This window comes from Triturus cristatus, chromosome 12, assembly GCF_964204655.1.
Source record: "Triturus cristatus chromosome 12, aTriCri1.1, whole genome shotgun sequence".
NCBI classification, from domain to species: Eukaryota; Metazoa; Chordata; class Amphibia; order Caudata; family Salamandridae; genus Triturus; species Triturus cristatus.
In genome coordinates this window covers 659308124-659452302 of record NC_140595.1, presented here as the reverse complement: position 1 = coordinate 659452302, position 144179 = coordinate 659308124, and positions in this window count along the sequence as shown.

The following is a 144179-nucleotide window of genomic DNA, read 5'->3' as shown; positions in this document are numbered from 1 at the left end:
ATCATGAGGTTAAGTGTAAAATTACCTAATCCATATACTTCATTTCTTAGATCAGTTCCTGTTCTTTTGGGAAGTCCCTCCTTGTTAGGGTAGCAGACTTTAAGCAAAAACTAAATTCAGGTTTCCCCATACCCAGTTGTCTTGATAAACTGCGGAATTCGAATCTAGGGAATTAATCAAACTAAACCATGCTCCACAGGAGCCATTGTGTGTGAACGGATAGAGAAAAAGGGGCAAAAACTCCCTTATAGTTCTGATAGGGGGGGAGTCGGCCACAGACCCAGCAGTCTGTAGCATTGCTAGTCTGATGTGAATGGTGCAGCATCTGAATAAAGGTATTGTTGCGTAAGGCAAGTCGATATGATAGCTCATAGGATGGCAGATCACTAAATGTGTGCTTTATGGTATCATTAGTGGAGGAGTGTAAAAGTGAGGCAATAGGAGGAAAAATAGCATGTAGTATTAAGCTGATACATATTATCGTGATGTACATAAGAGATTGAAAAATTACAGTCACTATACATCTATTTGCTTCTTATCTAGCTCTCTTATTTTTGCTTTATGTTATTGTCCAAGATCTTATGCGAGCCAGAATACATGTTCAACCGCTTCACCACCTAGTGGACTTAATTGATCAAACGGGTTCTGACTTTTTGAATCAAGGTTTAGCTTTGTGGAAACTTCTGGGCATTCTCCTCTAGAAAATGTTGTTCAAAATCCAAAATCCAAGTTCAAAGTTTTTTTTTCCTTTGTAAAAGAGTGGTGAAGGTGCACTTTGACTTTAACGGCCGTCCCCGTGGTCCAGAGCACTGACTTTGGCGCCTTTCATCCAGGAGCGATGGAGTATTCTTTGACCTGGGTGTTGTCAGGCAAGGCGGCAGCAACCTGCGAACAACAAGAGAGTAGTGCAGACATCAAGGAAGCCAGGTAATCTGTCAGCATGTTACTGTCAACATAAGTAATCTTTTAGGCATTGTAGTGCCCACATATTTTGGTGGTCTACCAAAGACCACTTCATAGGGAGATAAGCCTGTTCTAGAATGAGCTACAATTCGCATGTAAAAGAGGGCAACCGGCAGGGCTACCATCCAGTCTATACCTTTGTCTGCGCAAATTTTTAATGTCTGATTATGTCTTTCTACAAGGCCTGCTGCTTCAGGATGTCGCACACAATGGAATTTCCAGGTATACCCTAACAGAAGGGACACCTGCTTCATTAGTACCAGGACATATTTGTAACCTCTACATCTGTTTATTTGGATATAATCCATTTGGAGCACTTCAAAAGGGTGGTCAGGTGGATGGAATCCACCTTGTTCCATCGGAATGCCTTTACCTGCATTGAATTGGCAACAGATCATACATGTTCTGACCTTTTGTTTCGCTGCTGCACGCAGGTGCTTGTTGAACCATATATTCTGTAAGCTATCTATCATTGCTTTCTCTCCTAAGTGTGCAGGACTATGTGCGGTATTTATAATCACTTGTACCATGGTATCAGGAAGAAACCATGTGGATTTGCCCTTTGTCATCCAACCTTGATCAGTCAGTACCCCTCCTTGTTCCGATCATTTCTTTAATTCGTCTACAGTAGCATGTGTCTGAATGTCTTGTACATCCCTGGAAGGATCCCTAACTGTCATGGCTTTGGACAGTGATAGTATCTGTGATTTTGTCATGTCTAGTGGGGTCTGAGCTGTCTGTTTAGCAGTTCGGTCTGCCAGATCATTGCCTTGGGAAATGGTATCTGTGGCTCTAGTATGTGCTTTACATTTTAGGATAGCTATGGCTGTTGGTAAATGTATTGCTTCCAGTAGGGCTTGAATAAGGGGGCCATGCTGTATCTTGGCCCCATGAGAGGTCAAGAAACCTCTTTCTCGCCAGAAAATCGGTGTAAATGTTTACTCTCAGGTGCTTAGCTCTTATGCACGCTTGTGTCAGGGCGATGAGCTCTGCTGCTTGTGCTGACAATATGTCTATTCTTTTAGTCTCTATTATTACAGTATCAGCAGTCACTGCATATGCTGCCACTAATTCTCCCGCCCCTGTCCTCATGCATGAGCCGTCAACATATAGTGTTAGCTCGGGGTCTGGGAGTGCAACATCTGTCAAGTCTTGTCTTGGTTTAGTCACGGTATGTATTACTTCAACACAGTTGTGTGGTGAAACGCTTTCTGTACTGGAGGGCAAAAGGGTAGCGGGATTCAGTATGTTGCATCGTCTGATCTCTATGTGTGGTTGAAATAACGTCAGCTCATAATCCGTCAGTCTAGCTACAGTCAGGTGTTGTGTTTGTGTCCGGTTCAAGAGAACCTCTACTGCGTGTGGTACTTGTACTGTCAGAGGGTGGCCCAGCACTATCGAGTCACTTTGTCTTATGGCTAAGGCCGTTGCTGCAACTGATTTTAGGCACGCAGGCAAAGCCTGTGCTACTGGGTCTAATGTACTAGAAAGATAAGCACAGGGCTCGTGTTTTCCTGCATGATCTTGTGTTAGGACAGATAGTGCTGTTCCATCCCGCTCTGTCACAAAAACATAAACGATTTGTTGTAATCAGGGTTTGCTAAAACTGGTGCTTGGCATAAAGCTCTCTTTAATTCTTCAAATGCCACAGTGTGTTCTTGAGGACTTTAGTCTTTTTGTGTCTTGGGCTGTGAAAAACCAGAAATCAATTGAATACGTTCCGGTGCCCACAACTAATTCCCCTGAAAGATCACAATAAAACATGAGAAAAAGGGGAAAGCACCATACCTATTTCCTCGGCTTAATTTCTAAGGGGGCTAATTTCTAAGGGGCTTAATTTCTTAAGAGGCTAGCGGGAAGCGAACCTCCTCAGGGGCCAGCAGAAAGCCAATATTCTCCTCCTTCCCCCCCTTTTTGACAGGAGGAAATCTGAAACAGATTTCACTGCTGTCAAACACTATCAAACCCTGTGTCTTGTCAACACTATTAATCCCTGTGTGTAGCTACTGGGCGTAAGCAAAATTATAGGAGATACACAGCGTATGTGAAACGGCGAGAAATCCTTCAAATTAATGTACAAACCTCATTGTGTTAGCTCATAAGCTGGCCAAATGACATCTCATATGCAAATGTCCCTATTACATGAACCTACACCAACCTGAAGTCAATATTAATGCTAGGAGGCCCTAATAGGAATGCTAAATTACCTAAATATTCGGAAAACCAAGTTTAAGAACAGTTGTTAATGTTGATAATTAATAATTTATCTGCTAAAGAAATCAATCATTTTGCAATAATTTCCACCTATACAATAAATAGCCTAATTCAAAAACAAGTCAACTTTAGGGGCCACCACTTACAAGAATGAGCTTACTAAAGCAAACTTTAAAAAGGAAATCCTGTCAGATATTTTCTCATTACCCTAAATACCGGGCCTCATTTGTCACTCTGTGGTGGCAGTCCTTATTTAAAACAGGCCTTCAAGAGTTAAGATGCAAGTGCACAGATCATAATTGTTCCTTAATGTCCAATCTGGAAACATATGACCGAGGCTGCCCGTCTATAAGAGAAAGGCAGTCATGTGAAAAATATTTTAGTCTTGCATAGCCTTTTTCTTTTGTTTCATTCATCTCCAACACCAATTAGACATACACTGATAACGTGTTGTCTGCTATTTTGACAGCATGATAATGGTAATATCATGTCTGTGAAATTTAGTAATTGTGCCAAGCCATCAGTATACCGGGCACAGAAAGCATAGATAATTACACTAACATATATAAATGAGCAGCGATGCGTAATTACAGTACCTACAGCTCAGATGCGAACATTCTGGCCTGCTTAATTTGTCAGGCTTATAATCAATAACTTATTTACCTGCCCTATACAACCCCATCTGGCAGTGGGTCATCCCAATGATGACCGCGTCAAGTCTGACACACAGGATCAGCAATAATAATCAAAAAATGACGAACACACGAACCTGTCTCTTTTTTTTTTTTTTTTTTATAAAAAATGAGCTATGCATCTTTGTACACAATGTACCCTCATGTCCTAGTCGAAGATGCATCCCACATCTTTCCTCACAGACCCGTAACCACTGGATCATTTATCCAATGCAACTGGTGGCAGCTTGTGGCCACAATTCAAAAATGTCTGAATTTGAAAATCGTTTTTATATAGGCACATAGCCCTTAAAATTCCAAGCAAGAGCAACATTTTACTTTCTGACCAGAAGCAATATAACAATTGCTAAAAAATAAAACAAATCTTCTCCATAGACATTTCCTCGGGGCACTTGTTTTGCACAGAATAGAACAAGGGAATCTTTCTCGACTTACATTTCTCAGCTGCCCTGTCTTATCAGAGAAGTTAAAAATAGCCCCTCAGCGCGGCCTGAGCCTGGGCTGCCAGCCATCTTTTTTTTGTTTTTCCTACTCCTGGCCCCAAGGCTCTCCAGCTGCAGGCATTACACAGATGCGATGTCAGAGAAGCCTTCTAAGCAGTGCCCTGTTCTGCTCCTCTCATCGGCCCCCACCTACACTGGCTACAAGGTCAGAATCTGTCTCCGATTTCTGTATCACATTCTGCTCTACACGGCCCCCACCTTCTCCTCACTCTGAAGCTGTCAAAGACAAAAAGACTACTCAATTCCATAAAAACTGCAATAATTCGCTCAATTGAAAAATTATTTTTACATACAATTTGCACTCAGGGGGTCATAATCTTACCGACTTGACCCAGCACATTGGCTCACTGGACCATCAAGAACACAAACCTGTATTCATGAAAAATTTGCAAATTCGAAATACCCACAATTCTTTTTCCAAGCTAAACTTGTCACTAATTATTTTTCGTTAACACTTTGTACATTAGGGGTGTCATCAAATCACAGGAGTTGCTCCTTCTCTAGCTGCACCCCTCTCAATTTCCTATTGACAACGTAGTCAAATGTTGGACCATGTAAACACCAGCTATGCGCTGTTCATTTGGTGGGGGGCTCAAGAACCTTTGGGCTACTATGTAATTAATATATGTATTATAACTGGTCTTTTTACTGGGGCCACTCTTGCTAGGTCCTCTGAAAGGACGGGATAAATACCAGCAACGTCAGTATTTCTTTTTCTGTCAGCCTGCGCTCATTTTACCAGCTCAAATTCCTCCTGTAACATCTCATCCTTGGCTTTTCCAGACTCCAGGCCACTTCTCTCTGCTTCGTGAAACACTTACTCTGTCCTTCTATGTCACTCCTTGCGCCAAAAACTCAATGGCATCCTTCCAAGCTGGTCTACATTTCCTCTTTCATAAGAGTGTTTCGTTGTCTGTCTACTTGTTCTGCTTTTACTCAGATACCTTCCTCAACTAACACGTTTTCTCGGGCTTTGTCTGAATCCTCCCTACTTTTCTCTTCTTTTCTGAGCGCTTACTCTGTGCGTCTATGCTATTCTTTACGCCATAATTCAACAGCGTCTTTCTGTGACTGTCTAGCTTTCCTCTTCCACAACTCTTCTTCGACTTTCATGATACATTCGGCATCCCAGGTCCCAGCTACGGGCCATCTCTGACTTTCTGGTAACTCTTTGGTGTAGTCCACCCATAGATCAAGGAATAATATGGCGTCTAAGCCATGCTTGTGATACATAAAGTGCCCTGGAGTGTCCCTAGGAGGAATAGGAACTGCTTCTTCAAGCACCCCTTTTCTAGTAGTAATCTGTCTTAACTTCGAAAAGAGCAGCCTATTGACAACTGATCTGATACTTAATCTTGAACACACTTAATACAAAAAGCACAACAATAAAACCTGTTCGGGCGCCATTCTGTGGTAAATAAAATATCACGCTGTCATAATTTTTCAGATATCAATAAGATCATGCATAAAGCAAGAGGCTGAGTCTGTGGTATCAGATTCATAAAGGGCTTTATTCCAATAACTCGAGTCAAAGGGAGAATATCTCCATCACCAAAAAAGGATCTGGACGGGGCTGAAAAGTATTCTCAATATTCTCAAAACATTATTCACAGAGTACAGTATATATACATTTCTCAATTGTACGTAAGCAAGAGAGCAAGAGAGAATGAGATAAGAGCATGTGGGCGTGTAAGTAGGCGTGAAGGTGGGCGTCCATGTGGGCGTCCACTTGATGATAATGGGTAATTTGTCATGTGTGGGTGGATACCTGGAGATGATTTCGCAATGTCAGCAGAAATACTTGGCAGAGATGCGCGCGCAGCAGCATGACGTGTGATAGACGTGCAACTAGAGGGAGAAAGGGACTTGACATTTAGCTCTACATGTGGAGACAAAAGTCTGGGGTTATGTCAACCTAATCCCAAATCATATCTAATATCCTATGTTTAAAGAACTGTGTTATCCACAAGGGAAGGGCTCTCGGACAAAATCTATTCTATACTGACTGTGAGTGCGTGTACAAGCGTCTAAGTGTCTATATGAGATGCAAGGGGCAGAAACTTTCCATGGTAACAGGGCTATGAATTACTTGCATGAAGACAGCGAGGCCGGGCCTTTTGCTTGGTAACTGGAAGAATGTTTACTTAAACTACTAGGCAGGAATGCATCGGCTGAGGGGGAAGCAGATAATTCGAAGGTGAAATACAGTTCTTGGCAGGCAGGCAAAACTGGCCGAGGCAGGCACCGTTAGCCGCACAGGGAGTAGGACAAAGTTCATGGATACAGATGCGGGCTCAAACTGATGCTGTCAGAGGCAGAGAGCAGGGAAAGGCTTTGAGGACAGAATCGGGCCTACTCTGCCTGAACTGCAAAAATGGAGTAACTTAGCCATAAAAAGTCGGTGGCCTTTCATACTTAGGAATCGAATATCCAGCCCATTCATGGCGGATCTGACAGAGGACATGTTGACGGTGGACGCACATGTATTTGCGTCTTCATAACTGGAACTGGAGGGAACATACATGTACTTGTAACATGCACATAGAACCGTTGGGGTCCAAGATAGGGGACATAACTGACCAGGAAAATCCACATTTCCACACTCTGATGGCTTTCCGACGAAGGTGGGATTCGAACCCACGCGTGCAGAGCACAATGGATTAGCAGTCCATCGCCTTAACCACTCGGCCACCTCATCTGCCCTACAGCCCAATCTGAAACCTTGCTTCACAAAAGGTACTGAAGTGTCAATATACTGTACCTAAAAAAGAAAAAAACAGCTGAGGCAAGATCTCACATTCCACGACTTCCCCCGATTAGGGACCTACATTTTATTTTTGGGAAATTCTTACTATGTGCGAATTACAAATATTCATAAGATTACCCTAGACTTTGTCAGAACAGTCAAGATATAATTCTATGGGGTTTTGAATAGACAGAGCATATGTTATAGGACAATTATAGAATCTATTCCGTTTGGACTGTATTTTTAATAGTCATGATAACATGCTAGCATGTGAGTCGATCTTGCACAGTGAATGATGGAGCAGTGTCTGTCATCTACTTGGTCAGCTGTAGATGGCTCACCTGGGGAGCTGTGAAAAGAGAGAGCTCCAGTGGCGCAATCGGTTAGCGCGCGGTACTTATACAGCAGTACTTGCACTGAGCCATGCCGAGGTTGTGAGTTCGAGCTTCACCTGGAGCAGCCGTGTTGTTTTTCATAAACCATTTCACAAAAAGTAAAGTTTAAACTCAGAGTAAGGACGGCCCTTGCTAGAGAGTCTTTACTTCTTATAGGATCTACGCGTCCTACTCCTCTGGGTGCCAAATATCACATATCCTACGCGATGCTCAGTTTAAACATTCCATGATGTGCCATCTTGCATTTCATGCAAACACCACATCCGTGCATTTAAAAATACATTTGTAGAATAATAAATATGATGAAAACAGTGTTCTCACATGATAACCATAAACTGAAGAGCTGCAAAAAATGCTGTATCAGCTACTTACAATAAAAGGTGACTCGAAAAAACTAGCAAAAGAAGAGCATCATCATATTAAAGGTTCTATTCACCATCTGGAGTTGCACCATAGCAGCTTATGGTGCTTTTCTGCTCAGAGTGTGCCTCCAATCCCACATTCATTTTTAATTTCTTTGCAATTTAAAAACAACAATTACTGCTCGAAGTTCACTTTTCAAAACCATTCAACCTATTAAATGTATTTCTCTAACCTATGTATGTGGTCCATGTTCACTTTTCCTCATCTTCATCTCGATACTCCTTTTCCAGAAACCAGGTTCACTTCTTCATTCAACCCACCCATCCAAGGTCACCAAATCTTTGAAGCAAGTCTGCCTATTCTCCCTTTCTCTCTATGTACAAGATACCTTGTATCATTTGAATGGACAGCAGGAGAGAAAGATATTTATGGTGAGTGGGGGTGGGGTTTTGAGGAGTAACCTCATTTGCCTAAGAGCCGGGGTATCTGGGAAAAAAAGTATTTTGTGGGGGAAGAATTTCACATCTCTTGGTGAAATTTGTAGGGCCTTATAACATCCTTTCTGTGGATGCAGATGCAGTCGGAACAGAGGTCCTAGTCCTCGCTCTGCCTTTCAAAGGAACTGTCAATATGCATGGCTTATTTGGCTTTGCCCGGCAGGGTGAGAATGGCGTTTGTCAGGCGTTCGTCAGGTGATCGGAAGGGGTGAGGCAATAATTTATAATTCAATAGTTTTCATGATGTCTTCTTGATAATATGAAAGCAGGAAAGGGAAGCTTGGCAATAAGCAATCTTAAAGCAAGGTGTGACTCCAGGGAAGAATGACTTGAAAATAACATACAGAAAGGGTCCGATGTGCCCCTGAGTGGAATGAAAACTTCTGAACTGTGGGATTTTGGGTGAGCCATATATCTATTAATCCCATTGCTGCACAGAAATCTGTCAAGTGTGTAGAGGAGGGTGAAGTGGTTTGTGGGGGTGAACGGTCATGCAAATCACACATAGTCATAAACAAATCTCCTCCTACTAGGAGTTTACCTGGTGGAAGCTCAAGAAGGAGTTCACCGAGGTTTAGCAGAGTGGCTTTGTGTAAGGCTGGGGGGTTGTATACTGACAGGATAGGCTGAGAACACTCTTAATAAGTCTGCCTTGCAATGTTGTTTTTTTCCCTAGTCAGAATGTCCTAAATTTCTGTGCAGAGGTAGATCATTTTGTCACATGGTAGGAGAGACATGCCCTAAAGGTTGTCTATCTGTATGCCTAGGAATGTTAGGGGGTGATCTAGGACCCTCAATGTTTTTCAGGTGCCAGTGTCCCTCAGTGCCCTGCACAGGTCTTGGAAAAAATAGAGGCTTACCTGACAGTCTGATGTCTCGGACTTGCCAATTAATAAAAAGTCATTTACACATTACATGGCCTTATCACTTCCCCTTCTCCTTCTCCTTGTGGACCCAATCCAAGAATTAACTGAACTCCTCAAAGAAACAGCATAAAAGTGTTCAATCCATTGGAAGGTACTTTTGACATGAAAGTCGACACCAATGCATGCCAAGCAAATTAAAACTGCTGGAGTGCACTGGTAACAGCCTGGAGGCTGACTCGATATCTGCCCTAACCACGTGTACTTTCTGGTAGGGGTGGGCGGAATTTGCGAAATTCACTTTCGCAAATTATCGCGAAAATGTTAAAAATCTCCGCAAACACGCAGAAATATCGCGAAGATGCAGAAGTTTTTTCCCCGCCTGTTCGCAGTATTTTCTGCGTGGTCGCGGCTCGCCAACTTACCCATGCGGTTGCTCGCGGGCGCGGCCATCTTGTTTTCACTTGTCTCGCGGTGCATGATCGCGAGAAGAAAGACGTGATCGCGCGACGAATGACGTTACTGCGGGCGCGAACTGTCGCGAGACAGCGCATATGGCTACCAACAATCCAACATCTCGTGGAGAACGCGACCGGATCGGGAAAACTTGTCGGCGAACGCGGGGATTCAGGTAAGGCGATCGCGCGCACGCGAGAATGTATTATTTTGCAGCGCGAGCAAGCAAAAAATTTCCGGTAAAATGCGGATTGCGGAAATTTTGACATTATCGCGCTCTCCGCAGAACGCGAAAATTTCAAATTATTGCAATTTCCGCGAGCAGAACGGAATTTTAGCCCAGGCCTAGTAGAAACGAGTGCAAGGTGGAGGGGGGGCACGTATGGGGTAAGGTTATTTTAGAAACGTGGGAGCGCTGCCCTTCGCCCCTCTTGTCTAGGTAGCAATAGGGCGTGTTTGTGTTGGAGAGGGGGAGGGGCAGCCACACCGGGCCCGGTTGGACGGTACGAGCTTGCAAGGAAGGACCTAACCACCCTTAGCTGTTCCGGAATGAGCCCCGGAGGTGTGGCGTCCCTCCTGCGGGGAGGTGCTGTCTCTAAAGGCCATGTCTGGCCACAGGAAGCACCCCCGCTTCAAGGAGCCCCGGCGGACACATCACTCTGGGTGACGTTGATACAGTGCTTGCATTAGGGCCATGAGCCACGGCCTCGTCTTCTGAGCCTGGGACATAATTGTCTCATCTGCCTCTTATCACCGGTCGTTAAGAGCCCTGAGAGGCCCGCATTAGGGCTGCAGGGCAGGGCCCGCTTGGACGGCATTAGTGGCCCCTGACCGGCCATCACCGGGGGCTTTCTGCAAGCACCTTTCCACTTCCACCCCTTGACACTCCCCGTCCACCAATTGTCATGTTTGAGGGTGTGAGAATGACTCCCCGACCCCCAATGTACACAAACACCCTGACCACAGGTGGCATATCAGGAGCGCGCGTATATTTGCCACGAGCTGTGCGTACATGAATTGTATATATGGAAATCGCAGATTTGTATTTAATGGGACGTGCATCTACCCCGCCTATGGTTCTCCCTCTGCGTGTTTATAGCACGCATGCAGATGCCAGAGGACACTGCGCGCTTTACTGCCATTGATGGGTGCCTCAACAATAGTAATAAATGCCATATTACACTCTGTCCATCTGTATGTTATGCCATGGCGTTTCATGTGCATTTATTCAAATAATTGGGGCAGTGTGGGGGGAATTGGGGCCCTACACATATTTTTTCGCATGCCCCTGGGACCTGGCCCACCCGGGGGCTTTAAATAAATGAAGCGCGGGAGTCCGCGCTTCGTTTTATTTTTATTTTTGGCCGAAATTCGCGCTGGGTGCGCTAATCTCGCCTTTTTTTTAATGCTTTTTTGGGCTCTGGGGGTCCTTGTGGGACCCCCTGAGCAGGCCTAGGGGGTCAGGGTGTTTCTACCCTGCCCCCTTTTACTGTTTTGCACATTTCTTTCACTGTTTTCTTGTGCCTCGGTTCTACCAAGGCACAAGATGGCTGCCAACACTTCCTGGTTTGGAGTGTTGACAGCCAATTACCATAAAGCTCGTGATCGGGAGGGTGCGCGGATCCTGCGCGCCCATAGATATATATATGTTTTTACTTTTGATTTTCTCAGCAATTGCTGAACGCATTTACACCATTTAACAAAAAGGTGTTCTTTTTGAACCAAGAACTACCTCTTTGCCAAATTTGGTGTAATTCCGTTCAGCAGTTCGGGCTGTAGCCGTGTCTAAAGTTTCCTATGGGAAACTGAATAGGGAAAACATGTTTTGGGACCACCCTTTTTTCTCGGCCCCCGCTTGACGAATCACCCCGAAACTTTCAAGATAGGAGCGGACCGGAGCGCCCCACGAGTTTTGAAAATTTCGCGAAGATTTGTCAATCGGCGCAAAGTTATTGGGAATAGAATGTTGCAAATTTTCTATGGAAAATAGGTCCTATGGTTCTATGGATATATATATCTCAAGAAAACGTAGTGCTAAAGCCCAGTTCTGAAGACAACCAGCATTTTATTCAGCAGTGGCTGCATGCAAGTATTCTTCACCCTGATGTGTTTCGGCGACATTGCCTCGAGCACAGGTGAGTATACACTTTACAAGGTGTAGGATCCTTATAACTTCATTGTCACGTGACTATATAGTACAATGCTACAAGTCCCATAATTCATTATTGACATCTCAAAGTCATGGACATCTTAATTTAGTCACGTACATTTCAATGTTAATTTCTTTTCATGCTGCTGCAGAAAGTCTAGTCTTTACCAAGACAAGGTGTACGCCTCTCGTCACCCTTTCTCATCTCCATTCCGGCAAGTGTCATGATAATCCATACGGAGGCAAGCGGGTCATGCCCCCCATTAAACAATTCTCACAGCAACCTCCATAGTCTGGGGCCCCCAGCACAGCAGGGCGGCCTTGGCTGGACGGGGATGAAGAATCTCTTTATTCAATCCAGCAAAACAGAGAAGATGGAATAGATTGAATAACGTTACAGGCTCAGATTTCACTTGTACAAAAACATTGAAATTCAGCATTTATAGTAACCTGAGCCAACTATAATTTACACCCCCACAATGCACTGCTTATGACCTCACATATTACATCACCTATGACATGGTCAGTGACATCGATGATGAAATAATTGAGGACATTTCAAATGGTATCACCAATGACATCATCCAATGAGTAAGTGTTTCATAAAAGTTTGAGAGTTAAAGATATATACTAAGCTACTGTACAAGTTAAATTACTACTCTTTTTGTTCTACTGAATGATACTGTTTCTAATATACGTCATCTGAGTGGCACTATGACTGTCTGTATCAGTGTAGGACTGAGTTTCCGATTGGATGAGTGGGTGTCTGAGTGGATGTATAGATATTTGAGTGGGTGTGTGAGTAGCTGTATGGGTAAATAAGTGGGTATGTGAGAGCTGTATGGGTGACTAAGTGGTATTGTGAATGGCTCTATAGGTGAGTGACTGGGTGTGTAAGTAGATGTATTGGTAAGTGAGTGGCTGTTTGACTGGGTGTATGAGCAAGTCAGTGGGTGTGTGAGTGGCTATTTTGCACAGTAAGTATTTGTGCAAGTAGCTGTATAAATGAGTGAGTGGGCGTGTGATTATACCGATGTGTGAATAGGTATGCAAGTGGTTTTGTGGATGAGTGAATGGATGTGTGAGTAGCTGTATGGGTGAGTGAGTAGGTCTGTTAGTAGCTGTATGGGTGAGTGGATGTGTGAGTGGCTGTGTGGATATGTGAATGGGTATGTGAGTGGGTGTATGGTCTGTGAGTGGCTGTATGGGTCTGTGAGTGGGGGTGTGAGTGAGTGAGTGGTTCTGTGAGTAGCTGTATGAGTGAGTGTGTTTGTATCAGTAGTTGTACGAGTCTGTGAATGAGCATGAGATAAGTTTTTTGGGTGTATTAGAGGTTGTATGGGGGTGTGAGTGGTTCTGTGAGTGATGTAATCAGAGAGGTCATCAGTGATGTCACTGACCAGGTCATGAGTGATATTATATATGAGGTCATAAGCAGTGCATTGTGGGGGTGTTAGATATAGTTAGCTCAGGTAACTATTACTGCTGAATTTCAATCTTTTTATATGAGTGAAATTTGAGCCTAACTATAATGTCCCTATAACCTTTGTTTTTTTCAAGGGAATTTTAAAGAATTTTTTAATAGTATTTCCTAATTAGAACGTCTCTGTGTCTTTCTTTTTTTCAGTGAATTTCAACAGCTTTTTTAAATTTCATTTTCTAACAGTAACCTTTAAGAGTGGTTGTGTGAGTGGCAGTATAGGTAGGTGAGCGGCTGTGTGAGTGGCTGTATGGATCTGTGATTGAGTGTGTGAGTAACTGTATGGGGGTGTACATGGCTGTGTAAGTGGGGGTAGGAGTGCCTGTATGGATCTTTGAATGGGTGCATGAGTGTCTGATTGGGTCTGTGAGTGGGTGCATGAGTCGCTGACTGTGTCCGTGAGTGGGTGCATGAGTGTCTTGAAGGTCTGTGAGTGGATGGATGAGTCTCTGAGTATGTAAATGAGTGTGTGGGTAGGTGAGTGCATCTGTGAGTGGTTGTGTGAGTCTGAGAGGGTGAGTGAGTGGGTGCCTGAGTCTCTTGAGTGGGTCTGTGAATAAGAATATGAGTGGGTCTCTGAATGGGTGGATGGGTGAGTGTCTGAGTGGGTGTTAGTTTCTCAGTGGGTCTGTGAATGTGTGAGTCTGTGAGTGGGTGTGTGTTAGAAAAAAGTAGGGGGGCACATGGTAGCAGGTCATCGTACAAGTTCCCCCTATGATAGTACTCCTGTCTAGCTGGCCTGCAGTCCGCTATCCTCTGCTGCCTTCGGTTTTGTGCCTTCCCTGCTTGTTTTCTGCTTGGTTTTTTTACTCTTCTCTGCTCACTCCTGCCCTCTATGTTGCCTCTTTCTGCTCGTTCTTTCCATTATTTTGCCTCTTTTTCTCACTCCTAGTCTTTATTCTGCTTCTTGCTGCTGGTTTTTTACATCTATTTTGCCACTTTTTGCTCATTTCTGACTTTTATTCTGCCTCTTTCTGCTCCCTTCTCACCTCTATTGTGCCTCTTCTGCTAGTTCTTCACCTTTGTTTTGCCTCTTCCTGCTCTTTGCTGACCCTAATTTTGCCTATTTGGCCCATTTCTCACCGTTATTCTGCCTCTTTCTGCTCATTTTTCACCTTTATTCTGCCTCTTTTTCCACCCTTCTGACTTTTATTCTGCCTCTTTCTGCTCGTTGCTGACCTTTATTTTGCCTCTTGCTGCTCGTAGCCGACCTTTATTTTGCCTCTTCCTGCTCATTGCTGACCTTCATTTTGCTCTGCTCTTTTCTCCCTGGGACCACTGAGGGAGCCTCAAGGCCTCAACGGTACCAGCCAGGTCCTCACCTCCTGTAGGAGCCAGCATTGCACAAAGAGAGGTGCTAGAAATGCAACTTCCTGTATGCAAGGCCAGTGGTTTAATCTCATCACCTGCCCGCATGTCTGCAGGCAGGGAAAGAGATGAATATTTATTTGGAAAACAGAAACACCGGGCACAGTGTGATTTACTTTAGAAAGGCATATTAACTCTAGGCAAACACACAAATTATGTAATCATAAAATTGTATTGTAATATAGAAAACATTTTTCATATAAATAACGGATACAAAAGTAAATATGCAATATTAAGAATATAATATGAACCACATGTATGTTTTTCCTACGACAATGGATACATTTATCATTGATATCATGACATTATATTTTTGATAGCACAATTCATGATTCCATATATACAATTGCCTCTTGTTTCAATTCATTTGAATACATCTCAATTTTGACTTTTTCTCATTTTATTCTAAATGTACAGAGACTGGCGTCTTGTTGAAAAACCAACACGTTTCGGCTAGGCTTTCATCAGGACTCCGTCACAGTGGTTACTCTTACGTATCTGAATGCGGCTGCTCTCAAGTTATTTGATGAAAATAGAGAGTTTCTATCTTGAATATGCAATACCTTTTCTTAAAATATTATTTTCAGACCTCTAGATTTACTACGACTCGATATTGCAAGGATCCTGATAGAGTAGATATAGGGATGACTTGTAGCCTCTCCACAATTCTTTTTATCTCATCTGGCGGTGAGGTCTCTCCAAGTTAGTTTATGTCAAATGGCATCAGACGTAGATTGCCTGCTGGCGTTGGGCGAACTTAATGAATGACACACTCTATTTTGTCATTTGTTTATTGTTGAAAAGCATTTCCACATATTGAAATGCGATGGGGATTAGCGGCCGTACTTCATCTTGTTCCAACGCCAAGGCGAAAGAGGGAAAGAGATGAAGCCTCCGTTTCCAGCAGCCTGGAGTACTTTGACAGCTCCCATCCACTGGAACCGGAGTGTTTGCTTTTTCTTCAAGGGTGCTGTTAGCTCCCGCCGAGCAAAAGGAAACAGCTATGTCCCAGGGCTGGCATCCCAGTACATAGCAGGAGCGAGGGGAGGTGCGGGGGTGGTTGTCCCCAGGGTCATATATGGCTTCAGGAGGGGGGCCCTTCTTTGATCTGTATGGGCCAACTACAGGGAGGAGGTGGTCCCATGGCCATATATGACCAGGGAGGGATGCTGAATGGCACCCCCCCTTTAAAATGTAATTTTGTCCCCAGGTAGGTAGTGGTCCCCAGGGCAAAGGGGGGGGGTGCACGTGTTATGTTATGTTATTTTATATTTATAAAGCGCACAGATGCCACAGCCAAGCGGCGTCCCTGCGCTACAAAGGACGAGCAACATAACAACAGATGTATCGTACCAGCCATGACCACTAAGCCAAAGGAAACAAGAATGTTTTCACCGCTTTCCTGAAAGGAAGCAAGTCCGGAATAGATCGAATATTGACAGGCAATGTGTTCCAGAGGCTGGCTGCCAAAACACTAAATGAGCGGCCGCCCATTCTGGCTTTTTTAAAACGGGGAGCTTTAGCCAGGAATTGACCCGTTGAACAAAGTATTCTAGCCGGAGTGTAGTAAGAAATGGTCTGAGCTAGAATAGGAGGGGAAGCAAACTTCAGAATTTTAAAAACCAGGCAGAGTACTTTGAATTTTATCCTCTGCCTGACGGGCAACCAATGAAGATCAGAAATGGAGCGCCTGACTGAGCAAAACTTAGGCAAACCAATCAGCATTCGAGCGGCCGCGTTTTGCACACGCTGAAGGCGTGTGAGCTCTGCTTGATTGGATTATGCCAGTGCACTCTTATTGGGCACCAATCTGGAAAGAATCATGGCCTGCACTATAAGTTGCCTAGTAGAGGCGTCGAAGAATTTAAAAATAGGCCTAAGACTCTGAAGAACGCCAAAACAGGTGCCCGCCACTTTCTTTGTGTGGGGGGTAAATGATAAATTGGCGTCAAGCAAAATCCCAAGATTCTTCACCTGAGTTACTGGTGTAGGAGATTGGCCAAGCTCTGAAGGCCACCAGTCGTCTCCCCAGAGATGAATTTCTTTGCCCAGCACTAAGACTTCGGTTTTAGTGGCATTAAGTTGGAGACGATTGTCGGTCATCCAGCTTGCCACCTCTCTAAGAGCTTTTTGAAAATTAGAGGCATTCAGCGTAGTATTCCCATTAAGTGCGACCGCTAATTGAGTGTCGTCAGCGTATGACACCATGGTAAGACCCCATTTATTGGCAACCTCCGTCAGCGGCCTCACATACAAGTTGAACAGGGTCGGACTAAGTGCCGAACCCTGCGGAACTCCTTGGGAAATAGGGCGGGGAGAAGACTCATAGGGGGGAGTACACACTTTAAAAGTACGCTCGGCCAGAAATGAGCGAAACCAGTCCAAAGCAGTGCCGTCCACTCCGGCTTCTCTCAATCTCTGGAGCAGAATCGGGTGGGAAACGGTGTCGAAAGCGGCACTGAGATCCAAAAGGATCAGTGCCGCCGTCTGTCCAGAGTCTAACAGACTTCGAAGATGCTCAACCATAGCCACCAAGGCTGTCTCAGTACTATGGCCTGCTCTAAAGCCATTCTGGGAAGAATGAAGGATACCTGTATTTAAAAGGTGGCCAGATAGGATATTATTAACATGAGCCTCAGCAATCTTAGAGACCCATGGAAGCAAAGAAATGGGCCGGTAATGCTCTGGCTTTGCTGGATCTAATGTAGCCTTTTTCAATACCGTGCACCCCCACAATATTGTTGAAGTAGCCCCGTGGAGGTGAGGGTCCCTGGGCTTGTAACAGCCCTGGAGGGGGGGTTCAGTGCGGCCCCATCCATTAATTGAATAAAGACCCGGGGCTCATATCAGCCCATAGAGGGGGAGGGCACCCGGCCAACCCCCATTAACTAAAATAAACCCCAGGGAGGTGGTGGTCAGGAGGGAGGCTTCATGCGCCCCTCTCTTTTTTTTATTTTAATTGTTTTACAAAATGCCCCCGTGACCTTGCCCAACTCCATGCGCAACAAGAATAACGGGTGCACAAATTTCCAAAGATTTGTCAAACGGCACCAGAAATACAGGCAAGTCAAAAAAAAATCAGAAGGGCCACACTCAAATAAGGTGTTAGTTTCAATTTGCTGTTTATTGCATGCCCCAAACAATCTGAATTCTATATGCACAATACCATCCATCATTCCCCATTCATCATCAAATTACTTTATTCGGATACTTTACAAGCATACCATAAAAGCACATATTATAATTTATACAATCTAAAAAGGAAAGAAAAATTGCAGGGAACAGTTTGGTGCCGATTCCGATCCGTTAAAAAAAATTACCGTACGACTCGTATCCGTATTTTTTTACGTACGAATTGTACAAGTCCCGTACAAACGGCGAAGTACGATTCGTACGTGAAAAATACATACGAGTCGCTTCGGGAAAAGTCTACGAGACGTCCCCGGACAGTTTTAAATACAAATCGTAAAACTGAAGTCCGAGCGTGCAAGTACGATCCGTACCGCCCGTCCAAAAACACAAGCGCATGGAAAAGGCCCCGTACGGAGCGAACTTTGTACGACCCCTACCCCGAGCACACTTGTGCCTGGGGTATGAGTCGTACGGCCCCCCAGCCTCTCCCCCTCCCGCGTACGTCCGCATCGTACCCCCCACCCCCGTATGTATGGACCGTACCCCCCATGCTCCCGTATGTACGGACCGTACATAAGCGAGGATTGGGGTACGCCTGGGGTACGGTGCGGACATACGCGGGTGGGGGGGTACGGTCCGTACATACGGGGGTGGGGGGTACGGTACGTACATACGGGGGTAGGGGGTACGGTGCGGACATACGCACCGCACATATGCACTGTTGGCCTATGTATGGTGCGTACCCCAACAGCGCGTATGTACGCACCGTACATATGCAATGTTGGGGTACGCACCGTACATGATGACACGTACGATGTGGGTGAAGGCATGTACGTCGCGTACCAGGCCCCCTTTTCGTCTTGCATCGCAGCGTACTTAGCTTTTCCGGCACTTTTTGGCTGCCGTAAAAATTTAGCCGTGCGGAGTGCTGTAGGTACGAATCGTACTTGCTGGTCTGTAAAACGCTGCCTGACTCCATGCGGACGTCGCGTACACGCTGTCCAGGATCAGAATTGTATGGATTTTTTAGTCGTACAGTGTTCTTTACGATTCGTACGGAAATGCTATTTCTGTACGAATCGTACTTGCTGGTTTGTAAGGTGGAATTCCCGTGTACGAGTCGTACGGAGAAAATGCTCCGTACGACCATTCGTACCCGGGTTTTCAGGATCGGAATCGGCACCTTTTTGTCACAATCATATCAAAACATAATTGATTTCCGCAATTTGAAAACATTTTTTAAAAAAGCAGTGATAGCAGCAATTATATATTCACTATCCAAGAACTGTAGTGCTAGTAGTGCAGGACGGCATTGCCTCAAACCTAGTTTTTTAAGCACTGGTACAATCCATATTTTCCTAGGGTTATGATAAAATTTACAGAAAAACAAAATGTGTAAAGAGGATTGTACAGAAAGATCGTCACACGGACATTTACATAATGTTCTAGACCAGTCATTCAATTCTGGAAAACTTAATGACCTAAATATAATATTTAACCTAAACCTAGTTAACAAGAATCTTTCATAATCGCTAGTGACCATTAATATGTATGGCTGCATATGCTCAAAAGCCAGAGTTAAATAATGGGATTGTACTGTTATTTTGTCCATTTCCCTCAGGATTCTCTTTTCACTTAAAAATGTCATGCAACTGGACCTTAGGTCCTTTCTAGACACCTTGCGTAAGGTGTGGGGATCATGATAATATTCCTGATGGCTTATTTGTCCCAAGAATAATTTAACGTATTCTAGCCATCTTATGCTTTTTACTCCATCGAGGCCCATTGCGTCTTTTAGTATGTGACGGTTAAGAGTCAGCTCGTCTGTAGTCCAAACCCTATGCCAAAGGAGGACAGGCTGGATCTTAATCGTATCCTCCAAATAGGGTAGGCCATGTTCGGCATGACAAATGGAGTTAGACGTACTGTCTGGTACAGACAATAGAAATTTAAGAAACATATTTTCCATCGTTTGTAGTGTAGTAACGTTGGAAAAACCCCAAATTCCTGCCCCGTAGATAGCAATCGCAATGCATTTTGCCTTATATATATGCAGTAATTCCCCCGGAGAGTGAATTCCCAACTTTCTACTGAAGTTTGCCAATGCCGCCAATGACTTACTAAACAGGAGTCTTCTGGATTTAACTGCACTGGTCCAACTTCCTTTTTGATCAAATAAAAACCCTAGGTAGGAAAATGTTTTAGTGCGTTCTATGGCCTTGTTATTGATATAAATATTATTGCTCTTTTTATTTGATCCATTGCCACAATTCATAACAAAGGTTTTTGATCAATTTATAGTGAGGCCCAATTTGGACATAAAACTGGTAAAAGAAGTAACTACCCTTTGAAGGCCAATTGGCGTACGTGGCATAAGAACCGCATCATCTGCGTAGAGGAGCGCAGGGATAGGACGAGTAAATGCTAATGGTAAATCCCAGCACTCCTCTACAAGGGTAGTCTCTAGGTTATTTATATACATAGTAAATAAGAAGGGGGCAAGGACACAGCCTTGCCGAACGCCCTTCCTAACTCTAAAACTTTTTGTACATGCCCCGTCCCGCCCAAAGCGCACCCTTGCCCTTGCGCCCATATAGAGTTGCCTTAAAAAGGAAATTAAAATAGGATCTGCCCCCTGCTCCTCTAAAATTGACCACAGCTTTTCATGCACAACACAATCAAATGCAGCCGTTAGGTCAACGAATGTTAAAAACAACTTTTCTCCCTTTGCTTTTGTATACTTATCGATTAAAATATTTAGATTTGATCCCTGATTGATAGTCCCTAGGCCTTGACGAAAACCATATTGTAGATCGCTTATAATTCTATGTTCATCCGTCCAATCCTGCATTCTCTCTAAGATCACCCGACCTAAGATCTTCACTGTGGAGTCCAATAATGAGATTGGGTGATAACAGGTTGGGCTCTGCCTATCTCCCTTTTTAAAAATTGGAACTATAATGGAATTGTACCAGGTCATTAGGAATCCCTCTGAGCAGCATGCATTAAAAACTTGCGTTAAAATTGGTCCCCACAGGGTCAGATTAGATTTAAATAAATCAACTCGAATGCCGTCCGGCCCTGGCGCCTTTCCGCCCTGCTTGCGTTTATGGCGTTGTTAACCTCATTCTGGGTAAAAACTAAAGGTAACTTTAAAAAAGGGGGAGGGGGGACTCAAGTTTGTTTTGTACAGTGAGAGTCAAACCATCCTTCATTGCGTGTATTCTTCCCTCTTGTATTTACCCACAATGTGTCTTTGATATGAAAGGCAATATTTTGGAAGCACATAATAATTTCCTGGTCTGTAGACTTCTCATTTAAACAAGAGTAAAACATGCTTTTGCATTTCGAGACAATATTTGTAACACTAATCTCTTTATTCAGATTCTCCCACTTTAATGCATATCCATTTTGTCTAGATAATATGATGTTCTTCGACAACTGATTAGGTTTGCTTTTTCTGTGGGAATCATGTTTCCAGGCTACAATGTCAATGCTCTGCGGGTAGTGATCACTTAAGGCCATGTCATATGTGGTGAATGCGTTAACACGTGTTGAGTGCCTACATGTTACTAGTATAAAATCGATGGTGGAAAGTGAGCATCGTCCATTGAACGTTGAGGAGAAAGGGACCATCGGTGAGCATAAATTATTTGCAAATCCCATATCATATAAAAAGATGATCTCGTTTAATAGATCTCCTAAAGGTGTATGTGTAAAATGAGGCAGGGTGAAATCTCTTCCGAGTGTTATTCCACATGTCCCCTTACCATCCCATTTGGCAGATCAGGGAGTTGAAGTCACCACCGCATATAATAATAGTTTCATTAGTTGAATGAGAGAGTAGTTTATTCAACTCGCCAATTAATTTACGCAATGTGCTCTCGATCAGTTCTGTTGGGATATTATTGTAAACATGTAATATAATCACTTGTATGTCTAAATCAACTTGTAAAGTAATAAGTTGATAATACTTGTTAGTTATAGTTAATTCAGTTTTTCTCAAATTTAAATGGTTAGAGATATAGGTGCATAACCCCCCTTTAGTTCTGCCATGATGGGATCTTAATGCTGGGGTATGGAATGTTTTAAACCCGTTTATGTGGATCGGTTCCAAAGCCCAGTTTTCTTGGAGGCTTATTATCTCGAATTTACACACAAAGTCCAACCATATGTTGATGGAGATCTTGCTTTTTAGGCCAGCCACGTTCCAAAATAGGACCTGGCATTTATCTTGCCTGTCTATACCGCTGCTCCTGTCCTGACCCTCCCCCCCCTGCAGATTATTAAACCCAGCTTGTGAAGGGGAAGGTGGAATTATCGCAGCCGAGATTTCTGTTACTATTCCCACACTTGCCTGTATATAACCCATAGTATCTTTTCTTTGTGTATTGGTCATTTCAATATTAGGGACAATTATTGGCATACCCAATCTTGTTCTGTTATCAATATTTCTAGATGTTATTGCCTGGGCAGGCTCCTCATGTCTCAGTCAGTCTACCGCTTCGAGGTTGTTAAGTACATCGAAGTGGTTGTATGTTTGAATGTTAAAAAGATCGCTAGAGTTTATCATATGGGGTTTCCCGTCTGGCCTTGCACAACTGCTATATAGCGGTTGGTAGAAATATCCTAATGGAAGCACTTTAATACCATGTGCAAGTGTGGTGCGGTTACCTGTTCTACTCATAATCAAATTTTAAAAAATAGAAGCTTTGATCTCCTCTTTCTTATGGGCAAAAAAATCTCCCAGATTAGCACTGAGCACTTTATATTTATCATCCACACAAGGAGGGCTGTCCCTCCCAAATATCAAGGAATATTATTTCGCATCTTTTGCACATCATAGCCACAGGTTTTTTTTAGATTCGCATGAGACAGATAATTTCTTTATGAAAAGGATGTTGTTAGAATTGAAAATCCATGACCCGGTCAGAACCACGAAAGATCCAAAAAAAGTACAATATAAATCCCGCCAGTGGATTTTCAAGGTGAAAACTCAGTTTTTTAAATTTTATGATTTACCCATTCTAAGTAATAAGACAAATTTAATAAATTTTAGCTTGGGAGACGCTTGTTGTATGGACAAAAAAATATTAACACTTTGGAAGGAGAATGGTTTTGAGAAAATTGAAGACTTCATGCTGGGAAATAGGTGGAAATCCTGGGATGAAATTCATAGCCAGTTAATCCACTCGCACTTAACGCTGAACTGGTCCTTTATTAGGATAAATCCAAAACTCACAGAACTTGATATTGGAAATTTATCCAATAAAGAAAATATTTCCACTATCCTTAATAATAACATACAAAAGAAAATGAGTTTATGGATTAAAATATTAAAATAAAGTAAGGACCAGGACCTCTACAGCAAGATTACTGAAAGATGGGAAAAGAGGGAAGATATTACAATTAATCAACAGGTATGGGACAAAATAAATACATTTAATAAAACCATCTTTCGAGGAGCAAATTTTAAACGTATGCAATTTTACAACAAATGGTTAATATATAGAACCCCATCCTTTTTACATAATATTTTCCCTCAAGTAGCCGACAAATGCTTTCGTTGCGGTGAAAAAGGCACTTGGAAACACATTGGCTGGGAATGTCCAAAAATCCAGGTTTTATGGAAGGAAATAGAAAAATATCTTTCAATCGTTCTCAAAACTAATATTGTATTTGATGATCTAATTCCCCTCCTAGGTTGCTCTCATATCCATACCCAACATGATGAGTCCCTTTTTATAGCCTCTCTAATAGCTAAATCCCTTATATTACAGTCCTGGAAAACAGATCTTGTTCCATCCTTCCAGGCATGGAAGACAAAACTACTCCGAATCCAGGATAGGGAAAGAAAATATGCTCTTAGATCAGGGGCCCTTAAAAAATATGATAAATATTGGAGGGTTTTTGATCTTTAAATTTGTCCTGCTATTACTTAACTAGATTTATACTTCTGCGAGAACATCTATTTGTTTACTAGTCTATAACGACTGTCTCAATTTCGCACACTGCACTTTACAATTCAGCTCTGGATTATCAACTGAGTAGACGCTCATTGTATTTAAATACTATGTACTGTTTTTCTCCTAACAAAATCTCTTGGATATTAATGACAGTTGTTTGATCGTTTGCTTCTATACAACCCTGCACTTTATAATTTAAATGTTAAAATGACAATCTGTATGAATGTTTTCAGCACTCTTTTTCTTGCACTGTATTAATCGGATTCGACTGTATCCTTTTTTCTATATTGTATTGTTAGATTTGAACTCTCAATAAAAAAAAATATATAAAAAATTTTTTACTAAACCAGGGGTCCTAAAAGTCAAGACTACGCAATCCCCTGGAAGTGTTTTCCATCCTCTACCAACCCATCCTATTCTCCTTGCCATTTTAAATTCATGAAGTAACTCCCCCGTGAGGCCTGTCCTAATGCCAAGCCAATGAAGTGACCTATTTTTTAATGTTTCCAACGTTTCTTCTGGCCCATGATTTAATTTAGGGACATTTGCCAACACCACAATATAGGGCGTGGCAGCTGGAGGTAAATCAAGATATGACATGTGCTGTTCCTTCTTCCTTTCGTAGGGAGTATTGGAGTTATTGACAATAGTAGGACATGTGGGCATGATGTTAGCTGGTGGTATAACTGGCAGGGAAGTCCGTATGTTTACAGTAGGGGGCTGAGGCAGTGTGTTATATGTGCCTGGTCCTGTATCATTGGTGGTACCTAGGGCAGGCATAATTGTATCGTTTCTCAATCTATTAACTGCCTTACCCAATGAACTTTCATGGGTGGAACCACACCCCTGACCAGAAGACTCCAATTTGCCCAAGCATTTGGTGGAATCTCAACATCAGATTACTCATGCTATTTTTAATATATGTTTCCAGAGCCTCCAACTTGATTTTTAGTTTACCCACCTCGCTCTGTATGCGCGCATTAGAGCTGAGCAGTGATTTTTCCCAGTTTTCGGGATTCTGGGACTTAGCTTTTATGGAGGCCTTTTTACATAATTTCGGTGGAGGTTTACTTGGCTTTGGGCGTGGTATCTCTGTGATTGAAGGGCACGTGTCAGGATTTCTAGGGCGCTTGGTCGGTGGCTGTATTTCATGATCATGTTCACTAATATGTTCACCATCGATTATTTGATCAGAGATATTTAACACACAACCATTTAAGATCGAATCACTTCCCCGAGCTTCTGTTGGACTAAAGGGAGTAATATCCAGAGTTATGCCCCCTTCCACGACTGGGTTCAAAGTTTCTTCTACAGTTATTATCTGGCGTTCAATAGCCCCCACAGCGCCGGTTAAATAATTTAATAGTGTCTGGCGTGGATGTTCTCCTGACTTTACTGGTATTTTATTCTGGTTAGTCGCCAGTTTTCTTTTCCCCATGATCAATCAAATAGGTGGCAGATCAAAACAGTACAAATCAAATAAGCAAAGTTAAAAAAAGAATAAAATGGATAATAATTTGTGTATACACCCTTAGTATAAATATACTTGGTCCAGTGAACATATAGTGGCGATCAGTCAGTATACAGAGTCTTTCTTCACAGCCAGTTCCTTCCCTCCTTCCTACTCAGGAGAGAGCGGCGCGTAATGGTACAAGTTCAACTGTGTTTTTTTTATTGTTTTTTACCAGTGGTAGCACTGCAGTATAGTTCCAGAATAAGCCTAGAACGTAATTATTCTCATCAAACCCTGGGTACAGTACCTTACATGTGGTAGGTAAAAGAGGTATGGCCCGGGCCGGCCTTGGTCAGTCTTCGCCCGGGCGCGCCCCACGCAGCTTGACCGCCGCCGATACTTTCTAATCCCTCCAGGGACCGTCCTGAAAGTGCTGCGTGCATTTGAGGCAGGGCAGGGACGCTGGAGAAAGTGCAATGTGCTGAATTCCTGTGTTACGATCTCCCGCGTAGCGGGACCGCCGCCGGTACTGTCTAATCCCTCCAGGGACCGTCCTGAAAGTGCTGCGTGCGTTTGAGGCAGGGCAGGGACGCTGGAGAAAGTGCAATGTGCTGGATTCCTGTGTTGCGATCTCCCGCGTAGCGGGACCGCCGCTGGTACTTTCTAATCCCTCCAGGGACCGTCCTGAAAGTGCTGCGTGCGTTTGAGGCAGGGCAGGGACGCTGGAGAAAGTGCAATGTGCTGGATTCCTGTGTTGCGATCTCCATTCAAATATCTTTACTAAAGCTCCCTTAAAAAAACACGAACAGGTGTTTTCTATCTATGTCATAAATGTAAGTGTGCAATCATGGGACCTTTAAATAGTATATTGCTCAAGTGCTGAACCAATTCTACCATAGCTATGAATGCTGGTCATCGTAGTGATCATATTTGTTAGACCTGGCACCTTGGCGTGGGTCTCCCTTCCATTTTTTGCTGTTGCCTCATGTGTTTAGCTGGTTATATATGCTTTGGGCACTGTTCCACTGCTGTCCAGTGCCACAGTGCAAGTGCTCCCTATGGTGAATTGATGTATGGATTAATGATTCCATGATTGGCTAGTTTGGTTTACCTGTCAGACCCTAGTACAGTGCACCAGGAGTCCCCAGGGCTTCTAAACCAAATGCTGCTGGTGGGCTTGCAGCACTGGTTGTGCCATCCACAGAAGCAGCCTGTAAAAGTGCTTCTCAGGTCTGCCATTGCAGAGCCTGTGTGCAGTCTGGTACTGCCATGCTGACTGGGCAAGTACACCCACTTGCCAGTCCCTAAACCTTCCCTTTTCTTCATATCAGACACACTTATGGTAGGCCCAAGGGCAGGGTGCATTGTAGCTAAAAGGTAGGATAAGCCCTGACATGTGTGGCATGTCCTAATAGTGAATTACAGCCATTTTCATTTTTCACTATTGCAAGGCTACCTGTTCCCCATAGGCCATAATGGGCAGTCGATTATTACATCTTATAATCCTAACTAACTCAGGGAACTGGGTAGAAATTCGAGTTTAGTATGCCTGAACTCAGAATGATAAAATGCATCTTTTAGTGAAGTTGGTTTTAACATTCTGTGTTTGAAAATACCACTTTTAGAAAGTAGGTATTTTCTTGTCTAACCATCCAAGCCTGCTTCTGCTAGGTTGCGTATTCCTTGTCTGGAGTTTGAGTGACAGGGGCTGGGGGATTCCAGTAGACAGGGTGAGTCCGCACAGGGCTGAATAGAGAGATCTGCATGTAGATGGGTGAGAGGTGTTGCACCTGAGACCTGAATAGGGCTGTGCCTTCCCTCCACAATGCTGGCTCCACCTCCTGTGGTGCGTCTGATGTCCCTGGCCTGCACTGTGAAAGGAAGGAAGGAGTCGTTTCAACAAAGTGCTCCAGGACTGACCAGAACTGGTTTGGACTAGGCAAAGGCCTCTCTGCCTTTAGAGAACAAAGAGAAACTGTGTATAAAAAGGGGGACCCAGACCCCAGAACTTTAGATCACTTTGGAAAACAAGAAGAAACCTTTGCTGAGGAGGGGAACCAGAGAGACTGAGGAGAGACTATCCCTTAGCTGAGGTGCTGCTTCGAGGATTGGCCTGCAGTGGTTGCCTAAACTGCCAAAGAAAGGAGAGAGGAACTTTGTGTGTACTTTCATCAACTTGTAAAGGATCTCCAAGAGCTTGCCTCCTGCTGAAGTCTCAGAGACAACAGACTTAACCCACCAGCTCCCCAAAAGTTCTTTTGGAAGTGCCTGCTGCTGTGTGAGGCTTTCTGAAGGACTGCATTTCTCAAGGAGCTAAAAGTGCGACTCACGGAGAAGAAGCGTGACTCCGCCGCAGCCGCTGTTGTTGTATCACCGAAGAAGAGGATCAGACGCCGCCGCATCAACGGAGAAGCGTGTCGCCACCGCTGCAGTTGTTGCATCATTGCCGAAGCGGTACAAAAGGGGGTGGTGATGGACGGAGCATCAGAACTAATCAAACACTCACACCCAGTCAACAGATCTGGGTTTGATCCATCACCGTTCTTTAGCCCACTCTGCCACCCCAGTTCAGACATGGCCATATGCAAATCAGTCTGACCCTGTGCCTCATGGGAACAGTCCAGCCCGAACTGCCAAGCCATGCCTTCCCTGGACCGGAAACAAGCTTCCTAGGACCGGTTTCTGGCATCTCAGCCGTCTTCAGCCAGGCTTGCTTGAATCCAGTGGCAAAGTGAGCAAGGGACTCACGTCTGAGCATACCCTGCCAACTTATGGCGAACAAAGCGTTACAAAAGGGGGTGGTGATGGACGGAGCATCAGAACTAATCAAACACTCACACCCAGTCAACAGATCTGGGTTTGATCCATCACCGTTCTTTAGCCCACTCTGCCACCCCAGTTCAGACATGGCCATATGCAAATCAGTCTGACCCTGTGCCTCATGGGAACAGTCTAGCCCGAACTGCCAAGCCATGCCTTCCCTGGACCGGAAACAAGCTTCCTAGGACCGGTTTCTGGCATTTCAGCCGTCTTCAGCCAGGCTTGCTTGAATCCAGTGGCAAAGTGAGCAAGGGACTCACATCTGAGCATACCCTGCCAACTTATGGCGAACAAAGCGGTACAAAAGGGGGTGGTGATGGACGGAGCATCAGAACTAATCAAACACTCAGACCCAGTCAACAGATCTGGGTTTGATCCATCACCGTTCTTTAGCCCACTCTGCCACCCCAGTTCAGACATGGCCATATGCAAATCAGTCTGACCCTGTGCCTCATGGGAACAGTCCAGCCCGAACTGCCAAGCCATGCCTTCCCTGGACCGGAAACAAGCTTCCTAGGACCGGTTTCTGGCATTTCAGCCGTCTTCAGCCAGGCTTGCTTGAATCCAGTGGCAAAGTGAGCAAGGGACTCACGTCTGAGCATACCCTGCCAACTTATGGCGAACAAAGCGGTACAAAAGGGGGTTGTGATGGACGGAGCATCAGAACTAATCAAACACTCACACCCAGTCAACAGATCTGGGTTTGATCCATCACCGTTCTTTAGCTCACTCTGCCACCCCAGTACAGACATGGCCATATGCAAGTCAGTCTGACCCTGTGCCTCATGGGAACAGTCCAGCCCGAACTGCCAAGCCATGCCTTCCCTGGACCGGAAACAAGCTTCCTAGGACCGGTTTCTGGCATTTCAGCCGTCTTCAGCCAGGCTTGCTTGAATCCAGTGGCAAAGTGAGCAAGGGACTCACGTCTGAGCACACCCTGCCAACTTATGGCGAACAAAGCGGTACAAAAGGGGGTGGTGATGGATGGAGCATCAGAACTAATCAAACACTCACACCCAGTCAACAGATCTGGGTTTGATCCATCACCGTTCTTTAGCCCACTCTGCCACCCCAGTTCAGACACGGCCATATGCAAATCAGTCTGACCCTGTGCCTCATGGGAACAGTCCAGCCCGAACTGCCAAGCCATGCCTTCCCTGGACCGGAAACAAGCTTCCTAGGACCAGTTTCTGGCATTTCAGCCATCTTCAGCCAGGCTTGCTTGAATCCAGTGGCAAAGTGAGCAAGGGACTCACGTCTGAGCATACCCTGCCAACTTATGGCGAACAAAGCGGTACAAAAGGGGGTTGTGATGGACAGAGCATCAGAACTAATCAAACACTCACACCCAGTCAACAGATCTGGGTTTGATCCATCACTGTTCTTTAGCCCACTCTGCCACCCCAGTTCAGACATGGCCATATGCAAGTCAGTCTGACCCTGTGCCTCATGGGAACAGTCCAGCCCGAACTGCCAAGCCATGCCTTCCCTGGACCGGAAACAAGCTTCCTAGGACCGGTTTCTGGCATTTCAGCCGTCTTCAGCCAGGCTTGCTTGAATCCAGTGGCAAAGTGAGCAAGGGACTCACGTCTGAGCATACCCTGCCAACTTATGGCGAACAAAGCGGTACAAAAGGGGGTGGTGATGGACGGAGCATCAGAACTAATCAAACACTCACACCCAGTCAACAGATCTGGGTTTGATCCATCACCGTTCTTTAGCCCACTCTGCCACCCCAGTTCAGACATGGCCATATGCAAATCAGTCTGACCCTGTGCCTCATGGGAACAGTCCAGCCCGAACTGCCAAGCCATGCCTTCCCTGGACCGGAAACAAGCTTCCTAGGACCGGTTTCTGGAATTTCAACCGTCTTCAGCCAGGCTTGCTTGAATCCAGTGGCAAAGTGAGCAAGGGACTCACGTCTGAGCATACCCTGCCAACTTATGGCGAACAAAGCGGTACAAAAGGGGGTGGTGATGGACCGAGCATCAGAACTAATCAAACACTCGCACCCAGTCAACAGATCTGGGTTTGATCCATCACCGTTCTTTAGCCCACTCTGCCACCCCAGTTCAGACATGGCCATATGCAAATCAGTCTGACCCTGTGCCTCATGGGAACAGTCCAGCCCGAACTGCCAAGCCATGCCTTCCCTGGACCGGAAACAAGCTTCCTAGGACCGGTTTCTGGCATTTCAGCCGTCTTCAGCCAGGCTTGCTTGAATCCAGTGGCAAAGTGAGCAAGGGACTCATTGCCGAAGCGCCTCGCATCGCCGGAGAAGAGGATCGACGTCGCATCAGATGCCGCCGCATCACCGAGAAGCATGTCGTAGGGCCTGTCGCTGCTCAGAAGATTCGTTGAGTCGCCGCAAGGCCGTCGCATCATGGCCGAGGCACCTCGCATCCCCAGAGAAGAGGATCAACGTCGCATCAGACGCAGCCGCATCACCAGGAAGCATGTCACAGGGCCTGTGCGGCTCAGAAGAATCGTTGCATCAAGAAGAAGACGCCATCTTTGTCGCATTGTACCGGATCTTCATCGCATCACGGCGTAGCATGCCGCATCGCCACGGAAGCGCAGTAAGAAACCGACGCATCACCTCCCCTCGCAGAGAAGAACCTTCGCATCCCCTACGCATCACCGTTCCTGCGTGTAAGGAACCGACGCATCACCTTCCCTGCAACACTTTTGTTGTATAGCGTTACACATCCTAAGGTACATTGAACTCAAAGTGTTGCATTTTAACATCTATAGAGAACTAAGCTAATTCTACCATTTTAAGTACAGTATTGTGGATTTTTGTCGTTTATGGTCTTGTGTTAAAACTATATAAAGAATACCTATTTTTATACTACAACTTGTGTGGTGTCCATCTATAGTGTTGTCACTGAGTTACTGTATGTGTTCACAAATGCTTTACACACTGCCTCTGAGATAAGCCTATCTGCTCGTGCCAAGCTACCAAGGGGGTGAGCAGGGGTTATTTTAGGAGTTTACCCCCTTACCCTGACTAGACGCAAGTGCCCCTATATGATCAAAGGTACCTACCTCTGCCAACTAAAGACCCCCAAATATAACAATGTTTTTAAACTAAAAGCCAGTGCATGTGATCTAGTGTGTCAGTGGCCGAAATCCAAGTAGCAGGAAATGGAAAACAACGCCCAGAAATCCAGCTTAATATACAGAAATAAATGGAATGAGAAGCACCACTGTGGGAAACACAACTCAACTAAACTAAACACAGTTTCAGATATGCAATAAGAAACACATTTCTAACACTAGAATACAGAAAGGAGTGACAAAAAGTACTTAACTCATAGCTAAGCATCAAGAAAAAAGGGATCCAGCTGACTATTTTATATAGATTAAGTTTATTACTGGTTAATGGTTTTACTTATCACTCAAATAAAGAGTACCACTGTGATAATATTTTATGGCTCGGGAAAGGGTGACATAACATACCAAACACTAAAGGAAATTATTCCTCAGCCTGTTCAATTCTTACACAGAACTAATCCTGAATAGACACCAACCCAGTAATAATTACAAAATTATTTTTTATTTCCTTACAAATATCTTTACTACCTTTATATATATAGATTTCATCAATTTTGTAATAACAAATATAGCAATATCAAAATTCACAGCAGCAGAACTAGATGAAAAGGGAAACTGATCTATGGCAGATTGCACATTCTCATTCACAGTAACAGGTGTGGGCTGCATGCAGGCTGCCCAATATAATTCTAAATCCGGTTTATATTTACTCCGGATAATTGTTGATTGTATAGATTCACAAGTTGGTGCTTATTCCACCACCCCTTGTTTGTGAGAAGTGCAGCACTCTTCCCAACTCTTTCAACTCCAACAGGCACTGAATACACAGATTCTTCCTTGCGTTCTTTGACTGGACTTTTGATCAATACACAGTCCCCTTTACCTAAATCCTGTAAGACACATTGGTGCCGATTCCGATCCTGGAAAAACTGGGTACGAACCGTCGGTCGGAGGGTTTTCTCCGTCCGACTCGTACCCGGTAAAAAAACATTACAAACATGGAAGTACGATTCGCACGGAAACACCATTTCCGTATGAATCGTAAAAAACACCGACCGACAAAAATATACATACAAATGTTATCCGGGAAAGTGCCGACGTGACGTCGGGACGCAGTCAGGCTCCGTTTCACGAACAAGGAAGTACGATTTGAACCGACACCAGTCCGGACAGCAATATTTTTACGGCACCCAAAAAGTGCCGGAAAAGCGAAGTACCGCGCGATGCGAGCGGAATTGGGGGCCCGGTACGCGCCGAATCCCCCCAGACCCCGCGGATGTACGTGCCGTACCCACACCCGTGTATGTACACCCGTGTATGTACGAGTCGAACCCCCACCCGTGTATGTACACCCATGTATGTACGAGTCGAACCCCCACCCGTGTATGTACACCTGTGTATGTACGAGTCGTACCCCCACCCGTGTATGTACGGTGCGTACCCCCAGCGCATCTATGAATCAGAATTTTGACCTGTGCGTCTATACCTGGCCATCAGTAATACTGTTTAACACACATTATGGTTTTGGTTGCAACTAGATGACCTTGATTTGCTTGTATTATTATGGTATCATCTAGTTTGGTGGAAGGTACATACAAATCCCCTCTCAAAAGCAGACCATTCGCCTAAGACAATTCATCATCCACTTGACCGAACAATTTCAACTCTGCAACAAGATGTCTCTTCTCAGGTCACCCTAATACAAGTACTCATTCGCCTTGTTAAAAGTAGCATCACTTTGACAATCAGACAACAACTCAGACCTGTATTGAACTCCTTGCTGACAGCATCAACTGATGCTACACACTACGTCATCCAACATGCAATCATCACTCGTATCTGCAATTGGCATGCGTGGAAGGCATTCCACACCGTTTCTGGATCAGTGACTAAATATCAAGGGACACAATATCGAGTGCCCACAATATCGAAGCAAAAATATCGAGGGACATAATATCGAGTCCCTATCTACAAACATCTAAGTACTAAAATATTGAGTACAAAATATAGTTGTTCAAAATATAGGTAACTAAAATATCGATTTTTTAAATGTATTAAAACTAATATAAAAGTAATTAAATAATAAACACAATTAAGTAAAACATAGTTAAAATAATGTAAAAAAGCTTAAAGTGTAAAAATAAATGTAATGTAAAAAAAATGTTTAATTGTTTTTTTAACATATATATATTAACTTAATATTATTAAAAAATAATAGATATTCTTAATTATAAAATATTTAAAACATTATTAAAAATATAATAACAGATATATAAATAAACATATTATAATAATAAAATATATGTATATACAATAATGTAAATAATAATATTATTATTTTTTATGCAAATTCATATTTTACACAACATTAAATGGAACAATATTAAATATGTTGCATAGCATAGTGAATAAAAATAGTATTCACACTACAATAAGTGCAAAAGAATGGAATATGTTGGATTGCGGGTGGGTAAAAATTACTATTCCCACTCCTATGAGTGGAACAGTAGGGAAAGTGTTGGATAGTGGGAGAGTAAAAATTACTATTCCCACTCCAGTGAGTGGAACAGTAGGGAAAGTGTTGGATAGAGGGAGGGTAAAAATTACTATTTCTACTCCAGAGAATGAAACAGTAGGAAAAGTGTTGGATAGCGGAAGGGTAAAAATTAGTATTCGCACTCCAGTGAGTGGAACAGTAGGTAAAGTGTTGGATAGCGGGAGGGTAAAAATTACTATTCCCACTCTAGTGAGTGGAACAGTAGGGAAAGTGTTAGATAGCGGGAATGTAAAAATTACTATTCCCACTCCAGTGAGAGCAACATGAGGGAAAGTGTTGGATAGCGTAAGGGAATAATTTAGTAGACCCACTCCTACAATTTAATTAAAACTAACAAATAATTAATTATTTAAATTTAATTTAACTCCCACTATTTTCACTATAAACGTCACCTCCAATAGTCTAAAATATTAATACATTAACATCATTAATTAACATTTAATTAATTAGCTAATCACAATAAACAATACAATTAATAACAATCATATCTAAATTATTTTAAACACTTAATATTATAAAATAACTTTGATTAAATATTATATAAATATTAATAAAATTATTTAAAATTAACTTAATAGACACGGTACTCCCCTATAAACACTCAACACACTCCTAAAAAATGTACATTATTAACATATTAATACATTAATTATTAATAGGTAAGATGTAATAAATTACTAATGAATGAAAAAATTAACAATTTACATAATTAGCAATTAATTAAACACTTTTTAAATATTTAATAATAAATTACCTTAATTAACAATATTAATTTATTAATAAATTATAATAAAAAAAAAATCTTAAATTGCTTCCCACCCTTTTTCCCTATAAACCCACAACCAGCTACGGAACTAATATACGCAAAAATTAATTAACAATAATAATTATTAAACAATAAATTAATAATTACTAAATTATTAATTTTGATAATTTAAATTAAATTACTTCCCACCCTATTCCCCTATAAACCCACAACCCGCTACGGAATTAATATACGCAAAAATAATTAGCATTATTAAATATTAAACAGTAAATAATTAATTACTAAATTATTAATTTTGATAATTTAAATTAAATTATTTCCCACCCTATTCCCCTATAAACCCACAACCCGCTGCAGAACTAATATACACAAAAATTAATTAACATAAAATTATTTATCTTAAAAAGATTGTAACATACATTAAAAAATATTATATACTTTTAACACATATACTAACATATAATACAATTAAAAGACATTCAATATAATGAAATTCGATATAATGACATTCGATAATTCTCTAGAATGGGCGCTCCACCAATTCAGACAATCTCAGACCCCGGCTGCCCCGGTAGCCGACATGCATACCCCCGACACCGCACTACCTCACGCGGTCCGAGTCCCCACGGTGGGGGATCCCCCCCAATGTCTCCCCACCCCACCCTCGGGCCAGATGGGTTCCCCCCCCCCTGCTCACCTGATGCACCCCATGGTTCCTCATCCCGGATTGTGCACACACCCATCCTTTCCTAGATGGGAGGCAGCTATACGGTCAAATGGGAAATGGCAGACTCGGGACATAGCCTAGGCCTCGTCATTCAGAACTTCATGGCACTTCCCAGTTCGGTTCTCCTCCCCAGTTTTCTATACGGGCAATGATCTGCTACAGTACAGACCACTTCTACACAGAACACGACACATACGTACTTTATATATTGATGCTGGTCTATTTTGCTACTCATGTAACATACTCATTTCCACGGAACGTGATGTATGTATGCTTATATTCTTAAATGCCAATAAAAAGAATTTTCAAAAAAAATAAAATAATGACATTCGATAATACTTACCTATACGTCGATCTTATTTTCAACTATATTATGTCTATTCTATATTCTGTCCTCTCGATATTTTGGAGTCGATATTGTGTCCTTTCGATATAAAAAAATTGATAATTAGTCTCATTACCACCGTTTCTGCCACTTGGAACATGCTTAATTTCAAAGACAAATTCTTGGAGTTTGGATACTAATCTGGTTAGCCTGGTTGACAAGTTTTTTTTTGTTTTTTTTTATTCAGCCTGGTTGACAAGTTATTACCTGAACCAGCTATGAAAAATATGAACCATAGGCTTGTCATCTGTATTCACATTTACAACCCAACACATACATTTTGAACTTGTGAATGGCCCAGACACAGGCTAGGGACTCGTGCTCTATAGTGCTGTATTGTTTTTCATACTGCTTGAGTGACCTGGATGCAAAGGCCACAGTGTGTTCTCTCAAAACTGCTCCCAAACCACTCTGGCTAGCATCTACAGTGATGATTGAAGATTGACCTTCCTGAAATGCACTCAACGTAGGGGCTATTTCAGTGAGTATTTTGGCCTCTTTGAAAGTGTCCTCCTGTTCAACAGACCAAAGAAGTTTGTTAACTTTTCTAAGTAATGCTCTTAGAGGTTCCACAGCTTGCCTGTAACCAGGAACAAATCTGGCATAATACTCAGCAAGGCCAAGAAAGGAGTGCAGGGCATCCATGTCAGAAGGAGTATTTGCTTCTTTAATGGCCCTTATGAGAGAACACTTGGGCCTTATTCCTGATCGGAAATGGTATGCCCAAGATATTCCAACTCACTAGTAGAAAATTGTCACTTGTCCTCTCTAATAGTCATTCTTGTTTGCGAAAGCACAGCAAGCACCTGCCTCAAAACCTGGTTGTGTTCTTCAATAGTGTTTGCAAAAATCAGGACATCATCCTGATAAGCCTGCACTCCCCTGAGATTGCCGAACATATGATCCATCAGCTTCTGAAATACACTGGCAGCTGCCACCAGGCCGAACGACAATCTCACTTAATGAATGCCACAAATGAGGTGACGAAGGTAATCAATGCCTGTGGATCTTTTGCTAGAGCCACCCGATGATAGGCTGACCTTAGATCAATCAAAGAGAACCACTTTTCACCACCTAAATTTGCTAAAAGCTCCTGAATCCTAGGGAGAGGGTCACAATCAATCAGTATGTTAGCATTAAGACTTCTTAAGTCGGTGCACATCCTAACCTCCCCAGTCCTCTTGCATGCAACTACAATGGGTGTGACCCAGAGTGACGAATCACAATGTTCTAAAATGCCTTGTGAGCACACGTTGTGCAACATGAGTTTCAATTCTTCCCTGACACTCAATGGGGCCAGTCTTACTTTGTGTATCGTGGTTTGAGCAAGAGGTTTGAGCCTGATGTGGTGCTTGAAACCTTTCACACTGCTCACCTCCTCGCTAAAGAGCTCTTTGAATTCAATCAAAATACCTTTTACCAGATCGTCCACTCTGCAAATATAATCAGCAGGGAAATCTCCTAAAACAATTGGAGTATCAAAGCCAGGTTTCAACAGCAGGCCTTTCTTGGATTTTGTGAGATGAGCAACTGAACACAAACTGATCACATATGCTTGTGTCAACATTTAAACCAAAATCACAAGTAAAAGCCACAAACCTAAGCGCAGCAAAATACTCCACAAATCCTTCATCCTTGGTTTGCTTATGTTTAAACACATGATGCTCTAACACACGGTTACTCATAGTAGCCCGGCAAGCCTTTCTTATCGGTCTGCGGACCTTGCAGACATCCTACATGTGTTTATAAAAAAAAAAAAAAAAGTGTTAGCAAACACTGCCGGATGCAGCAGCCCGGACTCTGAGACTCTGCTCTGTGGGGGCCGGGGGATTCCAGTGATTGTCAAAGTGGAGATGCAGGGGCCTAAGAGGTGAAATACAACAAAGCTTTATTAAGATGTAAATGGACTTTTAAAGACCTGTGAAGTACTCGGGTGCGGCTGTGTGTGGGCGCTGGGAAGCTGTCTCAGTGCGGCTGTGTGTGCGCGCTGGGAAGCTGTTTCAGCCCGGGCTGAGGGCTGACACACACGGGGTGAGATGACAGAGGGTGATGGAGGGAGGGAGAGGGAGTCAGAGGGAGGGAGACAGAGATTGACATAGGGTGACAGAGAGAGGGAGACAGAGAGGCACAGTCTGGGGGAGACAGAGGGAGATGGAGAGGGAGGGAGGCAGAGGGAGGGAGAGGAAGGGAGACAGAGAGAGACAGAGAGAGGGAGGGAGACAGAGGGAGGGAGACGGAGGGTGACGGAGGGAGGGAGGGAGAGGGAGGGAGAGAGAAAGAGGGAGAGAGAAAGAGGGAGGGAGGGAGAGGGAGGGAGGGAGAGGGAGGGAGACAGAGGGAGGGAGACAGAGGGAGGGAGACAGACAGGGAGAGATAGAGGGAGTGTTGCAAGGATTCTGCTTATGCACAGAACTATGCGCAGGAAACCAGGACCTCAGAGAATTGTGGTGTACCAGAAACTCCCCTCAGAACCAAGAACCCCTATCCGACTAGCTTAGTGTCCCATTCGTTAGCCGAGATTTAGCTCGGTGGTCCCAATGTATAGACAACCCAGAACAAGCGACTTAGATACTCTCAGGAGTGGTGGGAATCCGAAATACCCGTTGGTAGCTATATATCAGTCCACAAATGAATAACAAAGACATGGCAAAGTTTACAGAGTTTGTTTTATAAACCTCGCGTCCTAAGATGACGTACTTTGGCTAACACAAGCAGACAAATGGTTAAGATCAGAACCATCAGCATTGTTACAATACCATAGAAAATGAAAGGAGCAATCATAATAATAATGACAGTGGAAAGCGACCACCCTCCTTTCTCTAGCAACTAATAGGTTATTATTAGACTAATAGAAGGTCTCTTAGGCTTGCATGGGGGACCCCATACCTTATAGATCAGCTTAGTGGAATCACATCACAGGATCAGCTAGGCTCTCTCCTGCAACAGCTCTTCGTTTTGGATTTAACAGAAAACATGCTGCTCTGCAATATTAAATGGCTCGTCTTTCAGGTAATGGCAGCTGTATGTTATGGCTAAGAAGTGGTACGATCAACCTGAACACAACAACCTGCACCGTCTAGTGACCCAGACTCGTTCTTTACACGGTGTACAGACCAAGGTCACTGCTCACTGTTAAGGATGTTAAACAACAGACGGTTCTCATGTGAAGCAAAGTCGAGTCAGCAGTTCTCGAATGAATAACATGTAACAACAGTGTCGCGTGCAAAAGCAGCAAAAGCAGCAAGCTGGCTTTCTAACAGCCGACGAGGTTATGCTAACTTAGCGTTGTACATAGGGAGTGGTTAACCCATACTACACCCCCCCTTGATTGGACTACTAACCACTAGGGGCGCACTTATCAAGAACGCAGAGTTCAAGTTAGAAAGAACGGAACCAAGGGCATGAACTATAAGTCCATATAAGGTAAGTGTAAGTTCGAAAAGAAAACAAATGTCAAAAATAGAAAAATGATGTCGTCAGGGAAAAAAACCCATGAAAAAAATGGGGGAAAATGACATCGATGGATGCACCATGAGTTGACCAAGACAAAGAGTCAATCCATCAAGGTATAGGCGCAATAAGTTGCAACAGCCTCCAAGAGGAAATCATTGGAGCGTTCCGCAAAATTATCCGCCATCCAATCCAGCAAGTGAAAGGAACACACGTGTTCACTCACAATTGGAGCTTCCAGCACCACACGAGGACAACAGGAAGGTTCCTCGACATAACTTCGTTCCAGCAAGTCAATCGCAGCCTCTTCAATGGCCCAATTTCCAAGGACTCCATGTGCCGCACCCAAGGCCATAAACCCGACACCAGAATTTTCAAACTCATGAGCCGTTAAGGGGCCCATTAGGCGACCAAAATCCGGGATAGGTGACACCGAGTTTGACAGGCATAAATCCAGAGCCCACTGGAATGGACAATCCAGGCAGTGAAAGACTGGTTGCACACAAGTAAAGAAAGGAAACCGGAAGGACAATCCATATGCGACACTTAAGGTCGCCAGGGGTAAGGTGCCATAGTATTCAAGCATCCGGTTACGCAGATGTAACAGCCGGGGCATGTTGTCTCGGTACGCAAGTTGCGCAGCCATTGCGTAGTACGCAAACCAATAGAAGTATTCCAGCTATAAGGGCGAGAAGCAAAGGGAGACCTCCGAAGACGCTGGAAAAAATAGAATGAAAAAATGCGGGAATCACACCAAAAATAGTTTGAAAGGAGGTCACGAGGCCGGAGCCCACAAGTTTAAAAAAATTAACTATGCCAGTCGTAGACGAGGCATTACAGATAGTTTGTATCAATGTTTCAAAATGGAAGGGGAGGTCAGCATTCAAAAGCGCCTGCACCTCCGTGCGGGTGTTTGCCACGTGAAGAAGAAAGGTTTCACGGGACCAAGTCAAAGCGACCTCCCTTTGAGACAAAAGAGCCCTTATTCTGCTCATCTGGTTGAACTCTGCGCTCAAGGTTGGAATCGAAGGCCAGATAGAAACATCGAGCCGGCCATGCGGGGGTGGGAAGAGGACATTTTTACAGCAAACAACACGCTGTGAAACAGTCACTATGTATGTTATGCCCTTTAGCATCCCGCAGCAATCCTCATTATTTAAAAGCAAATAACTACCGTTAGCAAGCAGCGTGAAAGAAGGGGTTATAACCGGCACCGGTTTACCTTTCAGGACGCAAGCCAAATTAGGAGCGTGTACATTGCAAGCACCATGTAATTGTATGTGTCTACACACTACAGAATGATCAGGGGCAGAAGTGCATTCCTCACCCTTCAAATAAACCTCTTTTCCCTCCCGCATGCATCTATATGTGAACGGGAGCGACCAAACCTCGTGCAGGAATGCAGTACCAAGTTGTTCATATCTGCCAAGAGCATAATGTTTCATGCACAAACTAAACTTAAAAAGCGGAAAAGGTAAAGTGATCACTCCGTGGATAAGCCACACGGCCAAATTTAACTCAGCAATTGAGAAAGGCAACAGTTCTAATTTCTCAATGTGCAGTAATGAATAAGTAGCATCCTTCATGGACATAAACTGTTGTTTTGCAGTTAAATTAAAAGGGAGGAACAAAGAGGAAACATTCATGTAATCCCATGGGACCTTCCCTGCCTTTAACGTTTGTAAAGTCCATGCAAACTGCATAACAGAACGCAACTGATTCTGGCCATGATACAATACAGACAAATCATCCTGCACAATGTCTACAACAGATGAAACAATATTATCCAAAGTGTAAATTCTAGAAGACAAGGTGTTTATACTATTATCAATCACAGCCAACACTTTTTCCATATTGGCCTGGTCAATAGCACGTAATCTGGACGCAGCTTCAATTTGCGACATTTTCCAAACTTCGTTGTAAATAGCATATACCCATCTTTTGGACCTGCCTACTGCAGGACCCTTAATAAAATCATTCAGATCAATTTTGTCGTTTAAACGTGACAAATGAAGTTTAACAGATGCTAATGTGGAATGTTGCAGCCATGACTGGCATAACTTACCCACAGAGTAGGTAGTTACAGTGTGTGATGATTCAAAACGAGTATCTACCCTGACTTGAGTGTACCCAGGTGCCAAGGCTAAAAATCGACGTTGACAGGAATCTGAACCAGTTTGCCATACCAACCACCCATCAGGATTAAATGCTGAAACATTAAAGGAGGTGTTGGAAATGAGGGACTGCAACCTAGTAAGGGAAAGATCTGTGTGATTACCCCAGCCGGGATAAGCACCCAGATCCGGGATCGAGGGGGAATTCAATTTTTTAGATGTGGCCAATCCAAAACAGGTTGTCTGAAAAATAGATTAATTCAAAAACAAAATGTGGTTTGGAATAAGACAGGCGCGATGCAAAGCTTCTGTTCCCTGAACCTGCCACGGTTTAGTACCCCAAACCGATTTAAGATCGACAGTAGCTTTCCATAGCTCATAGCCTCCGACAGCCAATTCGTCCATAAAGGACTTGGAGTATAGTAACTTGGTATGTGTCAACCTAACCTTAGAGGCGGTCTCAGCCGCCACCTTAAAATGAAAGGAGGTCGGACTAGACACACTAAAATCCGAAAAATATATGAACGTATTCACTAATGTGGCTGAACTGCCATAATAAGGGGCTGGACAGTGTTCCCATTGTGTGTAATTAACAAAATTACGAAAGGTATTTGCTCTGTGTAGGAAATGTGTGCCATAATGTTGATAACAAAATTGTTCACCATAATTAGCAGAATTTAAATACAAATCTTCAGCATCAAATACAGCATAATATTTTAGATCAGAAAATAGTGCTTCTATTGCTTGTACATCCCAATCATCAGATCGGATATTCTGTTTAACTACATCACCCATAGAAACACGAAAGACATTTGGCACATTAATCACTTCGGTAGGTCCATGAATTTGAAATTTAACAGCATCCCAAGCGATCCCATCACGCACAGGCCAGGCAGTAATGTTCACAAAAGTCTGGTCCCTTTTCATAATGTGTGATGAAGAATGGGGGGGCCAAAGTTCCATCAATAATCTAATCGCAGATCTTTCAGTCAGGTAGTGTCCATTGATAAGTTTAAAAAACACTACCACAAAGCCAATTGTCATGAACAAAAAAATACATATTAGCACCAGCCAGATGTAAGTCCATGGTGCCACCAAAAAATGTCTCTTGAACCAGGCAAAAAATTTAGAAATTTTGGAAGGGGCAGTGGAAGTCATTGATTCAGTGTCAAAGGAAGAACGTGACTGGTTAATCGCTATTGAATGTAACAGAGGCAACGGGACACCTGCAGGATAAGCATACTCAGGATCATCAGGCAAACCACCAGCAGTAGGCGGCATAGAAGGAGCAGTAACTGCATGCATCTCAACGGCAACCTCAGGCATGATGTTCGAGGGCGGCATCACAACAGAATTTCGCAGAATGGAAGGGCAAGAAACTGAAGGTGTCATACTATGGAGAATCGGCCACCCGCTGTAGCTTGACATTGTCAATCGAGATGTACCTGTTATCCTTGCGACCAGGAAGTGGAGGTAAAATAACTGTATGTGTACCCTGGACTCCAAGCACCGGGAACGGTGCACGATAAGAGGGACCAAACTCCTTCTTGTTCTCCACCTTCTCACGGACCAGGTCACCAACTCGAGGTAGCCAGCCGACTACCGGAATCAGGAGCTCAGCTTCGCATGTAGAGGGTACGTGTTCCTTTGCTAGAGTGTCTCTGGCTTCTTGAAGATTCTGCAATACAGCACAGTGATCATCTAGGTCAAAAGGCGCGGCAGCCGCCGCCATGTCTAGACCCTCAAGGTCCGGAACAAACATTCGTACTCCAAAGAGCATCATGTATGGGGTCCGCCCACCCAGAGACCTTCTAGGGAGATTATTAAGTGCACGTTGCATGTCATACAAGTGGGTTAGCCAGCTTCGGCCTGTACCTAAAACCCTTGCTGTCAAAGATTGCTTTAGGTCACGGTTCATTCGCTCCACAACACTATTGCCCTCAGGCCGGTATGGAGACGAAAATTTGACTTGGACCCCCAAACTTCTCATGGCTTCTTTGTAAGCCCTAGAGGCAAACGCAGGGCCCTGGTCAGAATGAAGGGTACCACATGCAAAACTCCCAATAAAGACACGCAAATCCTTGATGACAGTCCAGGCATCAGCACTCCTTTGCGGCCACACCCACAGAAAACGTGTGCACGAATCCACTGCAACTAAGATGTACTTGCACGCAGTATCAGAGGAAAAAGGACCGCAGTGATGTAAATAAACACACGCAAGTGGTTGATTAGATATATACAGCTGCGTTTGAGGTGGACGCACGGCAGAAGAAGGTTTAATCTGCTGGCAAATGTCACATAAAAGGACATAAGCTTGCACTTGTTTGTACAAACCGTACCACCAGTAACGTTGCTGCAAAAGAGATCCAGTAGCCGAAACGCCGGCATGCGCAGACGCAACACCTTCGTGGGCAGCTGAAATCAGAGATGGTCTGCAGTCCGCCTTGGGAATCAATCTGTCACCAACGTCGTTAATCCTCACTAACGGGACGTTATCAGGACTTAAGCGATAATGGTAGCGAGAAGGGAAACCTTTTGGAAAGCCTGTCCCTGTCTCGGATGCAGCAATAGCTGCCAAGATGTCATCATCAATCTTAGTTTTGGATCTTGTAACTGCTGCTACTAAATATGTCGCCACTGCGGTTTTTGCTGCCTCTTCAGCCAAACTGTTACCGACAGCATGGACACCAACCCGTTGGTGACCAAGAGTGTGAATTACATTCACGAGGGGCAAACCTTCTTTAAGTTCTGCCACTCAAACCCAAAGCGTTTTGTGCTTTACTGTGCTACCTTTCGAATCACGAAAGTCATTGTGACTCCAAAAGTGTAGATTCTCGTTGTATGATTGAACACAATAGTACGAGTCACTCACTATAAGAGTAGTGACTCGAGGATCAGCAAACTCCGGTGCAAGCACCAGAGCCCTCAGTTCCGCTAACTGCGCGGTACAATCACCCAATGACTGCGTATGCACGACATCAGATTGGAACTCACCGTTCACGAAAGTACCCACCACAATTGCGCAGGCTGCTGAATAGGCGTGCTTTGATCCAGTCGCGGGTTGCGCAGACCCATCAGTATAAATGACACAATGGTACTTCTCGAGCGGGCGCAAAGTCAGAGGAACCGGATGAACAAATTCATACTCCAAGAACTCCTGTGTCTGTAATGCCGCGTCAAAGATATATGTGACGTCAGGCGAGGTCAAGGAGGTCGCCCATTGTATCCACCTTGGATGCAAAGCCTTAGAATTTGGTACACTGGCTTTTGTGACCGCCTCAAGGGCAGGGTATGGTGTTACCACCAGCATGTGCTTCCCCTGTGATAGCGCTCGCTCTTTCAGGATCGCCATCTGAACTGCTGTCCATACTTTTTCGACAGCGGAAAAGCGCAGCTCAGCCGAAATGTACAGATGAGATTTGTAGGCAATGGGGACGGTGTCGCCCTCATTGAACGTCAAGTTGGTGAAACCCACTGCACCCTGTACGATTCTAATGACCAGGTTAGTGTGGTTATGACGAGTTTGTAAGAATTTCGAAGCAAGAAGATCAGACTGCAAAGATTGCAATGCAGCAGAATGCTCAGGCAGCCAGCAAGATTTGGTAAAAGTAGGTTGTACCAAGGCATAAAGCGACTTGATACGCTCGGCATAATCAGGAATATAGGTACGACCGAAATTCAGAAAACCCAGCAAAGATTGCAATTTCTTCAGTGTCGTAGGAGCACGAAGGCGAGCGCATTTCTCAAGGAACTGCAGAGCCAAGCCTCGACCTTCATGATTGAGTTTGTACCCCAAGAACAACACTGTGAACTCGCAAAGTTGAACTTGTAACCGAAGTCTGCAAACATAGTAATTATGTTATCCACGCGAGCAAGGTGTGGAAGCAACTCGTCGCCCATCAGGTAGATGTCATCTACGTACGAGTATGCTTCCGGGTCAACCACCTCCAAGAGAGAGACCACACGAGCAGCAAAGACCCCAGGGGACAGATTATGGCTATAAAAGCCATTGGAGATGTCAAGTGTGGTTTTAAACCGTTTTCTCACAAGACTATCGACGAGAGCCGAACTGTGAGTATTTTGTACCGCACATGTCAGGCAGTGTGAATTTAAGTGCCGGTAATCCAAAACTAGGCGGTACGATCCGTCAGGCTTCGTCACAGTGAATAAAGGATTATTCATGAGTGACACACATGTTTCAATTACTCCCTGATATTCCAATTGTTCAAGGATAGACGCGACGGGAGACCTAGCCTCACGACGCATGGGATATTGGGGCTGTGGCTGCGGTTCTGACCGCAACGGAATCGTATGGTTGGGAGAAAATTTGACCCAGCCCACCTGAGTACGGTACAACGCAGGCGTGAGCACCTGCGCCCACTCCCCGGCTAACCTGTTAGAATGCTTCAGTGGCACTGTGTGCTCAAAGGACGGGAGGATCACTACCTCCCCTCTAGGAGCATCTAAAACGAAAGCCGGGGGCCAACCAGCCTCCGCCAAAAGGATATCATAGGTGGAGGTTAGATTATCCCAAAATACCACTTTAATTTGACGTTGTATGTCACCCTCAATTATAAGGACAATTTCAAACATCCGTTCAGGGGGAGATACGCGAGTATCAGCAGTTTCAACACTTACATATGTATCAGTTGCTGTCGCCGCCAGATATGGACGCAGCGTTTGTCGCACTACTGTAACTTCCGCCGAGCTGTCTAGCAGCGTTAGCGCCCATGTCTGGTTCAGAAGCTGTGTCCGTACCATCTGAGGCATATCTCGCAGTCAGAGCAGCAACTTTTTTCTTCTGAAACGGGGGTCTTTGACGTGCATATTCGTCCTGCTTGCCTTTACCGTCAGTCTGACGGGGCTGCTCACGACCTTGAGCACCCCTTCCTTTCCCACAATCTCCGCCACCAGATTGAAAAGCCGATGTTTCCTGTGAAGAACGAGGAGAGCGTTGTTCAGGAACCTGAAATCTATCAGGTGACTTAATATTAGAACGATCGCGCAAATCATAAGTGCGTTCACTTTGTATCTGCACCGGCGATGCAGAACGAGACCTCCGTTTCTCTTGCTGCTTCCCCTGTTTGTTTTGGAAAGCTTGGCTTTTCGTCTTTAGTAGACGAACTCACTTTAGGTTGCTGTACTACAGTAGGAATGATCACGGTGGGTTTCACACCCAAGGCGCTACGACCCACCATTCTGTAGGCTTTCGCAATAATTTTAGCGAATTCCTTTGGTCTGTCGGCCGGATCCACAAGTGCCAACATATTGCACACTTGGAATTGCATGGCATCACCTTTGAGGTTGCCCATAACCATGGAGCAAACCACATCGAAGCTGTCGACAAGCCTCATTCCCAACTCGATGGCAGCCTCTGCACCATGATTGTCTTGGACCTTCTTGATGACAGAGGGTAGTACAGACATAGACGGAGTGCCATAGCACTTCGCATATGTCGCAGCAAAGACCTTGCCCCAATTTTCGCAGTCGATAATATCCGGGACCAGGTCCTTTGGCAAAGTAATAGTGAGTATCCTGTGTTTATCCACAGGAGAAGTATGCGGAAACACGGCTTCTAATTGATCAAACTTTTCAGCAAGCCAGTAAGGAAATTCATCCTTATTTTGGGGGCGCTTGCCGACAACCGCATTAACCATAACTGGACTGATGACCACCGCGTGATGGTCAGTCGTGTGGCCCGCAACTGCAGGTGCCCCCACCTGTACATTGCGAGACACGTACTGCTCTAACCCCCTTTGGACCGTAATCAGGGCAGTGTGTAGCACACGCAACTCCGCCACCCCCACAGTCAAGTAGCGGGGATGGGGCGTATAACCGGCCAGCACCGGCCATGTGGCCCCTGCAATAGACAACGGGCCCATTCTCACCGGTACCACCGCATGGGGAAGGGCGCCATTAAACCAAATGGTATGCTGCCAGGCAGTAAGAGGAATTGTAAGTGTCCGATAAGGGGCGTAGGCTGCAGGCATAGCTGTGGCAGTATATTCGTGGAACAAATTATCGTTCGCATCCACTGCATCAAACGTCACCCAAGAGTAAAACAACTCACATGGGAACGCCGCATCAGCCCCTACCACAAAAATAACAGCCAACCCATTATCAGGAACCCCATAGACCCGTAAATGTGTGGTCAGGGGAACCCGACTATGCGCGGCAACGTTGACCGCCATCGGGACACACAGAAGAACAACAAGAAACTCTACAGTAGCACTGGGGTTCAGAAAAAGAAAACCTTTTTAATTATCAAGCTTGAAAGAACCTTTAGTCGAAACCTAGGTAGGTTAAGCCATCACTCCCGTTGTCCGGAAACCAGAGTGAGGGCGTTGTGGACTAATAAAAGCACTACTAAGGCGTTTCAGATCAAAAGACCAAACGTTAGGTGCGCCATGTCTGCTTATGCACAGAACTATGCGCAGGAAACCAGGACCTCAGAGAATTGTGGTGTACCAGAATCTCCCCTCAGAACCAAGAACCCCTATCCGACTAGCTTAGTGTCCCATTCGTTAGCCGAGATTTAGCTCGGCGGTCCCAATGTATAGACAACCCAGAACAAGCGAGTTAGATACTCTCAGGAGTGGTGGGAATCCGAAATACCCGTTGGTAGCTATATATCAGTCCACAACAGAATAACAAAGACACGGTAAAGTTTAAAGAGTTTATTTTATAAACCTCGCGTCCTAAGATGCAGTACTTTGGCTAACACAAGCAGACAAATGGTTAAGATCAGAACCATCAGCATTGTTACAATACCATAGAAAATGAAAGGAGCAATCATAATAATAATGACAGTGGAAAGCGACCACCCTCCTTTCTCTAGAAACTAATAGGTTATTATTAGACTAATAGAAGGTCTCTTAGGCTTGCATGGGGGACCCCATACCTTATAGATCAGCTTAGTGGAATCACATCACAGGATCAGCTAGGCTCTCTCCTGCAACAGCTCTTCGTTTCAAATGTAACAGAAAACATGCTGCTCTGCAATATTAAAGGACTCGTCTTTCAGGTATTGGCAGCTGTATGTATGTTATGGCTAAGAAGTGGTACGATCAACCTGAACACAACAACCTGCACCGTCTAGTGACCCAGACTCGTTCTTTACACGGTGTACAGACCAAGGTCACTGCTCACTGTTAAGGATGTTAAACAACAGACGGTTCTCATGTGAAGCAAAGTCGAGTCAGCAGTTCTCGAATGAATAACATGTAACAACAGTGTCGCGTGCAAAAGCAGCAAGCTGGCTTTCTAACAGCCGACGAGATTATGCTAACTTAGCGTTGTACATAGGGAGTGGTTAACCCATACTACAGGAGGGAGACAGAGAGGGAGACTAAGGGAGACTGAGGGAGGGAGACAGAGGGAGGGAGACAGAGGGAGATGGAGGGAGATGGAGAGAGACGGAGGGAGGGAGAGGGAGGGAGACGGAGGGAGATTCTAGTGAAGTACTCGGGTGCGGCTGTGTGTGCGCGCTGGGAAGCTGTCTCAGTGCGGCTGTGTGTGTGCGCTGGGAAGCTGTCTCAGCCCGGGCTGAGGGCTGACACACACACGGGGTGAGATGACAGAGGGTGATGGACAGATGGAAACAGAGAGGCGCAGTCTGGGGGAGACAGAGGGAGAGGGAGAGGGAGGGAGGCAGAAGGAGGGAGAGGAAAGGAGACAGAGAGAGGGAGGCAGAGAGGGAGGGAGGGAGACAGAGGGAGAGGAAGGAAGGGAGACAGAGAGAGGGAGGCAGAGAGGGAGGCAGAGAGGGAGACAGAGGGAGGGAGACAGAGGGAGGGAGACAGAGGGAGGGAGACAGAGGGTGACAGAGGGAGGAAGGGAGAGGGAGACAGAGGGAGACAGAGGGAGAGAGACAGAGGGAGGGAGACAGAGGGAGGGAGGGAGAGGGAGGGAGGGAGAGAGACAGAGGGAGGGAGACAGAGGGATGGAGACAGAGGGAGGGAGAGAGACAGGGAGAGATAGAGGGAGGGAGACAGAGAGGCTAGACGGAGGGAGGGAGACAGAGGGAGGGAGACGGAGGGAGATGGAGGGAGATGGAGGGAGAGGGAGGGAGGGAGAGGGAGGGAGATGGAGGGAGGGAGACGGAGGGAGGGAGGGAGACAGAGGGAGGGAGGGAGACAGAGGGAGACAGAGGGAGGGAGGGAGATGGAAAGAGACGGAGGGAGACAGAGGGAGACAGGGGTGGAGGGAGATGGGGGGTGGGAGACAGAGGGAGGGAGGGAGAGGGTGGGAAGGAGATGGAAGGAGGGAGGGAGACAGGGAGGGAGGGAGACGGAGGGAGACAGTGGGAGGGAGGGAGGGAGATGGAGGGAGAGGGAGGGAGAGGGAGACAGAGGGAGAGAGACAGAGGGAGAGGGAGGGAGACAGGGAGGGAGACAGAGGGAGAGGGAGGGAGACAGGGAGGGAGAGGGAGGGAGACAGGGAGGGAGACCGAGGGAGAGAGACAGAGGGAGAGGGAGGGAGACAGGGAGGGAGACAGATGGAGAGAGACAGAGGGAGGGAGACAGAGGGAGAGAGACAGGGGGAGAGGGAGGGAGACAGAGGGAGGGAGAGAGACAGGGAGGGAGACAGAGACAAGGAGGGAGACAGAGGGAGACGGAGACAGGGAGGGAGACAGAGACAGGGAGGGAGACGGAGACAGGGAGGGAGAAGGAGACAGGGAGGGAGACGGAGACAGAGAGATGGAGAGGGAGGGAGAAGGAGGGAGAGAAACGGAGGGAGACGGAGGGAGAGGGAGGAAGAGGGAGGGAGAGAGGGAGGGAGACAGAGGGGGAGGGAGGGAGACAGAGGGAGAGGGAGGGAGACAGAGGGAGAGGGAGGGAGAGAGACAGGGAGGGAGACGAAGGGAGACGAGGGAGGGAGACAGAGGGAGGGAGACAGAGGGAGGGAGACAGAGACAAGGAGGGAGATGGAGACAGGGAGGGAGACGGAGACATAGATGGAGGGAGAGGGAGGGAGGGAGACGGAGGGAGAGGGAGGGAGGGAGACGGAGGGAGAAGGAGGGAGAGAGACGGAGGGAGACAGAGGGAGAGGGAGGGAGTGAGAGGGAGGGAGACGGAGGGAGAGAGACAGGGAGGGAGAGGGAGGGAGAGAGACAGGGAGGGAGACTGAGGGAGGGAGGGAGAGGGAGGGAGAGGGAGACAGAGGGAGAGAGACAGAGGGAGGGAGACAGAGGGAGGGAGGGAGAGGGAGAGAGACAGAAGGAGGGAGACAGAGGGAGGGAGACAGAGGGAGGGAGAGAGACAGGGAGAGATAGAGGGAGGGAGACAAAGAGGCTAGACGGAGGGAGGGAGACGGAGGGAGGGAGGGAGACGGAGGGAGGGAGGGAGGGAGGGAGAGGGAGACAGAGGGAGGGAGGGAGACGGGGAGAGACGGAGAGAGACAGAGGGAGACAGAGGGAGACAGAGGGAGATGGAGGGAGACGGAGGGAGACAGAGGGAGACGGAGGGAGACGGAGGGAGACGGAGGGAGACGGAGGGAGACAGGGAGACGGAGGGAGACGGAGGGAGACAGGGAGACGGAGGGAGATAGAGGGAGACAGAGGGAGAGAGACAGAGGGAGGGAGACAGAGGGAGGGAGACAGGGAGGGAGACGGAGGGTGACGGAGGGAGGGAGATAGAGGGAGGGAGAGCGAGACAGGGGGAGGGAGACAGGGAGGGAGACGGAGGGTGACAGAGGGAGGGAGGTAGACAGAGGGAGGGAGAGGGAGACAGAGGGAGGGAGACAGAGGGAGAGAGACAGAGGGAGAGAAACAGAGGGAGAGGGAGGTAGACAGAGGGAGGGAGAGAGACAGGGAGAGATAGAGGGAGGGAGACAGAGAGAGAGACAGAGGGAGGGAGAAAGAGGGAGACAGAGGGAGGGAGACAGAGGGAGGGAGGGAGAGGGAGGGAAGGAGACGGAGGGAGGGAGGGAGGGAGACAGAGGGAGACAGGGAGGGAGGGAGACGGAGGGAGACATAGGGAGGGAGGGAGACAGAGGGAGACAGAGGGAGGGAGGGAGACAGAGGGAGAGAGGGGAGAGAGACAGGGAGGGAGACGAAGGGAGACGAGGGAGGGAGACAGAGGGAGGGAGACCGAGGGAGGGAGACAGAGACAAGGAGGGAGATGGAGACAGGGAGGGAGACAGAAACAGAGATGGAGGGAGAGGGAGGGAGGGAGACGGAGGGAGAGGGAGGGAGACGGAGGGAGAAGGAGGGAGAGAGACGGAGGGAGACAGAGGGAGAGGGAGGGAGTGAGAGGGAGGGAGACGGAGGGAGAGAGACAGGGAGGGAGAGGGAGGGAGAGAGACAGGGAGGGAGACTGAGGGAGGGAGGGAGAGGGAGGGAGAGGGAGACAGAGGGGGAGAGACAGAGGGAGGGAGACAGAGGGAGGGAGGGAGAGGGAGAGAGACAGAAGGAGGGAGACAGAGGGAGGGAGACAGAGGGAGGGGGAGAGACAGGGAGAGATAGAGGGAGGGAGACAAAGAGGCTAGACGGAGGGAGGGAGACGGAGGGAGGGAGGGAGGCGGAGGGAGGGAGGGAGGGAGACAGAGGGAGACGGAGGGAGGGAGACGGGGAGAGACGGAGGGAGACAGAGGGAGACGGAGGGAGACGGAGGGAGACGGAGGGAGACAGGGAGACGGAGGGAGACAGAGGGAGACAGAGGGAGAGAGACAGAGGGAGGGAGACAGGGAGGGAGACAGGGAGGGAGACAGGGAGGGAGACAGGGAGGGAGACAGGGAGGGAGACAGGGAGGGTGACGGAGGGAGGGAGATAGAGGGAGGGAGAGCGAGACAGGGGGAGGGAGACAGGGAGGGAGACGGAGGGTGACAGAGGGAGGGAGGTAGACAGAGGGAGGGAGAGGGAGACAGAGGGAGGGAGACAGAGGGAGAGAGACAGAGGGAGAGAGACAGAGGGAGAGGGAGGTAGACAGAGGGAGGGAGAGAGACAGGGAGAGATAGAGGGAGGGAGACAGAGAGCGAGACAGAGGGAGGGAGAAAGAGGGAGACAGAGGGATGGAGACGGAGGGAGGGAGAGGGAGGGAAGGAGACGGAGGGAGGGAGGGAGACAGATGGAGACAGGGAGGGAGGGAGACAGAGGGAGACAGAGGGAGGGAGGGAGACAGAGGGAGACAGAGGGAGGGAGGGAGACAGAGGTAGAGAGACAGAGAGAGAGACAGAGGGAGAGGGAGGGAGACAGGGAGGGAGACAGGGAGGGAGACAGGGAGGGAGACAGAGGGAGAGGGAGGGAGACAGAGGGAGAGGGAGGGAGACAGGGAGGGAGACAGGGAGGGAGACAGAGGGAGAGAGACAGAGGGAGAGGGAGGGAGACAGGGAGGGAGACAGGGAGGGAGACAGAGGGAGGTAGACAGAGGGGGAGGGAGACAGAGTGAGAGAGACAGGGGAGAGGGAGGGAGACAGAGGGAGGGAGAGAGACAGGGAGGGAGACAGAGACAAGGAAGGAGACAGAGGGAGACAGGGAGGGAGATGGAGACAGGGAGGGAGACGGAGACAGGGAGGGAGACGGAGACAGGGAGGGAGATGGAGACAGGGAGGGAGACGGAGACAAAGAGATGTAGAGGGAGGGAGAGTGAGGGAGAGAGACGGAGGGAGATGGAGGGAGACTGAGGGAGAGGGAGGGAGAGGGAGAGAGGGAGGGAGACAGAGGCAGAGGGAGGGAGACAGAGGGAGACAGAGAGGGAGGGAGGGAGACAGGGAGGGAGACAGAGGGAGGGAGACAGAGGGAGGGAGACAGGGAGGGAGACAGAGACAAGGAGGGAGACAGAGACAAGGAGGGAGACAGAGACAGGGAGGGAGACGGAGACAGGGAGGGAGACGGAGACAGAGATGGAGTAAGAGGGAGGGAGACGGAGGGAGAGGGTGGGAGACAGAGGGAGAGGTAGGGAGCGAGACGGAGGGAGACAGAGTGAGAGGGAGGGAGTGAGAGGGAGGGAGACGGAGGGAGAGAGACAGGGAGGGAGAGTGTGGGAGGGAGACTGAGGGAGGGAGATAGAGGGAGGGAGACTGAGGGAGGGAGACAGAGGGAGGGAGACAAAGGGAGGGAGACAGAGGGAGGGAGACAGAGGGAGGGAGACAGAGGGAGCGAGACAGAGAGGGAGACAGAGGGAGGGGGGCAACAGAGGGAGGGTGACAGAGGGAGAGACAGAGGGGGAGCCAGAGGGGGAGACAGAGGGAGGAGGGCGACAGAGGGAGGGCGACGGAGGGAGGGCGACGGAGGGAGGGAGAGAGATACGGGGAGAGAGAGATGGGGAGAGAGAGACGGGGAGAGAGAGACGGGGAGAGAGACAGGGAGAGAGAGACAGGGAAACAGAGACAAGGGGAGGGAGGGAGAGGGAGAGGGAGAGGGAGGGGGAGAGGGGAGGGAGGGGGAGGGAGGGAGGGAGTGAGGGGGAGGGAAGCGGAGGGAGGGAGGGGGAGGGGGAGAGAGAGAGAGAGATGTGTGTATGCCGGGTCTGGTGGCTCAGTGGACGAAGGCGTCTGTTGCAGGGACCTGTGTTCAACCTCATGATCACAATTTTTTTTTGCTTTAACCCCGCCCCTCCCCCTCTGTCCCCTTCCCCACGGGTGCGGCCCTCAGCCACAAACCACACTGTAAATTTGGCCCCCGAGAGAAAGTTTGTGAGTACCCATGCTCTAACATAATGCTGGGTTCATGTGAAAATTGCTTGCATAAATGCTCAAGAGCCTCAACATATGTATTCCAATGAGTATCACCAGACTGGGCTGCAGTTGCTTGTATAGTTGACAAATTTACAAATATTTGCTGCGCAGCAAGCCCCAAACAGCCAAACAATGACGCAAATTTACACGGAGGACTTTATTTGCCCGCATCAATGGCTGTATTGGGATGTGCAAAACACGACCTCATTGGAGTACGTGGGAAATGTGACCTGTAGAGTCTCGTGCACAAGGACTGTTCCACTTCTATTGATCTTCGCGGGAGGAGTGCTTCCCGGAACACCGCAGGATTTGTGGCTGACTCCCATCCTCTACGGCTGCCTGCGTGAGTGCCCCCCCCCCGCTACAGGGACTGAAGTAGTGGAGGAGCTCCCACGACATAAAATGGCGGATCGCGAGTAGCGACTTCAAGGCTCATTTGAACGACATCTATGCCCTTGAATGTTTACTCAAGCACCTGATTCGTAAGCATTTGCCTGGATACACCTTCCGGTAAGATAATTTTGCCGATACTACCTATTCTTAGACTTTGCGGTACTCCCTTCGTGACGAGGCCTGACCTTAAAATGGCGGCAGTGAATTCAAAGTGGAGATCGGGAATCTGTTTATAGCGGGGATATGAAAGGAAGACCGGCGCATGTGTTACTGCTGTTATTACAGTGCGAGGGGCATAAGTGAAGCACTCCTTAGAGAGACTGACATTTCCTACTTGGCGAATTTATTAAAGAATCATGCCTGACCCTAAGATGGTAGTTCCATGAAGACGAGAATGGCTGGAACGACTGGCAGCTCACCTTTCATCTTGCGTCCAGCCGGTACACATCCGGGGTGGTTCCACCGCCACTCAATTGCTGGATTGGCCTGACCCTGTAATGGCCGCCACCTGGTGGTTCCCGACCACTCGAGGCTGTGCGAGTGACCCCCGGTCCATCTGGGGGAGGCGGCCTCTTCTCAGACTCCGGCACCCCCTCGTTTGCACCACGGGGCTTTACTCATCGGGGGAACGCCGACCTGGCTCAAAGTCTCTGCCCCAACGTTTAAACCTGATCTCAAGATGGCCGCCCTCCCACTTTCTTTCTGGGCAAAAAAAAAAAAATCACGGGCCCGACTGAATTGGAACTTTCAATGGACTTGTCCCCCTTCCCGGATTTCAAGATGGCCGCCTCAGTGAGACCCTCCGCGATAGTCTTTCCTCAGCTGGGCTAAAAACATTGGCCATCGTTCGGACCTCGACCAGCCTTTCACTAGACCCTGTTCCCGCTCACCAACCAGGACCTCTACTCTGAAAACTTTCCCTCCACAGCTGAGACCTAACCACTTTGACTGATGCCCGGTGGAGCTACCTCACAAGCTAAAGGGGAGATGGGCTATGGATTCCCTCCTTGACCATCACCTACCCAGCCGGTCTTTGGGCAAACACTCTTGCGTCTCTCCTGACCTCTCCAACCCAAGGGTTGCCCTGCGTCTGCTTCATCAGCTTAAAGGCCGCAAAATAGATTGCTGTTTCAATCATTGGTTCCAGACCTTCAAACAACTGGTCATCGACCAGACCTTGATCTTAGCCCTCAACCGACCTGTATCCTGCACACCCTTTCAGGACATTTACCATGTGAACTTTCCCTCGACCGCTGAGACCTTGCTACTTGACCGATGCCCGGTGGAGCTACCCCGATAGCTATAGGGAGATGGACTGTGGATTCCCACCTCGGCTGTCACCTACCCAGCCGGACATTGGGCAGACCTTCCTTTGTCTCTCCTGCCGTTATCTTCCCCTACACCCTTCCCTCCTACCCCTATCCTACCTGGATCCTGCACACCCTTCAGGACATTTACCCTGTGAACTTTCCCTCGACCGCTGAGACCTTGCTACCTGACCGTTGCCCAGTGGAGCTACCCTGATAGCTATAGGGAAGATGGGCTGTGAATTCCCTCCTTGGCCGTCACCTACCCAGCCGGACATTGGGCAGACCTTCCTTCGTCTCTGCTGCCGTTATCTCCCTCCTTCCACCTACACCCTTCCCCCTTACCCCATCCGCCCTATTTATCCTTCCTCCATACTATTTAAATCTGTTTCGTATAACCGATGTAACCGGTAACTGTTTTTAACTGTGTAATAATGTGATTCCTAATGTAAAGCGCTCTGATACCCACGGGTCTAGCCAGCGCTTCTAGTAACTGATGTAACGTGAAACTGATGTAATTTTGTAATTTCTGTTGGGACCTTATGTAAAGCGCTCTGATACCTCCGGGTCTAGCCAGCGCTATATAAAACTCTCAAAATAAATAAAATAAATAAATATGATGTGATTCTCAAAGAGTCTAAGCCATTGTGACCACTTAATAACTGTTTTTCCAGGCCGGACCAAAAATGGAGGCCGCTGGGTAATTTGTTGAGGTGTGGCTATATCTGCACAGTTATAAGACAAAAATACGCCCCAGAAAAATTGTTAAAGAAACCACAAAATGTTGTCCAAGAATCCAAAAATAAATTAAATTGTAATTACCTAGATGTTATGAAAGACTGAGGAAAAGTTGAATATGCAGAATTATAAGCACTAATAACCAGTAACATCACAAGCACTAATTGTGGGATGACCTTCGATCCGAAGCGTTCAATTGAAAAGAGAGCAAATTAAGTAAATACTGCATGTGAAAATAGTACTTCCGATTTCAGCCCAATCCAATATGGCTGGCACGTTGTACACCAATCACGTCACCACATTGAGCGTGCAGTCACAGCGCGTGCAGCGGCTCACCGCAGCATACAATGTCTGAAGAGCACTTTGTAATATTATAAAAAATCCCCCAAATCCACTCCGGGAGGAATACACGGTGTTCATGCGCTAGCAGAAATGCAGGCAGCCAAAAGGAAAACCCCTGACGGAGTTCCAGCGGTGCAAGAAAACAGAGAAATCAGGTAACGCTCAGAAATGTAAGAAAAATGCGTCAGTGGGCAAGGAGTAATCCAGGGTCCTCTTGTTGCTAATACATAATAAGTGGTGGACTCTCCAGATGGTTTCAAGCAACAAGTTTATTCCAAGTATTAGTGTCCACAGCACACTGCGACCGGTCAGACAGGAACCCAACAGCGAGTGGCTCAACTTTGGAAGAAATCCTTACTCACCACTCACAGAGCACACAAGGCAATTAAAAAAAATACATGTTATGCACAATACAATATTAAGGTTAACAAGAGCCTGTAACCTACAAGAACTTAAACTGTGTGACAGGTACATGACACTTACTATGTCACACTACCACAAGGGGTCCTATCTTTTTGCGTCATGCCACAGAGGAAACAAGGATAAAGGGGGAAAACAAGGATGAAAAAGAACCTGCAAGTTGGAAATAAAGAGACTGTGTAGGGTGGTGGAAGAAAGAGGCATGAGATGGAACAAACCTAGGCAGCCTTGATATTGAAAAACAATGTTATTCACCAGTGCAGGGCACGTAAGAAAACTGTCTGCCCTCTAATTTTTTCCTTTTTTAAACTAACTAAGCAATGTCTCTTCCTTCTTGCTGCAGTGCATATAACGGTAAAGCAGACCTACAATTAACATAAGGCACCAGTACATACTTAGGCATGTTAAGTGAATCACTAACTTTGCTTAAAGTTTTGAAGAGGAGGGGGCTTGGCTAGGAGCTGCCGGAAATGGACACACTTGAGTGAAGGTCCAGCCTGATGGAACTGAGAGACTAAAATCTGCACACTGATGCTGTCCTACATTGGGGCGAGAAACACAGAACGCAACCCCAGAACCCCAGACCCACAAGAGTTATGGCCTGAAGTCTGAGGAAGGCCGGCAGCGACGGGCAGAGGAGACGCTCGATACGCTGCGTCTGGAACTCAGAGTGCACAGACAGACAGATTCAGAAGGCCGCACCGATAGAAACGAAGGCTGAGAGTGGGCTGTGTGACGTACGCCCGAAGGGAGGCATCGGGTTACGAGGGGCACAAGGGACAACACCAGCGATGGTGCCACAGATCTGGGGAGGTTGGAGAGATGGCCGTCCCTGCCCGAGGAAGTGTAGTGGGTGGCAGGAGAGATCAAACAACCACAGAAGTGCGAGGCCTGGCAGTGGAATGTGACCATTGAGAGAGACGGCTCGAAGCCAGGCCGATCGACATAATTAGAGCGTACGACCACCGACCCAAGACAACATAAGGGGGAAACAACGAACCTGCAGTTACTCAGTAGAAACTAGTTGGACAGTCAGTGGGGGGAATAACGAGGCATCGCAGCTATACCTCACATAGTGGCAAGGAAGCCAGACTGGCAAGAATGGGCCCAGAGACAGTGCTTGCTGGAATGGAGGGAGAATAGTGCAAGGGCCCGAGTAAGGAGCCATAGAGAGTCAGAGTCGCCCCCTAACGGGAGTGTTATATTCCACAAGGGTACTATAATATAGGCCTCTGTATACTTGTTACCCTTCATCTATATTCTCTCCCTACATTACACTTGTCACGGTATACAGGGACTGACCTTTTACCTATATACTACACTGCATTCAGAACGCGGTTTTTTCCTAGTTCAACATCTCATGCGTTATGCATGAGGGTTCTTGGAAGCACAGCAGGACTGCCATCTCCTGTATGAAATCCATGAACAAAGATCATGCCTGACGTCATCCTTAGGCCGACACATACATAACATCTTGCTAAGATAGCTAGAGGAGACAGAGACTTCCCGTTCGACATACTGACCAGAGACGCTGAGGTTCCTGCATGCAGACACTCCAGTGTGCAGTGGTCTAACATCCCTCGCGGGGTGTCCAGCTCAAGACCAGGACGGGGTCTCATAGTCTCACTTCAGGTAATGGGGTTGACTAAATCCTAGAGGAATTCTTGGCTTAACACCTACACCCGTGCTAGGTATCCTTAGGTACATCTAGTTAGGGAGGCATCGTAGGAGTACGCATCTTTTATCATGTGTTTTATATACTTGAATGTATTCATGATTTTAGTAAGATGGTAGAACTATACCATGCTTTTACCTTTATAGTACAGTTAATAATTGATATCTTTTATTGTCTAACGGTTGTTGCAACACATCTATTCTACATTACAATAACAACTGTTCAATAAATGATTACAAAAAACGCCCAGCTTGTTTTATGCGGTGCATCTCTCTGAGACAGACTAAGTAAGTACGCATGACTGAGTGAAAGGTAGTACATTGTTTCCACGGTCCTGAGGAATCAGGGTTGTTATGTTCGATGGTTGTCAAGAACTATTCTCTCCTTGGTAAGAGGAGATTCTAGTGGCACTGTGAGCGAGCTGGTACAAGAAGGCCAACATACCCGGTGGGGGTGATCAGAGTTCGTCTGACACCAATCCTACAGTGTATGTTGTCTAAACGCGCAGATCCTGTATACTTTTTCATACAGAACAGAAGTATTTTATACATGGGTTACATTCCCAGCAGCAAATGCAAGAACAAAAATATGTCACTTCCACACAGAAAGTGATGCACCAGCAGAATATTGTCAGTTTGAGGACATTGAGGTTCCGCTCATGTACCAGGAACACTTATACTGGTTTAAAGGTGCCCTACCCCTTATAAGAAGAAGAGTAAGACTCGGTCCGCTTGGAAGAGAAGGAGCAACATGGCCAATATCAGCAGCCTACATACCACATCCTGACATTGAAACAATGCCAGGACCAGACTTACTCATACTTCACAAAGAATGAATAAAACTTTACAGAAACATGACGCAATACGTCATGGGGACATTTACAGTCTAGCCAGCAATGGCAACAACAAATACAGTCAAGTCCAAAAGACAGCGACTAAAATTAAACCACAAACGTTACACGCAGTAATGGGTAAGATGCCCGCAAAACGTGAAGAAATACCATTCTGGATAGCTGAGAAAATAACACAGCTAGAAGCAGTATTCCCAAATACTAGCCCTTATGAAAAATACAGAATGCTGACAATCTGCTTGCTCATGGGGATAACACCATAGAGAAAGGACTGTACCTCGTGGGGTACAGTGTTCGCTGCCATATATACCAGAACTCATGGTATCCCGTCATTAGCAGTAATACCAGACTATTAAGGCAAATACAAAATGAGTATGGAGCAGAGCCTGCTCTGAACTTGGGGATGAAGTTACTAGCTAACTATGCCCAGGTATCAGCCAATATATTAGAAAATATTAATGGGGAAGCAGCATCAGTGGCCATCTGCCAACACCTAAGGGAGTTCAGTCTTTTATAACAGTAGCACGAACTACCCAAAATAATTGAAACTGCATATGCAGAGTTTGGAAGGGACAGTTTGGGTGGAAAGTGTTAAAACCACAACTAATGGGTAGCCCAGAGAAGGAGACATTAAAGCAGACACCTACTTCTTCTAAAAAGGAGTGAGACAATAACAAAAACAGAACACTAAAGAAAATAGATCTCAGTCCAGAGGTAGAATTCCTCCACAGGAGCCCTCCGAAAGGAGGTATAACCTTAGGAATAGGGCTAATATTAGGAAACCTAACAGGTATCAGGATACTGATACAAGCTCCTCTCGTTCCTTTCAGGGTTCATTGACAAACTCTGAGAGGGAAGGACGGTTAGACAGACAAGAAGAGCGTACAAAGTCCAGAGACAAGCAGAACGCTCAAGGCTATACTTCCAAAAAAGAAGATAAAACCAAACCAAAACCACAGTTCAAAAAGAAGAAGGTTGCAGGTCTAAAGATCAGACATGCCCAGAATTCTGAGGACTTGATTACTGATCGGGGAATGGGCTCTGATGATGTTAGACAGTGCGGCAGAAGTAACAATAGCTCACCAGAACCTGATGGAATTTCTGGTGACAGTGGACTTGAATGATTATATCACAGTGGAAACACCTGATACTAGGGTAAGTGTCCCACATAAATTGTATGAAATAACACTCCAAATGGAGGGGAACAAAGGCAGGACAGTTAGAGGTCTCTTTTGGGAGAACTTGACATTTGGCTATGACATTTTGGTAGCTGAACTAGATTGGCCGCCAGCATTTGTCATGGATTGCCCTAGGGGAGAAACGGTAAGTTGACCAGCATTTTCTGACCACATTCCAAAATATTTGTAATATACATATGTGCGGGAGTGTGTGGTAGCCCAAGATCCAGCATTATACAAAAACCATGTTGGATGGATTGAAGATTCAGCCCACCACATTATTCGACAAAAAAATACTCCAACTGCACAAAGGCAGTATCCGATAAAGCAGGAAGCTAAAAAACAAGTAAGGGAGATCTTAGATCAACTTGAATATCAAGGGGTGATTGAAACTTGCACCTCTCAAATGAATAACCCTTTGTTCACAGTATCAAAACCAGACAATTCATATCGTTTAGGTTTAGATCACAGACATTTAAACACTTGCACTAAGATATTTGCAGTTCAAAATGCACACAGTATCGCATTAATGAATAACGTTGTGCGGAAAAAATACAAAACAACAATAGATATCTCAAATGGATTTTTTTGCCAAAATATAGCCCCTGGGAGCAGATATTTTGCAGCATTCTCAGCGTTAGGGTCACAGCGACAATTTTGTCGTCTCCCCCAGGGGTATAAGAACAGCCCGGGGTTGTTTTCAGCCAGAGTAACTGAATTACTTCAAAATCTGGATGAAGAGGCATTGTCCTATGTGGATGTTATTTATCTAACAGACGATGACCTGGAGGAACACTTGAACAGAGTAAATACCATAATTTTGGGATTCGCCTCTGAGGGTTATAAATTCAACTTTAAAAAAATCGAAGATAGCCCACCCTAACATCCTTTTTCTAGAATATGAGCTTTCAAGTGAAGGGAAAAGCCTGGCAGCTAACTTTTTAGAAAAGTGTGCGCTGCTCCATCCTCCAAAATCATTAAAAAACTTACAATCAATCTTGGGATTCTTGAACTTTGGCAGCACATACATTTTGGATTACGCAGAAAGCGTAAAATCGTTCTAAGATTTAATAAAACCTGATTTTTCAGTTAGACAATGGACACAGGAACACACAGATACACTTCGTTACTACAAGCTCACATGATAGCTTCAAAACACATACAGACACGCGTAAATGTACTCAACCTGGTGATCCTAATAGTTGCGGGTCAATCTGAGTACACCTATCTAACATATAATGAAGGTGAAACAGCACCAATAGCATATAAATCTCATTTGTGCACAAATGCTGAGATGCGTTTTGCAACTACAGAAAAAATTCTAACAGCAGTACAGACTGCTGTAGTTAGAGAAAGAGCCCTGGCTCAAGGGAAATGTAAAATAGTCATTACCCCAGTTCCAGCCTTAGAGGCTGCAACAAAGGCAAGTGTTCCCAACGCTAAAGCCTTACATCCAAGATGGATACAAAGGGCTAATTCTTTCACTGCAACAGATGTAAAATACAGGTACGACACAAATTTAAAAACACAAGCATTTCTGCAATACAAACAAGGATATCCTCTACCAAATGAAATAATGCCTATAGATCAGTATAAACACATTACTTACACTGACGGCTCTGCGCAACCGGTGATAGGGAGTAAACAGCAATACAGCGCCGCGTGTGCTATCGTTAAAGGACGTTGATAATTTACTGGACCTGATAATGGCCCTTGTTTTGCAGTGTCCTCAGCGTATTCTCATGTTGATATCGGCATTCTTAGAGCCACCGCAGGTAACAACTGCACCTGTTGATACAGAAACCGGTTCTTCCTCTGACACCCAGGACTTGGATGGCACACAGGCTGCACAGGCTGCCCCAGCACCGGCTGTGGACGTACGGAAAATCATCTGTGCTCAATAGACATAATCTGCGAGGTGTTACAGGGACCGCCAACTGCGGAGGCAGGCAATGAGAATGTTGCGTCTACAAGCCAGAACACATAAACATTTGACTCATTTGGCCCGTTGTGTGCCGGGAAGGAATTCGGCTTTTGAAAAACAAACCAGAAAATTAAACCTCTATATCAAAATTGACATTCCTTTCAAGCATATATGGCTTTCAAAATGCTTGTAGTAGTTCGGACTATACCTACGGACATATTAGAGCAGTAGCCTATCTATCAATTACTAATACTTTCCATTTTTTAACAATTTTTATAGATTTTTTAGGAAAACGTTTTTAAACAACTGTTGTTAACACAATAAGAAACGAATGTTTTGTATTTTTGTGCATGACTATCTAGAACACCTAGTAGTATGTGTAGAATTTAAAAATATGTTGTCCATTCAGAAGAGGAGTGGGCGTTATATTCCACATAGGTACTATAATATAGGCCTCGGTAAACTCGTTACCCTTCACCTATATTCTCTCCCTACATTACACTTGTCATCGTTTACAGGGACTGACCTTTTACCTAGATATTACACTGCATTCAGAACGCAGGTTTTCCCTAGTTCGAAATTTCATACATTATGCATGAGGGTTCTTGGAAGCACAGCAGGACTGCCATCTCCTGTATAAAATCTATGTGCAAAGTTCATGCCCGACGTCATTCTTAGGCCGACACAGTAACACAGCAAGGTAGGACCCCTGGGGAGACCTATGGGTATATATACATAACATCTTGCTAAGATAGCTAGAGGAGACAGAGACTTCCCGGCCGACATATTGACCAGAGACGCTGAGGTAATGGGGTTGACTGAATCCTAGAGGAATTCTTGGTTTAACACCTACACCCATGCTAGGTACACTTAGGTAGATCTAGTTAGGGAGGCATCGTAGGAGTACGCATCTTTTATCATGTGTTTTAAATGCTTGAATGTATTCATGATTTTAGTAAGATGGTAGAACAATACCATTCTTTTACCTTTATAGTACTGTTAATCATTTATATATTATACTGTATAACGGTTGTTGCAGCATATCTATTCTACACCAGAATAACAACAGTTCAATAAATAATTATTGAAAACGCCCAGCTTGTTTTATTCGGTGTATCTCTTTGAAACAGACCGAGTAAGCATGCGTGACTGAGCGAAAGGACATTGTTTCCAAGGTCCTGAGGATCAGGCTTGTCATGTTCGATGGTTGCCAAGAACTATTCTCTCCTTGGTAAGAGGAGATTCTAGTGGCACTGTGAGCTAGTCGGTACAAGAAGGCCAACATACCCGGTGGGGGTGATCAGAGTTCGTCTGACACCAATCCTACAGTGTATGTTGTCTAAACGTGCAGATCCTGTATACTTTGATAGGAACTACACAACAGGAGCAGCAAGGTCGCCACAAACTGCTCCCAATTAAAGGCTCGCCCAACGGAGCTGTGGAAGTGGCCAGGAGAAGGGGAGTAGATCCTGGAGCCCAATGAAGGAGGCACCCTGAACAGTTAGAGATAAAAAAAAAGGAGTCAAGAGAGCACGTAAATTAGACTTCCTCATAGACTTTCAAACAACATATGGTGAAACCCAAGGCCTTCTCCACCATACAAGCCAACAAGGGGGACATCTACGCGGTCACAATGCCACCGGTGGTTGCCTCAGACCTACAGATGGAGGATGGTGAGACAGGAGAACCCTCGCTGGCGACCATAATGGCAGCCATAGCAGACCTCAGAGGTACAATAGAACCAAAGATTGACACAGTCACAATTGAAGTAAATTTACTGAGGGCAGATTTTTGGACAAAGTAATAACAGCAGAGGAGAATATAGCACAGCTGCCAACCACAACACAAAAATTGAAAGAACAAGTTCAACAACTAAAGCAACAACAAAGCGTCATGGCAGCAAAGCTCGAAGATCAGGAGGGGTGTGCAAGACGCAACAACATAAGGGTAGTGGGCATTCCGGAGAGAATGGAGGGCCAGAGCATAGACCTTTTTCTGGAGGATCTCTTTCTGGAGGATCTCATTCTAAATCACCTACGCCCTAAAAGGCTATCAACTTACTTCATGATTGAACGTGTGCACAGAGCCGCTATACAAAAACTGAGACCGGGAGCATTGCCTCAGACAATAATTGCAAGGCTCCTGAACTATAGGGACAGAGACGCAATCCTGCAACCAGCACGTATACATGGTGACCTAATACACGAAAATGCGGCGATACATTTCTTCCCAGACTTCACTCTACTAGTCCTAAAACTGCTTTGTAATTTTGATGCAGTTAAAAGAGAACTACAGAAAAAAATACATTAAGTACATGATGTTGTACCCGGCATGGCTGACAATAATGGAAGAAGGGAAATCCTGGCTCTTCTCCACACCATAAGAGGCCTGGGAGTGGATGGAGGGGTGGAGAGTCGCAAAACAGAGGTGTCCCAAGGCAAGAGAACAGCAGATGCCCACGGGCCCAGTCGGGGGCGACAGAATGGAGAGGAAAGGAGCGGAGAAATCCGGAAGAGACTGAGGACACTCTAATGAATGTGACTGAACTGAACTTTGAAATGGACAAGCAGCGTGGGTGAACCTGGCCTTTGTGTAACTGGTGAAAGGGTTCAGGAGGGAATTGGGAATGGATCCGGAGTGGGAGGTTAGGAGTAACTAAGAAACAGGAACCTGATGTAGGGAAATTGGATAGTTGAAGATGAAGGGGCACTTTGTAATATAGTAGCAGAGAGCTCTAGCTCACCCCAGCATGGTGCAGTTTAGTAAGGAACAACAGGCTCTCTGCAAGTTGTGGGGGAAGGCGCTTCTAGTCCTGTCCAGCAGGGTGGGGAGATATAGGTTGGGGACAGTAAATAGCCATGTTGGGCAAAGTTATAGTTCTTTTGCTCTGTTCAAGCTCAAACATTATCGACATAAGCACACACAAACGCACAACATTTCAAGCCATGGGGATACTGACCGGCTCTTATCACCTAGCTGACAAAAGTTACCACCTGGAAGTCAGGGGGCATATATTAGACCCATGGGGGGTGGCCTGGGACATAATACCAAGGAACTCAACATAACAAGGCATTGACATTTTTTTACATGATATGGCAATGACTGGGCAGTGAGATAAAATGAACACTAGTTCTGCAATACCTGAGACGACACACCTCGGATATTGTATTACTTCTGAAGACGCATTTGAGGGGAAATCATTATGGGGGTTCGACCGCTGAGGATACAAACTCCATGCACACGTTGGATATACATCAGGTTCTAGGGGGGCTGGGATACTTATCAAGACATCAGTCCAATTCATACCGGGTAGGAGTTGGTGTGATAGAATGAGTAGATACGTAGCATTGACTGGCACGTGGGAGGGCAAAACAATAAACATATGCTCCGGCTAGATTCCCCCAAGATTACACATGGATACCCTTCCAGTAATTGGAGACATAATACTTGAAATGCCCTTTGGCCCGCTTATTTTCTGAGGAGGTATGAACTCAGTTATGGACCTGCATAGAGACAGATAATCAGTGGCAGCGGGGACAGAGAGTAGAGATCCCCTAGAGGGATTTATAGCAGCACTGGGGTTGATAGATCTGTGAGGACACATAACCCAATGAGTTGACAATATACATATACCTCAGCAGTGCATAACAGTCACTCCCAGATAAACTACCTGTTTACACTCAAGATGCAGGAGGGCAAATCAGGGGAGCATCCCACAAGCCACGTGTTATTTCAGACCATTCCCCGGTGGAGGTCCAGTTGCGGGGGTGTGCAAGAAGTAGCGTTTTGCCCCAGAGACTGAACCCATGGTATTTCAGAAATAAACAATTCATGGAGAAAGTACAAGAAGGCACAGTACAATATTTTCAAGAGAACAACGGATCAGTGGAGGAGGCCTCCACCCTCTGGGAGGCATATAAAACAGTGATTAGGAGATACGTTCAGGCACAAATAGGCATTCAATAGAAAGAACAAACTAAATAATTTGAAGAGCTTGAAAGCGAGATAAGTCAACTTGATAACGTGATTTTTGAGGGGCACGACTTGGGCACGAATGCAACGCACAGGTTTAGGCTCAAACAACAAGAACTCAGAAACTTGAGTGTGAATAGGGCACATACACACATATTGGCATCCCAGAGGAAATTGTATGACACTGGCGATAAAGCAAATAAAACGCTTCCCTGGCTTGAAAAGAGAGAAAGGGAGAGGGATTGGGTTCTTGAGATACATACTCCAGAGGGAGGCACTCATAGCACAGGGGAAGATATAGCGGAGGCATTTGCACAACATTATGAAACACTCTATACCCCTTCCTTGACGTTCACAGCAGAGGACTGTGCAGAATTACTCAGAGAGATGAACCTCCCATCATTGTCTGAAGAATATAGAGATACATTAGATCAAGACTTTACGATAGAAGAAATAACGAACGCCCTCACCGATTTACAATCCGGGAAGGCAGCAGGTCTCAATGGTCTGCCAGTGGAACTGTACAAAAGTGTGGCGAGTAAGATTGCACCCCACCTGCTAAACATGTATCAGGAGTCCTGGGAAAAGTGGAGCTGCCGGCAGATGTACGAGCAGCCACGATAATAGTGATACCAAAGAAAGGTAAACCCCTACGGAATGTGGGTCTTACAGACCAATTTCACTATTGGATGTGGAGGCGAAAGTACTAGCGAGGGCACTGGTGACCAGACTACAAACAGTGATTTCAGGGTTGGTCCATCCGGACCAATCGGGGTTCATGCCCAATAGAAGCATGAGACTCAATCTAAGGAGATTATATGGGGTGATGCACTGGTCTAAAACAGAGCAAAGGGAGGATGCAGTGCTCCTAACACTAAATGCACAAATGGCGTTTCATAGTGTGGAATGGCAATACATGTTTAAAAAGCTGCACAGACTGGGCTTAGGCCCTAAGTTCTGCAAGTGGGTAAAGCTTTTGTATCAAGACCCACAAGCTAGAGTGTAGTTTAATTGTGCAGTCTGACACTTCTTCCCACTTAGGAAGGGCACACGACAAGGCTGTTTGCTCTCACGATTGATGTGTGCACTGGCGCTGGAACCCTTGGCTGCGTGGACGCGGAATAATCCAATCCTATCAGGAATAAGGGGTGGAGGCGACTGGGAGGATAGAATATCCCTGTATGCAGACGATGTACTCCTATATCTGACTAATCCATATAGATCTGTGCACAGGGTGCTATACATATTCCAGCTGTTTGGTAGCTACTCTGGGTATACGATCAATTGGAATAAGTCCCTAATTTTCCACTGAAGGGGGACATCCCTCAGAGACTGATTGGGACGAGACCACTAACTCAACGAAAGAAGGAGACTTCCTTGAAGATAACTTGTACCCTCCGATACAGCGATTAAAAAATGATGTGGAGTGCTGGAGGAGGTTGCCTATATCGCTGATGGATAGGGCTGCGATCTTTAAAATGTTATCCTTCCCCAGACTACTCTATATCCTATTAAAAAAAAACATACTAAATACCTAAGGCTGTGTTCCAGGCTATAGATAGCGAGCTACCTAGGCTTTTGTGGGACAGAGGCTGCTCAAGAATTGCACTCTGTAAGTTACAAAGAGGGGTATATGAGAGAGGGCTCGCAGTCCCGGACATTAGGAAATACTATTGGGCCTCGCAACTGATGGTGGTGAAAACTGGGTATTCATGGATCGCAATGACCCAGCCTTTTGGAGAGACCATTGGGCCATGGAAAAGAGAAGCTACCTAGCAGCAATTTATCGCAGAGGAAGAGAAAAATACCTTCTACCACACACACAGACGGTGGTGAGGGCCTGGCGGGAAATTTTCAAACACCTAGGGTGGGAAGTTGACGGGTAGGACAACCCTGTGGGACAGCGATCTGCTTTGAGAGGTGGGGGCCTTGCCACGTTTCAAAAAATGGGAACTGTTGGGGATAGAAAGCCTGGGCGATATATGAAGGGGACATGCACAAGTAAATTTTGAAACTCTACAGAGTATGGGTTGGCAGGCTTGGAAAGATACAAATATCTCCAATTGGGACATACCCTATGCCAACACATTAGAGAAGGGGAAATCCCTCTAGAAAATTTGCCACTAGAGGATAGATTGTTGATCGACCCCATGGGGAGCAAGGCAATCTCTTTACTAATAAGAAATTTCATATACAACTCGCCTAACCTGGTGGACCCCCTGCGGGGAGTGTGGGAGATGGAACTAGGACTGCTAGAAGATGATGATTGGGCGGAACCTGTGCAAAGCCCAAGGGAGATAGCTCTAAGGACCCGCTTTTGTCTCATCCAGCTGCTCATCCTACATAGGTCATATGCCTCCAGAACAACGCTACATCGAATGGGTATGAGCATGTCTAGGTATTGTGCGAGGGGGTGTGGGGAGGTGGGCTCCTTTTTTCATATAATTTGGGAGTGTAGATACATTCATAAATATTGGACGGCAGTGACTCGAACAATGTCAGAGGTCACCAACTTGAAGATTCCAGTGGAGCCACGTTGGCTGCTTTTGTGTGTGACAGGCGAGACAAAATGGGCTAAATACACACTAATATGGCTCAAAATAGTGGCAGTTGTGGTAAAAAGAAATATAGCCAGAACGTCGGAGCAAACCAAACGCCAGACCTGTGGGAATGGGAGGAAAATGGGACAAAGTGTGGGGACCATGGATTACATATCGGGGACATTAAAACAAATGTGCGGGACTGTGGGTGTCAGAGCAAAGATAAGATCACAAACGTAATAGAAGTAGGATCCCATAATTCCAGTAGACCACATCAGCAATAGGCCGAGATCAGGTGGGGAACAGACTTAAGTTATAAGAACGTATGTATGTGTTCTGAATCCTTCACTTGTTGTGATATCCATGTAATGATCTAATGTACTGAGCATTGAGTAATATAAATACTTAATAAAAAAAAAAAGTTTTGAAGAAATGGTTGTCCTTCTCGCCCACCTTTCAATTACCCTTCCAAAATAAGTGTGCTCTAAAAAACATAAACTTCAAGATGAATATTAAAATACACAACTTTTTAATTTCTAACTTTGGGGAGTGCTAGAATGAATAAAAATCTTTCCATTAGTAAAATAGTAATAATAATAATAATAATAATAACTCTCAAGTGGTGAAAATAACAAAGATCAGTCATGTAGCAGTTTCAAAGTGAAGCCGGCTGGTTACAAAAATTTCAGAGCTAGTACCAAGTGGTCCAACATCATGTCACGTGACATTTTTAAGCAGGACTGCCTTTCACCTTGTCATTTTTTGCAAGCTGGACCCTGTAGGCTCATGCTTGTAGCGGGAAAATCCACAGTGCAATATACTATTGGCTTAAGGGAAGGAGGAGCTGGCCAACTTGACCAGGAGGCAGGGGCCGCTATATCACTGCACAGTACAGCTTGTCCCAGCTCTGTTTTCTACAGAAAATGCTGAGTGAAAATGGTTGCAGTGCAGAGTTGGGTAGATGAATGAAAACAGGCTGGTTTGATAATTGTAGAAGTAGTAACCATTTTGTAACACATATTGTAATTGCATTTACATAGCGCTTACTACCCCCGACGAGGCGCTGCACTTTTTCAGTGAGAAGCAATCTACTCTGGAATCCAAAAAGGATTAGTGGTGAATTAGTAAAGGGAAACATGAAATTAATTTGAGCAGGTCACATTAATCCCCCCCCCCGAGTAATTGGTCTCAAAAGACACAGTATATATGTATTAGACAACAATCTTCGATGATAAAATGTATACGGCCGTGGCCTGAAAAACAGCCCCATCGCTTACGCGGGTTTCCAAATAAAAATTATTCAATAATGTACAAAGTCCCAGGTTTCTAATGTAGTGGCGTGGTGGTTAGTAACCGAGTCATACTGTGAGATTTACCTATCTTCACCTTCCAGGCGAAGCGCTGGCAGCCTTCACTACTATACACGGCGGGGCTTTGGACTTGTGGCCACCCGCCAGTAGAATTCTTTATATCAGTGTTTGCTCTGACTTCTACTTTGTGAGGGTGGGATACTTTGCTGTACCCAAACCTCCTCAATGGATCATTGAGTGCTTTAAAGATTGTAAAAAAGCCAAGCATTTGCAATGCAATATTTCTTGCATTTTCGAAACTTTGACCTATTCGTATTGTAAATGACAATGCCTTTTATTATTGCAGGTTTTTTAAACACATAAATAAAAGGCATTGTGATTTGCAATGCCAGTAGCTCTCGCAAATGCGAGGCCTATTGCATTGCAAATGCTTGCTTTAATTTCCCTTGGGACACTGTCTTTATTTATGCTCGATAACTTCATAGGCTTGGACTAAAGTGTTCCAAAAACGACATAGCCACAGAGTTATAATATTTGGCAGCCACCCTATCTGGATGGAAACCTTAAGACTGGCTGTAATACACATTTACAGTTCATAAACAAGACGGGCGCCGCCATGATTTAATAAAAAAAAAATGAAAAACAAAAGGTGAGCTGCACTGCCTGTTCTGAGAGTGGTGTGTGGCCCCATTGTGAAATTGAAAGCAAATAAAAAATTTAAAAATTGGCCGCCCTTGCTAAAGCTGGCATCCCATGCTCTTTAAATTAATTAGAGAGGATCAAAAAACAGGAGTAGGGCCCGTCAACCCAGGTGAGACTGGGCCCAGTTTATAACTGTTGGACCCGGCCCTCCCAGTTCTAACAATAACACAAAGCAATGTCTCAACTGGAAGGTGTTTTAGAAACAAGACAAAAGAAAAAAATTATATAAATCACAATCGGGAGGGGGAACAAAGGAAGGGAGACCACAACATAATAGTAGGGTAAGGTGAAAGAAATTATAATTCAGCCAGTAGTTGAGAAGCACTACAGTATATAATTATACAATGACCATAACACACAGGGTAAGCACTGGGCATGTTAGTGAGAGTGGGCGGCGCAGTGACTTAACCTCTTCTGTGCCCATGACGAGATAGTCTCGTCATGGAGCACGGTCGCGCTGTGCCCATGACGAGACTATCTCGTCATGAACCCCACCCACTAATGTAACGCCCGGCACAGGAGGGGGAAAGGGCGTGGCACAGAAGGGGTTAAGGGTGCAAAAAACAGCATAAATGGCGATAACAAGATAAAGTTAAAGTGGTCAAAATTACAAGTTATATACAGTGTTTTATATACAATATATTCAGGTAAATAGATTGACCACAACAGCGCCTGACTTCTAGGCTGGGTAGTCGACGGCGTTTCAACCTGAATGATTGCAGGTCATCATCAGGACAATGGTCATACAGCAATACTGTAAGGACACACATAAAAAGGTCCTGTCCTGATGGGAGGTTACAAAATAAGACAGGGGTGTAATAATAGTATGCGCACAACGTGACATTCACCCTTCACCATTTACAACATTTTTCTACCCCCGATGGGTCCAAAAACTCTCAGAGTCAAAGCATGTTGTCTAGGGCGTAGCTTTTTATTCACATCAAACCAAGTAATTCATCACAGACCAATAGGAGAAAAACATCCTATTTGGATATATACATTATTCAGAGCATCATGCTTTAGCTGCTTCTACCTGTCAAAGGCGTTAAGTAAATCAGGCACGACATTACTTGAATTTCAGTTTTGGCCGTACCCTTTAACAGCAACAACATGTCAAAGGTAGTAAGAACATTAGGCACAACATTTCACCAACACTTGAGCTTGGCCTTACAATGGAACTTGGCCAACTCATCCCGCCAAGCTCTTCACTCAGCTGCGCACATTGCGCCGGCAGGCCCCAATGCGCAACAGCAAATTGAAATCCAGGGCACCGCATAACACCCAATATTTCACCAGCACTTGAGCTTGGCCTTACAATGGAACTTGACCGACTCATCGCACCAAGCTCTCCACTCAGCTGCGCACATTGCGCCGGCAGGCCCCAATGCGCGACAGCAAACCGTTGCATTACTTTAAATCCAGGGCACCACATAACGCACCGGCCCACCGGGGTGCCTGAACACAGGCAGCCTCCCCAAGGTTCTACTCAGTCCATACGTTGCGGGTTAGTGCAGTAAAGTCCAGGACCACCGGCAGGTCAGTCCTCCTTTTCCACCTACCCTCTGCGCACGTGGATCCTACCCCCTCCTGTGGTCCATCCAGTCGCTGAACTTCCCTTGTTGTGCATCCCCCTTTGTGGTTAACTGTCAATGCTCCGCCACAGGGTGAGAAGCCACCCAGCGTACTCACCCTCCCCCCCCCCCTCGGCGCGGACAGTGCTCCCCAAACGCTACCAGTATAATATAGTTAAAGAGCTTATGTGCATTTTCTGAGAGATGCACCCCCTTTTTGCAGAACTGGTCCCATACCTCTACTAGAGCAGGTTGTGCTAACTTGTACCTGTTGTTGCGCCCGCTAGGATTTCTATAATGAAATGGGTCAGCTCTCCCGATATTATTAGTGGCTGAACAGGGACACCCTCAGCCCATACTGCCTGCGGTATTACTTCTGACCAGATGTGTGAACCAGGCCTCCTGGAAAGGATGCTTTCCTAATCAGATTAGCACCGTCCCACCAGCATCAATGACTATGGGACTGATTAGGGAACAGCGTTTGATTGTATAGCTCATTTAAGCCAACCCAACGTAACCTGGAATGTTATAGACTTTAACTCAATGGCTGTGAGGAAAATTAGATAAGGCCAACCACTGGAACCTGGACTGGGGTACATGCCTACAGGCATAATCCCTACCATTTTACTCCGTCCAAATTAAAGGACGTGCTGCTTTGCTCTGCCACCAATTAATGGCTATTTTAACGCTTGCGTACCGGGCTGTGCCCACGCGCCTCCACAGCTTGCCGGAGGTCTGAGTGGATAAAGAGGCCAAATATTACAGGGCACAGCCTTAAATAACTCTCCCTCGGCACCCTGATGACGTCACATCCCTACTCACGATACACCCACTTCTACCCAACCCGTAGGGGCTCAGTCACATGGCGCAACTAAGGGCGCCCCTCCCCTAGGCGCGGGGAGCGCCTGTTCAGGAGAGGCTAATAAGTCTAGTAACAAATCAAATGCATCATTTAGGATAGACAGTCACAGCAGCCAATTGGAAAGATGGGCGGAGTGAGGGTGGAGCTTCAGGTCCATACCTGAATACATGATGCCTTCCAGAGCAGCGAATGCGCTGCCCAGGTTCGACCTAAAAATCAGAACTTCATATAGCATAATGCACTGCATTCACACACCAATTAGCAGCCAACATTGGACACGAACTGTACATGCATCAAACTGGTTTAACTAGTCTCTGATAAGGAAGGCGCAGTGCGCCCCATCAACGAGCTATGCAAAACAGTTAAAAACTGTCATGACGAACAAAAGCGGACCGATTTAAAACTGATGTTTCCACCCTGCCTGCTCGCTCAGCAGGTGAACTGATGAAGAATAACTGATTCATCTTTTTTTCTTTGAAATGCGATTAACCAATGAGGCAGCTCGGCCTATCCCCGCCCCTTCCTCTGCACTCCACGGGATGCTATAAATCACCGGGTCTGGCTAGGTTTCAGTTTGCACGGGTTGTTTGTTACAAGGGGAGTTTAGTTGGGCGGGTGTTGGAGACTTTTTGAACAAACGATGTTTTTGTTTTGAAATTTGCTGAATTCTTTTTTTTCGCTGTGGGTGATTTGTGTTTTTGAGGACGTGTTTTTCAAGCGGTTTCCATTTGAATCTCTAGTCAGTATCATGAAAATGCATTTTTTTTCGTTTGTAGTTTTGCGCTTACGTCAATGAATAAAACCTATTGTTTTGTACTCGAAAGACCTATCGTTTGAAAAGGCTGTTCGAATGAGCTACGGTTTGATACATTTTGTTCACGTTTTTTGTTTGAAATTGAGTAAGCGTTGTGATGTGTTAAGCGGCTGAAGGATCAAACCGTGAATGGAACCGACTAAAAATGTGGAATAACTATTCTAGTAAACACATCTTAAAGGGCGGGAAATGGCTTATCGTTTGTTTTAGAATGTTTTACTTAAAGAAGAGATGCTTAAGACTGCAAGAATCGCACGTGAGTTTTATTGTACAGCAAGTGAATGAACTCTGTTTTCATTTTACTTGAAACAGTTTTAAGTTTTCTCGTGATAAGGTCCATTATTAGTATGCAAATGAACTTGCTTGAGTAATCCATGCCTCAGTGTTTTACATAATTTGCTCCGAATCTATTTCAGCGCTCCAAAGCCTGCACCCTTTTTGGCAGGTTGTCCAGCCTGGTTTTTGACAAAAACATTACTAGTTTGATGGACGCCTATAAATCGTCTTCTGGAGTGGATATTAATCTAGTGGTAGCCTGAAATGACCGATTCTCCAAACGAGTTGCGAAGATTTTTTTTTATTTTTTTTATTTTTTTATTTAATTAAAGGCAAGGGAGGCCAGAGTTGCTGACTGAACCTGGGGAACCGGGTTGATTCTCGTCGTCGTCGGCGGCTCATTTAAAGCGCCCCAATACCTTCCGGCCGAGTAGCGCTATATAAACATTGTAAAAAACACAAGAGATGAATATTTTGTCTTTTCTTTCCCTGTTTATTGTTCGCAGCACTTTGACGATTTACTGCACCCACAATCTTATGGATTTCAACAGGAATTAACAAAGAATTACACAGTATACATAGCCCATTAAAGCCTGGTGTTCTTTTCTTGAGTCCCAATAAAGTTTTTCAATGTCCGTCTAGAAAACAGAACATTGGAAACATGAGAAAATTCAACACTAACCACATTACAGCTGCCTGTCCTTTGCATTTTTTCCCTGTATCCAGAAATTGGAATGTATTTGACTGGTTCCCATGGTTCAGGTGGTGGATTTACTGGCTGCCCAAAGAGCTGTAGGAAGTTCACAGAAGGAAAGGACAGTTAAAAGCCGAACACTGGGTGGGAGAAATTAATAATATTCGCCTCCGTTGTCTCTAATGAAATTAGAACTCTTTCACAACTGACTAGCAGGGTCTACAAATGTATTGCAAGAAACAAAGGCTCCATTATGCACTTTTAATGCGCGTTGACTACAGACATTGCATTATAATCAACCGCTTTACATAGAAGTTTCTAAAAGTTGGTACCCGAGATCAATCTGCGGTTTTACGATGTGCTCCAATGAAGCTCCTGCCAGAAAACCTTGGAAGCCACAGTCCCTTTGACTAAATGTGCCCCAAAAGATGTATCTACACCCACCTTAACAGTCCCCTTTCACCCATCTACTCAGGCTGCAGAAGTTATTTGTGTGAACATTTTCGTCTGGACTATTAAAGTAAAACTTGTTAATGGGATATATTGTTTATGACGCCTTGCTACATAAAGTTTGGGATGAGCAAGAAATCTCGAATTTCATAAGATGCGTTTTAGTCCTCAATGTGGTAAAAGCACTCTGTTGGACTGAGTTGCTTAAAAGTGATATCTAAAGGTCTAACATCAAACTCATAAAATAACTTAACACAACAACGTCACTAATGTTGCAGACAACACTTATTTGACATGCATTCTTTGCAGAATTCAAATAAATACAAAAATCAGGTTGACACCCTCATGAATGTATACATTGGCTTATGAGGTTTCATGTACCTGATCTTTCAGTAACCTACAAATTAAGGGATTCTCCCCAATTGGTTTCCCCTCATCTTTTCTGATGCCCCCTGAAATGGCATACCTGTACCCATTAATCGTCCTATGATTTCTGTCCTGTTACTAAAGATTCTAAGAACTTGAACACCCCCCTCAATATCAGCTCCAACTGAATCCAAACACCAGCTGCTCCACCGCTCCCAGCCTGATCTGTAAGCTTTTGATAGTGCCAGTGGCCCATGGGATTTAGATGCAGCTGAAGCTTCATAGGAAAGTCCTGGCACTTTCACAAGCATCTTGAAATGTACCATTCTACTAGGATTAGATTGGTATGCAAGATCATCATATGTTTGCCTGTATTGGCTCCTTGACATCTGCAACTAGCAACTGCACCGGGCAATCCACTGAGTTTCAACAGTGTGGGGTGCCAAGATGGCTCCTCCACAGAGGAGTAACCATTTCAACCCTCGACCAGAGGCAGCTGGTGACATTTGAAAGGGGTGTGATATAAAAGTGTGTGATAAGTGCCCTCTGGTGAGCTAACGTAGCAAGTGTGCCTGACTGCCACAATGAGGGTTGGGGGGGTTCTTCTCCCATGGGAACATTTTGAAAGAAGAGTGGGCAAATGGTGCATTTTTTTATGCAGATTTGAGAAAGCTAGAAGGTTAATCAAGCAATTGTGATCAATGTAATGATCAAAGGGAACTAGCTACAGGGTAGAAGCCCCATGTGTATTTTTTTGAATGGAAAAATTGTTTTATTTATAAATAAAAGACCCTTATCCACCAACCTAGTTAGTGGCATGCTTCAACATCTGGTCCCACCCAAGGTACAGAGTGTGCCTTAGGTGTGCTTCGACGCCTGATTACAGCGGAGCAAGTTGTGTGCAGTGAAGGTGAAAAGTGTGAGTTAAAAAAGTTGTCCCGGGGGTCCCAAATGCTAAGACTATTTTAATGGTGGGCCCTTGGCAGCTTTGACAACTGAGAGGGGTGGGTATTTAATGGAGGTAATTTATGGCTCCAATATCCAGCGTGGTCAACATGTTTCAGCCAGATCTCAGTATTAAACTGGCTTTCTTCATGACCTATGTGAGTGGTGATATGGGGTGGTCTTAACTGTGTGTATTTGAAGACCAACAATGTGTAGCACGCGCTAAGGTGCTTTAACTGGAAGAGGATGGTTTCCTCTAAAAGCTCAATTCCTGTTATGGATAAAAAGGAGACAAAAACATACAAACTAACGTATAGATGGCTTAATGTTCCACATTAATTTATGTGACTACACAACGTCGTGTCCGTGCGGAAAATGGGCGATTGTGAGGACGGAACGTGACGTATTGGCGAAATTTGATGAACTTGTGTAGTTAAGCGCTACTGTGCAGTGGTTCAATAGCGCTATGATGTAAATATTTAGGCGTGAGTGATACAGGTTTACTAGAAGGAAGCTTTTCTTACTCTAAGATTTTCGGAAATGAGTCCCGAGGGGTGCTGGACCTATTGTCACACTGTGTATGTGTGTGAAAGGAAGAAATAAATAGCATTTGTAGCAAGTAGCCAGGCAGCGAGAGAAGTCGTCTCCGCTTGCCAGCTTGTATTGGCAAAATCCCCCCTGGCTCACCCCACTATCTTCGTCAAGGTCTGCGGCCCTCAGCTCATACCTACAGCTGCCTGCATCGAAACTCCGTCGATGCTGGCCCTTGTGGACTGGGCATTTAAATACCTTGGTGTAGCCCCAGCTGTCTTCCATCAGCGCTGATGAGTAGCGTCTTTGGAGGGAACCGGCAACACTAAAAACTTACACTAGTTGACGCGCGTGTCTCGCGCTGTGTGGTTGACACAGTTTTATTGTGAGTGTTGCTGACAATATAGTGTACATGGGGCATTTACATGGTGAGGTTTAAAAATGATGTGAAAGTTAAAGTAAGGCCAAAGAAATGTGGGAGGCCTATACAAGAGGAGATGGTAAAGATGGAAAAAAGACTGAGCGTGCCAAACAGTGTGTGAAATTGTTAGGCAGGAACATGTCGAGTATATCCAGGAGTGTTCAATTGCCAAACAGCAATAATCATTGACTTACTGTGATATTAAGAGGTCATAAGGCCCGAGCATTACGCGGTGCGTGAAGTATTCCCGAAGTTGGGGGAACAAATGCAAGCAATCATGCCAGGTAATATTTAAGGGTAAGGATTTAAAAACGTAGCTCAAAGCATATTTCTGGCCTGCATGGTGGGAGGGTAAGGAACTGGGTTTTAACACTCCCAAGTGGTGTCATGCAAGTAGGTCATTTAGAAGCGATCAGCCTGAATACTATGTAAGGCATGAGGATATGACATGTTGCTAGGTGCTGAATATGCTCCTGGCCAGTCATTGTCAACATGTTGTGTACTATGGAGAAGCACGTAATGCCTGATGGAGGTAGTATGACACATTTCCATGTAGGCAGGGTGATGAGCCCACATTGCCTACTGTATATTTTCAATTGGGTTCAGCGGTTGCTCAGACTATTCTAGGGAATATTGTCCTTGAGTCACACTCTATGGGTGGAAAGGCGATCGAGCCATCGCTGTTGCTTCTGAAGTAGGATCATGTCATTTGTTAGACTGGCACTCAATTTGTTCCACAATGGTCCATTGCATGTCGTTGGGGGTATGGCACCTCTGGATATAGTGGTCAGTCATCCTGCTTATGTTTCTTTTTCACTGTATATTGCTACGGTGTTCTCCTATCCTCGTCTTAACTTTGCGGCCCGTCATCCAGATGTATGGGAGTCTACACGGGCATTCGATAAGGTATATTAAGTTAGACGAGCTGCAGTTTGTATGCTTCCTTTGGTACCAGGTTTTGCCTTCTTCCAGTTCAAGAGTTTTGGTGGCTTTTTTGAGGTGGCAGACGCGGCAGTCGCCGCATGGGTAGTGGCCGATTACATTTGGCAAACCCATGCATTCATGATGGTATTGGTAGCGGGAGTCTGAGGTTTCTTGGGACAGGTGGAGAACAGGCAGTCTTCCAGGCTGCCTGACTTCTTGTAAGCAAAGAGGTGGGTCCCATTTCAGGGTGCATCAATTTTTTCGAATGATCTTAGCCACTTGGTTGAATGCTGCGTTATGTTATGACGCATGTGAGTGGGGTGATCTTGTTCTCAGGTCTAGTGTCTTCCAGGAGGCTCTCTGTGTTGGTAACATGCACGTTTTTTGGTGGACCGGATGATCTTGTCCAGGTAGCCTCGTTCTGAGTTTTACTGCCAGTTCTTCGGACTGTCTCTGGTAATCCTGCGTCAGGCTACAGTTCCTCCGTATGCGGAGGAACTGTCCATAAGGGAGATTCTCTCTGAGGGGCCTGGAGTGGAAACTCTCGAATTGTAGTAAAGGGATCCTTGCAGTGGGTTTGTAGTACATGGTGGTTAGGAGTGACCCCTCTTTTGCCTCTATGGTGAGGTCCAGAAATGTTTGAAGGGCTAGCTGTGCTGGTAAAGTGTAGATGCTGGTCTTGTTCATTGAGCCATAATAGGAAGGTGGTTAGGGAATCTGGTGTCCCTGTCCACATCATGAAGATGTAGTCCATGTAGCGGCGCCAGTGTAGTTATGACATCCATAAAGAGCCTCTGGGTGGCATTACTTAAACTGCAGATACTGTAGCAAGCTAGGGTGTTCTAGACATGCATTGCAAATGCCCGGGGTTCTTGTAATTAACTGTACATTGAGGAAGGTAGGACTGTGGTACAGATTTTAATGCTAAGCTAGAGCATCTGAAGGCTAGTGGGGCTTGCCAAAATGGTTCACTAGTTTTTAGAAAAACCAAAATTTACACTAACTTTGAAAACTCAAAGATCTGACAAGTATAACAATTGCTTGTGTAAAGACAAAAATTGAACTGAAGTACTAAGATGGGATAGAACACTAGCTTCAGAAATGAAAGTCTGACAGAAGATGCTCAAAGATGGTAAAGGAACAGTTAAGTATACTAACTTTCATAAGCACAAAGGTGGACTGTAGAAGTACAAAGATATAGAAATCCAACTTTTGGAAGAATAATGGTCTACAAGTGTGCAAATGTAGTTTGGTGCACTAGGTATCAAAAGAACAAAGCTCCGAGGGAAGAAGTACAAAGATGGTGTAGTACTCTAGCTTCAGAAACCCGAATGTCTGAAAGAACTAAAGATCGTATAGCAGACTAGCTTGGGAAATGCAAACATTTGGCCAATATATAAATGGTATTATGCTATCTTCAGAAAGACAAAGGTCCACCTGAAAAAGTACAGTGATGGGATAGTGTCAGTGCACCAGCCTTTGGAATACATAGATGGTTTATTACTCTAGCTTCAGAAACTAAAAGGTCAGACAGAAGAAGTAAGGCGGTATGCTACAGTGGGTTTGGAAAGGCAAAGCTATGACACAAATAGCATAGTACTGTAGGTTTGGAAAAGCAGACCTCAAACTGAAAAAGTACAAACATGATATAGAAAACTAGTTATCACAAAGGCAAGACGGCAGAAGTACAGTGATCAACAAGTGCATTAGTATTCAGAGTACAAAGGTGCAACAGAAGAATCTGAAAAGACAGCACCACTGTTACTATAAAAAATACAAAAAGCATCTCTCAAAGATGCCCAAATTATTCTTAACTGCCGTTAAGGATGGAATCGGAAGGCATCAGAAGACGAGTCCACTGAGCAAATCATTGGCATTGGGTTTAACCGGTGCAGGTCATCTCAAAGTGGATGGTGCATGATGGGTTTTACGTGCTCTATCAGACAGTGAAGGTGTGCTGGCGTCAGACCAGCAAGGGAAGCTGGGACTTGGTTGACACTTAGCCATGTATTTTTATATTTTTCTGGCCAGGACCCCATTTTAATTTCCTGGCAGATAAAAAAAAAAACAAAAAAAAAAAAAACCTCAAGTCAGCAAATGTCTTAATGTTCTCCATACAAAACATAAACCAATTTCCATCACTTTGAAGCTGTTTTAAAGCTGGCTACATGGCTTCTGAATAATTTTATGAACTGAGCAAAAAAAAATAATAATAAAAAAAAAAAAATACAGGGGCTTTTAAGCTAATTCTACTATCACCAGATCCTGCCCCTTTCAGAGTCTCAAATCATGAACAAAACGCCAGTATTTTTCTCTGAAGAAGGTGGCAATCTTGGCTGGGACCAGAGAAAAGAGGGCAGGTTGCAGCAGAGACTAGGTGGAATGGGGTTGTAGTAGCAGAGGTGGTAGAAAGGGGTGGGGGGAGCTCTGAAAAAACCAGAACACGGAGGGCTGGAAGCAAGGACGTGGAGTGGCATAAGCAGGTGTGGGTACCAGCGTGGGAGGGCTGACAGCAGTAACAAAGGGGATGGGGTGGGAGGCAGGGGTCTGAATGGAGAGATGCAGATCCTGCAATTTTCCACATTGCATCCATCAGTTGCTCACCCACTCCAGTTATTTATTTTTAGTCTTTTTGTTCCGACCACAAAATACAGATTATATTTCCCAGAATGCAAAGAATAAACCTGGACAGCCAGAACTACTCGCCCATGTAGCTGGGACACTTGGAGATGTTGACGTCAGAGTCTGGAACGGAGTTACAAAACAGGACTCAGTCATGTGCCTGAACCGGTCAACAGAAATACATATTTTATTATGGATAAATAAGGCACAGGACGCAACTTTCAATTTTACTTCTGACTATAAAAAGAAACGCTCAACTCTGAGAGAGACAAAAAGTAATTTAGAGCTCGATTGAAGCCTGATGAACTACTGATGGCCTTGGGGGGGCGGGGGGGGGGGGGTGGGGGAGGGGGGATAGTGTATTTCCAGGGAGATTCCTACTGCTCCACCTCTGCTACAAAAAAAGACATGCGCTGGGTCACGAGTTGTTACTGTGATCAGATACAGAATTCAGCAGATAACTATCCTTCCATTTGGGCGATTTTGCTCAAATGGGAACCGCAATATTCAACAAGACATGAGCCACTTACCTCCTGCGCCGGTGTCCGCCTTCTTTAATCCACACATAGCACCTGCCTGCACCCCTCCCACACTCTACTGATGCCCAGCCCCTGTGCTTGCCAGGTGTATGCACTGCCCTCTCTGGAATCCCCTGCATGACCCGAGCAACAGAAAACGAAGAGTTTACATCATTGGTTCTCACCCAGATCAGGATATCGGCCGTACTTAAAACAAGCATTTGCAATGCAATAGGTCTCGCATTTGCGCTACTTTGAGCTACTGGCATTGTAAATGACAACCCTTTTATCTATGTGTTGGTTTTCAAAACATATAAATAAAAGGCAATGTCACATGGTCAGTGACTGGCTACCGCCCTCCCCCTATGACCTCACCACCCCCGGACACAGAACATAGACGTGGTATCTTTGGAAGGCGGGAGATCGCGAGACCCCCCCGGCCGTATTTATTAAGTTCAAAAACAATAAATTTTATAATTTGCATGATAAAGTTATACAAAAATCAGCAGGACATTAGATACATTATTGTCAACAGGTGTGAGTGACTATCCTTAACAAAGACTCTAATACAGATTGTTTCCTAACCGAGTCTAACATCCTCCTCTGCATTTTTGTATACTAACATTTCTGGGCCATATGGCAAGGTCGCTAACCGGTGTCAGGTCCTACTAGCTGCGCCTCCCCTACAGGTGTGCGCATGCGAAGCCGGGCCCGGTAATTACCCGGTCCACGCCGTGAACTTCATTTACCCACTAAAGGAGGGCCCTTACTCTGCGCCATCCGGTGACGTCATGAGTATGCGCGCGTGGTGTGGCTACCAGCCTAAGGAAAGCGTGACTCCCCAACCCGCGCCCCTTTGAAGCACCAGTTACCTTGCCCCTGAAGTTCTAGGAGGGGCCAATGGCCCCTCCCCCTGGGCGGGCACCTCCGTAGGATGATGCCCGCCCCCTCAGACCTTCAAATAGTTGCACACCGGTCATGACCTTACCGCCACAGGCCAGCATTGTTAACCGACGATCTGGCCTCCCCCTTTACCTAGACCTAAACCAGGAGCGCGCTTACTTTGCAAATCCCTCCAACCATGCCCAGACATTATTAGACCACAAGACGTTCGCTGCCTCAGTCAAGTGCACCCCGTCCCTCAAGTAAAAATGCTCGCCCCAGATACACCCATGTGGAATTGTCTGCAACTGGGGGGTCCGAAATAATTTGTCCAACTGTGTGTTGACCCTCCGTACCGAGTGATTCAACGCCCTGACCGAGACCCCCCCTCGCCACTGCCACCGAGGGATAAGTTGAGACCAAACTACTGTGGAACCCGGGCAAGCCCTGGCCACCCACCCCGCAGTGGAAATGATCTCCTCAATAAGCACGCGCCTCCCCAATTTTGCCAAATCATTCTCCCCCAGGTGAAGTATCACCACTGACGGGGGGGGCCGCTGCTGAGCTAAGAGTCCCTGGAAAAAATTCCGAAACTGGCTGAGGCATAAACCCCCCCCTCCCGAAAAATGAGATATCAAACCCCTTTTGCGCTGCACTCGTCCTACGGTCTCCTGAAAGAAAAACATGTTCCGCACGCCTAACATAAGAGTGGCCCACAATCCAAGTCACCAATTTCTTGTGTCCTCCGTGCTGTGCCGATGTCGGTATTTGGCGCCCGGTGGCGAGTTCCTCCCCTGCGTGACCGGTTTGAGAAACTGCAAAAAACCAGAAACATACCGGGCGTGAGCACCATCCTGTCACAACATGTCAATTCGTACATAACTCTTGTAACGTTCGGACGACCATCTCCCCAGTTTCTTCACATTCTCCACTGAGAGACCCCTTGCCACTGCGTCAGTTGCTGCCCCAATCCTAAATGAGTGGGTGCCGAATTCCCTTGGATCGAAACCTGCCAGTCTGACCGTTCGCTCCAAGACTCGCCTAAACTGATACCTGGTCAATGGTGTACCATCGGTGTGACACAGCAGTGTGTCCCCCGCCGTGCCCTCCCGCTGCCTGCAGAAAGCCTCCACGTGAGAAACCGGGCAGCAAGGGTTGGCCCGCGCCCGGTGGAGCACTATGGTGTGACCCCGAGAGTCCTGATAAGTTTTCGATCTCTGAATTGTTATTCTCATAACGTCCTCCCTGATCTCCACACCGGCCCACCGTATTCCGCCCACTCTATCAAGCTTTTGACCCAGCAACTAACTCCCCAACCCTCAAAGCCCCATAGAAGGCCAGGGAAAATGCCGCCTTGAACAAAATAACCTCCCACTGGGAGCTACAGACACTGTGCAGCGCCCCCAATAAGGCCGTCAGCCGTGCCAGTCCCATGGGCCTTCTCCTATCGCCCCGGTAACCCTGTAAACGGCGCCAACCCCTCAAGGCCTTGCGCACCAGAAAGGTGTTAGTGGGATCTCGCATACCCTTACCCTGCGCAAAGAAGGAGACCGCCGCTCTATGTCTGTTCGCAGTCGCCACTGAGCGCCCTTCCCTGTGCATCGATTCTAGGTAAGCTGCAAAGCTGTCCTCCTGGGCCCACCTAGCCTCCCATTCCTGCCCCAAAAAAGCCCGGTAAGACAAAAACGCCCCTTCGTAAGCTGTCTTGGTCCTGGGGGCTAAGCTAGCAACCACGAGGTCCTGTAATCTGGGGCACCAATCTGCCAAAGTACTGCCGGGAATTGCGCCGGCTGGGGATCTGCTGCAGGAAGATGTCCCCTGAAAACCTGCATTTTAAAGCGAGAAAGGGAGTCAGCTGCATTGTTGAGGATGCCAGGGACATGCTTGGCTCTGAAAACCACATTCCATTTTAAGCATTGCAACACAATCTCCTTCAGTAAGCGGAGTATGAATGGACAGCGTGCCCCCTGCTGGTTTATGCATTCCACAACCGTCATGTTATCCGACCAGAACACCACGGATTGATTGCATAAGTGTTCCGGCCAGACCATCAATGCTACCCATGTCGGGAAGAGCTCCAGAAAGCCAATATTGGTGGTCAGTCCCAGTGTCCTCCATTCTGCTGGCCACCGCTGGGCGACCCACCTGGTACCCAGGATGGCGCCAAAGCCGGTACTCCCAGCAGCGTCTGTCCATAAGCCCAATTCCGCTGATGTGGAGGGAGGACCTGCCCACACTACTCTGCCATTAAAATCCTCCAGGAATGCAATCCAAATAAGCATATCCTGGCGAACCTCAGATGACAACTTCGTGTGGTGATGTTTCTCCCGTAGCCCTTTCATAGCTTGGGCAATAGAGCGTGAAAAAGGGCGTGCCATTGGGATGACCCGAAGCGCAAAATTCAATTGCCCCACCACCTCCTGTAGCTGTTGCAATGTAACCTTGTCTTTGCGTAGGCATTGACGTAGGGCTGCTCTAAAGCTAGATACCTTAGCCATGGGTAACCTGAAGCATCCTTCCACTGAATCAATTTCGATACCAAGGAATTCCAAACAGGTGGACGGGCCAACCGTCTTCCCCGGCGCTAGCGGACCCCAAAAGCCCGCATGAGCACACAAAATTCCTGCACCGCCCAAGCACACTCCTGAGATCCCGCCGCACCTAAGAAAAGGAAATCGTCCAGATAATGCATAACCTGCCGGTGGCCCGTCACCTCTCTCATGACCCATTCCAAAAATGAGCTAAACGCCTCAAAGTAGGCACATGAGATGGAACAGCCCATGGGCATACATTTATCCATATAGAACTTGCCATCGAAAGTGAAACCTAAGAGATGGTGGTCCAGAGGATGGACTGGGAGGAGGCGGAAGGCAGATTCTATGTCTGATTTTGCCATCAATGCCCCTGGCCCCAGCGCCCGCAATAAGTCAACTGCCTGCTCAAATGAGGCATACTTTACACTACAAATCCCTTCATCAATCGCACCATTCAGTGACGCACCTCTCGGTGCCGACAGGTTGTCGATCAATCTGAACTCCCCTTTCTCTTTTTTGGGTACTACCCCTAGTGGAGAACACACAAAACCGGGGACAGGCACCTTCTGGAAAGGGCCAGCTATCCTACCCAGGGACAGTTCCTTGCTAATCTTAGCAGCCACCACTGCGGGGTTATGTTGCACCGACAGTTGATTCCTGCAATGTGCGCTACCTGTGTAGCCCCCTGCCGGGATCCTAAAACCTTGAGAAAAACCTTCCTGCAGTAGAGTGGCCGCTGTGTGATTCGGGTACCTATTCAACCAAGGGATCATTGTCAAAACATCTATAGGGGTTGGGATATCCAGAATATCTGAACTACACTGGCTTCCCCCTCCCCCTCTGACTGTGGTTGCCCTGCTTGGACCTGCAAGATGACTCGGGGTGGGAGGGTTGACCGCAGACTGAACATGCATGTCTGAATTTACAGGTGCCAGGGGCCCTCGTGCAGGTGCGCTTATTAAAATCCCAACACACCCCTTTTCTCTCAGACCCTACCCCTACCCGGGATCTCACTCCCCTGGGCCGCCCGAAAGGGGTGTTGAGGTCTGGTGGAGTACCCCCTGACCGCACTGGTGGACTGCAGTGGGGCAGAGCTCCCTGAGAACTGCCTATGCCATGACACAGAGTCAACCTTGTCCCATGTCAACGATGTGTCAAATTCCTTAGCTTTCCTGAAATTGACATCATACTCATTCCAGGCATCCCCCGGGTACTGCTCGCTCCACCCCACAATCCTACTCTGGTAGCAAGCCAATGGCGCCTGCACATTAGGAGGCCGTTCGGCCATGATGGTCGTGAATACTGCGAAAGCCCTAACCCAATTGAGCAAAGTTTCCTCTACCCTAAATCTAGCACACTGTGCCCTCCATTCACTTTGATACATCCACTCCTTTAGTGTCTTTGCCTGTTCCATCTCCCTGTGATCCAGTAGCAATGAAAAAATGTAAATATATTTTCCCGCCCAAATCAATTCTTTCGTTGCCTGGGACACATGTTGTGCCAAATTCTCACTCCTAGAGGGCAATGACCCATCACCCAAGAGAGGCAGGGCCACCTCCTTACCATTTTCCTGCGCCCGGGCTGGTTGACCACCATCTGCCTTCGGTTGGGCGGGGCTGGAACCTGTAAGTGAAGAAGAGGGGGGAACCGCAGCTCTATCCGCCGCCGCTGCTGATTTAATCTTTTCTACCAACTGCGCAGCTTCTGCAGCATGATCTGATGACGCTGGTAACACGCCCCCCTTTTGTAGCCAAGGCAATAAAGCCGCTATTTGAGATACCAATTCAGGCGGGACCGAGTCCGGGTTATCTGCTGGGACTACGGGCGCCCCAGGGGGCATGGCCGGTGGCACTGGTATGGCAGGCAACGGAGTGACCGGCGGCGGCAGGCCCGGCACTGGGATTGGTAGCACGGGCGGGGAAGCAGGCCCCACAGGAGGTAGCGCCGGCGGCATGGCAGGAGCCGGTGTAACGGGCGCCGCGACTACCGGCACAGGTATAAGGGCTACCGGAACCGCGGGTGCGGGTGGAATCGAAACCGGTACTACTGGGGCTGGGGCACTGCACCTGCGCTTCTTGGCCTTAGACGTCTTGGGCGGGCTAGCAAAATCCCCTCTTGGCAAGGGTGCCTACCTGAAGGGACTGGGGGATCGGTAAACCTTTCATTCATGCGGGCCTCCAATTCATCCACCTTACTCAATCTCCTATTAATGCTGTTCATCTCCTGCATCATGGCCTGCATCATAGCCTCCATCCTGGACCCCCCTTCACCACCCATCAACCCCGGCATGACTTGGGTGCACCGCCCTACACTAATACCCCAATACAGGCGTAAGTACGCTGATTACCTTCACCAGATGGAGGATACACAGGGGGCTGTAAGCACCATGCAACCGTAACCGCAACGCCCCGGCTTATCCGGTTTGTCAGGGGTGAGTAAACTCTAACGTAGACACACCCGGCGGCTACCAGAAGCAATGCAATGCGAGCCCCCCGCTCTCCTCTTACCGTTCAAGATCCGGCGCACTCTCAGCCGGAATTTCAACCGCGACCGCACTGGTGTCCACCACTCCGCGCACTACGTGAATTACAGGAATGCAGTGCGACCGTGCCTAAAATAGAAAATGCATTAAAACATGGGAAAATTGCATACAAGCAGCTGGTGAACGCGGACTGTACCAGGTTAGACAATGGATGTAACTTGAACTTTCTTACAACTCACCCTCCACTGTCCTTGGCAATCTCTTAAAAAACCTTTAATTATAGCCCACACTCAATCCTAGGGTATCGGGGCGCCTCACACCATCCTCTATATGTGTGCGATCAATGCAAGATTTCACCAAGGAAATTCCAATGTTATTATGCTTTGTTAGGTACGGGGAGATTAAGTGACGTGCTCAGAACCACAAGATGTTCGGTTTTCTTGCCCAGTTAACTACCACTATAACTACGAGCATTCAGAAAGGCGGCACCGCCCTAAAACAATTGCTATAGATTTTTGCCCTTCAGAGATGACCTTGCCTCCACTGCTGGGGATTGAACCCTTGCCTCTTAGTGACCTGCAACACCAAAGGCTAACAGTGCCTCTGAGCTACGGCTCCTGCTCCCGGTGCGCAGGGGCAAAGCCGCTCGCTCTCTCACCCCCACGCGTCGAAGACTGAAAATTGCCGACAGCCTAAGCGACCGACCGCCACAAAACAGGCCGCACGCACCCCGCACCAGCCCCCGACACCTCACCTCGATGCAATGGGGCTACACCTCGTAATAACGGGATCGAAAAACCAGCCGCCCGACGCAGTCCACAAAAAGGCGGCAAGCTCCGCAGTCCCGGTCCCGCAATCTCCTGTTCACTCCCCACGCACTGAAAACAGCCTCCAGCCACGTCACCCTGAAGTCCTACGCAGTCTCGATCCCGAGACGAAGATCCAATGCAGGGGCTCCCCACGCCGTCGATCGTCGAAGCAAGGAGCCGAGAAGTCCGAGATCACTACGCCTGGATGCGGACCTGGAAAACAAAAGAAACAGAAGAGAAAAATTAAAGCCCCGAACGCCGGGGCACGTCCGTTGTGGGGGAGCGTCCAGGCAACAAGGGGGTCACCTGGGCACTCCCCGCCTCTTTATCCCACAGTGGCCCGCCCCCCTCCGACCCGGACGTCGATTAACGACATCCGGGTCACGGTGGCAGCCAATCGGTGGCAGGGCGCGCCCCAGTGGACACGCCCCACCACTGAGAAGTCCGGGGGAGGTCGCCGCACTGCCATGCATGCGGGGGGGCCAAGAGCCCCCCCCTTTCCATTTACAATGCCAATAGCTTAAAATTTTGCCGAAAAGTTGCCGAATCCCAGCCAGTTTGGGAGCTACCAATACAAGGGGGTCTGATTTCTGGCGAGCTATAAAATAATTACAGCCACATTCCTAGGGCCCTTTGATATCCCCAACCTGCCCAGGAGGCTTCAAAGGTTCCTACAGTACAGCATCTGGAGACTCGGTCTAACACAGAACACATTCAGGCACACAAAAAAACACACATATGGGACAACGGAAAGGAAACGTGTCACCTGCAGTGGCTTCATGAGCAATAGCTTGGACCCTGGCACTTTATTATTTACAAGTTAAGCACTGAATTACCAATACGTTGTGGGTGAAGTGGGATCTAGGTGGAATACAAACCGTAACTCTAGTGCCTTACAACACTTTGCAGTACTTTTCTGCCTTTTTCTGCATATTAAATATATGGTGCTACTCTTAGTCGCTATAATGGCCCACAATGTACTGAACCCTCTAAGTATAGAAGGCTGGACTGACTTTGCGGCGATCCGAACCCGTAACTTGCAGATCTACGTTAATATTAAGATTACTGAGCATAGGGCCAATATCGGCAACTGTTGTCACATAACACATAAGCACATAAATAAACCACACGACACATATGTAGGTGGAGAAATATTGCTGCAGGTTTATTAGCATAACCAATATGCAAACATGGTGGGTTATCTTACGGGCGATCCGATCCCAGGGCAGGCCAACCCCTATGCCGCCTGCTCGTCTGATAAGCCTAAATTACACCGTGGCAGTCGCCAATGGGTGCATACCTATCTTGGAAGGGGCCACCCCTCCCATCAGTGGACCACCAGTCCACTTGCTTAGTCACGCCCCCCGAAAGAGGTGGGCGGAGCATATTATGGCAGCCCCCGGTTGCTCAGACCCACAACCGCCCGTAGGACTAATGGGGCGCCGTAGTTCTTCCAGGGGACAACGCTAAGACATCCCTGGGTATCCTGGCTTAGCAGCACCCCTTGGTATCTGCAGACTCTGGATCACCCTGTAACTCCTCCACAGCCTTGGGAGTGGCCACCGTCACTACCAGGGCCCCCCACCAAGGTAGACCTATTTACTTACAACCTGCTGCAGCCAAAGCTTCCCCTAGGTCCAGTAGGAAAAGATCCATGCCTAAACTAGAGAGGTGCACCCCATCTCCCTCCAGGCACCATGTGGACTTGGCGTGTATAAGACCATGCCTGATGAAGCCAAAACCTCTTTGCTCTGTGAAACTGCGTATGGCTCGATTAACTTTCCTCCTTGACACCTCAATAGCTTCCCCCGAACGTGCTCCCCTCCAAACAGTACGTGGTGTAATCTCTGACCACCACAGTTCGCATGACCCCATGATGCTGCTTAGCTGGCATAAGGTGTCCCTCATGTCCTGGAGCAAGGCTCTTCTGCCTAATGTGGTCAGGTCGTCCCCCCCCCCCCCCCCGGTGAATCACCAACAAGTTCGGTGGAGGCCACCCCCCGAGTCTCTGCCTCAATTTCCTTGTCAGTTCACTCCAGTGCATGCCTGGGTAGCCCAACCACGTGATGTCCGTGGCTAGCAAGCCATTCCGCCACTCTCTGACCTCCGCCCACCGAGCCAGTCTTGCGATGCTTGAATGGCCAATTACCCACACCTTGGTTCCTGATAAATAAAGAAATGAAGTTTTGAACGTATTTATTGACAAATACCACACAGCACAACACTTCAAAATACACACAAAATCCTGCACAGCACACAAGGTTATGTGGCCTGGGTGCCACCCACAGTCCTACTGATACCAACACTGACTGTGCCCCGGGCAGTGGCCCTAGTCCCTTCACCTAGGGCCGGATGTATCATTTGTAGCACTGCGACTCCCAGCGCCCCACTTTCCTGATCCCTTCTGCTGGCATCCCTTCTAGAAAAGCTGTGGTCGCCGCCCCCATTCTAAAGGAGTGGCTACTGAATTTCTTGTTCCCGTCCACCTGCCCTGATAAGCGAAGGCACGCCTGCATGACGTGATCCACCTGAAATCTAGTGACCGGGACCCCATCAGAATGTACCAGTAGATAACCCGCTGTCACCGGGCGAAGGGCCAAGTACGCCCTGAGGCTGACTACAGGGCAATATCTGTCATCCCCTAAGCTATGCAACACAATCAACATCCCCCGCCCGCATTGGTCTGTTTTGGACTGTCTCATGCTAATTCTGATACTTTCAGAATCCAGGTATACGTCCTTTACGTTCAGGGCCACCCCTGAACTGTCTGTCTTTGACCGCGCCACCAGTTCCCCGATCCTGAAAGCCCCAAAGAAGACCAGGGCGAAACAGGCCGAGAACAGCGTAGCTTCATAGCCTGAGTGTGTGGCCCTAAACATGCAATCTATCATCCCCTGAAGAATAGGATACCCAATAGGCGACCTGGAGTCCGGCACTCGTGGCTGCATCCTGGCCCACCCTTGCAGCGCCGCCTTGATCACAAAGGCTTTGGTGGGGTCTAACTGTCCCATTAACTTGGCGTGGTGGCTGATGGCGGACAGGTGACCCATGATCCATGGATGCGACTTCCCCCCCATGCTTGGCCCACAATAGAAATTGTTGCACCCTAAGTTCCAAGCCAGCCTGTTCCCCTTCCCACGCCCCGGTGATCGTGCAAAACTTCGCCACACAGCTCCTGTAACGTCTCGCTGTCCTAGGGGCTAAGGACCGTTCCCCCAGTTCCCTCATCCGCAGTCCCACTTCAGCAGCAGCCACAAGTGTGGCGGGAAAGGGGTCCCCTCTTCTCTCGCCTTCGCCCAGGCCTCCCGGAAGAGGTGCCACTGAAAACGAGAGAGTCAGCGGCTACATTCAAAACCCCCTGGATGTGCCTAGCCCTACACTCTACATTGTTTTTTAGGCATGCCCTCACCAGTTAGCGCAGCAGACACAAGACCAGGGGACAAGTGGCTGAATGAGTGTTTATGGCCTGCACCACAGCTAGGTTGTCTGACCAGAACAAGACCCGTTTCGCTGACAAGGCCCTAGGCCATAGATGAAAGGCTACGACTATGGGGAAGAGTTCCAGGACAGTGATCTTGGATGTCACTTTCTTCTTGTGCCGCGCATTCGGCCACCTCTAGGAACACCACTCCTTGTCCATGATCACGCCGAACCCTTCCCGTCCTGATGCGTCTGAGAAGAGCGCCAGCTCTGTGTTGCTGTGCCAGGGGTCGCGCCAGATGACCGACCCGTTAAAGTCGTTCAGAAAGTCCGCCCACATCAGTAAGTCTTCCCGCATGCCCCTGCTCAGCTTGACCATGTGATGTTTCTTTTTGACCGGGGAAGTAGCTCGGGCTAACCTTCGCGCAAAGACCCTACCTGCGGGGATGATTCTGGCAGCAAAATTGAGTTTACCCAGAAGCCCCTGAAGGGCACCCAGCGAGACCTTCTCTTTCCCTACTGTAAGCACAATCTGCTGTCTCAAGTCCTGCACCTTATCTCTGGGCAGCCTAGCTTCGCCCGCAACAGTGTCTTATCTCAACGCCTAAGAAGGTGAGGACCTGCGCTGGGCCCTCAGTTTTCTTGGGGGCCAAGGGAACGCCGAGCTACTGTATGAGGGATTGGAACTTTGAAAGGGCTGCCCTGCACTCCTGAGAGCCATCTACCCCTATGAATAGAAAGTCGTCCAAGTAATGGGAGACCCCCGTCACCCCCGAGAATTGCTGGAAAGCCCATTGTAAGAATGAAATGAAGGCTTCGAAGAAGGCACAGGAGACTGCGCACCCCATGGGCATACACTTGTCAAAATAGTACAGGCCGTCCATCTTGAAGCCAAGCAGGTGTTGGCTGCTCGGGTGCACTGGTAGCAAGCGGAACGCTGATTCAATGTCAGCCTTTGCTAACCAGGCTCCCTTGCCAGCCCTCCTGACAAGGTCCAGAGCCACGCCCAGCGTACAATAGGACACAGAGCAAGCACCCTCTTGCAGCCCATGGTTTACGGAGTCCCCCTTCGGGTATGAAAGGTGGTGTATCAGTCGAAAGGCTCCTGGCTCTTTCTTGGGTACCAGCCCCAGCGGGGAGACCACGAAGTTCTCTAGCGGAGGTTCCTTGAACGGACCCGCCACCCTCCCCAGTCTTAGCTCTTTCCAGACTTTCTCATGCAACACCTGAGGAAGGTCTCTGGCGGATTTGAGGTTATCCGCTTCCCTGCTAGATGGCGCGCCCACGAAGGGAATGGTGAAGCCCTCGGAAAACCCCTTCAACAGGAGCGCGCTGTCATATTGGTTGGGATACCAACTCAGGAGAAGTAGCATTTGGCCAAGGTTAACAGGAGATGGGCCTTTGCGGGTGTGGGATGCGGACGCGCAGTGGGGTAATGAAAGAGGGAGGTCTACATGCCCAATGGGGAGTGAGGAAGGCGCGCTGCTAATCGGCATGATCGGGCTGGAGATGGGTAGGGAGGGCGCAATTGGGGGAGTAAGAACTGACTCAACTGGCCTGCTTGAAGGACTCAGCCGGTTTCCTATCTTGCTTGGCCTGGCACGATGATGCTGTGTGACGACCTCCGCACTTGCTGCCTGCGTGCAGAAACTTGCATTTGAACCCCCACGAGCATGCGCCAGCGTTAAAAAGGTTGCATGTCTCAGGAGTGACTCTCTTGCCTCCCCCTCTGCCGCCTCCCCTGCGCGCCCCCCGAAAGGACTGCCTAAACGGTTTGGTGTTGGGCTGGCTGTTCCCAGACTGAGCACCCCCTTCCCCCGTGACCTTCGTTGGAGCGAATGCGTTCTGTGCTCCCCGGGAACCCATGTGGTCCATCCACAACTGTACTTCCTTCTGGTCCCATTCCATTTAAGGGCATATGGCCATCTTTTTTCGAAATTCCCTGTCGCAAGTGAGCCACCCTTCTTTCCCCCCACTTCTGTGCCTCAGTGTGAATCAATCTTTGGTACAATACCAGCGCCTGGCCCTGCTCTGGGAATTTCTCTAAAATGACAGAATGAAGTATGGAAAAGGCCGACAGCCAGTTGTCTATAGATTTTCTCTGGCCACTGCTGGAATCTAATCTTCTTATCCTCTTTTTTCCCCCTAGCCTGCGCGCATCTTGGCCATGTTGGCCCAGCAGAAGTAACGAAAATATGTCCAGGAATTCTCGCCTCCAAATGAATTCCTTCTCTGCAATAGGCACTTCCCAGGCCAGTGAGCTGTGCCCTGACAGTAGTGGGGCATGTGTGATAGCCTTCTTAGGTGTCGCTGTCTGAACCGGCCCTGCCTTTGCCGTGCTCTCAGGCTGCGTGGTGGTGGAGAGAACGCCCAGAGTGGTGGAGGTGACCGACAGCGGGGTGGCAGTTCTCAATGGTGCCGCTGGCGACTCACCCCAACAGACTGCTGTCGCTCCCCCCCTACTGCACTGTGCCCAAGCCCGGCGAGCCCCGCCAGCGACGCCTCCAACCTGGGAGATACTTCCACTCCTGCTGCTACTACCTCTGTGCTCTTGCCTGTGTTGCTGCCAGAGGCGTTCACTGCCGAGGGCAAGTCAGTTGCCTGCCTGCCTGCCCTTCCCTTGAATCTCCCAAACACTTGCCGCCGAGGACACTCCCCCACCCACACCTGTTGCTGGGGAGGTTTTCCCTGGAGATCCAACCCTCGAGAAGCCAGCTCTGACCTCTTCCATGAAGCTCTTCAGACTGTCATTGAGCTTACCCAAGTCATCATTGGTGGCAAAGTTAGTTTGGGATGGGCCGGCGAACGGGGGTGGGGCGGGTCCGACAGACACAATCTGTGGAGCAACCCCGGTGGCGCCTCTGGGGGTAAGCGCAGGACGGATCTTGTGTGATGGCACTTCCGACGGGAAGTCTTTGACGGTGGCCCTATGTATCTGCTTGGACTGGGAAGGCCCTGCCTTGGACAACGGCTCTTGGCCCGTGAGCGGGCCACCAGAAATGACCCCCGAGTCGTCCGGGTTGCTGGCTTTCAAGAGGTCCGCAGTCCATGCCAGGCCCTTCGTCTTGGCCAGTTCGATAATGGCCGCTAGCTGAGCGTCCTGGGCGGTGCCTTACTGCGTTTCCTCCACCTGGGACGTCCTAGAGAAGAGCGCCGGGGTACCCTCGCTATCCATCACTCTGGAATGAGACGCCGGACTGAAAGAGAAAGCCAACGTGAGCTGCAGCCTACCAACACATGCCCGGCCCCCACACCCCCAGATGCTCTTCCGCCGCGCATGCCCCGCCCCTACTTACTCTCCGACACAAGGTTAGCGCGACTGTCTGGTCCGTACCAACGAAAGTTCCAAATCTGAATCAAAATTGAGAAAATATTAGCTGAGCAGCCCTGGCGTGATTCCCCCATGCCAAATAGCCATAGGCTAGCTCTACGTGCCCCTTTTGTTCTCACCGGCCTTACGTACACTCGAACTCCCTAGCAATGGAATCCCGTGACTTAGAGGGTCACCTGCAGGATCTGTGTGAGAAAAAGAGGGGTTAAAGTCAAGAATAAACACGCCCCTAAATCATTCCGGCTGTTCTCAAGCAATTAAGATGGTCGCGAGGGGATCAGGAGGTAAGCCCGAAGTCACAAGGGGAGCCACGCCCCCGATGAGGCGTGCCCCGAACACCCACCCGCGAAATCAGCCCGCCTCCTCTCCCCCAAACGCGGCAAACCAACACCCGTACGGTGTGAACAGCCGCCCCACCGGACCAGCTCTGTCACACCGCGTGTCTGCTCCATCGCCGCTTGTGCAAGGATAGCCCAGAGGAGCCGGGAAGGGGGGGGATGCGGATCCATGGGCGACCTCGTGCTCAAGCCCTGGATCCCAGCATCAGAGGCGGCAGCGCAGCCAGCGGGCCTCTGTGTCTCACGGGTGTGATAAACAGGCGGCCCCAGATAATTGCCTTCTGGTGCCGGGGGGGGGGGGAGCGGATGCGCCCCCGATCCCGGATGTGGACGCGACCCCGGGGCATGAAAAGAAATGGTGTTGTCCATGGGGAGATGCAGTGATTTGCCCTAAATCACAGGAAGTTTAGCGTCATTACTGAGACTTGACCCAGATCCCTCTGGTCTGAGGTCGAGCGCCCTGGCCGTTAGGCCATCTCCTCTCCACCCTGAAGCCTGTCACTGCGCTGCCGCGCAGTCGAAAGCCCACCGGAGCGCCCATAGCATGGGGGGGGAGGGGGCAACGTAAGTGTTGAACCGAGGGCGCAGCGAAGGAATGCTAGCTCCCCCGGCCGAGCGGACGCCCGCCACGTGGGGCCTGCTGCTGGCGTGCCCTCTGTGTCGCACCTCTCCCCCACATTACGGAACTCGCCACCAGGAGCAACATGCCGGTTACGCAAGGTAAAGGCCGGCGTCACAAGATCGTTTCACCCCCTACCCCGGCACTGAGGTGGCCGCCCCATTAAGGGGGCGGCTGCTCAACCCCCCGAGCAGCCTTGCAGAGTTGCTCATTTTTTATTGAGGTTGCCGTCAGGTTTATCGGTGACACGCTCAATTCCACTCAGACAACCGCATGTTAGATGAAGGAAGGGTCATATTTATTTGCAAACAAACTGACACCACAGCACGAAGAGGCTGGAAAGGGGCAACAGATCGAGGTGTAATCGGTTTGTGGCGTGAGAGAGATACCAATCGGATGAAAATAGTTATGGATCGAGGCGAAGCCCGCCATTAAGGGGCCTGGGACAAACAGATACGGGGGGTGGAGCGAGAGGCGGGCACTCAGCAGCCCACGAAAATGCGGGAACAGGATTGAGCCGAGACTTTTAAAGTGCCCAATGGCCAGGGGGCGCATTAGGATTTCAGTACCAAAAGGAGCTCCCACCCGGAAACATGTGCGCACCTATCGCCGTGCAAGAGTGGGCGGACATATTGTATTCGAGGCCCTGTCTTTGGCTATTTTTACGTCAATGCAATTCATCCACCGAGACTCGGGGTGGCAGGTTTAGTGGCACCGGGTTCTAGAGGTGGAGGTGAGTAGAAGGGGGACCTGTGCGAACCCGGCTGGCCACCGGCTTGCCTGGTAGGACAACACTGCCAGGCCATCCCTATTCCGCAGAGACCCCAGGCAATGGCGTACCACCCAATAAATGCACTCGTGCCCCCCACCACAGACGCCGCGTGGCCAACACGAAAACTCTAGCTCTGGGCACGGTCCCCCCCTCCCCCCGCCCATGGTACGCCGACCACAGGGCCCCGTCGCCTGGTACTGCCCAGGGCCGGGGCGAGGGGATGCTCACCGGCAAACTCACCGCAACAGATGTACTGGACAAGCTGGGCGCGCGCGAACAAGCTGCGACCAGCGACAACGAGACGGTCGAGCTGCGACCAGCGCGGGACGAGAGGGACGGGAAGGGGCGGGGACAGCCTAAATACCCCTGCCCTCTCCCCCCTCCGCCGGAAGTTGAAGTACTGGGTATTTTAGTCCCAGCGGTGCAGGGGCACACACCCTATGACTTCTGGGTTTCACCCTGTTCCGGACCTACAGAAACACAGAGTCTTCTGGGTGAAGTCAAAGAATCGTTTATTGGCTGCAGACCAATGACAGGTATCCTAGAAGTACAACAGCGTGTATGTTCTCAGGAGACTGCTGAAAATCATAGGAACGGACTTCTCCTTAAGTACAAAATATCATGCTCCAGGCACACATTCCTTGGTTTACGATATGGTCATATAAAGGCATACATTACAAACGAAAAAGCAGAGTCATGATGACCATCCCACATTCCAGTTCGGCCAGCCCACAATGATTTACACAGGAAGGTTCAGATCCCATGTTTGAAGTAAATAGACCCCCCAATAAACATGAGCATCTCCTGTTTTGGGAAACAAGTCATAAAGCAAGAACAAGCAGGTGTGGAAGAGATTAGCCGGGGGATTGTGTAGAATGAAAGGGTTTTATGACGGGTCAAGCCCTGATACGAATCACAGGTGGAGAGAGGAAGGGGAGCTCGTGAGACCGGTTTGACCCGGGGCAGCAGAGCCAGCTGCCCAGGTCACAGAGAAGTCAGAGGGAAAGCCCATGTACTGTGAGGCCCGTATTAACTCCATCATAGCCTATGTGAGGGCAATGACAAGATGGCCACTGCTTCCAAAATGGAACCCGCGTAGTTGAGCAGAATACGTGTACACAGTGCATTCATAGCTAGAACGGCACATAAAGCACTCGTACGTGCCGCATTTACCATTTGCGGTTCGCTAATACCAAGGGAGACAGAGGTAGGGCCCTGTCCCCTACGCGGTTCCGAATATCAAAGTACGACAGACCCTCCTTTTGCCCTTACATAGGCAATCACTATACTCATCTTAATCCGAGTCTAGGTCAATGTTCACGAAGTCATGGAGATGTTGCTGTAGCATCATCCTATTACTTAGCTCGTCCCTCGATACAGGTTTCCTTACACATAAGGTAGCACAGAGGCCACATATCGCAGGAGCACACTGTATGCATAGACAGAACAGGAAAAGAATGGCTAAGATCATTCCAATGACCATCAGAACTTTCCAACCCCAGGCAGATATCAATTCCCAGAACCATCCCACCAGTGACCAATCTCCCTTATCCACGTGTATGGCTTCAGATATTTTATGGAGTTTGGAGATGGCTTGATACACTGTTGGAGCATTATCTGGTATGGAAATGCAGCAACTGGATTGGATGACCTTGCATACCCCACCGCGGTCTGCAAGAATAACGTCTAGAACCATGCGGTTCTGCAAAGTCATAAGGCGATCTGCTTGGAGCTCAGCTGTCAGATTACTAAGGGCACCAGCCGTTACATTGACGGTGGATTCAACCACACGAGTCAGCTGTCTCAGGTTCCTACTATTGACCATAGGTCCCCAAAACGGCAGGAAACCCAAGAAGAAGTCTCCCGCTTCCTGACCGGCAGTGTCCTCCTTACTAATCACACCTCTCACAACTCTGGTCTTGTGATAGTCAGAGGCGGCAGTAAATGTCGGCGGTAGCAAGTTCGCAATATAACATGTGCCCGAGAAATCAGGGGGCAACCATGTATATGCTCGATCATTACAGATGAGATATGTGCCCTTAGCAGCCAAAAACGCAGGGGAAAACTGTGACGGGAAAGTGTACGTTTCAGTACAGTCACTTCTTCCCAGTTGAGCCCTTGGATTCTGACCATTACCCTGTAAGCAGAACCGACCCATGTGGGGTACGACCCAGATTGGAGATGAGATTTTTCGCTGTCTTTCACCCAGACTAATACTATACCCCGTCGCGTTCCATCCCACATAAGGTCTCAACTCTTCTTTATGAATGGATGAGTATGCATCAATATCTCTACTCATATCGGCAACTCCTTTCATCAAAGCCTTATTATTGGTGATGGGTCTGATAGAACGCGGTGGGCGAGGGGAGTATGTATCTAGAGCGTAGAGAAACATGGTTTGGAATGCCCATGACGATCCATTGTAACTGTACGGTAGCACCAGGTAGGGAATACCCTTGTTAATGGTATGTGGCATTAACCCACAGACCCAGCAATTGGTCGTATTCATTACTAGTTGGTGCTGGTGCAAGAGTTGGATAAACGAGTTATTTACGAACTCTGATCGTCTGGTCTGTTCGTGCTCAGGCAAAGGGTGAAAAGAGTGAGAGGAGGCAGTAGAAAGAGATATAGGCTGTTGAGTGGGTGCAATGGGCTTTTGAGCAGAGAAAAACACACATCCTACAATAAACATCATGATACTACACAGTGTAAAAAGGCACAAAAAGACAAAACATTTACTTTTTACAATTCTACACATCCTTGTTTGAAAGTTCATTTCCTCAATCGGTCTCTCCATCTTACAAAACTCCATCCTCTACTCGGGCCGCTCGCGGTGGATGAGTTTCTTCTGCTAAGGAGTACGCCTGTCAGTCCAGGGAAACGCCCTAGACCAACCAGAACCGTTGACCTAGCGTCTTCGGCCTGTACCCCAAAGTCTTGGCACCGCGACCCTGCGGCAGAACCCGGATGGTGGTTCGAAAAACAAAAATCAAGAAAGTCCTTCAGATGGGAGAGCAAAAATGTCAAAAGGGAAATAATGAGGAAATCTTTATTTGTCCATGGGCCTAGGTCTCAAATTATAGCGGAGACGGCCAGGTGCCGTTTGGTCTTGAAACAAAAGTTCAGGGTCAGTGGTGTCCAGTCGATTTGATGGCGGCACAGCTTCCTGCAGAATATTGTCACTCTCTTGGACTGAAGCTGTGTCTCTTAGGCAGGCGTCACTGAATGGTACAAAGCGAGGTACAATGTCTGTCTCTGAGTCGGCGATACCCTCCTTGACCCACTGGTCATATGGCAGAGGCAAGGGAACTACCTTGCAGTGAGTACCATGAATCCAGTGTTTCTTCCCTTTCACTCGCACTGCTGATCTTGTCGAAAGAAGAACAAGATGAGGGCCGATCCAGCGAGGCTCGTCGTTGCCCTTGCGCTGGAAATTCCGGACCAGGACCCACGAGCCAGGGTTGATGGGGTGTCCAGGAGGTTCAGAGGCTTGGGGAAGAGTATCATGTACCTGTTGGTGCAAAACACGCAGTTTAACAGTCAAATCATACAGGTAATCGAGCAGTACTGGATGCTCTATTTCGCTGAACTTCGTAGGCCTTGGCACACCCCATACGTTGGCCGGGCGGCCAAAGACTACTTCATAAGGACTAAGTCCCACTCGTGAGTGTATCGTCATTCTGGTGGACAAGAGTGCTAAAGGCAGAGCGTCAGGCCATTTAAGACCGGTGCTCGCCTGGATTTTGGCCAACTTGAGTTTTAAGGCTCCATTGTAGCGTTCAACTAGTCCAGCTGATTGGGGGTGATTTGCAGCGTGGAATTTCTGCCTTATGCTTAAACCTTCACATACATTCTTCATCACTTTACCCACAAACTCACTTCCATTATCACACCATACCATTCTCGGCATTCCAAACCTGGGGAAAAACTCCTTCACAAGGGCTTTGGCTGTGGATAGGGCAGTGTTATCTTTCAGAGGATAAGCCTCTACCCATTTGGAGAAAGCACAAACAACCACCAATACATATTTTAGGTTGTTGCATCTATCCATGTGAATAAAGTCCAGCTGCAAAACTTCGAATGGACATGATGGGGGTGCAAAGTGACCGGCTGGAGTTGGGGTTCCCCTACCAGGGTTGTATTTCAAGCATACCATACAATTCTTGACCACATTCTCTGCACACTTGGGAATCCCAACATTCTGCCATACTGGAGCCAACAACTTACAGATACCTTTCGTACTGATATGTGCCATTCCATGCGCTATAGTAACCACTGGAAGCACATATGCATCAGGCAACAACCATCGCCTATGTTCTGTCAGGTCAATCCAACAACCATTCTCATCCAACTTACCCATACTCTCTCTCCACTTGCTTAACTCTTCTTCTGTAGCTTCAGCCTGAAGCGACTTCACACTCTCTATTGTGTTTTCGCACATTCCCACATTATTAACCCATCTTGCGGGGCCTGCAACATACATTCTAGTCTTCACATTCTGTGCGGTTTCTTTCGCGGTCTCATCAGCAAACGCATTCCCACGTCCAACATCATCTGTGACTTTCCTGTGCGCACTGCATTTCATGATCGCAACTTGCAAAGGTAGGGTCAGTGACTCAAGGAGATCATTCACCAACTTGCCATTCTGAATTTTAGCTCCATGCGACGTCAGGAACCCACGCTCTTTCCACAGTCGCCCAAAATTATGAGCCACGCCAAAGGCGTACTGGCTATCTGTGTATATGTTCACTCTCATTCCTTCAGACAACACACATGCTCTCGTGAGGGCGATTAATTCTGCTGCTTGGGCCGAATTATGTGGCACTCGTGCAGTTTCCACGACCGTATGTAAAGTCGTGATGGCATATGCAGCAGTCGTGTCACCATTAGGGAGCTTGAAACATGACCCATCTACCCATAAAGTGCCATCACATTCAGTCAGGGGAGTATCTTTGAGATCTACTCTCCCTTTCGTCTCTTCTTCTGTTCTGAACAGACAGTCATGTTGCTCAATCTCATCTGAGTCTGCTGGAATCGGCAATAATGTGGCTGGATTCAGCGTATTGCATCTTTTTATGTGTATGTGATTCGCTAACAGTGTGAGTTCATACCCTGATAATCGCGCACTAGTCAAGTGTTGTGTCTTGGTTCTATTTAATAATGTGTCTACAGCGTGTGGAACCATGACAATCAATGTGTTGTCCATTACCAGACCAGCAGATTGTCGGATAGACATCGCTGCAGCAGCTGTCGCTCTCAGACAACTTGGCAATGCCCTCGCTACAGGGTCCAAGGTGGATGAAAAATATGCGCATGGGCGCGGTCTGTCGCCAAAAGGCTGTGTTAACACTGACAACGCACATCCATCTTTCTCGTGAACATACAATGTAAAAGGCTTGCTATAGTCAGGAGTGCCCAACACAGGAGCTGAACACAACGCATTGCGCAATTCCACAAAACTTTTCTGGCACTCTTCAGACCATGGGATAGGATTCGGTGTGTCTTTGCATGTTAATGCTAATAAAGGTTTTGCCAACAAAGAAAAACTTGGGATCCAATGCCTACAGTATGAGGTAATGCCCAAGAAAGCACGCACTTCTCTCTGTGTCTTTGGCACACTCAACTGCGCAATGGCTTGAATTCTTTCTGGGGTCAGTTTCCTTCCCTCCTTCGATAAGAGATGACCTAAGTAGGTCACTTCTTGTCGACAATATTGCAGCTTAGAGAGAGACACTTTGTGATGGTAAGCGGATAAATGGCGCAACAGTGACAATGTGGCTTCTTTACAGATCTTCTCAGTATCCGCGGCGATCAGTAAATCGTCCACGTACTGAATCAGGATAGCGCCACTAGGTAAAACAAGTGCATCAAGCTGCGCTTTCAAAGCTTGACTGTATATGGATGGACTCTCGCAGTAGCCTTGGGGAGCGCGTTTGAAGCGGAAGCTTCGGCCTCCCAGACTAAAACCAAAAATGTCTCTGCTCACTTCTGCAATTGGGATACTAAAGAAAGCGTTCTTTAAATCGATCACTGAAAACCATGCAGCAGAGGCTGGAATCATCGTTAACAAGGCAGTTATATCGGGGACAACCGGAAACTGAGGCACAACAATCTTATTAACCTCTCTAAGATCAATCACAAATCTGTAAACAGGTGGCTGTGAAGGGTCCGTTCGTTTTAAGACGGGTAAAATCGGGCTATTGCAAACGTTGCCTCTTGTCTCTTCAATCACACCCTTATTAATTAAGTCGCTGACAATGTCTAACAATGCTTTCTGCCCTTCATTAGAGATCTTGTACTGGGGAATACGTGGCAGTCTGACATTAGCCTTTAGAGTCACCACATATGGTGGTATTTCCAAGAGGCCCACATCATTGGGACCAGTAGCCCAAAGGGCATCCGGAAGGGACGACAATTCAGGTGGCATCGTGTTTTTAGACAAATACATTGGGGAAACCACTTTCTTGCCTAATGTAAGTTGTACTCCTGAAGGAGAACAATACAGTGTAGCGTGCAATCTTTTCAACAAATCTAATCCCAGCAAATTCTCACCACAACCTGTTGTCAGGATCAGGGGCGCTTTCAGCTCGCAAGGTCCAACAGAAAGTGACATGGGACTGGAAATCGGGTTCCTAACTGGGGCGCCAGAAAAACCTACTGAAACATTTATATCGCCAGACAAAGGTGCGCCAGGGAGTTTTGAATGCATGATTGAACTCTTTGCAGCACCAGTGTCTAGCAGAAAAGGCTCCGTTACATTTGCTGTAGTCACCTCAACATACGGTCCACTCTGATCCACTGGCACTGAAACAACTCCCTCTCTCTGTCTATGGCTGTCCTAGTAACCATTATTTTCTGCATCACCATCTTCTGCATAATAATCATTATTGTAATACTGTGCCGTATTACCAGTCGCGTTAGCTTGCTGATCAAAACTATTAATTGCGCTTTGGGGCGGAAGAGGACACGCGTTTTGGGGAACACTTCCACGCCCTCTGCCTCTAGGAGCTTGCTGACCACCTCTACCTCTGGCGCCATACGTATTACCGTTCCGTTGCATTAATTTAGGGCAACTATATTTAAAATGACCTTCCTCTTTGCAGTATGAACATTGGTTGGGACCTACAGGGACACGTGGTTGATAATACCCATTCATTTGCTGATTGTTCTGAAACTGTTGGGGTTGGTGATAGACACCTTGGGGTTGTCTATCATTATTACCACCTCCACGTGGTGGATAGGCCTGCTGTAAAAGGACCTTTGTCTTTAGTTCCTTCGTTTTCTTCTCCGTTCTATCTTTCTCGTCTTTATCTCTGTTTTCATAATACTGTGCAGTAGCCAGTATTTGCGCTGAAGAGGAAACGGCCCAAGAACTCTCTGAATCTTTCAACTTTTTACACAGGTCAGGGAGTAAATTCTGCACAAACTTATCCACAAACAACCGTTGGCCACCCTCAGTACTCATATCTTGCCCACTGTGGTCAATAAACGTTTCCTCAAACCTAGTAAAGAAGTCTGACACTGTTTCATCTTTCTTCTGCTTACATGCAGATAACTTGTCCCAATTTACGCGCATCGCAGGCATTATTGTCTTCATATACGTGATGATTCTACCAGGCAATTCAGCTACTAAAGGTTCTGGTTTCGCACCACCCGTTTGTCTAGCATCAGCAGCGACAATGTTAGCCCATGTATCCCCTAGTTCTGCATTGTGATCTACATTACGAATTGATCCCCATAGAGGCTGTGGAACAACATTACCAAACAACATGTCTATGTCGGCCAGATTCATAATGCATGACCCTGCCGTCTGTGACAACTCTTTATAATAACCTGCTGGGTTTTTACGGGGATCAGGCAATGTCTGCTTAAGTGCTAACACCTCAGAGCGCTTCCATGGAACATGCACCCAAACACGTTGGAAATGCGCTGGCACAGCAGGGTTATTGCCGACAGCTGCAACTGCTTCCTTCCATACCGGGGGAACTTCTCTCATAGGGTATTGTCGCGCTTTTGCCTTTTTCCCCACAAGGACCTCTTGTTCAAACAATGACTGTTGGCAATCGTCATTCCTTAACGACAATACAACCGCAACTGCTTTATCTACTTCGCGGTCCACAATTATACCAGTTCCAAAATCGAACCTCACTCTACACAATTCCTGCGGGTTCGGATTTCTACCACTATCCTCCAATTCTTCACAGAGAATTTCGCACATTTTCTCAAATACATATCTCTGTTTCGGGGCATCCCATTGATGGAAAGTGTTAACAACCGATTCCACATCATACAGTGAAGGAAAAACGATCCATCTACGCGCCATGTGATCTATTTCCTTTTTCTCATCGGGGTTAGGCAATTGGCTGCGCAACTGCTTACGCTGTACACCAGGAGTTGCACCAGATGACCCAAAGAGAGGCGACATTAATGTAGTAACCACATTAGCTAAACGCTGTCGCGCTGAAGGAGAAGCTGAGGCGAGAACAGGGGGAAAAACAGAGGAAAGAAAAGAGGATGTAGAGACAGGTACTGGAGTGGTGGAAGGAAGAGTGTTAGGGGAGGCAGTTACTGGATTAAGCAAAGTCGCAGGAAGTGCGGGGGTAGTTGGAAGCACTACTGGAGGCGCTTGAGAAGACTGCGCTACAGGAATAGGAACTGGTTGCAAAGCAACTGGCGGTTGCGGCAAGGCTTGCAGTATATGCACTGGAGGTGGCATATTTACAAGCTGGGGAGGCGCCGTGGCAGTTTGAGCATACGGGGGTGGCGAACTCAACAAATGTGACATCAAGGGATCTTTCTCCTTTTCTTCTGACTCATCCTGCTTAGAATATGGCAAAGCTGGGTAACATTTGTCAATCCCTAACTTACGCTGCCTGTGCAATTGCTCATTCATTTGCTCCTCTTCATTGTCTTTAAATTGTACAGCTGCTTGCATTACTGACATACCTCTCTCTCTCCTATTCTTTTTTGCTAGCTTAATTTCCTTCTGTTTGGCTTCCTTTCGCCATAAGCGGAAAGAGTCAAACATCGCCGGCCGGGCTTTCTTCTTAAACAATTTAATTTCCAAATTATCTAGAATATCGGTATCGAAACTACCATTTTGGGGCCATTTTAAAACACCGTCTTTCCTGGTGTAGTGGATCCACACTTCGTTATATGCAATGGGGCCTACGCCATGTTTCACATAGAGCTCATAAGTTGGAGTTCCAACCGGAGGAACCGGACATGATTCCTCTAGCTGGAAATCTTTTCCACAACCCAAACAGAATAATCTACCAAATAGTCCAGAACCAGGCATCTTCGCTCACTAGTCTAGATCCAAACGTCAGAGGATTATCGATTACGATATTCTCGTAAATACACGAATCCTCTGGCTTTGGGGTTTGCAAACACCAAATCACCAATTACCAAATCAAACCAAACGATCCCGAGGGATACCAAAACAAATGGGAGACGCTCCACTTATACTTAACTGAATATTGCTGATCGATGACGTCACCAGAAGACTCTCTCGATTGTTTCGCTCTCTCAAACTCGTCAAGGGTCCAAAACAGGTCGATTAATCAGGGCAGCAGTCCTTCGTAGCCGTCGGGACGCGGAGAACCTCGCAGAAAAGACTTTCGGACCACGTCGACATGCAGGGGTCGATGAAGTGGCGGCCTTCCTCCGGAATTTCCACACGAAGCTCCTCACGAACCTCTGGCTTGGACTGGTACCGCTGAAATCGGCCCGAGTTGGGCGCCAAACTGAAGTACTGGGTATTTTAGTCCCAGCGGTGCAGGGGCACACACCCTTTGACTTCTGGGTTTCACCCTGTTCCGGACCTACAGAAACACAGAGTCTTCTGGGTGAAGTCAAAGAATCGTTTATTGGCTGCAGACCAATGACAGGTATCCTAGAAGTACAACAGCGTGTATGTTCTCAGGAGACTGCTGAAAATCATAGGAACGGACTTCTCCTTAAGTACAAAATATCATGCTCCAGGCACACATTCCTTGGTTTACGATATGGTCATATAAAGGCATACATTACAAACGAAAAAGCAGAGTCATGATGACCATCCCACATTCCAGTTCGGCCAGCCCACAATGATTTACACAGGAAGGTTCAGATCCCATGTTTGAAGTAAATAGACCCCCCAATAAACATGAGCATCTCCTGTTTTGGGAAACAAGTCATAAAGCAAGAACAAGCAGGTGTGGAAGAGATTAGCCGGGGGATTGTGTAGAATGAAAGGGTTTTATGACGGGTCAAGCCCTGATACGAATCACAGGTGGAGAGAGGAAGGGGAGCTCGTGAGACCGGTTTGACCCGGGGCAGCAGAGCCAGCTGCCCAGGTCACAGAGAAGTCAGAGGGAAAGCCCATGTACTGTGAGGCCCGTATTAACTCCATCATAGCCTATGTGAGGGCAATGACAAGATGGCCACTGCTTCCAAAATGGAACCCGCGTAGTTGAGCAGAATACGTGTACACAGTGCATTCATAGCTAGAACGGCACATAAAGCACTCGTACGTGCCGCATTTACCATTTGCGGTTCGCTAATACCAAGAGAGACAGAGGTAGGGCCCTGTCCCCTACGCGGTTCCGAATATCAAAGTACGACAAAGTAGCCTTTTGCTGGACGTCTACCCCTGGCCAAGACCCAGGGACTAGACCAGCTACCCCCAGTGCCATCATGCGGCACTAAGGCGGCCGCCCTTTTAGGGGGGCTGCTGCGCAACCCCCCCCCCCCCCCCCCCCCCCCCCCCGGGCAGCCTTGCAATCGCGCCGGCTACATTTCTCGAAGTGCATCCATAATTGGTTTGTTCCACCACTACTAGCCACAGCCCCCTTACCAAATGAAGGTACCTTCCCCTGACCGCCTCCCCCCAAAATCTATAAAACCTTTAAATAAAGAACACACTAAGCATGTGCCTCCATGTCAAAGGATGCCTCCTTGCAACCCCTAGCTTCCATTTGCCCACTAATACAAGCTATGCGCTTTAATCCCGTTTCAGATGAGTACAAGCACCAGAAGCTTCTTTTTTTATTTTTTATTAAAGGATGGCTGAAACCTTGACTTCCAAGTGCTAATACGGACGACTATTATGGTCAAATAATAATGCAAAATGCTGCTTTTTGGTAGGCAGCCAGCTCTGCGCTGCAGAATATAAAACACGAAAGGCATGTGTGCACCAGACAATGTACATAATAATAAAAATAGTCACTACGCAGCCACATGCTGCCTTGAAAACACAGCTGACTACTATTGTTATAAAATGGGTGAACGTTCATAGAACAATATTTGAGTCCTGACTGAGACAAATGTAAACAAAGTATTCGTACATTCAGAAGGGGGTCTGTCCAGAGTGCTCATGGCTGGACAAATGCTGCTTTTCCCAAACTGTGACTCTTTTGGCAAGAAAGCATACAGGGGGAAATACTAAGGGTGTTAGGAAGAGAGGACCAGAGAAGACAGGATGTCAGAACAAAAGGAAGTGACCGCATAGTGTTGTACGTGTCAGTCTATTTCTTCCATACACCTTTTCAGCCAACATTATCAGTCACATCCTCCGCCAATTTCCAAACTCACCCAACAATTATTAATTAGATGAACAGTTGATGAAACTGCAACCAAATATCACATGCCAGAAATTACACCGGGAAAAGGACAACGTTTGTGAATGTTTGGCATAAATAACCTGGACAGCTTTTCTTTTATTCATTAACAAGGATCCCGTGTCTTTTCTGCATCATATACGCAACCTTACTTAACGTAGCAGGATCAAATACCTTTCACTGCTGAGGAGCACTGTGCAACCAGGTCTGTGGAAGGAGATGGAACTTGGAAAACTTCTGCCTCTTGTTTCTAGCTTGTGAAGACTGCACGTATACCGACAGCAGACAGTTCAAACCCTCGGACACCTCACTCGCACTGTGTTGAACCCTCGTATTCTACTGCGCCTCGTGCTCATCTGTGTACTCTCACCTTCCCACACGTTTCACAGGCCTCTCGGTGTGTAGCGCACACTGTCCGTGATTTTTTAATCTCCATTCTGGGACATGTAGTCCTGTTACAGTTCATCCCATTATAAAACCCAGATTTTAAACTCCAGAATCCAAAACAAAAACCAGAATGTTCCACCATGAAACGTGAAACTTGGAAGCTCTGTACTGCATTAAATTTCCAAGCCTTTTATCAAACGCTGTATACATTCTGCAATGCAACTTACTCCAAAACCCTTCAAAACACAACTCAGAACACAATTCGTGTATAGGCTTTTTTGCTTGTTATAAGACACCGTCTGGTCTCATCATAACAGTACAAGCCATTATCACAAGTGACTTGTAAAATGAGTTCACTTGTGTGCTCGATAGTCAAAGAAGGTACAGCTTAAGTTGGTCAATTTAGCTGCTCCGGCTTTTCTAGTGCTACCATTGGCACCCCACCCCACCCCACCCACCCAAACACATAGCATGCATGCTAAATAAATAAATACACAACACAACTTTTGTTGGGGTAAATATTGCTGCAGGTTTATTCAATGCAAAAGAATATACTATGGTGGGTTATCTTACGGGCGATCAAAGGGCAGGCAGCTGTAACCAAATTGTGCTGCCTGCCTGAACGATGAGCAAGCAGCACTGGGCAGAACCCAATCAGTGCTACACCTATATGGGGTGATCCTCTTTCCGGTTCATGTGACACATTGGTCCCTTAATACTCACGCCCCTTTCAGGGCGGAGCGTGGCAAGCCCCTGGATATTCAGGCCCACAACCGCCCGAAGGACTAAAGGGACACCGGCGCGGTTTTCCAGGAACCTGCCATGAGCCTCCTGGGATTTGGCTCTGGCACCCCTATTGTGCCCTGCAGAGGTACCCTCTGTATCCATTTGCTTCCAGATCACCCTGTAACTTTCCCACGGCTCTGAAGGTGGCCTCCGTTGCCTCCAGAGCCCCCCACCAAAACAGCTATACTCTTACCTGCAACCTATCATCTCTAGTTCCTCCTGCAAATCTAGAAGGAAGAGATCCATCCCTAATGGTGATAAATGAACCCTATCTTTATCAAAGTATCCTTTCACCTTAGCTTGAATCATCTCATGTCTGATGAAGCCCAGACCCCTCTGATCTGTGAACCTAAGCATTGAACTATTAACCCTCTTCCGGGAATGTTCAATGGCCTCCTCTGACTTAGCCCTGTGCCACACTTTGTGTGGAATTCTCTCAGACCACCAGAGCTCACGTTGCCCCATGTATTTACTGATTTCCCCCAAGTCAGCTTTCATGACTTGTAAGAGTGACCTCCTCCCCACGGTAATGAGGTCGTTGCCCTATATCACTAAGAAATTAGTCTCTGTTCTAATCTGTTCATGAGGCTGCTCAATCCCATTCCGGGGAAACCCCATCCAAACAAACTGAATTTGTGAAAATCCCCACGTCCAATTCTGGCGCACAGCCCACTGCACCACCCAGGCGACGAAAGAGTGCCCGATCACCCATACCTGGAATCCTGGTAAAATAAAGAACACCATTTTCACACTCTGCCTTATAATGTTAAATGTATTCATGCATAATACGTCATTAGTACACTCAAAGTCACTGCACACTGTATTTACTTATATATACAAAATTGCCTTCAAGGGCGGATGTAACGCTTGTAGCAGTGAGACTCCCAACGTCCCACCTTTTTTATTTTTTATCTCCTCCGGCTCCATGCCTGCTTTGAATGCAGCGGTGGCCGCCCTGATCCTAAAGGAGTAACTAGAGCATTTTTTGGCAGGATGGGAAAGACCTGACCGTGCTAGGCAAGCCCTCATTATGCAATCTATCTGAAATTTGGTCAGGGGCCCCTGGTCAGCGTGAATCAGGAAGTAGCCTGGGACGTCGGGACGCAGTGCCATATACTTTTACCTTGGCGACTGGGCAATATCTTTGATCCCCTAGAGGCCTTAGTACCACATCGGTCCCTCGCCCCATCTGATCATTTTTGGACTTTCTGCTATGAATGGACAGGGTACCCTCCAGGATGACGTCCTGTCTGCTTAAGGCGTCGCCTGACCTATCTGTCTTGGACTTGGCCACCAGCTCACTGATTCGGAATGCCCCAAAAAAACGCCAGGCAGAAGGCTGTCGCGGAGTCTGGCATCAAACTGGGAATACGTGACCTGCTCTATCACATCCAATATGCCCTGGAGTGTTGGATAGTCAATGGGGGCCCTGTTGTCTGGAACCCTGACCTCATCCCTGGCCCAACCCTTGAGGGCCGCCCTGATCAGGAAAGACTTGGTAGGATCGTGCCCTCCCCTTAGTTTAGCGTCATGGCTTACTGCCTCCAAGTGGCCTCCTACCCAAGAATGGCTCCTCCCCTGTTCCTTTGCCCATAGTACGAATGCCTGCACTCTCTCTTCCATGGGCAGTGAAGAGTGGCCCTGAGTCTGTGAAACTTCCAAGAATGTGATAAGGTGTGTGTTATATACTGAGTATTACATTTAATTGTAATCAGCCTAGGTCTTCCTAGCTGCTCAGCCAGAGTGAGAGATGGTAACGGAATGTTGGTGTGACTGTGATGAATGGAATGCCTGGGTGCCTGTGTGGATGAGTGGTGACAGTTGAAGATGGGCTGAGCAGCTAGGCAGGCTGCTCCTGGTGGGGCTGGTGAAGGAGCTGGTACATGGCTGGTGAAGGAGCTGGTACATGGCTGGTGAAGGAGCTGGTACATGGCTGATCCTTGATTGATACCACTTGACCTGGAACTAATAAAGAAGACTTAGAAACTTACAACATGGCTACCAGTGTCTTCATGTACAGAGCACAACAGTGTGCCTTATATCTCTTCCTGGTACCCGGTGCCAGAGAGCGTTCTCCCAGTGCTCTCAATTGCTGTTCCACTGCAGGATCTGCCAGAGGTGTGCTGGGAAGGGTGTCATCTCCACTCTTGCTAGCGACCAGGCCTCCCAGAAATGGAGCCACTGAAAACGAGAGAAAGCGTCAGCTGCCACATTCTTGACCCCCTCAATATGCCTCTTCCTAAACTCAACATTGCAGCGCAAGCATGCCCTACCTTATTATCTTAGCAAGCACAGCACCAATGGAGACTTGGCTGTCTGCCCATTGATGGCCTGCACCACCGCCATGTTGTCAGATCAGAATAGGACCTTTCTGGCTGATAGCGCTTCGGGCCACAAATGTAGTGCGATCACAATGGGGAACAGTTCTAGGACAGTGATGTTTGCCGTGATGTTACGCTTGTGCCAGGTGTTGGGCCACTCAGTGCACACCATTCGGTACCCATGTTTGCTCCGAAGCCCTCTCTGCCTGATGCGTCCGTGAAGAGGCAGAGCTCTGGACTCTCAGCCCAGGGTGCTCTCCAGATCACCGTTCCATTAAAATGAAAGAGGACCTCGTGCCACATTGCCAGGTCCTCCTTCAAACCTTTCCCCAGGCGGACCAGGTGATGTTTCTTGCTGACTTTCGCTGTTGCGTTAGCTAGTCTTCTGGCAAACACCCTACCCGCCAGGATTACTCTAGCTGCAAAATTCAGCTTTCCCAAGAGGCATTGGATGGCACCCAGGGTGGCTTTGTCCTTCTCTAGCAATACCTGAATGTCCTGACGCAGAGCCTGCACCTTAACCGCAGGAAGCCTGGACTCACCCTTAATGGTGTCCAGCCTAATGCCTAAAAAAGTGAGAACCTGCGCCGAACCCTCAGTCTTACCAGGTGCTAACGGGACCCCTAGGTGCCTTGCCAGTTCTTAAACACTGCAGTCCCCTGCTACAATCCTGTGTACCTTTGCCCCAATGAACAGAAAGTCATCCAGGTAGCGGGTCACTCCCTCAACATTGAATGTCCCAGTGAGCAACCACTGAAGCAAAGAGCCAAAAGCATCAAAGTTGGCGCAAGACACTGTGCACCCCTTGGGCATGCATCTGTCAAAGAAGAATTTACCCTGCCACTTGAAACCTAAAAGATGCTGGCTTTCCGGGGGGACCAACAGCAGGTGGAATGCTGACTCAATGTCTGCCTTTGCCAGCCATGCCCCCCTGACTGCTCGCCTCACCATGTCCACTGCCATATCTAGTGAGCAGTAGGAAACCGAACACTTCCCCTCCTCTAGCCAGTGGTTAACTGAGTTGCCTTCAGGGTGGAACAGGTGATGGATCAGCCGGAAGGCCCCAGGCTCTTTCTTGGGGACCACACCCAGCAGGGAGATGACAAAATTCTTGAGGGGGTGCTGATTAAAGGGTCCAGCAACTCTGCCCAGGGCAGCTTCCTTCTGAACTTTCTTCGTTGCCACCTCAGGTTGCTCTCTGGCAGACTTGAGGTTCTCAGCATTCCTGCAAACTAAAGGACCCAAATATGGTATTCTGAAACCTTCAATGAAACCTTCTGCTAGGAGCAGCCTGTCCTCGGGGTACGGGTAATCTCGAATCGGGGGGAGGAGGTTGGAAATAATAGGGGAAGGGCCCTTCACCTTGGCAACCTTAGAGGACACCATCTGGGAGGATGAGCAAAGGGTGTCCGTACAGGGTGGTGATGGAGGTACCTGCGAGGGTGGGACTCTGGTAGGGCTGGACTACTTGTCTTGTCATCCAGCAACTATAGGGGGACCCTCATGCTTGGTGCTTCAAGAGGTGGCAGGATGGGTGGACCCACACTGCAGCTGTGGGCAAACTTGCAAGCTTTGCCCCAGGAGCAGGATCGCGCATTGTACAACCTACAGGTGGCATTGTTGAATCTTTTACTCCCTTGCTTCTGACCACCACCTTGACCTCCCCGAATGGACTGCTTGAAGTGGCCTTTCCTTGCCTGCTTCTGACCCTTGGATGTGTCTCCCCCCTTCGTGTTCGTACTTGTCCTATCCTTAATTTCAGCCGTGCCTTTCCCCATGTGCTGGACCCAGAACCGAACCTCCATTTGATCCCACCCCAGTTCTGGACACATTGGCATCTTTTTCCGGAATTCACGGTCTTAGTTAAGTTATGTTAATAATTTCTTATAGAGCGCACGTTCACCGGGAGGTTTTATGGCGCTAGCTCTAGCGTGTGCCGGGACCAAGCAGACATTACTTGTGGGCCTGAGTGAATAGCCATGTTTTAAGCATTTTCCTGAAGCTTGGGAGGTCGTTGTAGGAACGGATTTTCAACGGAAGGGAATTCCATAGTCTGGGGGCCAATGTCACAAACCTGCGTCCGCCCTGGCGGTGAAGCTTAAAAGATGGGACGGCTAGGAGTTGGAGGTTGGCGGAGCGGAGGTTGCGGGAGGGGATGTACCTCGCAAAAGGCAGTTGATGAATTTAGGGCTGCGGCCATGGAGGGACTTGAAGATGATGCAGGCCGTCTTAAACGCAGTGCGTTGGGGAATGGGGAGCCAGTGGAGGTTTTTTAGCAGGGGTCTGGCAGATTGCCATTGCGGTTGCTGATGTATCAATCTGGCTGCCTGGTTCTGGACCAGTTGGAGGCGATTGCTGAGGAAGAGTGGAAGACCCAGGTATATAGAGTTGGCATAGTCCAGGAGTGACAGTACCAGGGCTATTACAATCTGGATCAGGGCCGAGTGGGTGTACATGCGACTGATCTTCCTGATCCTGTGGAGCTGGAAGAAGCAGGAGGACACAACCGTGCCTACCTGGGTCTTTAGAGATAGATCATTATTGATGATAACCCCTAGGCTTTTGACCGAGGAAGATGGGGTGGGAGGTGCGCCTAGTTCTGTAGGCCAATAGTGTGGGCCCCAGAGGTTTTGGCTGTTCCATTCAAGACTAGCTCGGTCTTACCGGGGTTCAGCTTCAGATGGTTTAGGTCCATCAACTGTCGAATGTGAAGCATGGTACCCTGGAAATCCCGAATTGTTTCAGGGGAGTTGTCTATTGTGAAGATCAACTGGAGATCATCTGCATAGTTAAAGGTGATAGTATTACGATCCTTCAAGGACTGAATCAGGGGTATCAGATATAAATAGAACAGCAAAGGGGACAGCGAGGATCCCTAAGGGACCCCACATGTTGTGGGAAGCTTAGGAGCGGTGAAAGGGGTAGGCGTACTGCTTGAGTGCGGTTGCTGAGGAAGGACCTGATCCAACTGTGGGCTGAGTAACGGATGCCGGCCTGTTTGACACGGTCAATTAATATGGCATGGTTGACCGTGTGAAACGTGGCCGAGAGGTCCAGAAGGACCAAGGCCTGAGGGATTCTTTTATCAGCATTTTCTCGTAGGGCATCCAGTATTGCGAGAATTACTGTCTCAGTGGAGTGATGCTTGATGGGTGTCTAAGTAGTCAGACTGCTCAACAAAGTTAGACACGTTGCTACATGAGCTTCGAGGACCTTCGCCAGATAGGGAAGCAGAGAGATGGGCCTGTAGTTGGAGAGATTTTGGGGGACAGCTCCTGTGTTTTTTTTTTTTTAGGAGGGGGACTACGACTGCATCCTTGAAGGCTTTGGGCACCCTGCCCTGAGATAAGGATTTGTTTAGGAAGGTCAGGATAGGGGGCGAAAGGACCGAAAATGCGTCCTTCAAGATGTGCGGGGGGCAGCAGTCCCTAGGTGACCCAGATTTCACCCTTGTCAGTAGAGCCTGCAAAGACTCAGCATCTATGAGTGGGAAGTCGTCAAGGGTGCAGGAGTTGGATATAGTGACCGAGGGGTCCTCCTTGGAACAGGGGGTAGAGATACTGGCTTTGATAATAACGATTTATTCAAAAAAGTATTTGTTAAGGGAGTCACACAGGTCTTGGGTGTCCACGGGTTTGGGGAGGATTCTCTCCGCATTAGATAACTTGTTCACTATGGCGAAAATGTCCTTGGATTTATTATTCGACTCAGTGATTTTAGCCGAGAAGTAGGTGGCTTTGGCTGAAAGAATGGTGTTTTTATAGATTTTGCGGGCGATTGAGTAAAGAAGTTTTCCTTCCGGGGTGTAAGTTAGTCTCCATTTCCTCTCTTTTTGGCGGAGGTCTAGTTTTTGGGCCCTGAGCTCAAGCGAAAACCATTTCTGGGCTTCAGAGCGGCGAGCGATTTTGAGTTTTTTGAGTGGGACATATTTGTTGCTGTTTACTAGTAGCCAGGCAGAAAAGTTTTGCTTCAGCGATATCCACATCTGGGTCGGCTGCGGGGGTGGAGCTAGCTAGGCTGTCCAAGAAATCCTGTTTATTAACAGAGCTCCATTTCCTAATCATGCCCCCTTCAGTGGCAGGGGGCTTGTTACAGATTGGAATAGAGACGGTAAATTTTATTAAATGGTGGTCGGACCAAATGCACGTTGATATTGAGGGGGTGGAGACCGTGAGATGGGTTGTCCACACCTGGTTCAGAGTGTGACCTTAAATGTGTGTGGCTGAGGTGATATGGTGGATGAAATGGAGTTCAGAGAGGAGTTCCATCAGTTTGGTGGCGTGAGATCCGCCAGATTCATCGTTACACCAGTAGTTAAGATCGCCTAATAAAAGTATATTTGCATAGTCCGTGGCCAGGTTGGCCATCTGCTCGCTCAGTGAGGGGGAATGCTGAGGAGGTCTGTATATCAGGACGCAGATTAGTGGCCCTGCACTAATCAAGTTTAATATTCCTATTATCCGCAACGGGGAGATTGAGGGAGGACATAAAAGTGAACGTATAGTCTTTGTGAATGATGGCAGCTACTCCACCACCCGCTTTTCTTGGGGTCCGATTGACATGTAGGATGTAATAATCGTCGGGAAGAGCAGCCAGAATGTCGGGAGTGGAGTCAAGGTTGAACCATGTCTTGGTGATAAAGAGGATATCAGGCTTATCCGATAAAAGGAGCAGGAAAATATCTATCTGGTGTTTGACGAGGGAACAGGTGTTAAGGTAGTGTATCCGTAGTGTGATATTCTTCGCCTGAGTAGGGGTTGAGGTATGGCCTTGGCGATGGGTGGTGTGCGGGAGCCCTTGAAGTCTACTCTGCCTTTGGAGGATTCCTGTATGTTTGAGACGTGCGTGGATGGTAGGGCAGAGCTCGAAGTCACACTGATATAGATTTCTTAGTTCCTCCGAGGAGTAGGTGATAATTTGAGCAGGGGGGGCTGGCCCCTAAGCCCGTCCCGGCGCAGACGGGCGTGCCAAAGGCGCGCCCGCTGTGCGAGTCCGCTGCGCTCCCGTGTTTGGTAAAGCACTTACCCGCCTCTGACTCCTCCCCCACCCGGCATGATTGGCTAAGGCCGAGGGGTGTGCTGAGGAGGGAGCCACGAGCGATGCGTGCGAGGTGAGGTTTATTAAGTAGTAATCACTTAGAAAGTGGCAGCAGCACAATTTTTATCATTCAATACAATTTTAAAAAACACTTTAAAAAGATTCAGGGCGCAGCGGTTCACCGGGTAGCGGCACCGAAGCTAGAGTGCCCGCTCCTGCACGTTTGGGACTTCAATACAATTTTAACAGTTTAGAAAGATTCAGGGCGGCTTTGCAAGGGCTTGTACTAGCTGTAATTAAAAATTGCATATCAGATCACCTTATACACGTTGTTACCATCCATGAACTGCGATCAGCCCGAACGCCTCCCCACTCGTGCGCATCCTGGCCATACCTGATCCTGTTTCCCTGCAATCCTTTCTTTGAGAAGTGCCTGAGCGCTTGTTCCAATGGGTCCTGTAATTAGAAAAACATTACTCTATTTCTGGGTATTCCTGCCTCCTATACTCTGTATCACTGACTGCAGCGCCACACTGTGACCCTTTAAAGCTGTACCTGTTGCTGAGCCTCGCGCTGCCGTGTCTTTTGGGCACTTGATGGTGAACGGTAATCACCGTGCGAGTAACTGGAACAGAAAACAAACAGGCATTCACAAAAGGCCCCTCTCTACCTGTACTTCCAACCTGGTCAAAGTGATTGGTCATACCGTGCTCGGTCATACCGTGCTCATAGCTCCTGGTTGCTAGACTACCAGTTGGGATATGTGTACAAACATTCATAAATACTTTAACCATAATCGCAGGCCAAAGCCCCCCAGTTCCTTCCTGAAAGAGGTTGCCACCGAGCTTGAGAGGGAGTTACCATCCCTGTATAACAACATGTGAACAGTAGCATTGCTCTCTCGCAGCCTAAATACGTACATAGCTAACATGCGGTGGGCTCCGTGCTGGAGACCTAATTGCTGTATGTAGTGCCAGTAGTTCGAAACGTGCTCTGGAAAATTTAACATAAGTTAGATACCTTGGTGGCCACCCTGCCAATACCTCATCCCCCATGACACATGATATTTAGTGCAAGTGGTACAGGCACAATTAATTCTAGCAGTTGAGTAGGTGCACTGCGCGATCGGCGGAGGGCACAACAGCCCAAGGGCTCCCATACCATCGTGGGCGCCCCTCCCCCTCCTGCCTCAACAAAATATTTGGCTCGCTTACATGAGCGCTTGTTACCTTACACCCGGGACGACTTGGTCTGGTTGTCTTTCTGCTAATCATAGGAAATTGTTTTAGCTACCTTAAGTTGTATTCATAATTACAATCTATTGCCGCATGTTTCGATTTTCTGGCTCATGCCTTGCTGCAACCATTCCAGGCCCAGTTCGAGGAGACATCAGTCCCCTCCACCTTTGGCTGTTTCCATAGCAGTCTGCAGACAGAAACACAAGGAGACCGCCTCTAATTAACTTGGACATTTTGCAAGAAAGACATGCATTGTGATTTCCAGGCTCAATCTAGCCCCAATCCCTCGAAATGAACGCATGTAAGTACGATATTACTCTTCCGCATACAAACACAAACATTGATCTAAGCACGTTACCGTAAATATGCCTTTTAAAGAATAGCAAGAGAAACCCCATTATATTGAGCACGTCCAAACTTCGGTGAAAACACAACAGCGCCACTCGTTGGCCTAAACACCTCCATTGGGTGACATGTTCCCAATTACATTCGTGACCCTCCTGGTGTCGGCTTGCTAGTTTAACGACTGTAAACACATCTTTTTGCTCTACTCCAAGAACAGTCGCCTGGTATGCAAGCCAGTTACCAAAAATCTTTGGAGTAGAGTTTTACACACTAGATCACATATTGCCTGCCAGACAGGGTAACTACAGAACAGTAAGGTGATCAGTTACATTGGTTCTGCCGCAATAGACAAAGCAAACCTTGCACAGGTTCCCCACAAGGACCTCGAATGCAGACAAACCCTGGAAGCCCCGCGCTCTGGCCGCATCCAAGGGGAAGCAGGCCTTGGTGCCCGTTCAAGGTGGGGAAAGGGGGGAGGGCAAATAGAGCCCCACTGCCGTGACATTGCCACCCGCAAGTGTAAAGAACCCTCGATCATTGTAATGCACCCTAAGATGCCCCCATTTCCCATGCCTATCTCACCTTCAACACAAAGAGAAAAGGCTTCTTATGTGAGCAGTGCATCCCCCGCAAGGCACCCGGCACAGCAGATAAGCGTGCCCCCCAATAGCCAACCCAGGGAGCATACCCATGCACGCAACGATAGGGGCCCACATTAGAAAAACACAGGGAGCCGGCCGATGCAGGCAACCCCGAGGGGAGATAATCAACAAGTGGGGCGAGCATCTCCAGGGGCATAAATTCAACAGTGGGGAGATGAGTCAAGCTAGCAACGTCGAGGACAAAATTCGAGAATGAGAGCAAGGCCATGAATGTAACCCAAGCGGCTGACATTCAAAGTAGGGGAGCAGAACACGTGCTGGAAAACCCACGTGCCGACACTGTGTGCACCGGCTAAGTTTGCCTGATGGTGCTCTGCATCCCTCACCAATAATATCGGACCCACCGGCTGCACAGTGGGCAAGGGCGTGGACCACCTGGCGTGCACTGTTATGTTATGTTATGGAAGCTTGTAAAGCGTGCAGCTACCTCCAACGGAAGTGTCCCGGCGCTGAAGACCGCTGGGGAACCCGTCCTGGCTTTCCCTGTGAGATGGTCCCTATCTGGGTATCTCCAAGGTGAAACCAGGCATCCCCGGCGTCTGTGGGGGGCCGTTGTAGAGATGAGGCAAGCTTAATGCCCAGAGTTGCCGAGTGTGTTCCTGGTTAGAGTAGGTACCGAGGCGAGAATTATCGAGTCCGTTTTGACCCTGGTCCACGACCCTGCCGCGTCGGGAATTGAACCCTGGTCCCTGGCCGATTCTCTGCATGCGGGTCTGCCGCCTCTAACCAGTGAGCCACACCTCTCTACTGCAATGCCCGGGGGATGGAGTGGGGCCTGACTGACCTACTGCCTGATGGTGGTCTGTAGCAAGGGCATCCAAACATGAGTGGTTTGGGGGGGCTATCCCCCGGGGTCTCTTTCCCCAGCCTGGCTATGTCCCCGGTGGAAATCTGATGGATGACCTGGCAGCCAACCTCACGCTGGCACCCGACTAGGCCAGCGTGGCCGTCCCTCACTGTCCCCACATCAAAGAAGCAGTCTCCCCATAGTACTGCCTGGCCACGGCACCCCAGAGCCTACCTGTCGGGGAGGATGGGACAGAAGAACAGTTAAACCGCCCCTGAGCCAAGGCCTTGTGGCCAGGCCGGGGGCAGCGGAGCACTAACCTGACATTGACGAAGGCCGGACAATGCTCACAACACAAATTGAACCGCACGACCTCCTGAGACGGTGTGTCCGGTGCTACAGAGGATGCCAGGATGGCGGGGGAAGACCTATATACCTTCCCCCAATCCTCGGTGCGCTGGAAGTGGCGCGCCTAGCGTGCCACAGGCAAGGAGGGGGGGGACTCCTCCCCGAGTCCCCGCATTAGAGAGGGGGGTGGGTTGGTGCCCAAATGGCACTAGAGGGCCGCCCTCTTGAGTGGCCCCTTGCGTGGGCCATGGGCAGCCACATGTTTTACACAGCTTGTCCCGCAAATCCCCAGAGAGGCGTCTCAATATGTTGGGCACAAAGCAAAATGAATAAGTGATTATTTCTTTGTGATCCGTGACATGTCAACACAGTAAACGTGGTTTGTGTATTTGGTTTGCTTTTTAAACGTGCAGTAGTAGTTCGTGGTTGCACATGGGAACTGTGGTTTTACATTACCAGTATCGGCAATAACACACAAAAGACTAGGTATGGAAAAATGCAAAATACAGCTTTGACCAGCTATTGGGCGTGGAATTCTAGGGCAGCTCGCCCACAAAGTGACCGTGAACGCCGTTTACTTTACATTACATCAGACACTGAAGCCAGACAATGGAAAACAGAGCTGGGCTGCTCTCGGAGGGGGGGAGGGTCGGATATTACTTTACAGAGGTGATATTTTGCTTACCTTGTAGCTCTTTGTACCGGCTTGCCCCGCGAGGGCACAATACAGTGTTTCGATCTGGCCACTCTTTGATGAAAACCACTAGAGAAAAAAAATCTTTCTTCACTCATGTTCTGACTTTGGAAAACCTGTTGTTGTCTGCAGCCTGCGAGAGGGAAGCTTACCACGGGGCCGAGCCAGCCAGCTCTAGGAACCGCAGGCACTGAGAGAGAGGCGCAGGGGAACTTTGAGAAAGGGCGTACAATAGTATGGAAGAACACGAAAAGCAAAAGGCAACTGTAATTTTTATTAGAGAAAAAAGAAAAATGCAATACAAAATCAAATGTTTTATAAAAAGGACGATCACTACTGTATATTTAGATCGATGCACAGTGACAGAAAACAAGTTAAGTCTAGGCCATTTGTCTACCAGAATTAACAAGCAAAGCACGCGCTGTGCTAAATTTTTAAAGCGCAGCGCCGGGGAGGAAACAATGAAAATGAAATAAGCGGGTGACGCGCACCCATGTATATTTAATGTACAGTGCAGACCCCAGTTACAGGAAGGGTGAGGCTGCTGCATAGCTTACACTTACTAGCAATAATTAACAAAGTTCTCCAAAGAACAATTATGCTGTGTAAGCGTAATGAGACTGTAATTAGGCAGTGCTGCTTCTGGAATAAACGGAAGTTCGCATCGCATCAACAGACAATGAAAAGGCAGCTAAGAAGAGCAATGCCACAGTTCAACTAATGGCAAGCGGCAGGACAAGTTTCCCGGCAATGGGCGGAGTTTCACCCAACATACAGATAATTTGATGTCTCGGAGATACAGCGCATACGCTGCCTAGGCGAGACCTAAAAGGCATAAGAGTATCACAAGAAACTTCTTGATTCCAGCTGCAGCTTGAACACCTTACACCCCATTGCTTCAGACACTGAAGCATTTAATTTAAGATTTTAAGTGGTCACTTAGTGGAGCTTACAATACACAGCAGGTAATCAATATATGCCAAATCAGTGTCATGAAACCATCACCTGATAAAGCTAGAAACGTTTTCACTCATTCTTTTAATCTCTCGCCCCTGGTTGTGTTTGCGGTTGCTAAATTTTTAAGTGCAATGTGGCACATTCGAGCAAGTCATATGAAGCAGATTGAGGCTGGGGATAATAGAACTATTGAATGAATTGTATTTTGTACCACGTTGTTATTTATGCTTCTGCTCAAAAAGTTGTTGTTTTTTTATCTGAATGTTTATTCATTTTTAAATGCTTTTATTGTTGTATATCTTTTATGATCTAAATGGTCGAAATAAAGATTATAAAGTACAAAGTAATCTCTCATTTGCTCTCTGCCATCTTACTTGTACTACTCCCGCCGCATTTTCGTACCCCCTCCGTGGCTTGATTCGAATCAGTCTCGATCCCTATCCTCATTGCTTCTGTTTTTGGCACATGCCCTGCTTGCTTATCTGTGTATCTCTCTCTACACAACCCCACCTTCCCTCTGCGGCCAGCTGTAGCTCTGAGTGGTTACGTGTGAAGTGCTTCTTCAGCACTTTGAGGTGTTTAGGCCGCATAAGTCAGAATTGTGAGTAGTGAGAGGGGCCTGCATCTGGAACTCTGAGAAACTACACCCCACACTGCCCCCATGCCTTTTGTTGGATACATCACGTCAAATCGGTCACAATCACCCAAAGGAGGTGCTTTAAATGAATTTATTTCTATAATTCTGACAGTTACATATTTCAACTCTGGCACAGTTAACTGTATTCCACAGTAACGCAGTCATTTTACCTCACTTCAGCAACAAGGAAGTGACTAAGAACCTTGAGACATCGCTCAGCAGACTCCCCAAATGGTACAGCGATTGGTAGATAACGAAGAACACAAGCAAAACCACAGCAACATTATTCACTAGAAAACTGAACAGGAAGCATCCCCAGATCCTCCTCAATGGAGAGGAGATTAAATGGGACAACAGCAGCTCCTACCTGGGGGTGACTCTGGACTCCAAACTCAGCTAAAGAAACCACATAGAGAAGACTGTTCCTCCACCCTTGGCTCCAGTGGTGTGATCTGTGCCGTGCACCCTGTGGTTTGCTAAGTTGAGCTTCTGGCTTCCTTGGAGATGAGTCTCGGAAATAAGCGCTATACTCACATCCATGGTTTCCATCAGGTGCAGGAATTCTGCAGTTTTCTTCTTGATGTGGAATGCCCACAGCATTCAGAAGAGGGAGTTTCCTTTAGATTTGGCTGTCATTGTGGTTGTTTACTTGACCTGGGAAAAGTCAGGTGATAAAATTTGCCACCATCGTTAACACAGGGTGGATGTTCATGTCTGCGACTACTTTCTACTTTGGTGGGCTGTCTGGTTTGGGTCCTGTAACTTCTGCGTATGTCCTTCCATCCATGCGCGCTTGACTACAGCTGTTGGTTGAATTGCGGGTTGGGATCCTGTGAGCCAATGCAGGTTTGTGGTTGTAAGTCTTCCTTTCACCCTGGTCTGTTGCTGGTGAGTATCAAGAAGCCCTTTGTGGTTGGGGGTAATTGCTCGCGTTCATCCTTCTTTGCCTTCTGCAGGTAGGGATAGCCGCGCTAGCTTGCTGGGTGGTTTCCTGTGGAATTTGCACATATCTCTGGTTCCGTTTCTCTGTTCCTGGTGCATTGGTTGGAGGTCCACATCGTACGCACCTTGGCTTCTGGTGGCAGAATGCAGAGGTGTGCCTCAAGTGCTGGCAGTTGTAGCACGTGACCGGGCCCCGTTTCCCCCTAGGCGCTTCTGTGGTGACTATGCAGCTGCAGAGCCGTGTGACTGCTGAGAGGTCTGCTGGCTTCCATCCTGGCTTGCTGATAGGGTTACAATGAGCAGGGGAAATTTCTTGTTCTTGTCCACTGGAGGCAATCTGTGTAATATTTGTAACTGGAAGTCCAAGTTCCGATAAGTCCCCAGTGATGTGCCTAAAGGATGCGTTTACTGGGAGTCCCTGTATTACAAAGTGCTGGACTTTTGCAGTTGTCAATGAGAAGGTGTGGTATTCCATTTTCTGTTCTGTGAGCATGCTGGTCATACTCCTGAAGTCCTCTGATATGGTGAGCATGATCTTGGCGTGGTCCTGCCAGGGCTTGATTGTGAAAGCGGAGGAGCAGTGTTCCTCCAGTAGCTCCACGGTGTCCTTGTGGGTGGATACGTTCTTCAGGATTATGGGAGGGATCCGTAGTCACTTTGTAGGACCTGAAGAGGTGTTCGCTTCAGCCGTCTCTTGGTCTTGAGGGTTGGCGTCACAGTCCTGGGCATTTTGAAGAACCTGGTAGTGGTTTGCAGTCGTAATTGTGGTGCTTCTGGGAGGTGCGCAGGCAAGCTTTGCAGCTTTTTCCGGTGAAATAGGGCACGAGTTGCGCCCTCTGTCTTTGTGTGCCAGTCCATTTTCTCTCGTTGGCATCGATAGGGTGAGCCATGGCATCTGCATTGATCGTTGGTGATTACTTGATGGGGCAGGAGTGGAGCTATTTGGTAGATATTTCAACTCTGATACGTAGCACAGATATTTTAGTTCAGGTATTTTAGCTCGGTTGCTTTTCTGGTCTCTGTCCCTTTGGTCTATCTGGTGGTCCAGCAGATGACCGTGGTGTCTATGAGAGGTGCCCTTAGGTTCCTTCCCCCTCAGCGCAGCCTTGCTCTGGGAAAGCCAGAGAACGAAGGCCCAGCCTTGGGGTTCAGTCACACACGGTATGGACTCTCAGCCCTTCAACACTGCTGTGCGCAGCGTGGCCCCGGTCAAGCCAGAGAGACTCAGGACCAGCACCCGAGAGGAGCCAGCTGGGTAATGGGTTAAGCCCTTCTGCGTCCCCTCATGGGCACGCAGCCTGACCCCGGTTAAGCCAGGGAAGCGCAGGCAGAGCACCTTAGAGGAGTGGGGGAGGGAGAGCGGAGGGAGAGTAGTGATCGGAGCTCGAGTCTCCTGAATCAAATCCGAATAAATGGAAAAGTGGTGCACTATGCCAAGCACACATTTATATAGCTTACATGTTTTTAAGCCACACCTTTAATTACATTAGCCATGCCCCTTTGAAAGACCCCCCCCCAGTTTTTTGATCCCACTTAAAGCTTAAAGCCCAGCTGTCAGGTCAGTATATAGACTGTTTTTTTGGCTAGTTGTTGACCTGCTTTATGGTCAGGTGAGACGGTTTTTACTGTTGATTTTTGATATTAAAGCAAACCTTGCCTGCAGCAAACTAAAATCAGTGCAGTCTGCCATACCTTACAAAAACCTTATACAGCATGTCTTTACATGTTTAAAACTGCCCTAGTTTGCAAACATGGGACACTTTTCTTGCTAACTAACTCACTAATGTGGGCCCCTTTTATTTTGGTACTGGGGCCTATCTTCTGTCCCAGTCTGATGCTGCATGTTAGGCAGACAGTACAACTTTCACACTGTGCCTGTCTGTGCGTCAAAAAGGTGTTGAGATTACATGATCATTTAAAATATGGCCTCTCTGCAGAGCACAAAGAGCAATGGTCCTGCAGTCCAGTTGTGATTCTATGCAAGTGTGTGTGAAGGAGCTATTTATTGGTCAAAACAACAAGGGGAAAGTAAAATAATTTATTGTAGCTACTCTTTTAGCTTAAACAGCTGACAGCCATTGACAAAACCCAGTGTCAGTTGGCATTACTCGCGGGGGGAGGGGGGGGGGGTTAATAAAAAAAATTAAACTTTCCTTAGCCGGCGCGATCCCGCATCGGCCCTGTCACATGTTCCTATTCTGCCGGGGCCCCACATATCCTAGGACCAGCACTGGCTAGGTGAGTGCAGTGCTCATTAGGAGTACGGGCAGCAGTGAACCACCTCACCCCGCCCTCCCTCAGGCTCACTAATTACACAGATAGTGAGAGGGCTCCAGTGTGCATGTCGGGCTGGTCGTAGAAATGCAGCTGGCCAACCTGACTTGCAAACTTTGAGGGGAGAGGATGTGACCTTATTACTAGAGCAGTCTACCTAGAAGTTGGGGAACCGGGTTCAAGTCTCTTCAGGAACGCTCAACATCCTGTGATTCTGGGCAAGTCACGTAATTTCCCAGTGCCCAACAAACACGAACATGTCTGTCTGTAATGCAACTGGTGCTCATGTAAGGCGTAGTGATACCTTCAGGTCAATTCGCGCTACATGAAACAAAAAATCCTCTGAAGTGTGATTTATACAAGTGCCTGCTGTCAATGTTTACGCATCACCCCTCCACCCCACTCTACACATCCAGCCTACAGCTGTGAAAAAAACAATGTTGCGCCTGCAGATTGGAAAAAAAACCAACATGAATTAAAAATGTATTTATTTAATACGGGAGCTAAGGAGGACAACGAAGGGGGCGATAAATATAGGGGGAGCAATGCCCCAGTGCTCTAATAGAGGAACCACCGCTGCCCTTGCCCCTGCCTATATATCTGTGCCATACTTCTCACAGTCATGACAAAGGAAGGGAAGGCATAATGTTTCCCACAACCAAGTCATTTTCCGCTTCTTGGGAATAAATTGGATTTAGACAACTGTTTTGAAAGGGTACTGATAAAAGATCTTAACTGAAAACCTCTGTCAGAATAATCCATTGATCACTGGAAATATTCTCCTGTACCTTGACAATGAGCTAACCTTTCTCCATCCTCTTGTACAGAAAATGAGAGCATTATAACCTTGCATTCCCCCACCCCTTGATTGACTGCAAGTGTATCCGACTCAAAAATGACAGCTCCCTCCTTTGTGGATAGAACACATCTTGTGTACTTGAACCGATGATTGCAGTAGTGTCTTAAGGGGGACTTTGCGGCCAGCATAACCAACCTGAATCCACTGGCCCTGCCAGATGCCTGCCAAAATATTTGCAAGTGAGCTTTGGTAAGGCTGGAAAATGCTTGTTGGTAACGTTGGGTCATATCCCATTTCCCTTTTGAAATAGTCACTAAACAAAGCACTATGTGTGTTTAAAGATGTTTTTCAAAGTGGCCATATTCTCTCCCCCCCAGCTTTGGGTCAGTTCTTAAAAGTAAACCCATTCTCACCTCAAAGGGGAAACCCACATTGGCATCTTCCAGAAAACATAATGCTCTTTGGGCCTGCCTGGACACAGTCTCAGGATCTGGAGTTTCCACTAAGGGCATAGCCTGCTCTGCTACACACAAGATTCTGGACAATGGACCCAAAATATCAAGTCTTTATCCTGACAAGAGGCCTATGCATTATACTCACCTTTTCTTGGGTCTTTCCCTCATTCTCCAAGGAACGTGAATCTTTGCATTGATTGTAGGGGTGAAAGCCATCTTGTTAGATGCTAGGCCTCAGGAATCCCACCCTCATCTTAGCTCTAAAGGCAAGATCTACTGGATTCCTAATTCGTGACTTAATATACCCATTTATAAATGAAGGTCTGAACCACTCTGTAAAGGGGGGGGTGCTGCAGCAGAGGGACCGAACCCTGGGTTTCTTTCAAAATCTAAAATGACCTCCTGAGGTTTATTAGCATTGACATTTATTAGATGCCTTAACACAGCATAATAATCATTTCCTGCATCATAATACAGGTAATTCGAAAACAAGTCCTCAGTTTCATCATAAGTTCTTTTGTAATGACCTCCATCAGCATCAAAAAAGGATCATACAAATCAGAAGCTTGGTGTGTCATAACCTGTTGACCTGAACAGCTACCAATATTATCTCCGTTGTGCACTATCAGGTGTTTAAAATTATTAGTTTTACCCATGTTGGGGGGGGGGTCACGAAAATAAACTCTTTATGGCAGTGGTACCTGAATTGCCAATATCCTAGGGAACACTTTTAAACGAGGAAGACACCGCCTTGGTAATTGAGCTTGAGACTGAATTGTCTAGTTACATTTTTCTTCATTCACTGCTCAGAATGCAGTGGGGCAGTGATCCTCCGCCTTAGCGGAGGAGCTGCTGCTATATTTGAACACAGTATAACAAAGTTTTCCCATTCAAATTGCACCGTGGAATTTAGCAGTGCGATGCTTAAAGGCAGAAACCATCAAACAAACATTGGCTAAACTGGCAAGTATTCCCATTGATGTGCCTGTCTTAAAACAAGCACTCTGCCACAGGTGGATACAACATACCACTTTCATCCATAACAGCTCTTAACGGATTAGACCCTTTCCCAATAATTCTGCCTCCTGCTAATAGCAGAATCCTGCAGCTCACAAGTACATGGCTCACAGAGAAGAAAAACAATGTGCCAGTATCCAAGTCTTTTCACACCAGGCAGAATCTTACCTGAAGCAGAAAGAAAAGCACCCCATGCTTTATAGGGCCTATTTGTATTATGTCATTGTCAATGTGACTCCTGTTAGAAAATAATTAAACAGGATTGTTTATGTTGTGGTCTGTTAAAGTGCTGTGAATAATATAAAGTAAGAGAAGAGAATGCATACAGGAGCCTCTATTTTTCTTAATTTGAAAAATACCATAACAAGTACTGACCATGCAAAAAGACTGGCAGTCCATGCCAGACATATTGCTTTTTTCAATGTTCTTTTAATGAAACTGATGTGTGGAATGGATTGGCTTCTTTGCATTTGACGTTTGCTTCTTAATGTTTTAAAAACTCCTTGTTACCACCAAACAGTATTAAATTAAAGTTGTTTAAAGCCTTGTGCACAAAAAAGATTTCCATCACTGTACACCAACAGCTTTGTGCTCCTTAAAGTGTCTTGATATGGTGGACTTAAGTCATGTCCCAGCCAATGCTTAATAAGGTAACAAGGTTAATAGGTTGCTGACTGTCAAACCTTTATGTGGTTCACCCCACCCCACTTTGTCTTAGTTAGGGGTGGTCTTTCTTAGGGTTTAGCTGGGTTGCTTGGGTACTCAGGCCTTTCAAAATAAGGCAGCAGAGCAGACATGTTTACAGCAATTCATATTCTCTAGTGGCAAACTAAGTACTGCAAAGTCTAGTAAAATTGAGACTCCCATGGAGGAAGGAGCACTTCCCAGCTAGTGGTGCAACGAAACTTGTGGCCAACACTGCAAAGTACATGGTGGGTGGGTGGGGGGGGGAGGGGGGGAGTGACACCATCACCTATCAATTTTCTTCACCCCCCCCCCCCCCCCCAAATCAAAATCTGGTGTATTTTAAATTAAAACTTACAACTTTTAATTAAATACTTCTGTATTGTCTTGCTCAAAGTTGTAATAAGAAAGGGAGGAACACTCTTAACATACATATAAACAACCTCATTTGTAACATTGTCAAGCAGATTTATCTGAGATTGCAATAAGAACAATGGCAAGGAACAGTCCTATTGTCTCAGGAACTGCCCAATGCTGAAGAGCAACTATGTAGGGTCGGAATTAGAATTGAGATTCATAGAAAATAACTTGAAACTTTGAAAAGACAATATACATGAGGAGTGCACAAGATTTCTCGGTATCCTGCCAGCTAAAGGAGAAATGAACTGGTGAATTATCTACATGCCACACACTTGTGTATTTTGTAGAGACACAAGGGAACCCTAAAGGTGGTCAGGGACCTTGGGTACAAAATGTTGTAAGGAACAACGGTCCCTAAATTTGCAAAAGTTCATACGTATAGAGATGCAGTGACATCTATATCTTGGCTGTCCAACTGGACATCATCTTTTAATGAGAGAGTACTAGAAAACATATAAGTGGGGCCATATATATCAATAGAATGGAAAAAAGCTCAGGAAATACAAACTGTGTGGCCAGAAGAAAGGATTATAGCTATTAGGCCAACAGAAAGTACATTAACGCACCCTAGCACATATTAATACAAAATATACATTTAGGTCAGAGTGCAAAAAGTCTACGACGTTTCGGTCCCTTTACCTTAATACTGGGATCATCTTTAGGACAAAACAAATGGGTGCCTGAGGCAATTGTCTGTTGAACAAGGATCTGGGAGAAGGAAGGAAAAGAGGTGAAAAGTGGAAAAATGGATAAGACTGGGTTAACGATGGGAGAGTTGGAGCTTCTCGACTAACTAATTAAATGTGGATAGTGAGGAATGCTCCAGTTATTCGAATAAGGAATGTGTTCATTTAACTGTTACTCATCTGGGCATGCGACAGTTAAAGGAGGTGATATATCTACCCGGAATTCAGTCAGCGTCCATGCATTATTGTGAAATAATGGTGATTAATGGAGTAAGAAATGATGAGTTACCTAGGACTCCACTCTGAGCCGGAGAGGAATGCTCAGTCCAAGACGATTTTAAAATAATGATTCAGAGCGCTGTGGAGGCAAAGTTCCCTTTTGAATTTGGAAGTATAGGTGTGATTGAGGTAAAGGTGAGTTAAAAAATGTTACAGACACGGAAATAACCTGCACAGATGAGGGATTTGTGTGGTCCGTTTCAATGAACGGCAAGTTAACACAGAAATTCCGGGAATATCCTGCAGGAATGGGGGAAATCCATGGTCCGTTTCGTGGAGCTGAATCGGCCAGTTGCTGGTAGTGGGGCTGTGAGAAGATGCATTACATTAACGGTGGGTGTAGGCTGATAAACAGCCGGTGAGCCTTGGGTGTGTGATGAACCTTACCATGAAGGGTAGGTGATCTCGGAGAAAGCCTCCTTACAGCCAAAATAAAAGAAACAGAACTGCTCAGTTTGCGTCACAGTTGTAGATTGTCAATAACCTGCCAAATGAGATCATTTTCAGAGTATTTTTTTGTGCAAAGTTTTCCATTAGGGGGGCTGTGTACCCTACAGCAGATCCTGCTTTTGTGTTGTGAGATCCTTGACTTTATTTTTTGTGTTGTCTGACCTATATATGAAGTCACATGGACAGCGTATAGAGCAAACTACATTACAAGAGTTAGTTTGAAAAAAAAAAATCAAGTGTGTTTTACATTGCAATGTTCAAAAGTTCTAGTATTTATTGTGGAGTTACCAGACAGTCAGTTTCCACATTTCTAGTGTCCCAGAATTGGAGGAAGTCCTAGCGCAGTGTGAATGGTGCTGTCAACTTGTTTAGGTTTGTAGGCACTTAATAGGTGGTCCTTGATGTTACAGGCCCTTTTAAAGAGAGGCATTTCAGGTGAGGTACAGTAAGTTGTCAGGACATACCAGTGTTTTCTTATACTCTTCATGAGTTTGCTGCTGATGGAGCAGAAGGTTGTTTATTATTTATGATTCTCTGTGCACACATTTATTGACGATAAATCTCTAATCAAAGTTCATTGTGTGCTGCCCCATTCGTTGCACTTAGCCAAAATGCCCAAAAATCTTAAACTAGTGTTGATTCGGTCAGGGAGACCCTTATCCGAAGAATGTGTGCACTTTCAGGGAGCTACTGTGGTTCCTTATCCATACTTTGCACCATTTACTTCAAATGATGATCATCATAAACCATATATTCAAAGTTTCATCTCTTCATTTATTGTCAAATTAATCAGTTGCTTCAATTCTTATAGTATCATATATTTCCGGATTTTAATCCATGAGTTAAACCACCCAATGCATTTCGGGTCACTCCAGGGACCCTTCTTCAGGGGTCTAAAGAAATAAACGAAGCTAATCAGTCCCAGTGTCGAATATGAATATTACATATATACTGTGTAATATTAGCACTTTCACAAGGAAAATCACAATTAATCCTACACACATCTATTAACAGTACCTGCTTTCAAGAAATGCCCAAAGCTTTAAACATAACCTAGTACTTAAACCTAAAAAGGACTCGTGTTTTCACATTATTGTTAATTTCAGCGTAATGAGGATTTTACGTACAACTTGCATTTAACGCTGAATGGGCTTTCACATGACTCGCACTGAAGCCCTACGCTTTAATGAAATAAAAAGATGTTATCAAAGTTAAAGGCAGTTAAAGCGAAATTTATTCACGGCATGAATAGTGAACCCAGTGTGTCAAATACGAGTTTGAAATTCGACTTCACTTTACACGCGTTTTACCCGATTGAACGAGTGAACGCCGTTAAGTCAATGAATCAAAAGAAACGGTGCAAAACGAGTGCTCCTACGCGCTGACTTATTTAGTTTTTCTGATCGCTCAACCCGGGGTCTGTGGTCAAAATCTGCTCGTTCCAAGACGAGCCAACGCTCTTCCTGTGTACGCTACGTAATATGCAACGTAACAAGGTCACGTGTTAGTTCACTGTGCGGAGTTTAAAGGGGCAGTGTACGCAATTAGCGAAAAGTAACCGGAACTCTATATAAACGACAGGGGACAGCAGTGAATACCCCGCCAATTTTGTTATGTCAATATGTGAAGCCTATATAGCTTCATAACAAAACTAAATGTTCACTAAACATGATGTTATACGATTTTGCTGCATTATAAAATATGACATGATAAATGTTGGTCAGGCCACACGAAGGGCTTGCTCCCTCCCCGCACGACAGGGCCCGAGCTCCGGCCCGCCAGGCATAACCCACGAAAAGCACCTGTACCCCGTCTCCCGACGGATCTTCTGCCCTCGGACCTCTACTCATCACGGGGCCCAGCCCCACCGGCTCCCCCGGCCGGTTCAAGCCGCCATCTTGGGCCCTGCACCACGAGGCCGAGTGGCCTCGGCCCGACCCTAACCCCGGGCCTGGCCGGCCCCGACATCACCTTCCACCCAGGAGGTGAGCGGACCACTTGGCAGGTCAATGGGAGAACGAAGTGTCAAGAGCTCTTCCCCCGCCAGGTGCCGAGCGCCTCCAGCTCCCCCAGGAGCTGGCTCCAACCCCTGCTGGGTGTCTGGACACCTTCATCCCGGGCCCTCCGACCTCCAAGTGCGAGGGTCCGGACATCAAAGGGCGCCTGCCCTATAACTGGGGCAGCTCAGGAGCAGGAAGGCAGTTGTATCCTGGAGTCGAGACACCGAGAGAACTCAGCCTTGACGGACTACTGGCGCTGCCATAGCCCGCTCTTGTGAACCATCGTCCTGCCTGCTGGCGCTGCCGCGGCCTTCTGCAACATCCATCCTCGTCTGGACCTGCTGGCGCTGCCGCGGCCCGTTGTAACGACCATCCTCACCGGGACCTGCTGGCGCTGCCGCGGACCGTACATCGACCATCTTTCCGGGACCTGCTGGCGCTGCCGCGGACCGTGTACCGACCATCTCAACCGGGACCTGCTGGCGCTGCCGCGGCCCGTTGTAACGACCATCCTCACCGGGACCTGCTGGCGCTGCCGCGGCCCGTACCCACTAAACCACCAAGCTCTAGGATTGTGAGCCAGTCATCATCTCATCCGAACTACCTGACTGGTAGACAGACTATCCCGCTACCCCTTACCCTGCTTTGAGAGACTTGAATCGAGGGGACCCCTGAGTCCAGACCTCCTTGTACCATTCAACCGTACCCTAAGAAGTGCTTATAAAGAACCCTGAACCTTATCCGTGTGTGGTATCCGTCTGTGGGGGGGAAGTTACTTGTCTGTACGATCGCTGGAGACGGCTCTCCCCGGAGACCTCTCCTCCTGACCCCGGCCGACCCTCCCGGTCCGTCTACCCTTTCTAACATTGGTGGCCAGCGGCGCGATCCGAATCAACGCGTAATCGTACAGAGAGTAGCTCACCCCACGACAAAAACACGATGTCAGCCAAAGATAGCAACTCCACCGAGAAATTCCAAATGGATAAATTAAAAGAATACAACCACCGCGAACTGAGACAATTCTGCATAGAACTTGGCATTGCTACCACCGGCCTGAGTACCAAAGATGATCTAAAGCACGCCCTAGAGTCGTGGACAGAAACTGGGGTCGCCGGACCCTCCGACCAAAGCAGCATCACACCAGAGGGGAACACCACGGCTCCCGAGGAGCGGGGGACGGGCCTCTCGCAGGAGGAGATCCGAGAAAGAGAAAGAACCAGATTGCACGAGTTGGAAATGGCACGACTCAAGATGGATGGGGAACTCAAGTTAGCTGAACAGAAACTCAACCTCGAGCATATGCGGCTCCGAGATGAACGAGAAGAGAAGCAGAGACAGAGAGCTGGAGGAGAAAAAAATAACGCTCGAGCACGAGCGCAAACTGGCGGAAATAGAACTTCGGAAACAAAATAAAGAACTGGGGGTGCCTGAGCGACCACACACCCCGGGGCCAATCGAGAAAAAAGTCCACATCCCCAAGGATGTTGTCCGCGAGTATGTCCGAGAAGACGACATACAACAGTGGTTTAAAGCCTACGAGATCGCCATGACCTCCCACCGGATCGACCGGAGTGATTGGGGAGCCGGACTTTGGGGGAGGTTTATCAACGAGGGTCGCGATGCCCTACTGCAGCTCCCAGATCACCAAATGTCGTCCTACGACCACATGAAGGCTGCCCTCCTCACCCGCTATGGCCTCACACCCGAGATGTACCGCCAGAGGTTCAGAGATTGCACCCGGATCCCAGGTACAACTTGGGTAGAATACGTGAACTATTTCAGCCGTGCCTTCGAGGGTTGGATAAAGGGGAGCCATGTCACCACCTACGAACAACTCTTTAACCTGATGGTATGGGAGCACCTGTCGAACAACTGCTTCGTCGAGCTCAGGCAGCACCTCCTCGACAGTAAGCTGACTGACCCCCGGCAGCTCGCCGCCGAAGCTGACCGATGGGAAAGCACCCGAGTGGGCCGGAGGGGGCCACACGAACAGAACAGAAACAACCAAGGCCAGCACCGTCCTCGGGGAGGAGGAGGGGGCCAGGGGCGAGGGAGAGACGCCTTGCCAGCAGCACCCGTGGCCAGCACCCCGCCTCCGGCCGGCCGGGGCAACCCCCCGTGGCGTCCTGGGGTCCGAGCCAACGTCACGTGCCACCGATGCCAGCGAGTCGGCCACTACGCCAATGACCCGAGCTGCCCGCAGAACCAAACACCCAAGCCCCGCCAGGTAGCTGCCGCCGCCCTGGGGGAAGAGCGATCATCGGAGGAACCAGAGGAGTATGAGCCGGACCAGCAAGAGTGGGAACCGGCCGCCATGGTCCTGGCGTGCTTAGGGGGAAGAGACATGGTCCCGCGGGCTCCCCTACCCGCTAACACCAGGAAATACGGTCAGTGGGTGACCATTAATGGACAGCGAGCCGAGGCCTTGCGTGACACAGGCGCCAGTGTGACGGCCATCCGCTGTCACCTGGTGAAGCCCGAGCAGATCCTGCCGAACATTCTCTGCCCCGTCCGCTCGGCAGACAACTCTGAAAGTATGTGTCAAATGGCCTGCGTCCCATTCGAATGGGGAGGGGTCTCCGGCCTGTTGAAGGTGACGGTCCGGGACGATGCCCCCGTGGACTGCCTCCTGGGGAATGACCTCGAGAGTTCCCCGTGGGCCACCGTTGAGAGAAGAGAGCACCTGGGGATGCTGGGCCTCCCGGACTGGGCCTGCATAACCACCCGGTCCATGGCCGCCCGTGCCGTCCCTCGATCAGAAGAACCAGAATGGCCAGCACCTCCGCCCCCGGTCGCCCCAGTAGAAGACAACGACGAGGCCAGCCTCCCAGACCCGACGACCGAAGGGGACGCGCAACCCCAGGACCTTCCTGACCTGGCTCAGTGGCGTCAAGAAGGGGGGCCCACCCAAGAACAGTTCCGCCAGGAACAAAAGACCTGTCCCTCCCTCGAGGGACTCCGCCAACAAGCCAGCGCCCAGAACGCAGGGGACTCCACCGGGACTCACTGGGTCTACTGGGATAACGACCTGCTATACAGCGAGCAAAGAATCGCCGAGCTGGGGGCCGGTCGAGTACTGGTGGTACCTCTCCGCTTCAGAGACTTTCTGCTCAACCTGGCCCACGATGTCCCCCTGGCTGGACACCTGGGCCAGGATAAGACGTACAGCCGCCTAGTGACCCACTTTTTCTGGCCGAAAATGAGGAACGACGTCCTGAACCACTGCCGATCTTGCCCCACATGCCAAGCCAGCGGGAAGAGTGGTCGGAAGCTGAAAGCCCCTCTGCAACCCTTCCCTGTGGTCACCACCCCGTTAGAGAGGGTGGGGATAGACATTGTGGGGCCTCTGGACCCCCGCACGGCACAAGGACACAGGTTCATCTTAGTACTGGTGGACCATGCCACCCGCTACCCCGAGGCGGTGCCCCTACAGACCGTGACAGCTCCGGTGGTTGGCCGGGCCCTAATGGGGATCTTCTCCCGGGTAGGCTTCCCCCGAGAAGTCGTCAGCGACCGAGGCACGAACTTTATATCCAAATACATGAAGTCCCTCTGGCAACAATGCGGGGGTCACCTACAGGTTCACGACCCCCTATCACCCCCAAGGGAACGGACTAGTGGAGCGTTTTAACCGCACCCTCAAGGGGATGATTGGGGGATTGGAAGAGCCCCTCCGTCGCCAGTGGGATGTACTACTCCCGTGCCTCCTCTTCGCCTACCGAGAAGTTCCCCAGAAGTCCCTCGGTTTTAGCCCTTTCAAACTCCTGTACGGGCACCCTGTGCGAGGGCCCCTCAGCCTAGTAAAAGAAGGTTGGGAGATGGCCCCCCTGAAGACCCCTCCAGACGTCTTCAAATACATCCTGGCCCTACGCAATCAGACCCGGCGCTTCAGAGGGATGGCCAAGGCGAACCTCGAGGCCAGCCAGGAGGACATGAAGAGGTGGTATGATCACAATGCCTCCTCCGTTGAGTTCGAGCCTGGGCAACAAGTATGGGTGATGTCCCCCACCGAACCATGTGCCTTGCTGGATAAGTGGACGGGGCCCTTCAAAGTGGTCGAGCGCAAAAGCCCCGTCACTTACCTCATCGACCTGGGGACCTCCCGGAACCCCCTCCGGGTCCTCCGCACCAACCGACTCAAACCACACTTTGTGCGCTCAGAACTCAGCCTCCTGATGGCTACAGACAGTGGGGCAGAGGGAGACTCCGAACCCCTTCCGGATCTTCTGAAGACTCAGGAGAATGACGGCTCCGTGGACGGGGTCCGGCTATCTGACGCCCTCACTTCGGAGCAACGCCAGGGCTGCCGGAACCTCCTGCGGCAGTTCGCTACCTTGTTCTCCCTCACCCCCGGGGTCACCCCTTGGTGTTTGCACGACGTGGACACCGGGGACAGCCCCCCTGTCCGACACCGGGCCTACCGCGTACCAGATCGGGTACGGGCCTGCATACAGGAGGAAGTGGCCAAGATGCTCACAATCGGGGTCATCGAGCCCTCGGACAGTCCCTGGGCCAGTCCGGTGGTATTGGTTCCCAAAGCCGCTGCCCCCGGCACCGCCCCTGAACTGAGATTCTGCGTCGACTACCGGGGCTTGAACGCTGTCACCCGGACCGACGCTCATCCGATTCCCCGAGCAGACGAGCTGATCGACCGGCTGGGGGCCGCCCGCTACCTTAGTATCTTCGACCTAAGAGCGGGCTACTGGCAGATCGGCCTCACACCCAGGGCTCAGGAACGGTCAGCCTTCTCTACCCCCGATGGCCACTACCAATTCAAGGTCATGCCCTTCGGCATGAAAAATGCCCCCGCCACGTTTCAACGCCTCGTGAACCAGGTCTTGGCGGGGCTCGAAGAGTTCAGCGCTGCCTATCTGGACGATATCGCTGTATACAGCCGCCACTGGGCCGACCACCTCCGTCACCTCCACGAGGTCCTACAGGCCCTCCAGCGGGCCGGCCTCACAATTAAGGCCGGCAAGTGCCAAATTGGCCAAGGGTCTGTGACCTACCTTGGGCACCAAGTGGGAAGCGGGCTGGTGGCCCCGCTACAACTTAAGATTGCTGCCATCCAGTCCTGGCAGCCCCCCGTCACCCAGACCGAGGTCCGAGCCTTCTTGGGGCTCACCGGCTACTACCGGCGTTTCGTGAAAGACTACGGCAGCATCGTGGGGCCCCTCACGGGTCTCACGTCCAAGAACCAGCCGAAGCGGATTAACTGGACCCCCGATTGTCAAGCGGCCTTCGAGAAACTGAAGGCCGCCCTGTGCACCGCCCCTGTGCTCCAGGCCCCCGATTACAGTCGGGAATTCGTGGTACAGACCGACGCCTCCGACCACGGCATCGGAGCCGTCCTTTCTCAGTTAAACCCCGAGGGTCATGACCAGCCGGTGGCCTTCATCAGTCGACGTCTCCTGGCCCGAGAACAGCGCTGGAGCACCATTGAGAGGGAGGCCTTCGCAGTGGTGTGGGCCCTCAAAAAGCTCCGGCCTTATCTCTTCGGTACCCACTTCCGGGTACAAACCGACCATCGACCCCTGCAGTGGCTGATGCAGATGCGGGGCGAGAACCCAAAACTCTTGCGCTGGTCCATTTCCCTGCAGGGAATGGACTTCACTGTGGAGCACCGGCCAGGCCAAGATCACGCCAACGCGGATGGCCTGTCCCGCTTTTTCCGCCTCGACGAAGAGAGTCCCCAAGGAGATGGGTGACTCTCCCCGCCTTCAGCTGGGGGGGACGCATGTTGGACAGGCCACACGAAGGGCTTGCTCCCTCCCCGCACGACAGGGCCCGAGCTCCGGCCCGCCAGGCATAACCCACGAAAAGCACCTGTACCCCGTCTCCCGACGGATCTTCTGCCCTCGGACCTCTACTCATCACGGGGCCCAGCCCCACCGGCTCCCCCGGCCGGTTCAAGCCGCCATCTTGGGCCCTGCACCACGAGGCCGCGTGGCCTCTGCCCGACCCTAACCCCGGGCCTGGCCGGCCCCGACATCCCGGCACCACCTTCCACCCAGGAGGTGAGCGGACCACTTGGCAGGTCAATGGGAGAACGAAGTGTCAAGAGCTCTTCCCCCGCCAGGTGCCGAGCGCCTCCAGCTCCCCCAGGAGCTGGCTCCAACCCCTGCTGGGTGTCTGGACACCTTCATCCCGGGCCCTCCGACCTCCAAGTGCGAGGGTCCGGACATCAAAGGGCGCCTGCCCTATAACTGGGGCAGCTCCGGAGCAGGAAGGCAGTTGTATCCTGGAGTCGAGAGACACCGAGAGAACTCAGCCTTGACGGACTACTGGCGCTGCCATAGCCCGCTCTTGTGAACCATCGTCCTGCCTGCTGGCGCTGCCGCGGCTTTCTGCAACATCCATCCTCGTCGGGACCTGCTGGCGCTGCCGCGGCCCGTTGTAACGACCATCCTCACCGGGACCTGCTGGCGCTGCCGCGGACCGTACATCGACCATCTTTCCGGGACCTGCTGGCGCTGCCGCGGACCGTGTACCGACCATCTCAACCGGGACCTGCTGGCGCTGCCGCGGCCCGTTGTAACGACCATCCTCACCGGGACCTGCTGGCGCTGCCGCGGCCCGTACCCACTAAACCACCAAGCTCGAGGATTGTGAGCCAGTCATCATCTCATCCGAACTACCTGACTGGTAGACAGACTATCCCGCTACCCCTTACCCTGCTTTGAGAGACTTGAATCGAGGGGACCCCTGAGTCCAGACCTCCTTGTACCATTCAACCGTACCCTAAGAAGTGCTTATAAAGAACCCTGAACCTTATCCGTGTGTGGTATCCGTCTGTGGGGGGGAAGTTACTTGTCTGTACGATCGCTGGAGACTGCTCTCCCCGGAGACCTCTCCTCCTGACCCCGGCCGACCCTCCCGGTCCGTCTACCCTTTCTAACAATAAATACCACATGAAAATATTGCATAAATGAGAAAATTCAATACGGTCATTTTACCCAAAGGGTTGTGAGAAATTAAGTCGCTTAATCCACTGAAATTCGGATCTCAGTAATTGGTTGTGGATCACTCCCAGGACAGATCTTCAAGAACTCTAGTTAACTGTGACACATTATGTCCTGTTTCCAACCAATGCATGTTTACTGATTTTTCGTTTTTCAGATTTATGTTGCTTTTATGTTCTGTTATTCGTATTTTCATTTTCCTTTCTGTGATGCCTACATACATTTTTCCACATGGGCATTTTATAGTGTATACCACGTTTTTGGTATCGCACGTGCTTGTGTGTCTCAAATTGATCTTGAAGCCTTTTGTAAGATGTGTAAATTCATTGCCTTTCATTACATTATTACAATGAGTGGAATTTCCACAAATTTGCATTCCTTTAAATTTAATGGATGTATCGTTTATGGCTTTCTTCGATAGTAATTCCTTTAGGTTCCTTGAGCGCTGAAAAGCAAAACATTTTATTCTTAGTAATACAACTGAGGTCACTCTCCTCCTGGATAAGGTGCCAGTGCTTTTTTGTAACTTCTTTTTATTGACATTTTCAATAACAAACTTAAAACATTGCTTCACACTGCTATGTATGCACCGCAGACAATGACGACACGCCCCCCCCCCCCCCCCAACAAGGCACAGAGTACGGAATGTAAAGGACATCAAGTCAGTATTACATGGCAATCTACGCTTTAACCAACCGTCAATCCGCCACATCTGCCCATCCGTGTCTCCCACCCCGACAGCCACCAACCCGCCCCACGAGCAGCAGCAAATATTAACGTTCCCCTCCCACCCGAGGGGAGAGCAGCGTGTTACAGCATTTGTAGCGGGGTTTGCTCCAGCCAGTGTATGAAGGGCCCCCAGATGTCCCTGGGCCTGGACCGCATCGGCATAAGCTCCCAGTACAGGGCTAACCGGGTCTGGCAGTAAACAACGCTTTGAACCCATACCTTAATGCTAGGTGACGTGCCAGCCCCCCAATGCATAGCAACCTGTCTCTTAGCCAATAATAATAGCATTGCTGGCAGTTTACGGTGTTTGGGCTCAATCATGTGCAAAATCCCCAGCAATGCAACCTGGGGTGTGCAGGGGATCAGTAGGCCCGTGATAGTGCATATTATCTCCATCACCCTTGTCCAGAACAACGCTATTGCAGTACAGCCCCACGCCATACGTATAAAGGTGGCCCCCGATGCATGACAGCGCCAGCATTCATCAGTATCCCTTAGACCCATGCGGTGCAACCGGCTTGGTGTGCGGTAAAGCATGTGTATGTACTTGAAGTGGATCAGGCGCAGCCTGTAGTTGGGGGATAGAAGCTCAAGCTGCCTACAGCACAGATCCCAGTGTATATCAGAAATTTCCGCTCCCAATTTCGCCGCCCACATGCCCCGCGCCGCCGGAAGCATCACGGGGTGGTTAGCCTGCATTCGCACATACAATCTGGAGACCAGCTTGCTGCCAGAATCCACAGACAACACGTTCTCCAAAGCAAGCAGATCCGGCGGTGGCGCCGGGAAAGTGGGGAACAGCCTCCGGCTTGAATGGCGGAGCTGGTAATACAGAAGCGTGTCTAGTAGCGTCGGTGCCTCCGATCCACACATCTGCTCCAGCGTGAGGAAGGTGTCACCCGGAAATAGATCGCCTCCAGTGTGGAGGCCCAGCTCCGCGGCCCGCTCCCTGGTTCGCATAGCCCACAGCGGCGGCCACATCGGGTTCCCGCGCAGGGGCACTGAGCGGGTATAAAGCATATCTAATCCGGCCCTACTTCTCAAACCATTCCAGGCCCACCTGAGCGCGTGCACCGGGTCGATTTCTGTGCACCTTCGGACGTGCGGCGCATAAAGGGCAACAGTCAGCGGCAGCGGTGCCGCCCTGTCGGCCTCGATCGCCACGTGCGGTTGAAACGGTGTGGGGTGTGCCCAGTAGTGCAGGAACTGTGCCTGTGCACAGTATGCATATAAGGAGAAGTCCGGCGCAGCCAGGCCACCCTGTCTCTGTGGGAGAGTGAGGGTCTCCCAGGACACCCTCGGCTGCTTACCCCCCCAGGCCAGCTCCACCATCAATGATCGCAGTCGTCGCAGAAAATGTGCGGTCAGGGGCAGCGGGATATTCACGAATAAGTAGAGGAGTTTAGGCAGGATCACCATTTTAGCCACAGCAATCCTGCCAGCCAGCGAAAGGGGCAAATGCTTCCAGCGACCAACCCTCTCCTCCACCCAGCCGGTCACCCGCCCATAGTTTTCTGTCCAGATCTGCTGCATATCTGTGCTCACCCAGATCCCCAGGTATCGCACCGGCCCAGTCGCCCATTTCAGCGGGCAGTCCGGGGTAAAGCGGGGAGTCCCGGTGGTCAAGGGCAGAATGACTGATTTCTCCCAATTGATATTGACACCTGACAACCGTCCATAGTCCAGCAGTTCTCGTGTCAAAGGGGAGAGGTTGACCTGAGGATCAGAAACATATAGCGTAACATCATCAGCATATAGCGATATGGTCAGCGGCCTTGATGAGAAGCCAATGCCCCTGGCCGCATGATGTTGTCTAATGCGGGCAGCCAGAGGTTCCGTGGCGATGGCAAAAAGCAGAGGTGACAGGGGGGAGCCCTGTCTCGTGCCTCTCCGAATGGCAAACGGCTCAGAGATCAACCCATTGACCCTTACCCTGGCAGTAATGTCTGTATAAAGCAGTCGTATGTAACCGATAAAGGCCTCGCTTACCCCCATGCGCTGCAGCAGAGGGAACAGGAATCCCCATTCCAGGGAGTCAAACGCTTTGGTGGCGTCCAGTAGCACAGCCGCAGCCTTAACATGCGGGGCCAAATAGTGCAGTACTCCGAAGAGGGTGCGGAGGTTATGGGACGTCGAGCGGCCCGGTATAAAGCCCGACTGATCCGGGCGGATCATCAGGGGTAACACCGGCTGTAGGCGAGTTGCAAGCATTTTCGCAAAGATCTTGGCGTCAGTGTTGATTAATGATAATGGCCTATAAAAGTCGCACTGCTGGTCATCTTTATCTGGTTTCAGGAGGGTGATGATGACCGCCTCCCTCATGGAGTCCGGGAGCATACCCGTCTCAACCGCCTCCGCATATACCGCCAGCAGGCGGGGGGCCAGGAGATCCACATATTCCTTGTAGAACTGCGCCGGGAGGCCGTCCGGCCCCGGCGCCTTACCAGCTGCTAATGACCCTATGGCCTCACGCACATCGTCTGCCTCAAATGGTCGATCGAAATAACCTTTCTGGTGTGCATTAAACCATATAAGCTGTATGGTATCAAAATATTCAGACAGCTCCGCCTGAGTGTGGGCTGCCCGAGACCTGTACAGATCCTTGTAAAAAGTCCGGAAGGCATCTAGTATTTCCGGGGGGGTATATACAGTATCACCTCCCCCAGTCATCACTGCGGAGACAAATGTCGAGGGCCGCTGTGAGCGCAGCAGGAGGGCAAGCGTCCTGCCAGGGCGGTCCCCCTCCCCATATCGGCGGGCCGTCGCATATTTAGTCAGGAATTTGAGCTCCCTGTCGGCCTCCGCTTGATATTCAGTGAGCGTGGCGCGAGTGGCCGCCAAAGTGGCAGCCAAGGGGTCCGAGCAGTACTGCACCTCCAATGAGTGCAGACGGTCTTCTAATTTACCGAGCGCAGCCCTTATGGTCTTTAGGACTTTGGCCTGTCCCACAATGCAGTGGCCCCTTATCACCACCTTAAACGCGTCCCACAGGGTGCCCAACGACGTCACGGAACCCTCATTGTGCTCAAAGTAGTCAAGTATGTGTTGGTGAATATCCTCTCGAAACACCGGGTCCGACAGGGCCTGTGGCGGCAGGCGCCACGTGAAGGGCGTGATGTATGGCTTGGGGTCTTTCAGAGTCAGCTCAACAGGGGAGTGGTCTGAGAGGGTAGGCGCCTTATGAGCAACTGCAGACACCCATGCATGGGCCTGCGGGGTCAAGAGCCAGAAGTCCAGGCGGGACCAGGCTTCTTTGTGTGGGGTGAAGCATGTGCCTTCCCTAACCGCGGGATGTAATACCCTCCACGAATCCAGTAGGTTATAATCAGCCATTAGGCCGCGTATAAGGCTAGCAGCTTG